At 41.6% G+C, this 144179-nt stretch overlaps 1 protein-coding gene and 1 non-coding gene across 3 annotated transcripts; both read right to left on the bottom strand.

Moving 5' to 3' along the window:
• Window positions 1-1644: 1644 nt before the first annotated feature.
• On the bottom strand, window positions 1645-96926 carry LOC119934280 (early growth response protein 3-like). 2 transcript variants are annotated; one of them, XR_005452898.1, is made up of 2 exons: window positions 25631-25785; window positions 1645-1970 (listed from the first exon to the last, which is right to left on the bottom strand). XR_005452898.1 is itself a non-coding variant. In XM_038753726.1 (2 exons), exons 1-2 carry the CDS (start codon window positions 96921-96923, stop codon window positions 1735-1737), a joined length of 267 nt encoding a protein of 88 aa, XP_038609654.1. In that variant the 5' UTR covers window positions 96924-96926; the 3' UTR covers window positions 1645-1734. The 2 variants fall into 2 exon arrangements, 1 of the variants encoding a protein (XP_038609654.1); XM_038753726.1 differs by lacking the exon at window positions 25631-25785 and adding an exon at window positions 96893-96926.
• On the bottom strand, window positions 62282-62419 carry LOC119935468. The gene has a single exon (XR_005453348.1). It is a non-coding gene; the product is annotated as a small nucleolar RNA SNORA7 (small nucleolar RNA).
• Window positions 96927-144179: the final 47253 nt, after the last annotated feature.

A 144179-nucleotide genomic window follows, 5' to 3' on the forward strand; every position in this document is an offset into this window, starting at 1 on the left:
GCCTGAGATTTTTTTTTTCTTCCAGTCTCAGGATAGCGCTAAGAATTTTATTTACATTGATTGCAGTTTAGTACTTTTGTGAACTGCTTTAGGCAGAGCTGAAGTTTTAAGGCCCTGGGGTTTTACTCTGTGCTCCCAGCCTGCAAGGAAATATTGACTTTTCTCTTTTAAAGTCTGGATGATTTTGTTTTAGGAGAAGTTAATACTTCTGGACCATCACCATCAACAGCACCGATTTGGCGTCAACCAAAAGGAACTATGTTAAAAGGCTAACATTTCAGGCCCTACAAGCAGATTTAAGAATAAAACTTTCGCTAGCATTCTTACATTTTTTTTAAATAAGTACTTAATTATAGTCTCTCAGAAGCTTCCTATGTGGTGATGAACTTATTTGGAGGATCCAATGAGTAGAAAAGCTAAAATCTGCAAAAATATAGAACACATTTGTTTTACAAAAACAAAGAAATATCAGCTAAAACACTTTTCTTCATTAGAGACAAAGAGCAGGATGTTTAGATTCATATTTTAGTTTAAGCTACTTCTTAAGAGCTTGCTCCAGGAAAAGAAAAAAAAAACAAACAACAACCCTGCACTATGTCTTCAACACTTACAAAACCTAACATGAAAGCTAACCATACTGGAAATCCTTCATTCAAGTTAAAAAAAAAAAAAAAAAAAAAAGAAGAAAGGAAGAAAAAATAAGTAACTCCATTTGTTACATAAACTTCAGTTTCTCACCAGCACCTTCTTCAGATAAGGATGACTAGTTTCACTAAACAATATTTCAATATAATGTACCCCTACATCTCTTTTTAATAGCAAACCTACTTCTTCATTAAAAAAAAGATACAGAATAAAAGCATTTCTTTCAATACTGCAATTTGATCTAAAAAAGGGAATTATTAATCAAATCCACAATGGACGTTAGTCTGCAGATACCTCCCTACCACTGATTCATTTGGCTGTGTGTGTGTGTGTGTGTGTGTGTGTGTGTGTGTATGTGAGAGTGTGTGTGTGTATATATGTGTGTGTGTGTGTGTGTGTGTGTTCTTTTTTTAAAAAAATGAGAATATAAAGTCACAATCCTTTCCAATATAGGTCAGGACTGACCCTCACTTATGGGCCATCTAAGATTTCTCCTAGAGTGCAGTTGCAACACCACTTGAATTGATTTTTTTTTTTTCTGCAAAGACAGCTCCGGTTTAACTGGCACCATGGCAGTCTACCAACACATCTCATTACTATGCTAGGCAAATGACAGCAGCTGGTGTCATATTATAAAGGTGTTTTCAACAATGAAAACACAGCCTCTCAATCTTCAAGGCAACACTAAATCATTTAGATGGTATCATTTTTCTGTTAAGAGCATTATTTTTGGACAAAGACCATTTTTGATTTGAAATGCCCACCCCCCGCTTTTTAAAGAACTAATGACCTCCTCGCATTTTGAAATCACTTTTTTATCCCACCTGCATTGTTTGGAAGTACTTGTTGCCAGGTAACAGTTTAGCAGCCATTTTCAAGGGCCAGGGGAATTTTTGTATGTATATCTATATATATATATTTATATGTATATATGTCTTAAATTTTTTTAATGTTCTGTACACTACTGGGGATTTTTACATGATTCTTTTTTTTCCCTTGGAATGCAGTTAGCAAACTCTCTTACCAAATGCATATCTAAAAACTGTGTAAAATAATATTGCAATATACAGATTGATTTGTTCAGCTGCATTACTCTTGGGCCTTGCTGCCCTCCTCTGTTAGCTCTGCTGAGCTCCCAGGTTTGACAGCTGCAGGTTCCTCTAAATTCCCAGAAGCCTCGGAGTCAACTCTGGAGCGCTTGAACCTGCGATCTGGATACTGGCTGTTGTCAAAAGGCATGCGATGGACACAAAGAACATGGGTCTTCAGATTTCCCTTCTGAGAGGCACTGTAGGGGCAGTATCTGCACTGGAAAGGCCTGTGACCTGTGTGACAGACAAAAGCCTGGTTAGTTGGGGGGTTTTTTTTGTTGTATTTTGGTTTTTTTTGTGTTTTTTTTTTTACACATTCATTTTTTTTTTAACTCTGGTAGTAAGTTCTTTGTGAAAGATTCAGAATAAAAGATAGAAGCAAAATCAAAAAAAGGAAAGCCTTCTGAACAACATTTTGAAGGATTTCTTCCTCCAAAAACTATAGGGTCTTGAGGTCTTTCTGAGATGAACACCCAATGCCTGTGTGAAATTTAACTCATAATCATTCGCACCAGGAACATAACCTGCACCTCCCATAATTAGTCATGCAGATTAGCACTTTATCTGCTTCATAATTTTTTTGTAATTTGTTAAGCACTTACTATGTGTCAAACTCACTTCTAAACACTGGGGTGGGTACAAGTTAATCAGTATAGAGGCAGTCCCTGTTCCACATGGAGCTATCAGCCTAAGTAGGAGGGAGAACAGAATGAGAATTCATTCATTCAATCAATCATATTTATTGAGCTCTTACTGTGTGCACTGTACTAAGTGCTTGGGAGAGTACAACATAACAAGAAAAAGACATATTCCCTGCCCACAACGAGCTTACAGTCTAGAAGCAGGGAGGCAGACATCAAAACAAATAAATAAATTACAGATATGCCCCACATATGCTGTGGGGCTGGAAGTGGGGGAAGAGCAAAGGGAAGAAATCAGGGCAATGCAGAATGGAGTGGGAGAAGAAAGGAGGGTCTTAGTCTGGGAGGCCCTCTTGGAGGAGATGTAGTAATCCAGGAGGGATAGGATGAGTGATTGTATTAACACGGTAGTAGTTTGCATGGAGAAGAGAGGGTGGATATTAGCGATGTCGTGAAGGTGGGACCAACAGGATTTAGTAATGGATTGAATCTCCACGTTACAGTTGAAAAAACTGAGGCACAGAGAAGTTCAGTGACTTGGCTCAAGGTCAGACCACAAGCCATTGGCAGAGCCAGGATTAGAACCCAGTCCTTGATTCTAAGGTATACGCTCTTTCCACTAGATCACGCTGCTTCTCTATTAATCATTCTCTCTAGGAGCCCAACTTACATGGCCCAAAACTAGTCATACAGATTAGCACTTTATCTGCTTTCATGTAATACTTAGTTGCTTTTTATTGAAGAAAAGCTGGAAAATGATAATGTAAAAGACACCATTATCACGAAAGGGCAAGGAGTATGGACAGACCACCTAAGATCACATTTTGGTTATCCCAAGGGTTTACATGAGAGTGAAGAAATGGGAGAACAAGTGACAGAAATGAAAGGAACCGAAACAAGCAAGACTAGAATGAGTTTGCAAAAATACCAAAAAATTGAGTGGGACAACAATTTTTAAGCCTCAAAGCAAAATTCTTGCATCTGGAATTTTCCTCAACACAGAAACAAAGGGGAAAAGGAACATACCTACCTAAATAATACCTTCTTGTAAAAATCAGATATCTCATGGAAGAATTTTCAGTGTTTCTAATGGGAAAAACTAGTGTAGTGCTGGTTTGGGAGGTTATATTTCAGCAATCATATTTCAACCCATGCTGGGAAGTTGTTGATGCCTTTTTACTGGAAGTTTACGAGCTTTGTCTCTCAAATCAACTTAAACCAGGAGTCTCTGAGGTCAGATACACTTAGCTGGGTTTAATTTGCTCAAAAAAAATAAATGAATAAATAAATGTGCCAAGCCATTTACCCACATTCAGGGTAAGTATCAAAAGAACCCCACATCCGACAAAGAGCACTTTACATTTGTTTCCATGCAGCACTATTCCCCATAATAGCACTAGCAGTAAAGTAACATGAATAAAAACACTGTCTGTTGGGAGGGACAATGGGAAAATCCCTAAAGGAATGGAAGATTCATTGCACCCTGAGGAATGCCGATGCATTGGCAACATGCACTTGGAAAAAGCTGCCCTCGACTTCCCCTGCCTATCAGCCCTCATAATTCCTAAAAAACAGTAAGTGCCTTAAGAACCCACTCGAAGAAGTGAATTCTAAAGACCCGATGTGTCCCAATATTGGATTTCTACCCTTAGGTCCTCTCCATTGGATCAGAGACCCCAATTTTCAATCAATCAATTAATGCTTGATTGAAAAGCAAAATGGCCTAGTGCAGAGAGCATGGGTTTGGGAGGCAGGAGGACCTGGGTTCTAATCAGTGTGGCTCAGTGGAATGAGCACGGGCTTTGGAGTCAGAGGTCATGGGTTCAAATCCCGGCTCTGCCAACTGTCAGCTGTGTGACTTTGGGCAAGTCACTTAACTTCTCTGTGCCTCAGTTACCTCATCTGTAAAATGGGGATTAAAACTGTGAGCCCCCGGTGGGACAAGCTGATCACATTGTAACCTCCCCAGCACTTAGAACAGTGCTTTGCACATAGTAAGCGCTTAACAAATACCATCATTTTTTATCATTAATCCCAGCTCCACCCCTTCTCAGCTGTGTGACCTTGAGCAAATCACCTCACTTCTCTGTTCCTCGTCTGTAAAATGAAGATTAATATTGTGAGCCCCATGTAGGACATAGATTGTGTTCAACCTGGTTACCTTGTTACTACCCCAGCACTTAGCACGGTGTTTGGAACATTGTAAGCACTTGGATACCATAAAAAAATCACATGTATCTAGTGTGAAGTATCACTGAAGAAACGGAAAACAGAAGCAAAATACATGTTCCAGGCCTTCAAGGAGTTTGTAATCCAATGGAGTTTGTAAAATCTCTAATCCCTATGGGCTCTCTCTTTTGAATCAGTGATTACTAATCCAACCAATAGGATTCCCAGAACTCAGAAGGAGGAGGAGATAATTCAGCCACAAGGAGTTTATAGGCTGCTGGGGTATAGCCCTAGATAACACTAAAATTAAAGAAGAACAAAGGCATTATCTAATAATTTTACATATGAATTAAGACAAGTGGAAAACAGATGGAGACCAGGGCATCTAGTGGCATTTAGGGTGATCTAAAGTTTACACTAGCCTGAGTTCAAGTGAGCTACTACCTAAAATAATATGAAGCTATTTGGGCTTTAAACTCTGTCTTTAGATCAGTTTAAACAACTTCATGAGAAAGCATAATGAGGGCAGGGTAATTCCTTTTATGTGACTCTCTGAGGGAAAGGTAGGATCCTTGAAAGATAACCTCCATTCTAAGAAATAAGGGCCCTTGAAAAATCATCTCCATTCTAAGAAGTCAATCCAATCCTGAGTATATAGAGTAGGAAAAAAAAACATATTTGCATCTTGTTGCTTGTCTGTATTATGAAACCTATTTTGATCAACAGTGAAAGCTGGGAATATCAATACAGATAACCCTTACTTATCAAGGGGCCAAGACTCCAACTAGGATATTATCCAGGCCTCTGATTTTTCTCCATTTGGTTCTGCTGCCCGGTTTATAAATGACTCACTAGTTCTTCACCAGTGAGCAGAAAAAAAAGGAAAGGGGAATTACAAATCTAGTGGTCCTGTTACTTGTCTGTGGCTCTGGCTAAATGCTGGGTGGAAGAGACTAGGAAATCATGACTTTATATGTGATTTTTGGATAATTGGTGGATTTCCCTATTAATGGATAAAGTCATCCTTTTTTCCCAGGAGAACTGTCAGCCTCTGAATCCATGGCATCTGGAATGGGCTTTTCATTCCATAGAGCATGTAAAGTCAAGCATGGCACAATTAGAATATAAAGGGAGACTTGGGAGCTTACTCTAAGTCTAGTGGATTTGAGATGCTGCCTACTAGACAGAGATGAACTCTTATCTTCAATCTATGTAAGAAACTCAGAAAAGATCCAGAAATAGACTATTAAGAGAAGGGTAAGCACACCTGGAGATATCAAAATTAGTGGTGAAGCATACTAAAATTTGAGGGAAATTAGAGGAAACTTGGAGAGGTAGGCAATAGTATTTTTTTGAGTGCTCACTGGGTGTAATGCATTGCACTCTTTTCAAATTTTAGCCAAAGCTTTCTTTTGGTTGCCTCTATTTTATTTACTGCAAATAATACCTAACATATCCTGTGTGTTTCTTCAAGAAAATAGTTATTATTATGGTTGATATTATGCATGAAAATGCTCTTTTGAAAGATCCACCTTTTTAAGTAACTAAGTGTGGCTCTCCGCTGCTAATATTCATTACCTATCTGTGAAAAGAAAATGGGCAACAAAGAATCTAATTTCAATTGTGAATCAAACTGGCTTTGGATTAGCTAGTTTATCTCGTAGCATTTAGTATGTTTTGCCGTCAAAGTATTTGATTAAGCTCAAACTTTGTTGTTCAATCACGATCATTGTTGTTTGAAAAAAAAAAACCTAGCCCATTTTCGAAGTTTTAGCTTTAGCTATTTCAATTTATGATCAAAACAATCAGAGGTGGCTCACTTTAATGATTATCTCGGTGACTTGGAAATCCAAGTGAAGATGTACAAAAATTAAGAAAATTATATGTTTTAATGAGAACAAATCAATAATACGAGCATTAGCATTATATATCATGGTATATCTATATCAGCAATGTATCTGTCAAAAACTTCTGGTTAGTGAAAAGAGTCAGAGAAAAATGATGAAAATTTTCAGCAGCTGCTAAATTTCACTGTCACCCTATGACAATCGACCAATTGGGTTCTAGAAGCATCTTCCATTATATAAACTCCCAACCCCTAGCTACTGGGGGATGGTCAGATTCATTATGGGAAGGTTTATTCAAGAACGCTGATAATAGTAATAATAGTATTTGCTAAACACAACTCTGTGCTGAGTGCCAGTACAACAGAATTAGGCACAATCACTGTCACAGTCTAAGGGGGAGGAAAGACTGGCATTTAACCCCCATTTTACAGATTAGGAAAGTGAAGCTCAGAGAGGTTAACTGACTTATCCAAAGATACACAGCAGGCACATTGTGTATACAGGCTTGGAACCCAGATCTCCTAACTTCCAGTCCTGGCTCTTTCCTCTAGGCCACATTGCTTCCCAATGAATCATTAAATACTTGTGACAACGTTGAACAGAGAAACATTCAGAACGAGGCCAGAGTGGAGTTCAAGGGCATCCATGCAACTAGATATGTTCGAATGAGCATATTTCTAATCTCTCTAAAGTATTCGCCCATCCTTGAAATGAAGCGATTGACTCGCTCTGGATAGATAGCATTTTTCATGACTTACCTTTCTAGCTTGGTTTGGGTTTGGGCTGAGCCAGGGCCCTTGGCTTCAGAATCCAGTTTCGGACAAGACCACAGAGCCTGGGAGGGTTGCGGAATTTTGATGCCGCAATTAAACATTTGTGATGGAACAATGAAATCCTCTGAACTCATTGGCAGCAAATGGGGCTGAAGAAAACCTGCTGGTATCTTGCTGAATTTCCCTTTAGCATTTGGAGGAAACCAAACTTCCAAATGAAAATCACTGGGGGAAAACACTAGTCATCCAAATCCCTAAGAAGTCAAACCACTGCATTTGTGTGGCCTGGAAGGTCACCCCTTCTTCTGCCCTTCTGCTACTCTATTTTAATTGCATAAGAGCCTTGTAAGCAAACACATCCTCTTTCAGCAATCTCAGACCTACAGGTCAGGGGTTAAATTGTCAATCTGCACGGGTCTATTGGTGATCATCAGGATGATAAGGCCAGTTCATTTCTAAACTGTAAAGGAAGCCGCTGAAGAAAGTCAGGATTACATAATCCTTCAGGTTGGCCAAAATCAGGAGCGCAAACCCAAGGGGTTCCAAGTATAAAAGAAAGAACTTCAAGCTTACAGCATTTCTATGTTGTCTCACTTGGAACAGATGCATCAATCTAACGGAAGGTAAAATAGACCCCATCTTGCCTTGTTTCCCCTTTTCTATCACTTACCTCAGGGCCTCCTTTTCCCCATCACTGCCATGTGAAAAGTAAGTATACAATAAGTTAATTTGTATTGTCACTGTGCAGTCGAACTGTGGTAAAGAGCCCATTCATTTTTAATCCACTATGAATAATATATAAATATGTATACAGAGTGAGGGTTAAGAAAAGTGAGGAGAAAGCAAGTGGTATATTGTTTACCACAGAAAAGGAAAAAGTAGATATTTTTCTTACTTCTTCCAATGAGAATATCTGCTATTTGCTTTGTACCTAACGGGTGGAAGAACATGTCCATTCCTCTAGGGGAATCCATTCATTAATTACCACTCAAAACTTATTGTGGGCAGCTGCTTGCATTGAAAAATATGAAATATTCCTGATGGTTCAGCAGATAATGTATTACCCAGCAGCAGGGGACCTCAGGTTAGGAATGGACTAACAGAGTCCAGAGGATCTTGGAGCCAACATCGTTTAGCTTTGGAGGAGTGGGAGAGGGGCTGGCTGCATGCTTGTGTGGCTCATATCACTGTACTTGGGTCTCTGAAGAGACTTGTCAGCCCTTTTGACTGCGGAATTTGTAAAGAGATGCAGCTGTAGAAGAACACAGGAATATATGCTGTGCGGAAGCAAGTTGAGCTATATTGTTGGAAATAATTGCATGAGGGGAACAAACTCCTGTTTTTCTGCATCTAATTTAGAGTCTGCAGAGTGGAAAGATTGACAGACATCATCAACATTAATCATGATAGTTTTAATATCATTCTGGATGTATTTAGCAGCTTTCTTCATTCAACCCACGAATTTGAGTTTCTCCTCACTGCCTCCCCAAATTCCAGTCTTAAAATACTTTCTGGGTTCCTGTTTGAATCTTCGTTAATACCGATAGTAACAATAATGATAATAATTGTGCTTATTCTGTGCCAAACATTGTACTAAGCCCTATTCTAAACACTCTCCATCCAAATGGCTGCCATTCTGATCCAAGCAATTGTTCATTCTTCACTCTGCTGACCAGATCATTTTTCTAAAAAAATTCAGTCCATGTCTCCCCACTAATCAAGAACCTCAAGTTGTGTTATATATATATATATATATATATACTGCCTCATCAAAAAGAAACTCCTTACCATCAAAGAAGAGTGTGGCCTAAGTGGATAGAGTATGGGCCTAGAAGTCATAGGGACCTGGGTCCTAATCCCACTCCTCCACTTATTTGCTTTGTGACTTTGAACAAGTCACTTAATTTCTCTGTGCCTGTTACCTCATCTGTGAAATAGGGATTAAGACCGTGAGCCCCATGAGGGACATAGACCGTGTCCAACCCAATTAACTTGTCCCTACCGTAGTGCTTAGTACAGTGCCTGGCACATAGTGAGTGCTTAATAAGTATCATTTAAAAAATCAGCTTTAAGGCAGTCAGCTCTCTCCTTCTTACCTTTTCTCACTAAAATCTTCTACTACAGTCCAGCCCACATGATTTACTCCTCTAACACAGACATACTCACCGTACTTTAATTTCATCTGTTTCGCTGCAGAGCTCTTGCCCACGTCCTCCCTCTAGCCTGGAACTCCCTCCTCTTAAAACATCCGAGGGACCACCACTTTCCCCATCTTCAAAGCCTTACTCAAGTTATATTTTGTCCAAGAGGCCTTCCCTGACTAATCCCTCATTTCCCCACACTATTCGTCCTCCTTTCTGCGATGCGGCTGCGCTTTGATCTGAGGGTCTTACTCCACCCCTAGCTCCACAGCACTTATGCATATAACCTTTCAGCTTTGCTGCTTTCCCCAACTGTAATTCATTTTAATGTCCACCTCCCCCACTAAACTGTAAAGTCCTTGAGGGTAGGTCTCGTGTCACCTAACTCTGTTGCCTATATACTCCCAACCAATCAGTTCGGTGCTCTGCACAAAGTAAATGCTCAATAAATACCATTGGATGATTGATTTATTAAGCCATTAGAGTGTGTGAAGCACTGTGCTGAGTGCTGGGAAAATAAAGAGGTTAAACATGATTCCCGTCTCATGTGAACGTGTCACAGTTGGCCACGTCAGTCATAATGTGACAGACTGGTGGAGTCGGTGAACGCTCAGGAATGTTTGTGAGTTATAAGGAAAGGGGAGAACTGTGACATTTCAGAAGGCTGTGGGAAGTGCAAAGAATATGGTAAAGAAGGATTAAAGCCATAAGGCTTATGCACATATCCTTATACCCTGCCATTTCCCTTATATGTAATTTATTTTAATGACTCTCTCTCAAACTAGACTGTAAGTTCCTTGAGAGCAGGGATCACAGAGAAGCAGGGTGGCCTAATGGATAGAGCACGGGCCTAGGACTCAAAGGGCCTGGGTTCCAATCCCAGCCCTTCAACTTGTCTGCTGATTGACCTTGGGCAAGTCACTTCACTTCTCCATGCCTCAGTTACCTCATGTGTAAAATGAGGATTAAGGCTGCAAGCCCATGTTGTTCAGGGTCTATATCCAACCTGATTAGTTTGTACCTATCTCAGCAGCTAGTATGCACATGTAGTATGCACTGAACAAATATCTACCAACTCTATTTTATTGTACTCAGTAGTGTGATTAAGGTCACATCTTCTCCAAGATGCCTTCCCGGATTAAGTCCTCCTTTCCCCGGATCACTCTGCATCATCTCTGCACTTAAATCTGTGACCTCTGGACATTAAATATTCATCCCAACCCTACCACATTCAGGAACATAGCTTTAAATTATATATAATAAACTACATATTTATTCATATTAATGTCTTTCTCCCCCTCTAAACTGCAAGCTCATTATAGACAGGGAACATGTTTGCTAATTCTGTGGAAATGTACTCTACCAAGCACTTAGTACAGAGCTTGCACATAAAAAGGGGCTCAAATACCACTGAATGATTGATTCATTCATTCATTCAATCACAATTATTGAGCACTTACTGTGTTACTATGTTAGTAACAACATGATTACTCTCAAGTGTTTAGTACAGTACTCTGCACACAGTAAGCATTCAGTAACTACCATCGATTAAGTGTTTACTGATGATTGGACATATGATTGACTGACTCCAATAAGGCAGAGCCTCATGTTGACTTGAGACTTTATACATTTATATAGCTCGGCTAGTGAAACATTTAATCTAAGCCTAAATCTCAAAACACTAGATGCTGTCATTGAGTGGTTTACTATGATTTCAATCCAGTTGCTTCCCGATTGAAGACTCGGTGGGATTCTAGGGGAAACAAAAAGAAAACCACCTAGGTGATCTAATATGGAGACTTCTCACTTTTTAAAGTCAGAGCAGGATCCAGATCCAATAATTTCTTCACCGAGAGCTATGACCTTCACAACATAGTGACAGTCAGGATTTGAAATGAAGAATAAACTCCATATGGTTAAGTAAACTACTACCAAGGACATGATGGCTCTCTCTCCCCCCAAAAATGATGCAACAGTACTGGTGCATCATGCATACAAGCTTTTCACTGAACGCTTTCAAAACTCTTAGTTTAGAACATATCACAAGAATGCCTGTTATTTATTTTAAAACCAATAAGAAAAAAAGTGAACTATTATATATTCAATGACAGAGAGTAATGGCTATAAAATGCCCCTAAAGTCCCACCTAGGCATCTGACGGAATCAATATCAGCCCTCTGCTTTGGGTGAAAAGCCACCAAAACCTAGTAGAGTGTGGACTTCTAAAGTGGGCCACAGAGTTCAGTCATGGACACAGAAGGACGTATTTGAATCAAGACACTGGGGAAGGCACTCGAAGGTTGATTCCTGGAAATGACTTAGACTGTAAACTCTCTGTGGGCAGGGATTATGTCCACCAATTCTATTGTATGGTACTCTCCTAAGCACTTAGTACAATGTTCTGCACACAGTGAGCACTCAATAAATACCATGGATGGATTGACTGATCAGGGTAACCAAATGTATGTAAATGCAAGTAGCTGTGCCTGCCAGCACTGCCACTGAAAGCCCAAGGAGGCATTGACCACTGGATCCCTTCACCGCCTAAATATTTATAAGTACCTCCCAAGCACTTAGTACTGTTCTCTGCACACAGTAAACGCTCAATAAATATGATTGAATGAATGAATGAAGTATCTTTAAGGGCTTTATGGACAGGAGCAATTGTGACCCTTTTTTCCAGACTGTTCAAGAATTTACAGCCCTTTTAGAAGTTGCTTCAGTGGTGGCTATGTTTGCTAATGCACTTTCAAGAGCAGGCACTGCTATGGTGGCAGGTTAATTTGTGTCTGTTTATGGATTACTGACCAGGTCTGATCCAGTTAAAGGAATTCGTTATCAATCAATCAATCATTGGTATTACTGAGTGCTTACTGTGTGCAGAGCACTGGACTAAGCACTTGGGAGAGTACAATACAATAGAGCTGGTAGACAATCCTATTCTTAAAATCGATGGTATTTATCCATATTTTATTCTGCTGCGCGGATCATTTATCAACAAAAACATTCAGTCCCTGTCTCCCTACTCCTCAAGAACCTCCAATGGCTGCCCATCCACCTCCGTATCTGACAGAAACTCTTTACCATTGGCTTTAAAGGACTCAATCAGCTTGCCCCATCCTACCTCATGCCACTAAATCTCCTACTGCAGCCCAGCCCACACACTCCACTCCTCTAGCACCATCTTACTTACCTTGTCTATCTCGCCATCAACTCCTTTCCCATGTCCTCCCCCTAACCTGGTACTACCTTCCCCTCCATATATGCCAGACCACCACTCTCTCCACCGTCAAGGCATTATTAAGACTACACCTCCTCCAAGATGCCTTCCCTGATTAAGCCCTCTTTTCCCTGGCTCGCTCTCCCTTCTGCATCATCTATGCACTCGAATCTGTGACCTTTAGACATTTGCAATTCGACCCACCGTCACAGCACTTGTGTACATATTTAAATAATATTATAAATTATTTATTCATTTTAATGTCTGTCTCCCCTTCTATACTGTGAGCTTGTTATGGGGCAGGGATCGTGTCTGTTAATTCCGTTGTACTCTCCCAAGCAATTAGTACAGTGCTCTATACATCGTAAGCACTCAAATTCTACTGATTCATTCATTGACTGATTATTGAGTATTTACCAGGTACAGAGAACTCTACTAAATACTTGCGAGAACACGATACAGTAAGGAAACACAATCCCTGCCCCCCAAGGATTTTACGATCTAGTCAGGGAGACAGATGTTAAAATATAATACAGTTATGAGAAGCCACTGAGACTTAGAATATGTACATAAGTCCTTTAGGAAGAGGGGACAGGGTGATTACCTAAATGTTTAGGAGGTATAGACTAAAGTGCAAAGTCGACACAGCAGAGAGGGAAAGTAGGGTGAGATCTTAATCAGGGAAGGCTTCCTGATCCAAGCACTTATCCTATCCAGCCTTGATTATTGCTTCAGCCTCCTTCCTGACTTCCCTGCCTCCATCTCTCCCCACTCTAGTCCATACCTCACTCTGCTGCTTGGGTCATTTTTCTGCGAAACCTTTCAGCCATGTTTCCCCACTCCTCAAAAACCTCCAGTGATTGTCCATCCACCTCTGTTTTAAACAGAAAGTCCTTACCGTAGGCTTTCAAAGTCTCAATCACATTGGCTCTTCCTCCTACCTTGCCTCACTGATTTCCTAACTACAGCACAGCCTGTACACCTCACTGCTCTAATGCCAACCTACTCATTGTACTTCATTTTCATCTATCTTGCCATCGACCCCGTCACATCCTGTCTTTGGCCTAGCACTCACTCCCTCTTCAGATTCAACAGACCATCTTTGTCTCCACCTTCAAAGCCTAATGAAAAGCACAATTCCTCCAAGAAGTCTTCCCTGACTAAGCCATGATTTCTTCTACTCCCACTCTGTTCTGTGTCACCCTTGATCTTTGATTTTCACCTTTCATTCAACCCTCCCTCATCCCATGGCACTTATGTCCCTACCTGTGATTTATTTATATTTATGTCTATCTCCCCCTCTAGACTGTAAACTCATTGTGGGCAGGGAATGTGTCTACCAACTCTGTTATACTGTAATAATAATGATAGCATTTATTAAGGGCTTACTATGTGCAAAGCACTGTTGTAAGTGCTAGGGAGGTTACAAGGTGATCAGGTTGTCCCATGGGGGCTCACAGTCTTCATCCCCATTTTACAGTTGAGGTAACTGAGGCCCAGAGAAGTGAAGTGACTTGCCCAAAGTCACACAACTGACAAGTGGTGGAGCCGGGATTTGAACCCATGACCTCTGACTCCAAACCCCGGGCTCTTTCCACTGAGCCACACTACTTCTACTGTACTCCCCCAAGCACTTAGTACAGTGTTCTGCACACAGTAGGAGCTCAATCAATATGATTGATTGATTGATTGAAATGTGATTTTAGTAGGGCTTTGAAAATGTGTAGAGAGGGGCCAGCCAGATACGAATGAGAAAAGAGTTCCATGAAAGGGAGAGGGTCTGAGCAAGGGGTCAATGTCAAAAGAGACGAGAGTGAGGCTCAGTGAGCAGGTTGATAGTAAAGCTCACTGCGGTTTTCTTAGATTGTCTTTTATGAGAACAAGGGATCTTCAGGGCTTTTTATTTTTCAACAGGATATTTATCAATCATCTTACATATTGTGGGCACCTTCTCTCCAAAAAAAGGAACAGACCTCTGGTTGGGATTTACTGAAACACCTCTGGCAGGACACCACTTCTATCATTGTTGTATGAATGAATACCAGTATTTTCAGAGGCAACAAAGCATTAGAAATCACCATTTTCACTTCTACCCTTGGCCCTGTATTTTCTTCCAAATTATTTTCCCAAAATCCTAAATTGTACTGTTTCTGGAGACCTTACTCAGAAATGGAAATGGTTCCAGAGAAACCAAACTGAGAGCTACCATGCAAGGAGACAGTTAAAAAATATAAATAAATATGGATTTGTCCTAAAGTTGGAACTATTTCTTAGGCACACATTATGCATTTGATAAAATTTCCCTAATTCTAAACAGACAAGAATGTCTCCAATCAGGTTCATAATGTAAGTTTTCAATTTTTTTCTAAATATTCATTCACCTAATCAGTCACTAGAGCAGTTTGGAACATCTTTGAGATAAATATAATGTGGTTTATAAACTCCTACGTTTTTAACAGCTTTAAAGAAATTGCAATTTTAAAAACCTACATTTAAAGGTGACTAGAAATGGTTCCAAATAAATTCCAGGATTGATTGAAATCCCAAATCATTAAGTGGGGACAGATGTTGATTTGGAAAGTCCAACAGGAGAGTTTAAAAGTAAACTGCAGAGACAGGAAAAATTGTGACGGATTTAATTTTCAAGAAACTAGGAACTTGGCCATGGTCTTCAAGAAGGTCAATTAGCAAGGAATGAGATGCTCACCTGTGTTTGAAATTTTCCACTGTTCAGAGTTCAAGTTCAGTTTGTATGATCATCCAGAGGTTTGGTGTTAACATAAACTGTCTAAACCCTTGAGTCCTGCAAGTCAATTACACTGAGCATCTCCTAAGAACAGCCTCTGGCTACAGGAAATGAGAGTAGCTCAAGGAATCTTGTTCCTGGGACTCTGTGGACTTGTATCTTCCGGCTGGGATTACAAAAATCCTTTTTCAGGCATTTCTTTATAATTTTCCAATTTTTCCTTCTTCATCCCTGCATGCCAGAACCATTGTTATGGAATAGGTTTATGTGATTTTTTTTAAGCAAAGTTATGTTTGTTCCCTTATCCAGTTGTTGATTTGATTTTTTTAAAATCATATTTACTCAAAAACAGTGAAGCCTGCACACGTCTTTTGGAAATATGCCTGACCCCTTGTTAAGTCAACCAAAGCTGAGCACACACTGCTGATGGCCGATTACTTTCCATTGTCTGCTATTGATCTGAGAACTTAAATAATTTTCAGTCTTTCATGAATGCATTTATATTCACCATAAAATAACCTGCAAAGAGACTCGGAATACCCCGTTTATAAGATTTCCAAAGATGATCACTTCTGTTCTTATTTTCTACATAGTGTATGTAGGCATATGTATATTGAAGGGCCATAGATTTTATGGTCTAAGAAGCAGAAAGGTTCTGAATTCAGTTGACTTACTGTGCCCTTCTTCCACTTGTGGGGAAGTGTTCCCTTTCAGTAAAATTGTTCCGGTCAACCTCTTGTTTCTTTAACCAGTCCTGGTGCTTTATTATACTTTTTCTGTAAGGGCAACTTACACTGCAATGTACAATACTTGCACTTCCACTGTTTCTCCAAAGCAGGAGTGAAGGGCATCAAATACATTTTATTCCATTAGACAGAAACGGTAGACCATGTTGTCAATCAATCAGTGGGATTTACTGTTAAGAGAAGCTGCTTAAGAGAAGCAGCATGGCTTAGTGGAAAGAGCCCGGGCTTTGGAGTCAGAGGTCATGAGTTAGAATTCTGGCTCTGCCACTTGTCAGCTGGGTGACTCTGGGCAAGTTCTCTGTGCTTCAGTTACCTCATCTATAAGATGGGGTCTAAGACTGTGAGCCCCACATGTGACAGCCTGATAACCTTGTATCTACCCCAGGGCTTTGCACATAGTGAGCGCTTAACAAATACCATCATTATTATTATTATTATTGAACCCTTACTGTGCACTGGGAACTGCACTAAATACTTGGGAGGAGAATGAAAAGTCCAATGGATTGTGAGGTCACTAGACTATAAACTCCTTGAAGGCAGGGATCGGGCCTACCAACTCCATTGTTTGTTCTCCCCCAAGTGCTTAGTACAGTGTTATGCGTATTCATTCAATCGTATTTATTGAGCGCTTACTGTGTGCATAGCACTGTAGTAAGCGCTTGGGAAGTACAAGTTGGCAACATATAGAGACGGTCCCTACCCAACAGTGGGCTCACAGTCTAGAAGGGGGAGACAGAGAACAAAACAAAACATATTAACAAAATAAAGTAGAATAAATATGTACAAATAGAGTAATAAATAGGTACAAACATATATACATATATACAGGTGCTGTGGGGAGGGGAAGGAGGTAAGGTGGGGGGAATGGGGAGGGAGAGAGGAAGGAGGGGGCTCAGTCTGGGAAGGCTTCCCCTTACTCGTCCCTGGTGGAGCTTTCCCCACCCCTGCCTCTTTCCCCCCACCCTCCCCACTGCATGCTCTTATGGGACACCGAGGTCACAGCCATCCATTCGTTCAGACGGCCACCCCCTCCACGGCCCTGCTCCCCCGTGGTCCTCATCATAAGCACTTAATAAATACCACTGATTAGTGGATTGAATCGAATGAAATCTATATTTTCAATGCAGGGAACTTAAAAGGCTGCTTCCCTGTTAAAAATTCACCAAGGTGCAAGTTCTCAGATTATTAGGTTTGAACCTCTCATGCATATACTTCAACTGTAGAAATGGTCAAAAAGCTATTTATGTAGATAATTTAGAAAAGCTAGGAAAAAAAATACATAAACACACACACACACACACACACACGCTTTACCCTGTGATCCAAAGATGGATTCCTACATACTGTAAAACTATTTTCAATTATCAATGTTGCCCTTATATTCATCCTGCATGATTCTTTTAAGTCCATCCTTCCCCCTCTCTCTGACTCTTTGATTGGATTAACCTTCAGCACTAAAACGTTTTGTTTTGTGGTAGTGGTAGTAGTAATATATTAATAATAATAATGATGATGGCATTTGTTAAGCGCTTACTATGTGCGAAGCACTATTCTAAGCTCTGGGGGGATACAAGGTGATCAGGTTGCCCCATGAAGGGCTCACAGTCTTAATCCCCATTTTACAGATGAGGTAACTGAGGCCCAGAGAAGTGAAGTGGCTTGCCCAAAGTCACACAGCTGAAAATTGGCGGAGCAGGGATTTGAACCCATGACCTCTGACTCCAAAGCCCGGGCTCTTTCCACTGAGCCATGCTGCTTCTCTTAACTAGCATTTACTAAGTGTCCGCTTGGTCAAGAGCACTGTACTAGATGCTTGGGAAAAACAGAATAATAAAGTGATACATTCCCAGCCCACAAGAAGCTTAAAATCAAAACAGGGGAGAAAAATATGAAACTATTACAACTAGAGAGTTCAAAATAAATATGTTGGACAGACATATATACATGAGTGCTAAGGAGAGTGTAAATTAGTTAATAAGCCATTAGCAGTTGCCTCTTAGGGATCACGTATATCCAGGAAAGCTAATTGCAAGGTATTCCACTTAAATCTATTACAAATATTTCTCCAACCCAAACATTCCTTTGTGATAAGCACAGTTAATGTAGATTTAACATTTGCCCAAGTAACCACTAAATCCACATACAAGATTATTAAAGCGTGAGCCCCATGTGGGACAGGAACTATGTCTGACCTACCTTGTAATAATAATAATAATAATGACATTTGTTAAACACTTACTATGTGCCGAGCACTGTTCTAAGCATTGGGGTAGATACAAGGTAATCAGGTTGCCCCACATGGGGCTCACAGTCTTAATCCCCATTTTACAGATGAGGTAACTGAGGCACAGAGAAGTCAAGTGACTTGCTCAAGTCACACAGCTACTCAGTGGAAGAGCGGGGATTAGAACCCTTGACTTCCGACTCCCAAGCATGTGCTCTTTCCACTATGCCATGCTGTTTCTCGATTGCTTCTCCATTGTACAATGTTTCTCCATTATATCTACCCCATTGCTTAGTACAGTACTTGGCACATTGTAAGCACTTAAATACCACATCTATTATTATAATATTTCTTTCTCCCAATTTTACCCTCCTATCCCCTAACCTCGTGCTTTAATTCTTTTTTTTCCAATACAATCCACTGTCTGGATTTGGGTACAGGAGAATTACCACCTAAATTTACCAACCTAGAGAAAGAGTTAATAAAAATAGTAATTGTATTTTTTAAGTGCTTACTGTGTGCCAGGCACTGTACTAAACGCTGGTGTGGATACAAGGAAAACAGGTCAGACACAGTCCCTGTCGTGCATGGGGCTCACAGTCTTTATCCCTATTTTACAGATGAGGCAACTGAGGCACAGAGAAGTGAAGTGGCTTTCCCAAGGCCACAGCAAGCAGGTGGTGGGGCTGGAATTAGAACCCATGACCTTTTGATGGTTCTTCTCCATAATAGTTATATAGGTAGCCTAAAAAATGAATATAAGTCGAATAACCATCTTTTCTAGGTATAAATCAACTGCACGTCCTGGGCAAGTTGACAATAGCCTGTTTTGGGGTAACAGTGCTGAATCTTGATACTACTTCCAACTTTTATTTCTCAGTTCTTGCATGTAGGTGGTAAATCTGGGGATGGTGTCCCTTAATTTGGTCACGCATTGATTTCCAACACGCCATTTAAAACCAAACAACCTTTCTTTAATTTTAGTAGCTCCTTGTGTAATGTGACCTAGGTATTTTTTTTGTTGTTTATACTTTTGTTTGTCATTGTGGAATCTGGAATGTACGGCAACATGTTAGGAAAGACTCAGGAAAAAAAGGCCAACCTACCCAACACAAAACATTTTTAAGTAAATAAATATCCGATCCACTAAAAGCTAGTATCTCAGATTATCTGTGGATAATTCACTACCCACATCTCTCATAAAAACATTAGTACATTTATTATGGAGGGTTTTATATGGTTTGCAGAACATCCTGCTAAAAACAATGTAGTGGCAGCAGTCATGTTCCATCAAAATTCACTGTTGTTGTATTGTATTAATGTGAGTTTATGGATCTAAGCATACAGTACATCGCTATTTCTATAAAGGACTAAGACACACACAATCAATATGCACAGTATATATCCATATAGACTTACGGACTGTATATATTAAAAATAGCTACTTTTTATCATGTTCAATTCTGCGAATTGGTGTACTGAACAATAGAAAATTACAGTATAAAAAGAATAGATAGAAGCATAAAGTTTTCAAGATTTGGCCTTTGTCGAGAGCTGCTGACGCTGTCACCCACTAAAAAAGAGGTGGCTCTTTACGAAGTCACAAAGGAAACGCTCCTCTTTCTCTTTCTTTTTTTTATTTCTATAAAAGGCTCTCTCTAAAATCAAAGGTGTCAGACTTTGCTTTTTCTTCCTGGCACGATCCAGAATGTATGGCTGAGGAATGACAGATGTCTGCAACCAGCTGCAATGAAGCATGCTAAAGTTTCAGTCTAATCCACTTATTTCACTGCAGTCACGTAAACCAAAACAAATGGGCAGTGCCTTACATTATAAAAAACACAGCAGCATTACTTTGTTGCATAATGTGGCTGATACGCCATCTTTTTATCATTTTTCCCACTGCAGAAAAATTCACCTCTTTATTAGAAACATTCCATGAAAGTTCCCTGATTTTTATCGTTGCCTCATCTCAGCCGTGTCACAGGAAATTCCAGCTCCCTCCCTCAGAGGATGTTATTTTACAGGGAAGATGGAAAGATTTTTGGATGAAGAATACAAAAGAACAGGGTGGTGGTCAAATTGGGAAGGTTGTACCCATCCTTAGTATTCCTCTGAATCAGCACAGTGCCTACCTAGATACATACACACCCACACAAACTCACAAAACGTAACTGTTTGTGAGCTACTAAACTAGGATCATCATTTTCAACTACTTGAATAAATCCAGAAGAAGAAAAAAGAGCCTCTGGTAATTAAACTGAGAGTCGTTAGACTCTTCATTTAATAAAACACTTGAACGAAAAGCCCTTAAAGGTTCTGTAATGCCAAAGGGAGTATAAAGTAACCGAACATGGCACTCCTTCCTGGGAAGGGAGACTCTGCCTCATTTTAACATGTAGTGCAACAACCTTTTGAACCCTCCCTCCTTTAATCCTTGTAAGGGAAGAGAAAGGATAAGGAGTCATGTCACTGCCAGCAGTTCCAACAGCTGTGAAGCACTCTTTCAGCACAATTCATAAAAAAAGATGTGTCGGATTTCGCCTATGGCAGAATGGCGTTCAATTTCTGGCCCTTCAGGCAAAAACAATAAATGCAAAGAGGAAAATTTGAGATTTCCCCCCTTAAACTTCCCACAACAACCTCAGCAAAACCACATGACTTGCCTTGTTCAATCTCCCTGGTGTTTTCAGCGCTACTTTGGCAGGAAATCAGAATTACTGTTATATAAATTCCATCTGATGCCAGAGCTACCATCTGTGAGTAAAACTGCTTCACCTACGTCTGCCGGCAAAGCCACTCTCTCCGAGACAAGGGAGAAGGGGAAAAAAAATTTGATTAATTTGCAGAATGCTTGTGATTTGCTCATATATTATTATAACTGCTCATCAGCACATGACAAATTCCCAGCACTCTGCACAGAAACCCGTTCAGTTTCAGCAGTTTTTTGCGTCGGCACCTGACAGACTGCAGAGCCACTAATGACTTTCAGATGCTTACAAACAGTAATTCTATCTTCAGAATAAAAAAGAAAAATCCGTAGGAAGAAAAGAGTAGAGAGTTAGTCTATTTCATTTCCTTCCTGTATATCAACATGATTTAACTCTTAAGGGCAGTAGCAGCTCCAAGATCACAACGACGCCTATAAGAGACAAAGACCGCCAATCTCCAGAGGAAAGGTGAAAGCAAAATCCACCATCAGAGGGCTTGTGTGAGAGAAGCTCTGAAGAGGAGGCTAGAGTAGAGAGCTAATTCTAGGAAATGACAGTCCTCCTCTGTGTGTGTGTGAGGGGTATGAGGGGTTAGGGGGCGGGGGGAGGCTTTCAGTTCCTTGCAATGTTTTAGAATTCTATTTATTTGTCCTCTTTTAATACTTCGAATAACCTTTCACATTTCCAAAGAAAACATCTGCTTCGTAACTGCAGTTGAAATGTTTTTTTTTCTTTAAAACTATGATTATGCTTTCTGAAGCACTGCTTGTGTGCTTGATTGCCTGTTTTAGATTAGAGATTTTAGCAAGGAAACAAAGACTTCAGAATGCACATCAGTCCTACATATGAGAACCCACAGAAGGAAAAGCAATAAAATGTGATGCGCCATCTGTCCACAAACAATAACCTGCATGTTCTGAGGCTTACAAATTATTTAGCACACAACCTTACCAAATTATAGGACCCTTAAATAGAGCAGTAGTCAGAAGGAGAATCTCTCTGAAGTCCTTCTGTATCACCCCCACCCCTTCCCAAGCCACCCCCACTCGCAAAACACAGGCTAAATTGATTGCTAACAATTGAAGAATTTCTCAATGGCAAGTTGATTTTTATTAACTAAATGATCTTAGTCCAGTTTGATTAAGATTCCGACAGGGGCTTGTTTCTCCACCCTGGGGAGAGCTATTGGAGAAAACCAGTGGGTCTGTAGAAAGGGATTTAGAGGTGGAGTTTCTTGGTGTAGGGTTGTTTTTAAGTGACAGTGTGGGAAATTCACTTTCAAGCTCCTTGAGGATTTTGGAGGGCAATTCCTGAAGAGACCCTAGATATTCCCGGGGAATTTTGTTTAGATCATTTCAAACTGGCTCCCTTTCCCCACCCCAGCCACCAAGCGCCACCCCCAAAGCTCAAAAATCAGCATGCTTCTGCATCTTCTGCTCAAAGTGGCCAGAAGGATTCCTTGGGCCTTAAAGCTATCTGTGTGGTCTCAGTGTCACTCCTCATAGGATAGCAGAGGCATTACAGGATATTAGATCTAAAAAGCTCCCAAGTGAGTTCATGAGTCCATTGAATGAGTTCTTTGAACTGTTCAGTTTGAAAGTGAAATGTACTATTTCTTAAACCCAGAGAAGGAAATTCAATCTCCGAGTTTGGACTAAAGGATTTCATTGCCAACTGGAGGGGAGGATCTGGATAGTTTGTTTTTCAAGACACCCAGATTTTAGATTGTTTTCTACACTCATCTGCCCTGATGTCACCCACACCCTCAGTGCTGGGCCCAGGCCAATTGGATAGGATGTCCATTAAGAAAGAACACAGTGCACATTAGAAAATGAATCATTTACCCTCAGAATCTCCTCTATTTTAATGAGGGCCTCCCAGATGCATGGAGATCAAAATTGTTCCGTTATGATTAAAATCTGACCAGGGCATCCTTGAAGGGCTTTTATGGGTCTTGATCCTGAGAAGAACTTCTACACCCCATTTGTCAGATCACAAGTTATCCAGAAAACTTGAAAACCACGGGAGAGCCAAACAGTACTTATTTTAAACAGGAAGAAATTAGGTCCTTAACCGCATGTGCTGTGAAAGCTGAGTGCATATTGCTGAAGCCAAAGTGTTGTCAAAGAATTAATTTTCTTGCCATAATTTTGAAATTAAAACAGAATTTTAGGCCTGGGGTCATCTCTTGGGAAGGTACTCGCTGACCTATTGAATTTTAAAAAGAAAGCCAGGTGGCCCTGCAAACTTCAGAGGTGGTACAAGACAGACTTTCTACAAGTTGTCATGCAGGCTACCTCAACTCCTGCATTTTAGATTTCAATCTCATGGCTCTAAGGGACACATACATTATGTCCTATCTCATTGGTCTTCTTCACCCCCTCCTCTCCTGTCAGGTAGAAAAATGAACTGAAATGAAGCAGTGAAGTCCATTAGCAGGTTGTATGGACTTCAGTAGGGGAAGAAAATTAAAACCACTGAGAGCTTTTTTTATACATTGCAGGATATCTGCCTTTTGATATAGCGTTTTACTACAAGTTTGGTATTGCGGATCCATAAGAGATAAATGTGTGCCATCAAATATATAAAAGGGTCTACAGTTGTCAACATGCACTCAGGGACCATCTCTATATGTTGCCAACTTGTACTTCCCAAGCGCTTAGTACAGTGCTCTGCACACAGTAAGCACTCAGTAAATACCACTGAATGAATGAAAGAATGAATATTCTATATAAACAATATATAACATAAAATAATCTAAAATATTACAGATCCACCTCCTGAAGTAGCTGTTGCTGCTGATGAACTATAATTGGAGAAAGCATGCATTTTACCCCTAATGTATATTTTAAGAACAATATCTCAAACTCAGTTGACTTTAAAATGTCCATTGCCATTCAGTACAAAGAGCCCTCAAATAGAGAGTAGGTCAAAAGGAACACTTGTATTCAGTTTTCCAGGTTGAAACTGATCTAAAAATGAAATGAAAATCAGAGCTCTTGGTTCAGGTAATGAGATGGCACTAAAATGACAAGGAGGAATTCTGGCTAAATTGGTCATTAGTACAAATGATTTTGCCCAGGAATTAACATGAATTTCAAATTCTCAGTAATTTTACATGCCACAAAGCCATGCCACGGTATCTAGACACAGCAGGAGGGGCACAGTGATGGTGGTCCTGGGGCAGGGTTAGCTCTGAGCTTCAACCTTCCTGCAAAATATTCTTTTTGTGGTTTGAAGACGTGGTCTTATTGTACCCTAAACACCCGGTTTGCTTTTGCTGCATTCATTTTTCTACTTTGTTATGTTCTTCCCCCGCCCCTCCATCCTTCCCCACCAAAAAAAAAATTAAAATAAAATGAAAGGAAAACATTACTAGCTTCTTAAACCCACAATAAAATCAATCTTTTGCCTCCAACACATTGAATGAAATATCACGCCTCTTGGAAGAGACATAATAGTTAATTTCTGTAGGAATGAGGAAAAAATTTGGATACTGCCAGAAAGCCAAAGGTCAGAATTAAATACTGAAGGTAGCATAAAATGAGATTTTTTTAAAAATGAATAGATTTTCTTCAGCATGTGTCCTGAAAGTGTCACTATGTGCATGGACTCTAGAATTCATAATCCAGAGTGCTATTTTTTAAAATAGTTTGATTTGTTTATGAACCGAGCTTTCCTATTTCCATGAGATATAGATATCGACAGTGAATAGACCCTTTCTAATTGAACTGATAGGTTGAAAGTGAATGTGTCCTTGAATTTACACTGAAAGATAGACAGTGATTATTTATAATAAGGGATTTAGCCAACTGCCTTTCCATTTGTACAGCAAGGACTTTATCAACAGACCATGTTTAGGTAAATAGTGCCAAATAAGATAAATTCTGTATTAAAGTACAAATTTCTCCCAGTGTCAGAGAGAAGAGATGCTTGCTTGATGGCATGGCCTGAAAGTATTAAACGGAGTACTGCATGAAGATAGCCCTTCACATTAGCATTAATTCATCAAAGTTCAGTTCTGACATGCTTCTTCCAAAGTGAATGTGGGGAGGCTTCAATTTCAGGCTGAGATTATTTCATTTGAATTTCAATTGCTCTTGCATCCTGCTTTGTTATTTTACAAGTATTTGTATTTGCAGATCACCCCCGTTCCCCACCCCACCGAAGGAGCCCCGCCTCTGCATTTAATAAATGAACCGTATTTGTCTAGCCAGAGTGGAAACCTTTCTTTAAAACACACAACTCTGTCTCCGTGAGCCTGCTTTGCCCACAATATTATAGCTTAGCTATCTCCTTGCTGAAGGGCCTATTTGTCTGCTTTAAGTGAAATCACTCAATTCTCAAAAGTCAGTGGAGGACTTTGGAAGGGGGAGGGTTGGGAGAGGCCACTCCAAATAAGTTCCATTAATCAAAAGACACAGTCTAATGTAACTAATATTTTACAATTAGAGAAGACAAGATGGAACTAAAAGCCATCTATCTCTCTTACACCACATGATCATCGATTCATAATCAGAAGACTGAGAGTTGCACAAAGATGCATTTACGAGGGGGGGGAGGATTGGTCTGAGCTGGAGATAATGAACACGATGAGAAAGAGCGGCGCTGAAGGCTGAGGAAAGATGACAGAGTGGCTCAATGGTGACGGATGACATGAAGATGAGTACTGATACCTGACAGGCAGCAAATGATGACTCCAGTCCTTTCCCACCATTATGATCCTCAATTATCTTGGTAAGGGACTAAGAGAAAAAAAAAAAAGCCCAGCCCATCCGTTTACTTATGAGCTGGGATGATACTAGATCAGGCCAGACTGCTGGGGATGGCCACCTTTCTACAATTTGATCAGCACTTTACAGAAGCAGCAGTTTTCATTGTCAGTACTCATGGGCACAAGGGGAAATGGGTAAAATACAGGACTTGTCCATCTGTTTTATGATAAAATTCCTAAATCTTCAAAGGGAGTTATTTTTTTTCTTTCACTGCCACCTTCAGGAAAAAAAAAGAAGCTGGCCCTCCAACAAAAAAGGGGGGGAAAAAAAAGAAAAGAGTAAAAACAAAAAATGGATTTGGTGTAGAATTAGCTGGCTGGAGACAGCTCACACTCCAGGAATGATATTCACAGAGCCCCACAAATGAGTAATATATGGTGGGAAATGAGCCAGGCTGAATAAACGCAGGAGCTGAGAAAATGTGAGAGGAAAATGGAAGGGAACTTTTCAAGATCTTTCGTTGATTCAGGAAATTATGAATAAAAAAGACAGGAAACTTAGCTCCAGTAGTCTTTGTAGTTGTCAAGAGAGCCACGGGCTAACTTTTTATACCAAGGCATTTTCCATTTGGTTTCGTTTCCATTCTGTTCTGTTATCTATTTTTAAAGATACAGCTCTCCTTGCCTAAATGCTATTGTAATCATCTCTCATGAACAAAGAAAAACAAATGATGTGAGGGGAGCAGAAGAGTTAGGGATCGCAGCAAATGTCTGATCAGGGTTAGTGAGATGTGGTTGAATTCTCTCAAATATTTGAAGGACATTTTAGGGATAATTCCTGCTCCAACTTCACCCCTGAACGCTTTCCCTATTTAGACACAACTATTCCTGTAATGTGAAGTGCTATGGTTACAAATGAAGTAATCCACACACATTTCTATATTGAATGTGAAGGCCAGGATAACTCAGAATCATAAAGACTATCTTGTTAGTTCCTCAGAGTCCTCCAATTTTCATTGATTTTTCTTCCTCCATCTCCTTCGCCATGTCCACCTTGAGGTAAGGAGGGCTGGATTTAAGAATGAAAATAGGCAGGTTACAACACTGGTTTGGCTCAACTGCAGAGCCTACTCTTTGTGCAAACACGCAAACACACACACACACACACACACACACACACACATTCATGGAAGTGGGATACACCCAAATCCCCAGGTGCCCCTCAATCAGCAGGTGCTGGCATTCCAGAAGAGGGATCGGGTGGTTTATGGAAATATTTTTCAGCCTGTGAGGGTGTAGTGAATGGCCCCTCCCTGCTGAGACCTCCTAGCTGGTGAGGATAATAAGAGACAACAGGAGAGGAAAAAATACCTAGCCCTCTGGCTAGGGACACAGCTAATAAGCAGCTACCCTGTCGTTTGCACCCAAATAAAGGACTTCACTGATCCCACTGCACTTTGAATCCATCTCTTTTCCTGAATAGGAATATATTACACAAGTTGCTCAAGTCCCTTGCGAAAATTTTCCAATATACCTATGGCTGCTAACAATTTAGAAATACAAGGGAGTGTGTTTAGCTGAATATGCTAGGCTAATTAGAGGCCAAAGGTGTTCCATGAAATAGATTTGCATGGGTTTCTAGTTCTAATTGATACCTCTCCTTAACCCCATAAGTGTAGCACTGAATGTAACAAACCCTGAGTGGTGATAGCCCTTCTGTTTGGCATCACTAAATTGAAAACAGTGCAAATACTGCATAACCTCATGACAACCTATGGGACTCTTTAGTGGCCATTTTGTTTGTCATCTGTTGCTTGTCTCTAACCATATACAATAGCACTAAAGTAAAATCTCACATGGCAACAATCACCTTCCTTAACACTAATGAAAACTCTGGACTCAAACCATATTCAGAAAACAAAGCAGAGTCTAAAACTGAACAGAAAAGCAAACGTTGCTGCATTTCCTTTTTTTTCTTTCACTTTATGGTATTTGTTAAGTGCTTACTATATGTCAAACACTGTTCTAAAATTCTGGGGTACAAGTCAATCAGGCTCAAAACCCTCCCTATCCCACATGGGGCTCTGTCTTAAGTGGGAGATGAAACAGGTTTTGAATCCTCATTTTACTGTTGGAGAAACTGAAACCCAAGAGTGAAATTACTTAACCAAGGTCACAGCAAGCAAGTGGACCAAGTAGCAGTGGAACCCAGGTCCTCTGACTCCCAAGCCCGTGCTTTTTCCACTAGGCCACACCGTTTTCTTCATGTCATAACAGACTGGTGTAGGGTGGCATTTAGGTGGCACATTATCACAAAGAAATGTGTATTTTAAATGTATCAATCATGAGGGATGTAAATAACCAATACCTGGTCAAATTCAGAAACACGTGAGAGAGGGAGAGGGTTTTTTTTATAGGAAATAAGTGTTCCATTTGCTGGGTTCCAGTCTGTGAAAAATTTCGGCCTTTAAAAGCAAAAACCATGAATGTACTTAAACCTTTTAAATTCACATAGCTGTTGTGTATTCCTGAGGTATCTAATATACTCAATTCTTCCTTAACATATTTTTAATATAGCTAGAAAGCTGCTGATCATTTGGAACTATTCTTTCAATACTATGTGCTTATCTAGATAGAATGCAGTGGTGGTGTAGTATTAAAAGAAAAAAGCTGTGCCCATACGCATGGTATCACTTGAGGCACGCTTGTAAGCTGTAGACTGTAAGCTCTTTTTGGGCAGGGATCGTGTCTACCAACTCTGTTGTATCGTACTTTCCCAATCACTTAGCACAGTGCTCTGCACATGGTAAGCACTCCGTAAATTTCCATTGATTGACTGATATAACACAGGTTTTCCTTAAAGTGTTTTCTTGTCAGGAATATAGCATCTGCATTATGAAAGACCTGAGTGCATTTGAAAAACTGAATAGTAGATATCAGTAAAATAACATGATGCTTAAGAAATTAGTCAAAATTTCAAGAAAAACTTACCATAAACTGACAATGTTATAGTTGATCTGCATTAGTATTTTTAGGGATCTTTAAGGCTGCTTCATATACTTAGATGTATGTGGATAAGGTCAAAGGTACTAAACACGTGTCCTCCCTCTAGACTGTGAACCCGTTGTGTAGTAGGGGCTGTCTCTATCCATTGCCAAATTGTACTTACTGCTCTGCACACAGTAAGTACTCAATAAATACGATCGAATGAATGAATGTGACATGGTCCGGTGGCAAATCTGGACCAAAAAAGTGATCCACCAAAAAGTCAATCCATGGCATCTATTGACTGGTAACTGAGTGCAGAGCACTGTAATATGAGATTGAGAAAGCACAATCCATTAGACACAATCCCAGCTCTCGAGGAGTTTACAGTCTAGCGGATTGATCACACTACCGTCCCCCGAATCCCAACCCTCCAGATGAATCCACTCCCCTCAGGCTCCAGCAGACAAGAGCCTGAGGCTATGACCCTTGGCAGCTGGGCACAACGGAGGAATCTGCTTTGCTCCCCCTGTCCAACAACCACAGCTGTCTGTCTGCCCTTTCTGTTCGTGAAATAAAGAGAGCGCATTCCAGTCGGCATCGATTGGTAACCAGCCGCTGAACCGGGGGATGTAATTAAATGCGGCTCAAGGGCGTCACTGAGTGGCGTCCTCTACATGTGCAGAAAGGTGGGCCTCTCTGGTTAAGTCATGCCTTGCTGAGTTCAGCAGGAGTACCTTCCCTCAGACACAAAGCATCCTTCCTGCAGAGGCCAGGGGTGTGTGGGGAGGGAAGAGGGGTGGGCGAAGGTATTGTTCATCCAGTTTTATACTGGACAGTCCATTTTCAGGCAAACCTGCACTGAATGGACACTGGATGCCTTCGTGTCCACATTTCTATTTTTTATATGTCCAGGCTCTCTCCCCCTTAACTTTCACCACTACATCCTCCAGCAGCATACCCATGTCTTCAGAAACCGAGGAGGGGAAAATAACAGCCAGATTTTAAGCTCCTTATTGGCAGGGATCATCTCGGCAATCATAGAAAAGGAGCACAGTGAGGTGGATAGAGCATAGGCCTGGGTTCTAATCCTAGCTCCAATACTTGTCTGCTCTGTGGCCTTGGGCAGGTTACTTAACTTCTCTGTGCCTCAGTTACTTCATCTGTAAAAAAAAAAAAATGGGATTAAGTCTGTGAGCCAAAAGTGGGACAGGGACTGTGTCCAACCTGATTTACTCAGATCTACCCCAGTGCTTAGAACAGTGCTTGGCACAAAGTAAGTGCTTAACAAATATCACAGTTATTATGCCTACAGACTCTATTATATTATACTCACCCAAGTGCTTAGTTCAGCACTCTGCACACAGTAAGCAGTCAATAAATACTATTAATTTGGATTAAGGGAATTAAAGGTTAGGGAGGGTCATCTATCTAGAAACAGTGTGGCCTAGTGGAATGAGCATGGGGCTGGGAGTCAGGAGACCTGGTTTCCAAATCTGGTTTTGCCATTTGTTGCTGTGTGACCTTGGGTAAGTCACTTCAGTTCTCTGTGCTACAGCTTCCTCATCTGTAAAATGGTGTCCCTCCCCCTTAATTATATCTGACCTGATTGTTGTGAATCTATCCTAGTGCTTTTTTTATGGTATTTGTTAAGTGCTTACTATGTGCACAGCACTGTTCTAAACGCTGGGGGGATACAAGGTGATCAGGTTGTCCCACGTGGGGCTCACAGTCTTAATCCTCATTTTACAGATGAGGGAACTGAGGCACAGAGAAGTTAAGTGACTTGCCCAAAGTCGCACAGCTGACAACTGGCGAAGCCGGGATTTGAACCCATAAGGTCTGACTCCAAAGCCCGGGCTCTTTCCACTGAGCCACGCTGCTTCTCTGCTTAGTACAGTGCTTGGCACATAGTAAACACTTAACAAATAACACAGTTATCAATACTGTTATTCAGCAGCTATATAAATTCTGAAAACATCTGCAAATAATCTTTTGGGGCGTGTCATCCTAATTGATTTAAATCTTGCTACTTTAAATATGTCCCCTCTAAGGGTTGCACCTGGAGAGTTTCCAGTACTCCACCAGTCACAAATACAGGAGGGAGAGTCAAGCAGAGGCCTACCCATTCCACTAGTAGCTTGGGCAGTGGGAAAGCCCTACTGAGAGCTCACCTCCTCCAGGAGGCCTTCCCAGACTGAGCCCCTTCCTTCCTCTCTCCCTCCTCCCCATCCCCCCACCTTACCTCCTTCCCCGCCCCACGGCACCTGTATATATGTATATGTTTGTATTTATTACTCTATTTTATTTGTACATATTTATGGGCAGCAGCAGCCAGGGAGAAAGGCGGGGGCAGAGAGTCGTTTACAGTGCAGAAGGAGGCAATGGTAAACCATTTCTGTATTTTGACCAAGAAAACTCTATGGGTATGCTACCGGAACGATTGCAGATGGAAGTGGGGTGTTCTGGGAGAGATGTGTCTATGGAGTCGCTGTGGGCCAGACACAACAGCATAAAACAACAACAATAATTTTAAATATGGGACAGTACCAGCGAGTCTACCAACTGTTATATTGTACTCTTCCAAGCATTTAATACATTGTAACACAATGTAAGTGCTTAATAAATATGAATGATTGATTGACTGATTGAGGTGATGGAATTCTTAAGTGTCATGAGTGGCCACATGTGCTCTGTTGGCAAATATGAACACTTCTGAGCATGTTTTTGCTACTTGACTTTTAATTGGAGAAGAAAGTTTAGGCACTGTTATGATACTACTAAATTATTAAGAAGTCCAGAGAAATCACCACTGCTTTTATAGTGAACTTCTTTATTGGGGATCTTGCTGGGTAAGAATGAGTGAAGTCCAAAATGAAAGCGACACCCTTTCCTAGTTGAAAGTTACGTGAAACACTACTGTTACCCCAACAATAACAAAAAATGGGGGAGTCTCCCCTTTAGGCAACCTGATTCAAAAGTATCTTCTAAGCATCTTTGGAAAATAAGGTATTAAAAACTGAGCGATTTTGTCTTCCGGGATTACATCTCTTTAAAGTGTAAATCCATTTTCAGCTTTAATTCTAAGGCCGATATTTGCATGCGGTGCAGGTGCCAGAGGTTACGCAGACCCTCCGTCAGGTTTTCTCTCCCTCTGACACGGGCCCCCGTATCCCGCTAGGCACCATCTATTGGTCTCAGCCGAAGTTAAATGAGTCTCGTTCAAAATGCAAACACAACACATCCACAATTACCAACACAGCTCCGACCAGGTAACGCCAGAATCCGAAATCATCACTGGGGTGGATGTTAAGCGTGGGAGATCTAGTCACGGGGCTTATTCGGATGGAGATCACTTAAAGTTGATGACCGATTCATAGGCAGTCTGATCCTCCCCCACACAGCCCGAGTTCCGCTTTTTCTATGATTTGATATTAGCAGAAACTATTGTTCCAGCAGGGAAAATCCTAATATTCCTCTGCTGTTGGGCCTGCTAACCTGGTTGAACACAGCTTCTGGAAGGGTGGTCTCTAGCGCCACCTCGCGGACTCGAGGTGGCGCAACGCCTGAGCCTCTCGGAGGAAAATTAAATACAGCTGAATAATTGAATGAGAGGGCAAGTTCAATCAGGGGTCACCATCTGTTTGACTCGAATTGTTGGCACATTTCATCTTAGCTTCCCTCGCATCATAAACATGCTTACCGTTATCATAGCTCTCACTGCCCTAAAATCAAAGAAAATTGGTCCTAAAATAAGCTTGAACTAATTAAGCGTATCCCATCGGGTCGTCATGGATACAGGAGTGAAGGTCACCAAATTCTCATGGCGTTAGGGAAGAGACAGGTGATTCTCGAAAAACCTAAAGTGATGGCAAAGGCTCATCGGGGTCCCCGCTACTTAAGGGGTACTGATTTTTCTCTGTGGGTCTGGGGACGCATAACTGAACCTGGGTGTGGGAGCTGAAATGTCCCATCTTTGTGGAAGCGGGAGCCTCTGCTTTATTCCCAGGCTGAGGGCCCCAAGACAACGCTTGGGAGAGGAAGGCAAACGCTGCCCCATTTTGAAGCAATTTACGGCTACATTTCCTTGCATGAACAGGGCAGAGATGCATCTTTCCAAAGAGATGGATGTGACAACTGAGTTGCCTCCCCAGGCAGCTTAATCTGCTGACTGATTATTCACCGGGAACATATATGTAGCACTAGGGGGAGTGGGAGGTGGGGTGCAAAGTAGTGGTGAGGAAGGAGGGATGAGGAGGAGGAGGGATCAAGAATGAGGGACGGGCACAGCCGCAAGATTTCACTGATTTTCTTTTCCCCCCACACATAATCTCTTCATTTGATTCTCCCTTCATTGGGTAAGTAGACACCTTTATGAAATTTTGAGTACACAAAGAGAAGCAGCGTGGCTCAGTGGAAAGAGTCCGGGCTTTGGAGTCAGAGGTCATGGGTTCGAATCCCGGCTCTGCCACACGTCTGCTGTGTGACCTTGGGCAAGTCACTTCACTTCTCTGAGCCTCAGTTCCCTCATCTGTAAAATGGGGATTAAGACTGAGAGCCCCACGTGGGACAGCCTGATCATCTTGTATCCTCCCCAGTGCTTAGAACAGTGCTTTGCACATAGTAAGCGCTTAACAAATGCCATTATTATTATTATTATTTAATAAGATGGAATGAGAGGAGGGAAAGCTCAAAGAATCTCAGGTTCAGAAAATACATTCATGAGATGGGTTCAGAGAGGAGATTGGGAGATGATGCCCTAGGAGCAGACACATGATTTTTTTTTTTTTTTTTTTTTTTTTTTTACTATTTGAACAACAAAATACAGAACTCAGAATTCTGTCTTTGCCTTGATCCAAAAACTCCTCCCTATTAGGTGTAAAAGAATCATCTCCTTGTTTTCTCCTTTAAGGAACTTTTCTTTTTTCTTCACAATTAACACGTTCGGCTCTCTTTTCACCAATTTTAAACTATTCTTCAGGCATGGATCACTTACCCAAAAGCCCTGGCAGGGGCCTGAACCTGAAATCAGTTGGCACTAAACAGCCCTCGGAAATCCTGGATACGAAGGACCCACTGTGACATCCCACACATGTGGAGAAGTATACCCGGTTGCCCAAGTCCACAACATTTCTTGGCGTGGTACTCCTGACCCCTTAGGCCCACATCAATTTCCCTTCCGGGTCCCCCTGAAAATGAGTAACTCTTCCAAGTGGGCCTTGGCAGCAGGATCCAGGGCAGGAGGAGTCTGGTGGATTAAAATCAAAATACTGGACAAAAAGGTATCTATATCAGACTGCCAGTACAAAAACCTGACGACTGGCCACATTACCCCTGAGGAAGGATCTGGGGGGCCAGAATGAATACCTAGAATTCATTCATTCATACGATCATTTTTATTGAGTGCTTACTTTGTGCAGAGCACTGTACTAAGTGCTTGGGAGAATACAAAATAACAATAAACACACACAATCCCTGCCCACAATGAGTTTATAGTCTAGAGGATCTGCAGTGACCACTCAATTATTGGGTTGCCGGTTACTTGGGCTGTGGTTCTTGGGGTGAGAGGATTTTCCAGGGCAGAGAACAACTGAGGTCATTAACCCAGCCACCCGTGTTGTCGGATGGGATACATGGCTCAGTCAGTGTGATGAATGTGGTTTTCCATATCATTTTTGGACATCATAATGATAACAATTTTGGTATTTGTTAAGCGCTTACTATGTGCAAAGCACTGTTCTAAGCGCTGGGGAGGATATAAGGTGATCAGGTGGTCCCATGTGGGGCTCACAATCTGAATCCCCATTTTACAGATGAGGTAACTGAGGCACAGAGAAGTTAAGTGACTTGCCCAAAGTCACACAGCTGACAAGCGGCGGAGCCGGGATTAGAACCCACGACCTCTGACTCCCAAGCCCGTGCTCTTTCCACTGAGCCATGACAGGGGTCATGCGGTGGACATCTTGCAGCCACTGCAGAAGGGCAGAGATGCATCTGGTCTGGCTCCACATGGGCCCAACACTTCTCAGGGGGGCAGAGGAGAAAGACAGTGGCTTTAACCCAGAGCCTTAGATCAGGTTAACTGCCTTGCATCAGCCTGCCCTTATCGGAACTGTGGCGGAGAGAAGGAGGGCACTCAGATTCCTTAAACCTCACTCTCTCATCCCATAGTTCAGCTAGGATGCCCCACTTATCCTTGGATTTGTTGCCTGTCACCACCCAGCATTTGGATGGCTTTCGGCCCTTAGAGGTAACAGAAGCACTTGGGATGTTCTGTGTGTGACCCACACCCCATGGGTTTAACTGCCACTTAAGGAAGAAACCCAATAGCCTCAACTCTCTCCCTACTTCAATAGCTATTCTCCATGGGCACCTCTTTATATAGAAAAGAAATGTAAAAGCATTTACTCTCTTTATAAAGTACTTACTATTCCCTAAACCATCCAAGTTAGAATCCTAAATCTCTCATAATATAAGATTATGGGAGAGAAGCAGTATGGCCTAGTGAAGACAACTGGACTCAGAATCAGGAGACCAGGGTTCTAATTCTGGCTCTGACACTTTCCTGCTGGGTAACTTGGAGCAAGTCACTTACCTTTTCTGTGCCTCCATTTGCTCTTCTGTAAAATGGGGATTAGTTACCTGTTTTCTCTTCCCCTTAGACTAGTAGGCCATGTAGGACAGGGACTGTATCTGTTTTTATTATTTTGTATCTTTCCCAGTACTTAGAGTGCTTGGCACATAGAAAACACCTAATAACTATTATTATTTCCATTACTATTATCAATACAATAATAGAAATATTAAATTGGCAAAATTCTGATTTAACCATAGATTATCCCTAGTCTGGTGCCAGTGCTTAATAAACTGCGCTACCCCAAAGCAAACAACAACAACTTACCCTTTATTTTTGTGTTGATCTTCTGCATGGAGCTTTTCCACATATCTTCCTCATTCCCTCAAACTCTCAAATGGTTACCTATTCCCCTCTACATTAAGCAGACTCTCCTAATTATTGGCTTCATAGCACATAATCACCTTCTCTTCCTCTTACCCACTCTTTTCTTCCACTACACCCCTGCTCATTCCACATTCCTCTGTAGTCCACCTATTTACTGTACCTCATTCTCATCTGTCCTCCTGCCAACCTCTTTCTCATGCTCTCCCACCTTCCTGGACCTCCCTTCTCCTTCAGATCTGATAAACTACATCTCTCACCCATCTTCCAAGTCCTGCTGAAATCAGAGCTACTCCAGAATGCTTTCTCCAATGCATTTCTAGTCTCCCCAGATTGTATACGCACTAATCTGTAAAATGGGGATTAAGACTGTGAGCCCCACGTGGGACAACCTGCTTACCTTCTATCTACACCAGTGCTTAGAACAGTGCTTGGCACATAGTAAGTGCTTAAAAATACCATAATAACAATGATAATAATGTTTCACTTCCTCTCTATCAATTGACAGTTTATCGTGGCAGGAGAGTTTGCATAGGCCTATGCAGCTTAGAGCTACGCCATATAGGGTTACCCATGATGGAAAGGTCTAAGCCGAAGTGTAAGACAAAGTCGATTCACCTGCGCTGGGCACAGCAGCATGGGAAAGTGTCAAAGGCAGATGATCAAGTAATCAAACATTGATCAATACAAGTATTAGAGTCACTTTATGACAGAACATGGGATGTTCTGAAGAGGGATATGTCCAAGGAGTCACTATGGGTCAGAAGAAGTGCCACTTCAGAATTTCTGTGCCAACTACACAATTGTGTGCTCATTACCACCTCTAAGTAGCCTGTTGCTGACATACCCTATTGCTTAGGCACTAACTCTTGTTATCCCCTTTCCCCAACCTATAGTGTCTGTCCACCCTGCTAGATAAAATCTACTATGCCCTTGAGCATTTAGTACAGTATTTTGAGCTAAGGAAATGTTACTGATTGATTACTGACTGACCAAAACCAACATACTCTTCTTCCCAGAGTAGAGAAGCATGGGGATATATCTGTCCCCATATTTAACCCTTTTACCTCTTCTTGGCCCCCAATCCCCTATATCCATTATTTATAGTAACATCTGTCTTCCCCTCTAGACTGTAAGCTCATTGTGGGCAGGAAACGTTTGTTATATTGTCCTCTCCCAAGCACTTAGAACAGTGCTTTGAACCCGGTAAACACAATTGAATGAATGAATTGCTCTTTTTAGGTGTTCCATTTAGCCTGAGGTTGGACCAGATCACTGAGAGCTTAGTGAACATAAGTGGGCTGAGAATTGCAGAAACTATCTCCGGGGGAGCAGCTCAAGCATTCTCCAGTGAACAATCTGAGCCCTGCTGTGACAGTAGCTAGTATTTCAAAGGACATAAAGACTCACTCTTCAAGTCATCTTACTCTTTATGAAAAAGGTCATTACTCAAGTAATTGAATTCAACAGAGGTGGCTGGCTTCTCAATATCTCAACATCCCCCAAATCCAAATAAGCAACATCTGATAGTCAAAAATTCCCCGGTTTCTCAGGTAGTCTCTTCCAACTCTTCCCCACAGCCTGGCCGCTGGGCTGGAGAAAGATCATACAAACAGGGTAGCAAGTCTGGGGCTGGTCCTGTTCAGGGGAATGGTCGAGTCACTGAAAAATAACTTTGATGTTCAAACAGTGGGAGGGGCAAGAAAGTGGAATGAAAGCCAGGTGTAATAGGCTTGCTTTCAGAGTGGGTCATTTCACCACATCCCCAAGACAGCAAGGGTAGGTGTCACATAACTAGAAGTCTTGGCTTTCTTCAGTTCTACACCTCTACATGATTCTACATATTGCCTCTGTGCTTGGCTACCTTTCCTCTCTTCTTTCTCACCTCTCCATTCATCTATTTGTCCTGGCCCCAAGAATCATTCATTCATTCATTCAGTTATATTTATTGAGCACTTCCTATTTGCAGAGCACTGTACTAAATATGCTTGGGAGAGTACACCCAAGCAGCATGCTTAGAGAAGCAGCATGGCTCAGTGGAAAGAGCATGGGCTTCGGGGTCAGAGGTCATGGGTTCAAACCCCAGCTCTGCCAATTGTCAGCTGTGTGACTTTGGGCAAGTCACTTAACTTCTCTGGGCCTCAGTTCCCTCATCTGTAAAGTGGGGCTTAAGACTGTGAGCCCCCCGTGGGACAACCTGATCACCTTGCAACCTCCCCAATGTTTAGAACAGTGCTTTGCACATAGTAAGCACTTAATAAATGCCATCATCATTATTATTATTACACCACATACCTCCTACCTCTTTTCTCTTCTCACTCTAATGATGAAGCCTGTGGAATTCAAGACTCTTGCTTCTCTTCTGAGTCTGTTGAAGCTGAATCCCTGTCAGCCTGATCCGATCCACAGCCATTTCTGACCCTACTTTGCAATGGTAGAACTGCCTGGACTCAGGCCTGGAGCAAGGAGGTGTGGGACTGTAAGCTCATTTTGGGCAGGGATATGTCTGTTATAGTGTACTCTTCCAAGCGTTTAGTACAGTACTCTGCACACAGGAAACATTCAATACATTCAATTGACTGACTGGAGGTTTTAAAAAAAGCTCTGGATCACCCTCAGCCCCTCCAGCAGCCCCCAGCCACAAGCAATGCTCAATTTTCTATCGCTATGAAGCAGAAACAGCCTGGCCTAGTGGGAAGAGCATGGGGCTGGGAGTTGGGAGACCTGGGTCCTGCCAATTGCCTGTTTTGTGACCTTCGGCAAGTCTCTTCACTTCTCTGTGCTTCGATTTCCACATCTGTAAAATAGGAATGAAATAGCTGTTCTCCTTCCTCCTTAGACTGAGAGCTCCATGTGAGACAAGAACTGGGTCTGACTTGACTATCTTGTAGGTATCATTGTTTAGGACAGTGGTTGACACCAAATAAGTGTGCAACAAATACCGCAATGATTATTTTCAAATCTTTTTTTTTTTTCTTGCTTCTCTACTGAGGCTGGGATAGACTTTTCATCATTTCCTAGGCAAGGACCAAGTAACAACCTGGGCAAACGGCACCAAAGTTGGCAAAGGGAGAGCAGAAACTGAGTCACTCTGAAGAGTGCCTGCATTCCTTACTCACTTCACAGCTACCCAATATAACAGTCTCCCTTACTGGCGAGCGCTCACACCAAGAAACGCTAGACACAACACCACTATTTAGAGTTGTTCAAATGGGTTTACATGAATTAAAACTTGTGCTCATTAACGCAGGGTGTTCCTGTTTATGAACCGCATTCCTAAAAAAACCTGACGGAATAGGACTAGTATCTTGGGCCACACTATATTTGGCTTTGAAAGTACCCTCCAAGGAGTAAAAGCTCCCAATCTCCTTTCTCTGGGATGAATTCTGTGTCTTGCTACTACCTTCTGGGAGCTGTTTGCCTTGCCAGCTTCCTACCGGCTTATATTCCAATGCAATATTGGGTCTTAATGGGCTTCCCCAGTGCTCCCTATAATGCTACTTGTCTTTCTGGCAGCCATGAGGGCTCATTACCTATGTGTCTTCCTTCCCTCCAGTGTTCGCATCAGTAATCTAGCCAGGGACATTTAAATTGTTATCTGTTGTGAGATTAGTATGGGGCAATGGGGAAGGAGAATGAACCATTGACAATCTAGCTCTCCGATGGATTAACTTTCAAAAATAAAAAATCAGGTTAGCGGCTGAATAAAGGGACTTTGGTGCCTTTGTTGAATCTGCTTTAACCCAGTAGGAATGACAAGTGGGATTTAAGTATTCTATAGACTCTCTGCCCCTCAATTTCACTTCACAGAATGAATCACCTGTTGCCCAAGACAAAAGCAGGATCTGCCCCCTGGCTGACTCTAGACTGGATAGGTCTGTGGGGAACATAACTATTTTCTGTGACTTTTCATATGTGCATTATTTTTTTTCGGCTTTCCCGAATAAAGACTTGGACTGGGGGCTGGCAAAAAAGAGATCAAAATAGTTCAGATTTTTCACAGGTCCTTAGAATAGTAATCTTCCAACCTTAGAACTTGTGATTAAAACCCCACCAGAGGCAGTCCAATTTCAAACTAAACCCACAGACTGCATTTGCAGTGGGCAAACCACAAGACAGTTTGGAAAACCACCTGCTATTTAGGAACCACTACAGATCCAGCCCTACTTTCAAACAAACAAACAGGGGAGCCGTCCTTCGTATTTCTACGAGTAATTACACATGGATCTTTCCCAGAGCAGCAGGTTAGGCTTCTGGCCATGATAGGAGGGCTGTAGTTTCTTGTGTTGATACTGTTGTTGCCCAGTATTCATCGCAGCAAGTCAGCTGACTTCTGTTATAATGTGTGCACCTTGTGGGAAGGGAGAGCATCACTCCTTTATTCTGTATTTCCCAAACACCCAGCCGTGTGCCGCCCCAAGTGATCATTCAACATTTGCTACTACTACTATTGATAGTAATTCATAATAATGTTTGTGGTATTTGTTAAGCACTTACTATGTGCCAGGCACTGTACTAAGTGCTGGAGTGGATATAAGCAAATTGGGTAGGACACAGTCCCTGTCCCACGTGGGGCTCACGGTCTTACTACCCATTTTACTGACGAGGTAACTGAGGCAAAGAGAAGTGAAGTGACTTGCTCAAGGTCACACAGCAGACAAGTGGCAGAACTGAGATTAGAACACGTAACCTTCTTACTCCCAGGCCCACGCTCAATTCACTGCACCATGCCATCACTGCTAATACTGATGGGCAGGGAGTCCACATAATTAGCAGCTGATATTACATGTTGCCAGGAGTTCTGCCCTCTGCCAACATCTGACAACAGCCTGTTCAAGGACTGCTGACAGCCCTAAGACTCTCTGGAGAGGCAGAAGGCTTTGAGAGCTCAGAATGGAGGGAGCATCAGTAAGACAGAAACAGAACCTGTACATATTTATTCTACTTATTTTATTTTAATATGTTTTGTTTTGTTCTCTGTCTCCCCCTTCTAGACTGTGAGCCCACTGTTGGGTAGGGACCAACTCTATATGTTGCCAACTTGTACTTCCCAAGCGCTTAGTACAGTGCTCTTCACACAGTAAGTGCTCAATAAATACGATTGAATGAATGAATGAACAATAATGATAACTGTGGTATTTGTTAAGTGCTAATAAGCACTATCAATTGGTCGGTTGTATTTCTTGAGCTCTTACTGTGTGCAGAGCACTCTACTAAATCTTTCGTACTGTGTTAAGTGCTTGGCACTATACTAACTACAGGGGTAGATACAAGATAATCAGGTCAGACACTGTCTCTGTCCCACCTGGGATTCACTGTCTAAGTAGGAGGGAGAACAGGTGTTTAATCACCAATTAACAGATAAGACTGTGTAGGCCAAGAGAAGTTCAGTGTGCTGCCCAAGGTCTCACAGCAAGCTAGTATTAATTCAAGCATTCATTCAATCAATCGTATTTATTGAGCTCTTACCGTATGCAGAACACTGTACAAATGATTGGAAAGTATAATTTGGCTAGTGGAGCTGGGATTAGAATACAGGTCCTATGAGTCCCAGGCCTGTGCTCTTTCCACTAGGTCCCAGTCTTAATCTGAAGAACAGTCACAGCTGTTTAACAAGGGAGTAAGTGGCACATACTAAAAGCTTAACAAGTACCATAATTATCATTATTATGAGAATTGCCTCTCTGTAGAGAAGCAGATAAGGAGCATGGCTTAGTGGCCCAGACCATAAATCCCTTGTGTCTACCAATTCCATTGTATTTTACTCTCCCAGGTGACTTGTGAAGTCTCTGCACACAATAAGCATTCAATAAATACCACTGATTATTGATTGATTGATCCCAACTACTGCCTTCTATTGTCCCTCCCTTTTGCATCACTTGTGCACCTAAATCCATATCCTTTAAGCACTCTGATACTCACCCCACCCACACTACCCAAAACAGTTTTGTTCATATCCTATTAATAATAATAATGATGGTATTTCTTAAATGCTTACTATGTGCAAAGCACTGTTCTAAGGGCTGGGGAGGTTACAAGGTGATCAGGTTGTCCCACGGGGGGCTCACAGTCTTAATCCCCATTTTACAGATGAGGTAACAGGCACAGAGAAGTGAAGTGATTTGCCCAAAGTCACACAGCTGACAATTGGTGGAGCCAGGATTTGAACCCATGACTCCAAAGCCAGTGCTCTATCCACTGAGCCACGCTGTTTCTCTATTCTGCTGCTTCATCTGTCTGCTTCTTCCATTTTAATGTCTGTCTCTGCCACTAGATTTTAAGCTTTTTGAGGGCAGAGATCGTGTTTATCAATTTATTAAACTGCACTCACCCAAGTGCTTAGTATAGATCTATGCCCTAGTAAGCTCTAAATTAATACCATAAATTGATTGGAGAGAGATGAATTTGAAATCTAAGCTGAGCAGTAACACACTGCTATTCTTATTTCTGCTGTTTTTCTATAGAATCTTTATAATTATTGAATTTGTATTGTTATTTACTGCATTTTCCCTCTTTATCTTTCCTTCTGTGTCTGTCCTTCCTTCATCTTTCCCAGAGAACGTAATTCTCCCACGGGCCGGGAACCATGTCTGAATCAATATTTTTGTATTTGGAACTGGGCATTTTTTATAGTATTCGTTAAGTGCTAAGTATGTGTCAAACACTGTTGTAAGCACTGGGGTAAATCTAAATTTATCAGGTTGGACACAGTCCCGGTCCTACATGGGGCTCAAAATACTTTGGCCGTTTAAGCATTTAGTAAATGTCATTATTACTATTAGTGTCTTAATTTCTTCCCAATTTGCTAGTCTAGACCAAAACTATTCAATTGCTAAATTATAAAATTGCACACAATAAATCATCTTTTTAAGCTTCATATACTAAAGTCTTACCCAGCAAAAATATTATCAGCCGAAATCTACCATCCTGACCAGAAGCACGGAGAAGTCAGGGTGAACACGCTTGGGAACCAGTCATTTTTCCAGAAAAAATCTAGAACAGAAGATTTTACAGAGCATATTGGTGGAGCCTGCATGGCCTGTAATAAATGTCTTCCTTTAGTAAAATTCCAAAATCGACATTACTCTTAATGACACAAACATTTTCAGCCTCATTTTTAATGCAACAAATGAGGAAATTGCTACAGTGTTCTTTACAGAATAACTGGAAGCTACTCGTTAGAGGTGATAGAGACTAGGCTTGGCTTTTGAGCACTAATAAGAATAGTAATGATGATATTTGTAAAGTGCTTATTATTTGTCAAGAACTATTCTAAGCATTGGGGTAGATACAAGATAATCATGTTCCACACCGGGCTCACTGTCTATACTGGAAGAAGAACAGGCACTGAATCCTCATTTTACAGATGTGGGAATTGAGGCACAGAGAGGTTAAGTGACTTGCCCAAGGTCACACAGCGGACAAGAGGCAGAGCCAGGATTACAATTCAGGTTCTTTTGACTCTCTGGCCCGAGCTCTATTCGCTAGGCCAAGCCGCTTCCACTATCTCCATCTGGCTCGGGAACTCTCCAGATTGAGGTTTAAATATTCCTTTTTCTGGAGAGATGTTTATTTGTCATTAAAGATTCATCTAGAACAGATTGGGGGCAACATTGGATATTTTTGTCCAAAAAAGCCTCTAAAAATGAAAAAAAGTTTTAAAAAGCTTTGTATGTATTGACCAGTCTGTTTATTGTTATACTTTACTCTCCCAAGCACTTAATACGATGCTCTGCACAAGTGTTCAATAAATATCAATGAATGAAGGTGAAACAGAAGCTTGTATTCCACGCTATCTGGTGGATCTGTTCTATGCTATCAGCTGAACTGGATAATCCAGCTCCCAACAAATCTACCTGGGCCCCTGAATTCTCTGATTGGGTGGCTAACAGACTGTTAGACTGTGAGCCCACTGTTGGGTAGGGACTGTCTCTATATGTTGCCAATTTGTACTTCCCAAGCGCTTAGTACAGTGCTCTGCACATAGTAAGCGCTCAATAAATACGATTGATGATGATGATGATAACAGGAAGCTTCTCCAAATGACAATTTTTCATACACCTTTTCTCACGAGCATGCAGGCCTAAGAAGGTCCTGGAGCTGGAAGTGATCGTGGCTCAGTGGAAAGAGCACGGGCTTGGGAGTCAGAGGTCATGGGTTCAAATCCCTGTTCAGCCGCTTGGCAGCTGTGTGACTTTGGACAAGTCACTTAACTTCTCTGTGCCTCAGTGACCTCATCTGTAAAATGGGGATTAAGACTGTGAGCCTCCTGTGGGACAACCTGATCACCTTGTATCCTCCCCAGCATTTAGAACAGTGCTTTGCACATAAGAAGCGCTTAACAAATGCCATCGTTATTATTATTGTTAGAGAGACTGGGGAAGTCCCAGAGAAGAGGTTGCTCTTTGACATTTGGGCAATAATTGAGATCAGAGAAGCTAATGACCAGTGTGGGTGTGGGGCTGGCTTCATACATTTGTTTGGTTCCAGGGACTAGAGGAGCTCACACCATTCCATGTGTCATCATATAGAAACATGTTCAAACTCCTGGGAAGGGACTCTGAGTGAATGTGTCTGTTATATTCTTATATTGTACTCTCCTAAGTGTTTAATACACTACCCTGCATACAGCAAGCTCTCAATAAAAATGATTGACTGACGTTCTCCAAGAGAGCCACTAGCTCCTCTATTTTTATGGTATTTAACACCTACTATATGTTGAGCACTGCTCTAAGCACTGGGGTTGACACAGGTCAGACTCAGTCCCTGTCCTTCATGGGGCTCGCAGTCTACGTAGAATGGAGACCAAGATATTGAATCCCCATTTTACAGCTGAGGAAACTGGGGGCCCAGGAAAGTGACTGGCTCAGTCCCAGATATCAACCACAGAACAAAAACACAGTCACAGTAGATTCATAAGCGAGAGTTGCATTGGAGAGTTGATCCTGGCCTGTTGCAGTTTCCTCTTGTAAAATCCCAGAATAACACCTAGAAACTCAGGATACTGTCTACCCCAACTACTTCCAGTAGTAGGAATAGTAAGTGCTTACTATGTGCCAAGCACTGTTCTGAGAGCTGGGATAGATACATAGATACAAGGTAATCAGGTTGTCCCACATAAGGCTCACAGTCTTAATCCCCATTTTACAGATTAATTAACAGACACAGAGAAGCTAAGTGACTTGCCAAAAGTCACAAAACTGATAAGTGGTGGGCCAGGGACGAGAACCCACGACCTCTGACTCCCAAGCCTGTGCTTGTTCCACTGAGCCACACTGCTTCTCCAACTACTTACTTCCAACTAGCTCTAGTGAAGATTCTTAAAACAAACTTTGACCAAGTCATTTAGGCCTCAGCCCAAGAAGCAGTTTTTATCTGTAGAACATGGCGATCCTACCTCAGAATACCATATATTTCTAACCAAAAGCCTACAAGCACTATTTTTGCTTTGTGTTTGTAACACTAAAGTATGTTGGTTTTATCATTATCATCATTAAGATATATATGTATACATGTATAATGAATGAAAGATGATTCCTGACATTGATATAAGGAGGCACCCCCCTGTCCTTGCACTATTTAATATTCTTATGTATATGTGTATTGGAAGGGGTCTGTAATGTTCAGCCTAAAGTTTATTTTTCAAAGCGCATTAAATTTTTGTAGCTCATGAATTTCTACCAGGTGTCAATGAGCATCTGTAAAGCAGAAAGACAATAATGTCACTTTGTAAGTAAACTGGACACCTTCCTTACATAATTCATCCATGGTGTTTCTAAGATTGGCATCGTACTTCCAAGGAGTATCAAGAGCTTAGTACAGTACTCTGCACACAGTAAGCGCTCAATAAATACGATTGATGATGATGATGATCAGGGTAGTGTCATAAAAACAGATAAACCTACTAACTGCATCTGATTCTAGTGCTGGATGCTGTTGGCTTTGGTGCCCTTCAGAGATGGCAGGGGCACTGAGCCTAATTCAATCTTTCCTGTGCCTTCTAGTCAACCTAAATTCAGGACCACCAAATAATTTTAGTTCACTCGGGATTTCTCTTTCCTTATTTAACAAACAGTATTTAAAAGGAGACATTTCTGTTGTCAAATAAGTATGATTCTTGGCTACACAATGGTTTCTGGGTTGCTCTTGATACGCAGATGACAAGAGAACACCAGCTATCTCCCTCAGTGAAACTAATTAGGAAGCACACAAAGTTGATGATTGGAAGGAGAGGGGATTGGTAATTGAGGGCTTGGGGTGCCAGAAGGAGAGGAGCTCAGGGAGTAGAAGCAGTACATATTCTAATAATAATAATAATAATAATAGTATTTGCTAAGTGCTCACTATGTGCCAAGCACTGTTCTAAGCACTAGGGGAGATACAAGGTAATCAGATTGTCCCATGTGGGGCTCACAGTCAACCCCCATTTTACAGATGAACGGGCACAGAGAAGTTAAGTGACTTGCCCGAAGTCACACAGCTGACAAGTGGCAGAGCCAGGTTTAGAACCCATGACCTCTGACTGCCAAGCCAGGACTCTTTCCACTGAGCCACGCTGCTTCTCTAAATGATGGTATTTGTTAAGTGCTTAATATGTGCCAAGCACTATTTTAAGTGCTGGGGCAGATACAAGGCTTCATACATAAGACTCACAGTCTTATTTCCCATTTTACAGATGATGCAACTGAGGCACAGAGAAGTTAAGTGACTTGCCCAAAGTCACACAGCTGACAAGTGGCAGAGTTGGGATAATAGTACTTTCCTTGTTATTAAATCCACCCTTTCCCAGACTTGGCTCAGTGAAAAGAGCACAGGCTTTGGAGTCAGAGGTCATGGGTTCAAATTCCAGCTCTGCCACTTGTCAGCTGTGTGACTTTGGGCAAGTCACTTAACTTCTCTGTGCCTCACTTACCTCATCTGTAAATGGGGATTAAGACTGTGAGCCCCGGGTAGAACAACCTGATCACCTAGTAACCTCCCCAGCACTTAGAACAGTGCTTTGCACATAGTAAGTGTTTAATAAATGCCATCATTATTATCATTATTATTTCTGTTTCACCATGGAACAAGTTGTCCTAATAATATGAATTCCAGAGAAGAAAAGCAGCATAGCCTAGTGGATAGAGCACAGGCCTGGGCATCAGAAGGTCATGGGCTCAAGTTACAGCTCCACCACATATCTGCTGTGTGACCTTGGGCAAGTCATTTCCTCCTCCACGAGGCCTTCCCAGACTGAGCCCCTTCCTTCCTCTCCCCCTCGCCCCCCTCCATTCCCCCTTCTTACCCCCTTCCCTTCCCCACAGCACCTGTATATATGTATATATGTTTGTACATATTTATTACTCTATTTATTTATTTATTTTACTTGTACATATCTATTCTATTTATTTTATTTTGTTAATATGTTTGGTTTTGTTCTCTGTCTTCCCCTTTTAGACTGTGAGCCCACTGTTGGGTAGGGACTGTCCCTATATGTTGCCAATTTGTACTTCCCAAGCGCTTAGTACAGTGCTCTGCACATAGTAAGCGCTCAATAAATACGAGTGATGATGATGATTTCCCTTCTCTGGGCCTCAGTTGCCTCGACTTTAAAATGGGGATTGAGACTGTGAGCCCATTGTTGGGTAGGGACCGTCTCTATGTTGCCAACTCGTACTTCCCAAGCACTTAGTACAGTGTTCTGCACACAGTAAGTGCTCAATAAATATGATTGAATGAATGAATGACAGGGACCTTGTCCAACGCGATTTGCTTGTATAACTCCAGCACTTAGTACGGTGCCTGGAACACAATAAGCACTTAGCAAGTACCATAATTATTCTCAGAAGGACCTGGGTTCTAATTCCAGCTCTGCCACTTGTCTGTTGGGTGACCTCTGTCAAGTCACTTCACTTCTCTGTGCCTCAGTTACCTCATCTGTAAAAGGGGGATTCAAACTGGGAGCCCTAGCAGGACAATTTAACTTGTACCTACCCCGGTGCTAGGCACAGTGCCTGGCACAGAGTACATGCTTAACAAATACCATAAAAAAATTTCCAGAATTCTAGTCCTAATAACACTGTTGCCAAACCATGGAGTGTGAAATATTCCAAGGCCTGAACCCTACCTGCTCTTGCTTGGATGGCAGATGAAATAATCAACTTGGCCCCCAAAACAGTTAGTTTGGACTGCATGAACCCCATATTGAAGTACAGCGAACAAAATCTGCCAAGAAACTGAATGGCAACCCTGTTTTAGGAGAGTTTGAGAAAGTCATTGTGATCATGCAGAGTGTATATCTGTAGGCTACTAGAACTTTTCCTAAGTTAAAGTTTCATGAGAGTAGCTCTGCCACAGAGCCTCCTTTCATTGCTATTTGTCAGGTGGTTGACCTTCTGGATCCCCAAGTCACTTGGATGAAATTAAAGAAGACCACTAACGTAGCGCTATTTATCAGAAAAAAGGAAAACAACAGAGAGCTAGCCCCTCTGGACACTTAAATCTCACATCTCTAACCAAAACCAAATATCTAGACTGTAAGCTCGTTGTGGGCAGGGAATGTGTCTACCAACTCTGCTACATAGTAATATTGTACCCTCCCGTTATTTATTGTTATTAAATGCAAATGACTGACTATTAACCTCCCTGGCACCTTGCATGGGTATTCATCTGGTTTTCTTTTGGATAGTCAGTTTTTCACTTGTCCCTTGTCCAGTATGGAAATGGACCGGAACCCCATCAAATAAAGCCTCCTCATGTCTCAGTCAACCAATCAAGGTGTTTACTGAGCACTTACCATGTGCAGAACACTGGACTAAGAACTTGGGAGAGTACAATGCAATAGAATTAGCAGCTGATCTTAATTAATATAATGAGTTTACGGTCTAGAGGGAGCTTACAGATGCTGAGTTCCGTGGCTCAGAAGCCGGTGCCTGTGCTCTTGGGGAGCTGGTAAAGGAACACAAAGGTTCTGGAGAAAGCAGAGGTGTCAGGAATCCCACCAGAGAAAAAACACTCTAAACTTGAGGGAACTGGAGGGTAATTCTGTAAAATGTGGCATACAAAGTCATAACATTATTCATTCAATCATATTTATTGAGCGCTTACTGTGTGCAGAGCACTGTACTAAGCGCTTGGGAAGTACTAATAGGCAACATACAGAGACAGTCCCTACCCAACAATGGGCTCACGTCCAGTCCAGCCATCGTGCACATACGACATCAAATGAGTTTCTTGTTCAGTATTTCAGGGTGTGTCAGTGAACACCCAACCTATACCTCTCCCAGTTCAAATTAAGTCCAAACTTGACCCCTTGCCAAGTTTCACTTACACTGTGAATGTGGTGATCTTATTACAGCTTCTTTAGTATATTCTACCAGTGTTATTTATTGCAGGTCATAAAATGACACAGGCCTTTCTAAACCCAGTTATAGTCTACCGTCTCAAAAGCTTCCTGTAGCAGTGAATGCACCATATCAACTCCATCCTGTGTAAAAAATTGGACCCCTTTATGTTTTCTAAATATTCCATCCATTAATTTCACTGCCTCCCCTCATTCAGGTGTTCTAGACTGTCATGAGAGTTGTATCATTTTTCAGCAGAGTGCTTATCTCACTACAGTCCCTTTTAAATTATTGCTTTCCCCCATTAAACTCTTAGATTTAAGCAGGTTCTAAACCACAAAGGCTGTGGAAATAGCTGGGACCCTAGGAGATTCATATTCAGACTCAATGAATATCTAAGTCCATTAGCAACTGGCATTTTTAAATGGGAAGAGGATGACACTTGAAGGTGTTCCCAAGGGGCTACTATCCCCCAGGCTTTTCCAGTCAAAGAGTGGTATCCAGTGGAGAAGAGATGGGAAACAAAACTTTAAGGTCACTTTTATTGTCACAGATGCTTCCATCACCTTGGTCTCATTCTGGGGAGGCCTGGCGGCAAGAGGCCCATTTCTGCTAACATAGGCTACCAGCATCCAGACTGTGACTTGGGTTCAGAAGCAAATTGGCTAGGTCTGAACTAGTGAGGCGTGTCCTGTAATCTGCTGCCTTCTCAAGTCCTTTCAATAATGGTTCTCCCCTTCTTACTCACTGGATTAGAAATTTCATTAATGGCCACTTTCCATAAGTACTGAAATGACTTCACTCCCCCAGTAAGAATCAATAGAAGACTTTTCATTCAAGAAAGCACATGCCCATTTTTTAATCAAAGCCAAATGGATCATTCTTTGGTTTAAACCACTGCCTACTCTAACTTTAGAACATCTGACTGTGTCCAACCTGATTACCTTGTATTTACCCCAGCATTTAGTACAGTGTCTGTACAAATACCACTCCCCAGTGCTTGGTACAGTGCCTGTACAACAAATACCACCATGATAATGATTATGATGACTTGCTAAGAAGTGTGAATAGCTTCTGAAACTTTTTCCAAACACAATTCCCAAAACCAAAGGCCACTAAACAACCATTATTCACATTTATCTTAAAATTTTGAAGAGATTTCACCATAGTGATCTATGTAAAAAGCCTTTCTTACAATAAGTTCTTCAAAAATATATTAAAAATCATATTAAAAGCATTCTCATAAAATGTGAGTTGAGGAAAGACAAGTTTAATTCTCAAAGGCTCCATTATCGAAGCAAAAATTAATATTTGTACTGTTTCTAAATTGGAATAAAATTGCAAAGATGCAAACACCATCCTATATCATAATCTATAAACCAGTCACGAATGTTAAATCAACTGTAAAAATGATTTAAAATCTACATGAATAATTTTATTAAACTGATTTAAAATCACATTTTGTGCTACCTTCATTTATTAACTGCATCTCTGACAACAATGCAGTTATAATGGATTTCCATGAATACAGATATGCACCAAAATAATGCAGTCGATTACAAGACAGACCTTCCCTCTTTTGTGTGATTTTTTGCTCACTTGAATGTGGTGACTAGACTAGAAAAGTGAATACAGTTTTATTTACATTGCTACAAATTGCTGGCAATTCCCAATCACAACTTTAAACATATTCTGGTAAAGATTAATTTTTACTTTCACTTCAGCAGAGTCAGGTATATAATTCCCCTGAAAATCAAGATCAGACTAAACTCAGATTTAAAAACGCTGAGATGAGAAGTGTCATTTTCTCTTCACATGGCTCTACTTTCTAAAAAAACAAACAGTAGTACAGACCTGAGATTAAGAGAAAAAACATAAGCAGCATAGCATAGTGGATACAGCATGGGCCTGGGAGTTAGGCGGTCATGGGTTCGAATTTTAGCTCTGCCATGTGTCCGCTGTATGACCTTGGACAAGTCATTTCACTTCTCTGTACCTCAGTTACCTCTTCGATTAAATGGGGATTGAGACTGTGAGCCCCACGTGGGACAGGGACTGTGTCCAACCCAATTTGGTTGTATCCACTCCAGTGCTTAGTGTAGTTCCTGGCACATAGTAAGCACTTAAATGCCACAATTATTATTATTTATTATTATATTTAGTCCAGGTGCGTGGGAATGGACAATATCTGCCTGGGATAATTATATTTTTGGAAATAATTCTTCCATGAAAAATTCTGCACAGGACCATCACAGACTCACTGTGTCTTTTCTTATACTGTCGAGTCATCTCCAACCCATAGCGACTCCAAGGACACATCTATGCTAGTGAACATATGTACTTATGAATGGAACCAATGCTTCGGGGGGCCGGATACCAAGAGTCTCATTTTAAAATTTGCTGTTGCCAGGGTAAATGAGGAAATTCAGGGTCACCAGAATTCTATAGGCCTGTCAGTCACTTGTGGCCTTAAGCCAACTAGATGTCATGCACGACAAAGCAAACCCAAGCTATTCCACCGTTCTGCCTGAGCCCAAACTAGTGTTTTACAGGGCTGCCCCAAAGTACAAGCTCTAAGGCCCCTTTCGTAGCTGATTTTTGAACCAGGTCAAGAAAGTCTGTTGAAAAAGCTGTATCATTCCCCATAGGTTTCTCTAAGCCTGAATTTTCCAGCCAGTTCTTCACAAGCCAACAATCAGGATGATTCAGGCCAAAAATACAGATTTCCGTCTCAATATCCAGGGTATTTCAGTAACCCTGTTGCCTGAAGAATACAGACTATTGAGGTTAAAGTGTATTGGGGTTTAAACTACTTAGATCATTTCCAGGGTTGCCCTGACCTCTCTTAGGCACTTGGGGCATTATTGAAGTTGTAGTTGTGTGTCCCCTTTGTGAAAGAGTACTGCTCTTCACTAGCCTTAGTGGGGCTATTCATGTAAAAGAGAAAGGGGACCAGTGGGAATGGCACTGTGACTTGTTTGCATTTGGGGTACTTGGATTTGAACTTAGTTCTTCATTTCAGATCAATGTGAGGTGAAAATGCCTTACAGAGACATCTGAAATGGACATTTTCACCAGAAAACCCCATTCCTCTAGAAAGGGGATCTATCGCTTCGTCTCTTCTGAAGTGACATTTGCTCTGATAATGCTGAGCCAGGTCTACCTACAGCATTGGCATAAACAGCATCGACCATCAGAACCTCTCACTGGGAGTAAGCCTGGGGTCACCAGAAAGCCATGATTTTATCACAAGGGCTTTTTTTTTTTCCTATGCCAGATTTCAGAATAATTGCCTTAATTACTATTAAGGAGAGCTGTGCACTATTATCTAATGCAAGATTGTCTCACATTTCCCTCGCTTTGCATTTACCTCTTTCTTTCAAAGCAATACTAACCAGCCTTGATCGGCTCACTACCATTCTTCATAGGCACAAATGTTTTAAAAAGCTTCATCTCAGAGACATTTTAGTGTCCTCAGAAGACAGACACAATATCTGCTTCCTCAGGATGCTGTGTGACCTTTAACATCATTTTCCCCAAAAGTTAATTTCTGTGATTAATGCAATATACTGAAACCCATAAATCTGATCATTTGAAGGATTCAAATTAGGAATTATTGACAGCTGATAGAACAGAAGTGCAGAGATGAGGCAGATTTTCTCATCTGTCCATCTAAATGTTGGAATATGTATTGATTAAAATATGACATGCTATGGAACCCTCCATAAATATAAAATCTATTAGATTAACACAGGCATTCAATTAACGTAAAATGACAACCTAAGAGAAAAGCGCAAGTCAGTCAACTGTTTGTAATATTTTAAGCAACTTAAACATATAAATTTGGAATTAAGCAAAGGATAAAATAATTCTTATATCTCTCCAATGGATAAAGTATCCAGCATCGCTACTGGGAAAGTTTAACTAGCTGATGAGTATTGGGGCAGCCTCAGACCACTGAAGGAGTCACCCCCACTTCCCGCTTCCCCACCTGACTCCCCCGAGTTGCTAGGGCTGCAATTTGGAGATCCTGCTGTCGATAGAAGATAGACTAGAACAGCACTTGGGATTTGAATAGGGGTGAGAGACTAAGCTGTTGAAAAGCCATGGAAGGTTTGCCTAAGCCATTTTTACAATGGGGTTCAAACAATCCAAAAGGGACATCTGGATACTTCAGTCATTGTGATGTGGCTAGAAAAGGAAGGTGACTACATGTTATCCATCTCCCAATTTTGACAATTCGCTTTTACCCAAATTATAATACACTCCTACCCCAGGCATAATGACTTTGGTATTTGGTAAGTGCTTATTATGTGCCAAGCACGGTATTAAGCACTGGGGTAGATACAAGATGAGCAGGTCAGAACCAGTCCCTGTATCACGTAGGGCTCATAGTCTACATAGGTCACATTGAATCTCCATTTTACAAATGGGGATTTTCCCCAGAGAAGTAAAGTGACTTGTCCAAGGTCACCTAATCGGCAAGAGGCAGAGCCAGGTAGGGGGATTACAATGCAGTCCCCTGATTCAGGGCCATACTCTTTCCTCTAGGCCACCCTGCTTCATAAAACAACACACACAGTTTTTCCATAAGGTGTGATTCCCCTACACATTTTGGATTGGACACATTCTTCCAAGAGTGCGCATCTGACTGGATAGAACACAATGTGATGTCGAGAGAAATGTTTATGAGCACACCCAAGCCTTGGGCTTTTGGTAAATTTTTCTTAACACAGTGTCCACTGAAAACATAACACTCACTTTACAAGAGAACTGAGTATACTGTCCTACACAAATTGCAACAACCTCAAGGATTCTTTTTTATGGCAGAAGGGAGCACTTTACTCAACAATGGCAAAGTTGACATGGTTACAGAAGTGTCTGAGGATTGTGAAGATATGGGAATATTTTGCTCTGCAATGCTCTCTCAATCCTGGCCAGAGAGTAGATAGATCAAGACAAATTGAGAGCCTGATCCTCTGACAGTGCATTAGATACCTCATGGCTGCAAAAGCAGCAGTCCATTGGTAACACCTGGGGACCTGATCATTCCTAGGATAGGGATTGTCTCTATTAGTTGCTGAATTATACTTTCCAAGTACTTAGTTCAGTGCTCTGCACAAAGTAAGCGCTCAATAAATACGATTGAATGAATAAATGAATCTAATGGAAAGAACCCCCCTCTGATAATAATGATAATAACTGTGAAGTTTGTTAAGCCCTTATTATGTGCCAGGCACTGTACTAAGTGGTGGGGTAGATCAAAGTGAATCAGGCTGGATACAGCCTCTGTCCCACATGAGTTTCACAGTCTTAATCCCCATTTTACAGATGAGGGAGCCGAAGTGATTTGCCCAAGGTCACACAGCAGACAAGTGGTGGGGTCAGGATTAGAACCCAGGTCCTTCTGACTTCCAGGCCTGGTCTCTATCCACTAAGCCACACTGCTTCTAATTATGGACAGGGAATGTGTCTACTAATTCTTTGCATGCACACCATGTGGAAAAAGAGTCATTCAAAATAGTAGTAATAACTGTAGTATTTGTTGAATGCTTTACTATGTGCTAAGCACTGCACTAAATGCCTGGGTAGATACAAGATAATCAGGTCACACACAGTCCCTGTCCCACATAGGGTTCATAATCAAAGCAGGAGGGAGAACAGGTTTGGGACGCAGTAAGGCCTAATGTAAAGAGCATAGGCCTGAAAGAAAGAGGACCTGGGTTCTAGTCCTGGCTCTGTCCCTCGCCTGCTGTGTGATCTTGGGCAAATCACTTAACTTCTCTGTGCCTCAGTTTCTTCATCTCTAAATGAGGATTAAATCCTACTCCCTGACTTTGCCCATCACTGCAGACAACACCACTATCCTTCCTGGAGAAGCAGCGTGGCTCAGTGGAAAGAGCCAGGGCTTTGGAGTCAGAGGCCATGGGTTCAAATTCCAGCTCTGCCAATTGTCAGCTGTGTGACTTTGGGCAAGTCACTTAACTTCTCTGTGCCTCAGTTACCTCATCTGTAAAATGGGCGATTAAGACTGTGAGCCCCCTGTGGGACAACTTGATCACCTTGTAATCTCCCCAGCACTTAGAACAGTACTTTGCACATAGTAAGCACTTAATAAATGCCATTATTATTATAAACCTATAACGTTGGCTTTATTCTCGACTCCTCTATCATTCAACCCACATATTCGATCCATCACTAAATTCTGTCAGTTCCATTTTCACATCACTAAAATCCACCCTTTCCTCTCCATCCCAGCTGCTACCACATTAATACAATCACTCATCCCAGCCCATCTGGATTATTGCATCAGCCTCCTTGCTGACCGCCCATCCTCCTGTCTCTCTCCACTCCAGTCCATACTTCACTCTGCTGCCCAGATCATTTTTCTACAGAAAAGTTCAGGACACGTCATCCCAGTCCTCAAAATCCCCAGTGGTTGCCCATCCACCTCCACATCAAACAAAAACTCTTCACTGTTGGCTATAAACCACTCCTTCACCTTTCCCCCTTCTACAACCCAGCCCATTCAATTTGCTTCTCTAGGGCTAACCTCTTCACTGTGCTTCCATCTCACCTGTCTTGCTGCCGACGCCTAGCCCACATCCTGCCTCTGGACTGGAATGCCCTTCCTCCTCAAATCTGACAGACGATTACTGTCCCCCCAGTTCAAAGCCTTATTGAAGGCACGTCTCCTCCAAGAGGCCTTCCCAGACTAAACCCCACTATTCCTCATCTCTCACTTCCTTCTACGTCACTCTGACTTGCTCCCTTTGCTCTTCCCCCTTCCCAGCCCCACAGCACTTATGTACATATCTGTAATTTTATTTATTTGTACTGATGTCTGTCTACCCTCCTCTCATTGTGAGCAGGGAATGTGACTATTTATTGCTGCATTGTACTCTTCCTAACAGTACAGACTGTAAGCCCATTCTTTGCAAGGACTGTTTCTCTTTATTGCTGTATTGTATTTACAAGCGCTTAGTACAGTGCTTTGCACAGAGTAGGCACTCAATGAGTATGATTATGTGAATGCCTGAGCCCTGTATTGGTCAGGGACTGTGTCCAACCTGATTATTTTGTATCTACCCTGGGCTTAGGACTGTGCTTGGCACAAAGTAAGCACTTAACACGTACCATTAAAAAAGGTTTTAATCTCTATTTTCCAGATGAGGAAACAAGCACAGAGATGCTAAGTGCATTTGCCAAAGTCACACAGCAGGTAAGTGGTGGAGCTGGGAATAAAACCCAGGTTCTCTGATTCACAGGCCCGGTCTCTCTCCATGAGGCCACACTGTGTCTCATAGACACCAGTTTAACTGAGGTGGTGGTATTTGTTGGACACTTCCAATCGTGGGTAGGGAACGCTCTGTTATAATGTACTCACCCACATGCTTAGTACAATGCTCTGATCACAGTAAGCGCTCAATAAATGATTGATTGATTGCTGGCCCAGATGGGGAACAGAGTGCACCATTAGTGGGGGATTAGCTGTCCTCTCACATCAGAGAGCAGATTCCAATGAAAAGGCGGAACATTGATTAAGAAACTAAAAAAATGGATAATACCGCAATCAATAATGAAGAGCTGTTTGAAATAAAAAATGCCATTTTCAATAAAAGGGCAAGTTAAAATTGGTAGCAAAGAAGAATTGCGAGGAGCCAGATGGACAAATCTGATCAACATTTGAGGCTGCTGAGCAGGAAAAGAATATTCTACTATCCAATCTTGTCAAGGAATAGAATGATTATCAAGAGATGAAAACTTTGATCAAATTCATGATATAACGGTTCAAAAAGCTTTAGGGGAACTCCATGTGTGACAAACTGTGTCTGACCTCATTGCCTTGCATTTAACCCAGTGCTAAGTAGAGTGCTGTGCTCACAGAAGGCCCTAACAAATACTACAATTGTTATTATTACCCCATAGTGTAGTGCACTGCATTTGATCATGTGGCTTAAAATGAAGAAATCAGTTTAACTAGGAACCAGAACTCTGTGGTATTTCTTAAGTGCTTTCTAGACAATCAGCTGTGCCAAGCACTAGGGTCGATAAAATACAATCACATCAAACACAGTTCACTTCCAACCTGGAGCTCACAGTCTACCCAGCACAGCTCAGTGGAAAGAGCACGGGCTTTGGAGTCAGAGGTCATGGGTTCAAATCCCAGCTCTGCCAACTGTCAGCTGTGTGACGTTAGGCAAGTCACTTAACTTCTCTGTGCCTCAGTTACCTCATCTGGAAAATGGGGATTAAGACTGTGAGCCCCGCATGGGACAACCTGATCACCTTGTAACCTCCCCAGTGCTTAGAACAGTGCTTTGCACATAGTAAGCACTTAATAAATTCCATCATTATTACCCTTCATTTCATTGTTTTGTTTTCTCAATTGGTATTAATTTCTACCACTCCCTCTAGACTGTAAACTCATTATGGGCGGGGAACGTGCCTGCTAATTCTGTTGTATTGTACTCTCCCAAGTGCTTAGTATAGTGCTATGCACATAGGAAGTGCTCAATAAATAGGATTGATTGATTGGACAAGGTCTGTTTCTTGCAGATGAGTAACTGCCTTAAATTGGTGAACCCAAGTTTTTAAATCACACTGCCATCCTAAGCGTGTCTCAGTCAATCCATCTATCCATTGTATTGGAGGACTTACAATATTCAGAACACTGTACACTAAGAGCTTGGGAGAATACAGAATAACAGAGATGGTAAAATCATGCTCCCTACCCAAAACAGATAAACTGCAAAAGTAAGACAATGAAGAGTTAGTGCAGAGAACCCATCATTTAGTCAAGTTAGCGAAGACCTGCAGAACTCTGCTGTGTTTAAAAGCCAGAAATTAACTTTATTCCCTTCTTTTTTATGTTATTTGTTAAGTACTTACTATGTGCCTGGCACTTTACTAACCTCTGGGATAGACAACCAACCAATCAAGCAAAATATGGCATTTATTTAGCATATACTACATGCAGAGCACTGTAGTAAGCACTTAGGGAGAGTACAATAGAAGAGAATTAGCAGAAATGTTCCCTGCCAATAAAGAACTTACAGTCTAAAGGACATATAAGTTAATCAGGTTGCACACAGTCCATGTCCCACATGGGGCTCACAGTCTTCAGGAGGAGAATAGTAAAAGAAAATGACAAGTTCCCTGCCGCTGAGGAGTCTACCGTCGAGTAGGAGAAACTTACTGGTTCCCAAAGTCCTCTGACAACGAAACACCACATCTCATCTGGTTGGATTCCAACTGGAAAGTAGTGCGGACCAATTTGGTTTGCAAATGAACCCCAAAAGACACTAAATACAATGAGAAACCTGCCAAGGAGTCCAAGAGACCCATCAGGGCAAGGTTGGGCGACTCACCTCAGCCCCAGGCCACTTATGGCATTTTGAGGCAAATCACAAATCACTCCTAGCCATGAGGGTGAGAGGAGGCTGGGGTGATGGGAAGGGGAATACTGAAAACATCTAAGGGCAGACACCTGCAGACCTTATCAGGGTCCGAGTCAGACACAGCTGCATTTAACAACCTCTGTCCACAGCAAACTTGGGAGCAGCCAGGTGTGTGAGGTAATAATGATGATAATAATACTAACCGTAATAATCATAATTGTGTATTGGTTAAGTGGTCACTATGTGCCAAGCATTGGTGGTGCCCTTGGATGTATGCCCTTTAAATCACCTGACATTCTCCCACCCTGAGCCCCACAATATGTATGCTCATATCCTCATACCCTACTTTTTCTCCTATCTGTACTTATTTCAACTTCTGCCTCACACTCGAGACTGTAAAATTGTCTTGGACTCCTTGGCAGGTTTCTCGTTGTACTTAGTATCTTTCAGGGTTGATTTGCAAACCAAATTGGCCAGTGCTACTTTCCAGTTGGAATCGAACTGGATGAGATGTGGTGTTTCATTGTCAAAGGACTTTGGGAATTGGTAAGTTTCTCCTACTCAACTGTAGACTCCTCAGCGGCAGGGAACTTGTCTGTTGTCTGTGGACTGTTGTGGAACTATGTGCCAAGCACTGGTGGTGCCCTTGGTTGTATGCCCTTTTAAGCACCTGATGTTCATAATAATAATAATAATAATGGCATTTATTAAGCGCTTACTATGTGCAAAGCACTGTTCTAAGCACTGGGGGGGGATACAAGGTGATCAGGTTGTCCCACGGGGGGGGGTCACAATCTTATCCCCATTTTACAGATGAGGTAACTGAGGCACAGAGAAGTTAAGTGACTTGCCCAAAGTCACACAGCCGATAAGTGGCGGAGCCGGGATTCGAACCCATGACCTCTGGCTCCCAAGCCCATGCTCTTTCCACTGAGCCACGAGGGTTCATCCACCCTCAGCCCCACAGTATGTATGTTCATATTCTTATACCCTACTTTTCCTCCTTATACCCTACCTTTCCTTCTGCCTCACACTCGAGACTGTAAAATTGTTGTGGACAGGGAACACATCTACCAACTCTGTTACATTGTACTTCCTCAAATGCCTAGTACAATGCTGCACATGGTAAGCACTCAATAAATACAATTGATGATGATTATACAAGATAAATTGGATACTGTCCCTCTCTCACTATTTGCTCACAGTTTGTGAGAACAGGTATTTGCTCCCCATCCTACAGATGAGGAAACTGAGGCACAGAGAAATTAAGTGATTTACCTAAGGTCACCCAGCAGGCAAGTGACAGAGCCAGGATTAGAAGCCATGTCTCCTGAATCTCCAGTCCTGTGTTCATCCCGTTATAAATCACTTTCTCTTTCATATTAATATCCATCTCCCCCTCTAGACTGTAAGCTTGTTATGGGCAGGGAACATGTCTGCCAACTCCACTGTATTGTACTCTGGGAGTCGGAAGGACTTGTGTTCTAATCCCAGCTCCGTTGTGTGACCTTGGGCAAGTCACTTCACTTCTCTGGAAGCAGCATGGCTTAGTGGAAAGAGCCCGGGCTTGGGAGTCAGAAGTCGTGGGTTCTCATCCCGGCTCCACCACTTGTTTGCTGTGTGACCTTGGGTAAATCACTTAACCTCTCTGCACCTCAATTACCTCATCTGTAAAATGGGGATTAAGACTGTGAGCCCCACGTGGGACCACCTGATTACCTTGTATCTACCCCAGAACTTAGAAAGGAGCTTGGCACATAGTAAGTGTTTAACCAATACCATCAGTATTACCCCAGAGCTTAGAATGGTGTTTGGCACATAGTAAGTGCTTAACAAATATGATCATTATCATTCATTCAATCGTATTTATTGAGCACGTACTGTGTGCAGAGCACTGTACTAAGCGCTTAACCCTCCCAAGTTCTCCGTATAGTGCTCAGGCAATAGTAAGTGTTCAATAAATACCTCTGACTTATTTAGGCCATACTGCTTATTTACTGACTGTATCTATGGTAGGCTCATAAGCAGGGATGCACCACTCACTGGAAGGTACAGCGCTTTGGCAAATACTTTGGCAGCCCAGATCTTCCCTTGGCCTGTATTAAACTGATTGGCAGGCTGGATCCGGTTCAGGGACTGGACTGTATTTTTCCCCTCACCTGCATTCAAGTATCAGGCACACTCCCACATTCACCAACGTGAGTGGGTCATCCTTGGAAAAAAGAAGATTTCAATTCCTCAAGCCCAAGTATTCAGTAATCACCCCATAAATCACCTGCCAGGGGCCGCAAGTCAAGTTGGTGGGATACTTAATTCAGTCCAGATGCACACGCTTTCAATTTTGCATGGGGTGTGTGGATCATATTGCTTGTAAAGCAGCAGAAGCTCCTTGACAGGTACAGTATGTAATGGGAGCCTTCGGCATTCTGGAGTCTCCAAGAGTAATCTCATATTGTGAGAATGAGCAGGCTGAGCTATCAAACCGTGGGGAAGGGGAAGGCTGATGTCAAAGACTACTGAAAGGGAAATGTCTTCCTGCCATGGCTCAGAGGAGCAGGGGAAAGAGGACATTAAATGACACTGGGAGGTCATAGAGCAGAATCTTTGTTTGATTCCAGAGGGTGGAGACTTGTAGAGAGCAAAATAACCACTCCCTAGACATCATCATAAATAACTCAATTATGGGACCTAATGTCTCTAGTATTAAGAACTGCTCTCTCTCTCTCTTCCTCCTTCTCTTCTCCCCCGCCCCCACCACCACCACAGTCCCCTTTCTCTTTGAATAGTTTCTATTGTGGAAAGCAAGTCTGTCCTTTGCCTTCTACAGCCTGCCAACTGACTCTCTGCAAACTTCCAATATTTCAAGATTTTTAAAAGCCATTTGCGGGTATTGGGCTCCCTCATGTGGCCAGACCTGGATTCCCACCCTCGCCTTATGAGGACGATCGTCCGCCAGCCTGATGCAAACCTTAGAACATCTGGGAATGCTAACCAAAGTCTCATCCCTCCTTCCGGGAGAAGCCGTCAAAATGTACTTGAATCCCTAAATTCTGGAGATTTTGGCTGGGCTTCTTTGGTGACTCTGAAAGCTCACTCAGTTGGGATATCACTTTTGTTCTTTGCACATTGAGTTTGTTCCCGCGCCTGGATTCAGACTATTCCAGCCAGCAGTGCCCTTTTGGATAGTTCAGTTTTGCCTCTTGCTCTTCTCCACAAACATCACATTCCCAGCAGAGGGGCCTCCTGGAAAGATTGTAGGTCTGAGAGTCAGGGGACCTGGGTTTTAATGCCAACTGCACCACCTGCCTGCGTGTGGCCTTGGATAAGTCACTTACCTTGTCTTGACCTCAGTTTCCCCTTGTGTAAAATGGGATTCAATACCTGTTCTTCCTCCCTCTTAGAATGTGAGCCCCATGTGGGAACTCTGTCTGTTCTCCTCCTTCTAGACTGTAAGCCCGTTGTTGGGTAGGGACCGTCTCTATATGTTGCCGACTTGTACTTCCCAAGTTCTTAGTACAGTGCTCTGCAAACAGTAAGCACTCAATAAATATGATTGATTGTTTGAATGAATGAATGTCTGGCCTGATTGTCTGGAATCAACCCCTGAGCTTAGTATAGTCCTTGGTGCATAGGAATTGTTTAACAAATACCCCGATAATTATCATTACCTGGGAATTCAAGTATAGTTGCATGTATATGAGGACTTGGGATGCCTCTTCTGAACTCTTCATATGCATCATTTCCCGACCCATAGCGACACCACAGATACATCTCTCCCAGAACGACCCACTCTCCATCTGCAGTCATGCTGGTAGTGTAGCTATAGAGCTTTCTTGGTAAAAATGTGGAAGTGGTTTACCATTGCTTTCTTCCACGCAGCAAACAAGTCTCCACCCTCAACTCTCTCCCTTGCTGCTGCTGCTGCTGCCCTGCACAGGTGAGTTTAAAATTGTAGCAGATTGCCTTCCACTTGCTAGCCACTACCCAAGCTAGGAATGGAATGGGTAGGCCTCTGCTTGACTCTCCCTCCAGTAGCCGAGACTGGTAGAGTACTGGAAACTCTCCAGGTGCGAACCTGAGAGGGGTCCTGAACTCAGTTCCTAATATTCAGTGACTGGCAGCAGGTCAGATTGCCCAAACCGATATTCTATTTGCTCCAGGTATGGGATTTATAATCACCATTGAAACTTTAACTGAATTAGCGTGGGGTTAATGCAGTCACCCTGGTTGCAGCTGTCGGTCGCTTGGTAATGGCTCGTGACCCTCCCTCCTGGTTACATCCCTGGGGCTCAGAGGATAAGTTTTCTCTCCTCATTTGCCCTTTGAACACAGCCATCCTGTTGATGATACTGAAAAACATTATAAGTCCAATCGATCAAGTAAGAGTGAGATGAGGGGCTGCCTGAAAAGGGGGAGAAAATTGGCCAGGGAAATTTCCACTCAAATGATATGTTAGAGTTGAAAGGCATAAGAAATGACAGTACCCTCTAAGTACTTTCATTCATTCATTCAATCAATTGTATTTGTCAAGCGCTTACTCTGTGCAGAACATTGTACTAAGCACTTGAAAAGTACAATTCAGCCACAAATCCCTACCCAACAACAGGCTCACAGTCTAAAAGGGGTTGATATTCAACCCATCCTCTCTCTCCCAGCACTTGACGTACATATCTGAAATTTAATGTCTGTCTCCCCGCTGTAAACTGCAAGCTTGTTATGAGCAGGGAACATGTCCTCCAACTCTATTTTATGGTCCTTTCCCAAGCACTTAGTACAGAGTTGTGCATACAATAACCTCAATAAATACCATTGGTTGATAACATTAGACCAGTGGTCCATTCAGCCTAGCATTCTATCTCTGTCAACAGCACCAGAGCAAGCTTTGAGATGTCAACTGATGTCAACTGATCTCCTTCACATTTAATCACATGGTGTAGAGCTGGGAGTCAGAAGACCTGGATTCTAGTCCCACTTCTGCCACTGGCTGGCTGCGTTATTTCAGGAAAGCCCCATTACCGCTCTGTGTATCATTGTCTTACAATAACAATAATAATAATGATAATTATTATTATGGTACTTGTTAAGTGCTTACTATGTGCCAGTCACTGTTCTAAGCTCCATGGTAGATACACGTTAATCTGGTTGGACACAATCTCTGTCCCACATAGGGCTCACACTCTTAATCCCCATTTTACAGATGAGGTAACTGAGGCCCAGAGAAGTTAAGTGATTTACCCAAGATCACACAGCAGATATGTGGTTGAACTGGGGTTAGAACCCAGGTCCTTCTGACTCTATCTGCTAAGCAATATTGCTTCTCTAGAGTGTGAGCTCATTGTGGGGAGGGACTATATCTACCATGTTGCATTGTGCTTTCCAAAGCACTTAGTACAGCACTCTATACATAATAAGCACTCAATAAATACCACTGATGATAATCTGTACAGTGGGGACAATGATAATGACCTCTCCTGAACTCTCAAGACTGTTGTGAACATTAAATAGTAGAATGGACGTGAAAGCACTATGTATGCATTCACTTCTAACATCCTTAATTTTACCCTCTAATATTTTTTGTGAACCTACTGGCCATCCCTCTAGACTGTGAGCTCATTGTGAGCAGGGATTATCACTCTTTACTGCTGTATGGTACTTTCCCAAACACTTAATACAGTGCTCTGCACACAGTAAGTGCCTAATAAATACGACTGACTGAATGAATCCCATTGTTTCCCCTGAACATATCATAGCTAATAGTAACTGTGGTATTTGTTAAGCACTTACTATGCGCCAAACATTGTAGCAAACTCTGGGATAGATTCCAGATAACTATGTTGGACACAGTCCCTCTCCCACACGGGGCTCAGAGTCTAAGTAATAGGGAGAATAGGTATTGAATCCTCATTTTACAGATAAGAGAACTGAGGCACAGAGAAGGTAAGTGACTTATCCAAGGTCACATAGCAGACAAGTGGTGGAGCCAGGATTAGAACCTAGGTCCTCTTACTCCCAGGCCTGTGTTCTTTCCACTAGGACCTGCTGCTTCACAACTACCAACTTCACAATGTCACAACTACTACAGTACACTGGAACTAAGTCCTGTCAGCCTTGTCCCAGGGCCCTATTACTCAATCCAGGCCATTGTCTCCTTGGGATTGAGGATCAGGGCTATGCTTAGAGTCACTGATACTTCCTCCAGCTGAATAATTCAAACTGGTTGTTTCATCGTTATTACATTTCCCTAAAGACCTAAAATTAGCATGGCTTAGTTCCTGCCAGCCTCTTTACAGTCAGGGGCATAACGCAGGAATGATTCAAATCAATCAATCAGTGGTATTTGTTGAGAATTTACTACCTGCAGAGGACTGTACTAAGCACTTGGGAGAGTACAATACAACAGAGTTGGTAGACATGTTCCCTGCTCACAATGAGCAAACAGTCTAGAGGGGGAGACAAACATTAATATAAATATTTTTAATATATAGAGTTAGGTGCATAAGACATTTTGGGTGGAGCAAATATCAAATGACCAAAGGTCACAGATCTACGTTTATAGATGACACAAGGGAGAGGGAGCAAGGGAAAATAGAGCGTAGTCAGAGAAGGCCACTTGGAGAGGATAAGAACTTAAAAATGCTTTGAAGGTAATCAGAGTGATGATTATAATAATAATGATAATATTTGTTAAGCACTTACTATGTTCCACGCGCTGTATTAAGTGCTGGGGTGAATATATGCAAATAAGGTGGGACACAGCCCCTGTCCCTCTTGGGGCTCACAGTTTCAATCCCCATTTTACAGATTAGGTAACTGAGGCATAGAAAAGTGAAATGACTTGCTCAAGGGCACACAACAGACATGGGGTGGAGCCTGGGAATAAGTGGCAAAGCTGTGAATAATCAGATCTGGCATATATGTTGAGCGAGGAGTTCCAAAACAGGGGGAGAATTGTGCAAAAGACATCGGAGGCGAGACAGATGGGATCAGGGAACGGTGAGCAAACTGGCGCTAAAGAAGGAAAGTTTGCAGTCAGGTGAGGAAGGATGGGGCGAGCTAATTTAATGCTTTAAAACTGATTGTAAAGAGTTTCTGTTTGACATGGAGATAAATGAGGGGCCTCTGTAGGCTTTTAAGGAATGAGGAGGCAAGGACTGAATAATAATAATAATAATAATGATGGTATTTGTTAAGCACTTACTATGTGCAAATCACTGTTCTTGACCTGGAATTTGTTTTAATAGTAATAATGATGGCATTTATTAAGCGCTTACTACGTGCAAAGCACTTTTCTAAGTGCTAGGGAGATTACAAGGAGAACAGGTTGTCCCATGGGGGGCTCACAGTCTTAATTCCCATTTTACAGATGAGGGAACTGAGGCACAGAGAAGTTAAGTGACTTGCCCAAAGTCACACAGCTGACAATTGGCAGAGCTGGGATTTGAACCCATGACCCCTGACTCCAAAGCCCATGCTCTCTCCACTAAGCCATGCTGTTTCTCTAGAAAAAATGGTCCATGCAACAGAGTGAAGGATGGGCTGGAGTGGGGAGAGACAGGAGGCAGGGAGGTCAGCGAGGAGGCAGACTGTTATTATTAACTGTATTTATTGAGTGCTTACTGTGTGCAAAGCAGAGTCAAGGTGGGATAGGATAAGTACTTGGATTAATGTGGCAGAAGTTTGTATGGAGAGGAAAGGGTGGATTTTAGCAATGTTATGGAGGTTGAACTAACATAATTTGGTGACAGACTATGTGGGTGGAATGAGAGGGATGAGTTGAAGACAACACCGAGGTTATGGACTTTTGAGATAGAGGAGGATGGTGGCATTGTAACTGGTATTGAAACTGAGAAGCAGTGTGGCTCAATGAAAAGAGCAAGGGCTTTGGAGTCAGAAGTCATGGGTTCAAATCCCAGCTCTGCCAATTGTCAGCAGTGTGACTTTGGGCAAGTCAGTTAACTTCACTGGGCCTCAGTTACCTCATCTGCAAAATGGGGATTAAGACTGTGAGCCCTCCGTGGGACAACCTGATCACCTTGCAACCTCCCCAGTGCTTAGAACAGTGCTTTGCACATAGTAAGCATAAGCACTTAATAAATGCCATCATTATTATTATTGTATACAATTACGGATTATGGAAAAGACAGCAGGAGGACAGGGCTTAGGTGGGAAGATAAGAGTTCACTTTTAGAAATGTTTAGTTTGAGACATTAGCAGGACATCCAGATAGAGGCGTCTAAAGGCAGGAGGAAATGCAAAAGGTCAGGGCTGGAGATGTAAATATGGGAATTATCCACATAGTCGAAGCCATGGAAGCAAATGACTTCTCCAAGGGAGTGGGTATAGATGGAGAATAGGAAATGCGAAAGGTCAGGGCTGGAGATGTAAATATGGGAATTATCCACATAGTCGAAGCCATGGAAGCAAATGACTCCTCCAAGGGCATGGATATAGATGGAGAATAGAAGGGGACCTAGGACTGATCCAGTTTCAGAGGGCGGGAGGCAGAAGAGGAGCCAGCAAAAGAAATTGAGAAGGAGTGATCAGAGAAATAGGAGAAGAACTAAGAGAGGACAGCGTCAGTGAAGCCAAGGTTGGATCAAGTTTGAAGTTTCAAATAAACCATGAACCACAGAATCATTGACCTGGAAGTTCTTCTAGAATCATGTAGTCTACCTCCTCGCTTTCAGGCAGAATTACACCCAACTCACCCTCAATCAATCAATAGATCAATGGTATTTACTCAGCACTTATTCTATGCAGAGCACTCTGCAGAGCATTTGGGAGAGAACAATACAATATAGTAGGTAGACATGATCTCTGCCCACAAGGAGCTTACAGTCTAGATGGGGAAACCAGAGGAATGACTAGAGCGGTGTCTCTCCTATACCTAATCATTAGGAGAAAAGAAACCTTCACAGTCTCCCTAGTAACCTGCATCACAGCTCATTAGACCCTGATTTTAGGAGATCGTAAAGTTAAGCTCAAATATGAACTCTGTCATATAACAATGAATAGATCTCTGCATCCTGGTACTAGAACAATTTCTCGATGAAGTAATTGTAGCAATAGCATAAAACGTTTTCAATGTGCAGAGCACTGAAGTACTGGGAAAAAATCCACAATTGGGAATTAGTCTCTGTCGTTCATTCGTTCATTCAGTTGTATTTATTGAGCACTTAATGTGTGCAAAGTACTGTATTAAATGCTTGGGAGAACAAACACAATACAACAATAAACAGATACATTCCCTACCCATAGCGAGCTTAGAGTCTACAGTGGGGGACACGGACATTAATATAAATAAAGTACAGATATGTGCATAAGTGCTGGGAGAGGGGAAGAAAAAGGGGAGCAAGTCAGGGTGATGCAGAAGGGAGTGGAAGAAAAGGAAAGGGGGAGCTTAGTCAGGGAAGGCCTCTTGGAGGAGATATGCCTTCAATAAGGCTTTGAGTGGGGGAGAGTAATTGTCTGACAGATTTAAGGTGGGAGGGTGTTCCAGGCCAAAGGCAGGACATGGGTGAGGGGTTGGCAGCCAGAAAGACAAGATCAAGGCACAATAAGAAGATTAGCTTTAGAAGAGGGAAGGGCGCGGGCTGGGTTGTAGAAGGAGAGTAGCGAGGCGAAGCAGGAGGGCTCAAGGTGATCGAGTGTTTTAAAGTCAATGGTGAGGAGTTTTTGCTTGATGCGGACATGAATGGGCAACCACTGCAGTTTTTGAGGAGTGGGGTGATGTTTCCTGAACGTTTCTGTAGAAAAATGATCAGGGCAGCAGAGTGAAGTATGGACTGGAGTGGGGAGAGGCCAGAGGCTAGAGGGTCGACAGGAAGGCTGATGGAGTAATCCAGGTCATCTAGGATGAGTGCCTGTATTAACATGGTAGTCCATCCGGGGACTCACAATTTTAAAGCACCAGGTTTCCAGATCTCTGGATGTGTTCAATAAAAAGTTACATCCACCTAGGAAAACACTCCTGAAAATGAATTTGCTACATATTCTGACCTCCTTGGAGGGGCCAAAAAGGATCATGATAATTACTATTGACCAAATAATTAGATGTATTTTTTCACTATTGAGTCAAGTTCCAGGACAAAGTCGCATGACTCTCAGCATACTATTGGGTAACCCATCTAGCGAGGACTATGACAAGCAGAGGGGAAATTTATTTACCAATTAAAAAATAAAAATAATAAAAAAGAAGGTGCGCTGGTCTCACCATCAAAAAATGAACAACTGTGAGGTGAGCATGATGTCATGAAAAGTCATGTTTTTGCACTCCCTATAATGGGGATATATCAAATGTTTTCTATCATACTGCACATTCCATCTTTAAGGAGATGCAGAGAAGCAGCATGGCTTAGTGGAAAGAGCACAGGTTTGGGAGTCAGAGGCCATGGGTTCTAATCCTGGCTCCACCACATCAGCTGTATGACTTTGGGCAAGTCACTTAACGTCTCTGTGCCTCAGTTACCTCATCTGTAAAATGGTTCACAGTCGTGAACCCCACATGGGACAACTTTACTACCTTGTATCTACCCTAGTGCTTAGAACAGTGCATGGCACATAGTAAGTGCTTAACAAATACCATCATCATTATTATTATTGGCAAGCTGGATAGTGACTTATCTATTATAGAGAAGCAGCGTGGCTCAGTGGAAAGAGCCCGAGCTTTGGAGTCAGAGGTCATGGGTTAGAATCCTGGCTCTGCCACATGTCTGCTGTGTGACCTTGGGCAAGTCACATAACTTCTCTGAGCCTCAGTGACCTCATCTGTAAAATGAGAATTAAGACTGTGAGCCCCATGTGGGACAACCTGATCACTTTGTATCCCCCCAAGCGCTTAAAACAGTGCTTTGCACATGGTAAGCACTTAACAAATGCCAACATTATTATTATTATGATGATCTTTTGTTCACCTGTCTTCCCTCCAACATCCTCAGTTATTTCTATTCTGCCAGTGAAGAATAAAAGCCTCATTCTCTCTGCAGTAGGACAACTAAGTTCAGATGTGATGCTATCATTAAATTTAGGCATACTGAACCTGAAAAGCAATCATATTCCTCACCTGTATGAACCACTAAAGCTACAAATTGTAGTGTATAGGCTTCTCAAAAGCTACTTTATTCTTGAAACCTCCCCAGAGTGGCTGATATTGCTGTCTCACCAAGAGCAGCAGTTTGTTCAAACACAGGACAACCCTAATGTCCACCCAGCGGAAATACAATTATGAGTACTGTGGCTTTCATTTTCATTGTTCTTTCCCAAATGTTCTTTGCCCACTTTAGAATCTCAAAAACTAGAAAATACTAGAGAAACAGCATGGCCTAGTGGATAGACGATGGTTCTAGGTGTCAGAAGGACCTGGGTTCTAATTCTGACTCCACCACTTGTCTGCTGTGTGACCCTGGGCAAGTCATTTAACTTCTCTATGCCTCAGTTTCCTCATCTATAAAATGAAGATTAAGTCTATGAGCCCCAAATGTGACAGGCATTTTATCCAACCTGATTTGCTTATATCTACTGCAGTGTGTAGTACATTGTCTGGCACACAGTGAACACTTAACAAATACCATGAAAAACAAAAAAACACTGATATTGAGATACTGTCTGACTCTACAGGTAGATAGACATTTTCTCCATCAACTCACTCATCTTAATTTTGTCTGGTTAAAATACATCTTCAGTGGTTGGCAATGCCATAACCTTGATTTACACCGGAGTAAGGGTGCTGGTTTTGGATTCCGCCTCTTCTCAGTGTGTTTTCCTCCCGTCTCTCACCACTAACCCCTCTGCCCAAGGCAGCTGCCATCCCATACCCTTCCCAGAGTTGCTACAGAGACAAGCGGGTAGGAAAAAATATGGAAGAAAAGAGTCTTCAGGCATCTGGTGGCTAATTAGGCAGTTTTATGTGGGACAGTCCCGGCGGTGGGAGGGTGGGGCATGTGTGTGTGTGTGTGTGTGTGTGTGTGTGTGTGTGTGTGTGTGTGTGTGTGTGTGTGTGTCTGTGAGATCCTTCTTGCTAGTCCAGTGAAAAAAACAACTTTCAAGATTGATCAAGGTGCTATGGAATATCATCAGCACTATGCTACTATCATTGTGCCCTTACTATTATTATTATTATTATTATTACTACTAATTATCATTATTATTAATTGTAACAGTAGTATTTGTTAAGCACTTCCTATGTCTCAAGCACTGTTCTAACCGTGGGGGTAGATACAAGCTAATCAAGTTGGACCCAGTCCCTGTCCGACATGGGGCTCATAGTCTCAATCCCCATTTTCCAGATGAAGCAACTGAGGCCCAGGGAAGTTAAGTAACTTGCCCAAGGTCACACAGCAGGCAGGTGGCGGAGCTGGGATTAGAACCCAGGTCCTTCTGACTCCCAGGCCCGTGGTCTTTCCACTAAGCCATGCTGCTTCTGCTGGGTGGATCCTGCACATAAAAATAGATTGTGTGCCTTCCACACTGTGCTGCGCTACTGCCTAGCCCAGTGACTTGCTTTTTCCACTCCTGGTTCCAGAAGGAACACAGCAGGCAGGCAAGTGAGAGTGTGAACAGCAAACTCTGTTGCAGCCGTCTTTCTCGATGGGAGATTGCATCGTCATCATTATATTTGGAAGTCTTGGAAAAGGGTTATCCGGTCTTCCGAAGTGTCTTCAGTGGCCACCCTCCCTCCGGGCATGGCACCGGTGCCCAATCCCACCCAACCTTTGACCCCAGTGACAACAACGTGGTCCCCAGGAGTTCTTCTGCAGCCCAGAAGAGCAACCAGGACTCACCACCCGCAACCCTCCACCCCAACTCTACTTCCATACTCAGCATGTTGGGGTTGGAGGGATGGAAACCCAGAACAAGGAAAATGTTTGCTCCCGTAGTAGAGATTGGAAATGGGCAGAGACAGATGAAGGGCTACTTTCTGTCAACAGCAAGCTTCCTGTGGGCAGGTATCATGTCTACCAAATCTACCTTAGTACATTGCTCTGCAAACAGTAAGTGCTCTATAAATACCATTGATTGTCTGACTGATTCAGCCCTTTTCTGCTACCTTTTCCACCACTGTACCCGGGATGACCTCTACTTATGGTACAGGCTCATGATCTGATTTTTTTCATAAGAGGGCAGGTGGCTAGGCTCACATGTTGAAGCAACAAGAAGCCTGCCTCAATTGGCGAGCCCGAGGGAGCTCCTCTTTTCCCTCTGATGAGTTGCTTCTTCAAGGACCTGATCTGAAAGGGAGAAACTTTGGTTTCTTTTTCCCATCTGCAGGTATCCTCCCTTTAAGCCAGAACTGGAGAAACGTCAGTCTCCTCTCTCTGTGTATGTACTTTTCCCCTTTGGAGAGCTGCCAAGCAGAAGGATTGCCACCATTCTGCTGCAGGCTGCTCTGCCCGGCTCACCCAGCTTCTTCCCAGCATGCCCTGACTCACTTACCAGCTGAACAGGCAAATGCCCAAACAACCAGTCTACCAGTCTCACTCTATCCCCTGAAATAGCCATGCTGGTTTGGATTCAAGTGAAAGACATAAGAGAGAAGGAGAGCTGAACAGTTGCTGTGTGGTAAGCTAACATAGGTGATTTCAAGAAAATTGGGCAGAAGAAATACTGAAAAATACAGAGCAAAGAATAACTTCAAGCCCTGAAGGGTGGCTGAGGAATGCTGGGAAACAGCGGAAGCAGACTGGCCAATCTGGCATATAACTGGTAACATTTGGGTCTTTTCAGCCTCCCCGCCACATGGAAACACCATTAGCCACTGCAACGGGCTCACAAAGGACGTTTCATTTCATGTGTATTTGAAATGAAAATGCTACAAGGTTCTGTGGCTAAAAACTGAAACATGTAGCAAGAGCCAATTTTTCTCTGCCAACAATGTGGAAGGGCTTGTCCATTTCTCATTAGCCACACTTCCACACTGTTCTAAGTACCTCACCACCAACAGCATCGTTTTGGAACCCAATGAACAGTGCACACTTTCTCTTTTCCTCTCTCTTTGTCCTCGACTCAATCCTTTCCTCTCTCTCACTCCCTCCATTCCTCTTTCTTCTTCCTTCCTTCTATTCCTCATTCTACCCCCCTCCTCTTTCTCTCTACCACACACACACTCAAACACACACCATCAATCCAGCAATCGTATTTAAGCACTCACTGTACTAACCATTTGGGAGAGTACGATACAACAGAGTTGGTATACATTCATTCACTCAGTCATATTTATTGAGCACTTACTGTGTGCAGAGCACTGTACTAAGCACTTGGGAGTGTACAATACAACAGTAAACAGACACCTTCCCTGCTTAAAATGAGCTTATAGCCTAGAGGGACACATTCCCTGCCCAACAGGAGCTTACAATCTAGACAGGTATACAGATATTAATATAAATTATGGCTATGCACATAAGTCCTGTGAGGTTGAGGGTGGGGTGAATATCAAATGCTTAAAGAATACAGACACAAGTGTATAGGCGATGCAGAAGGGAGAAAGAGTAGGGGAAAAAAGAGCTTTGTAGGTAAGCACTTAGTACAGTGCTATGCACGTAGTAAGCACTCAATATCACTGAATGAACAGAAAGGACTCTTGGAGAAGGAATGATTTTAATATGACTTTGAAGAAGGAAAGAATGGTGGTCTATCATAGTTAATGGGAGAGAGGTCCAGGCCAGAGGAAGGATATGGGCAAGGAGTCAGTGGCAAGATAGATAGGATCAAGATTCAGTGAGTAAGGTGGTGTTAGAGGAATGAAGTGTGCAGACTGGATTGTAGTAGGAAATCAGCTCGATACAGTAGTAGGGGGACAAGCTAATTGGATGCTTTAAAAAGCCAGTGGTGTTGCACACAAACACACACACCTGCAATAAGCTGGCATCTAGACTGTGAGCTCATTAAGGGCAGGGACTATGTCTGTTTGTTGTTGTACTCTCCCAAGTGCTTAGTCCAGTGCTTGGCACACAGTAAGCGCTAAATAAATACAACTGAATGAATGAGTGACTGAAGTTAGAGAATGGAGATCTATAGTCCATTGTTCTGGGTAGAAAGCAGCAAATTGTATTCATATTGCTCCTGTAAATAACAAGAAATTTAAAACTGACCAAAGGTACACCCCCAGAATGTTATGCATCTACCCCCACCCCTCCAAGTTCCCCACCACCCAAGGACAACAGAAAACAGGATATGCCTCTCCTGGACATCAAATTTCCAATTTCCTGGATCCCTAACTACATTCCTATTCTTTTCACATGCTTACAAATGTGTGTGTTTGTGTATTTCAACATATAACTGTCCTTCAATTGTTTAGGCACTTACTCTGGGCAAGAACTTTGTGCTAAGTTCAACAATCAATCAATCCATCAGTTTTATTTGTTGAGCACTTACTGTGTGCAGACCCTTGTACTAAGCACAACATCAATAAAACACATATTCCCAGCCCTCAAGCTTGCAGTCTAATTGGTAAAACCAAAAAAAAAAAAAAGAAAAAAGAAAAAAATGACTTACAGGTACTGAAAGAACAAGTCTAAACATTTAGCAAGACAAATACATCAGGTGAAACAGTTGAAAAAATAAATGAATGAACAGCTAAATATGTCAATTTAATATCCACAAATGAAAGTAAATACATTTTTGTATATTGAGGATATGATTAAAGCATATAAGTGTCAAGTCCTCTCTGATGTGTCTGGAATAAAGGCTTAATGGAGTGGGGGAATCCAAGGAGATCTTTAAATCAATCAAAGATATGTCCCTCTAGACTGTAAGCTCATTATGGGCAGAGAATGTGTCTGTGTATTGTTGTACTTTCCAAAGCACTTAGTATAGTGCTATGCCCACAGTTAAGTGCTCAATAAAAATGCTTGAATGAATGATGAATCAATGAATTAATTGAGCGCTTACAATGTGTAGAGCACTGCATTAAATGCTTGGGAGAGTACAATACAACAGAAACTAGCAGACATGTTCCCTGCTCACAGCAAACTTACAGTCTGAAAATTAGAGACAGCTGTAGTCTAGAAGATTTGGGGTAGAAGGGAATTCCAGGCTGGGGATCTGCATGAGCAAGGAGTCAGAGGTGGGAGAATTGAAAATTAGGTTCCTTTAGAAGGGGAACTAGGGGAAAGCAAAGAAAGTGAGCTGGAGAGTAGTAGGTGAGGAGTTGGTGGAGAGCCTTAGTAAAGAAGTCTCCCAAAGGGAAACCTCAGTTTTGAGACTCCAAGACCAAGAATCTGCACAGAGGAAATTATTATAGTGTTAGCCAATCAATTAATGGTTTTTATTAATAATAATGATCATTATTGTTTTATTTATTAAGTCCTTCTATAAGCACTGGGGTAGATACAAGATAATCAGGTTGGGCACAGTCCCTGTCCCTCATAGGGCTCACAGTCTTAATCCTCATTTTACAGATGAGGGAACTGAGGCACAGAGAAGTGAAGTGACTTGCCCAAGGTCATGTAGTGGAAGAGCCAAAATTAGAACCCTGTTCCTTCTGACTCCCAGGCCAGTGTTCTATCTTCTAGGCCTTGTTGTTTCTAAAAGCAGTAGTCCTACTTATAATAGTAATAATAATAATATGGTATTTGTTAAGTACTTTCTGTGTGACAGGCACTGTACTAAGCTCTAAGGTGGATACAAGCAAATTGGGTTGGACGCAGCCCCTGTTCCACGTGGGGCTCACAGTCTCTCTCCCCATTTTCCAGGAGTGGTAACTGAGGCACAGAGGAGTTAAATGACTTGCCCAAGGTCACACGGCAGACAAGTGGCGGAGACGAAATTAGAACCCATGCTCTATCCACAACGCCAAAGCAGTAGCCTTGTTTAATTGATTTTAGTAGTCTGGATTAATCAATCTCCGCTAATACAAAGAAGGGAGTTTGAACCATCATTTCAGCCCCCAGAGGTAGAAGACTTCATCTTGAGATTTGATTTCTTTCTAAAAGTACATTGAAGGTGAACAAAAAAAGCCATCCCATTCCTGCACGGAAATTGCCATCTACTGGAGAAAAACATGAATGTTTCTTCTTCTTTCTGTTTCTTCTTTGCCACCTGGAGATCCATCTGTCTCCTGAGAGTGAGTCCGCATTTCAGACTGCTAGGGTAATACCTGAGAATGATTTTGTGAGAGCCCAGAAGCAGTGCGGTGATTTGAGCCATATGTTCACCTTGCCAAGCAATGATCCTTCATTTTCAGGATTAGAGACCCTGGACAAAGAGCGATGGGAGGTAAAGCAGAAATGACATGAATAAAAGAGAGTAGAGATTGAGACAGAGTGGGAGTGTGGATAGAGAAAGGGTGAGAGTGTGTAAGTGTACAGATATAAGAGAAGCAGTGTGGCTCAGTGGAAAGAGCCCAGGCTTTGGAGTCAGAGGTCATGGGTTCAAATCTCACCAGCGATTTTTCAGCTGTGTGACTTTGGGCAAGTCACTTAACTTCTCTGGGCCTCAGTTACTTCACTTGTAAAATGTGGATTAAGACTGTGAGCCCCCACCCCCCACACCCCCGGGACAACCCGATCACCTTGTAACCTCCCCAGTGCTTAGAACAGTGCTTTGCGCTTAATAAATGCTATTATTATTATCATTATATAGAGAGGGAGAGAGAGGAAAAGATTAGGAAAGAGAAAGAGGGAGCGTGGGGAAAGAGGGAGAAATAGAGAAAGAGAAATCGAGAAGGAGTAACACAAGAAGGGAAAAGGAGAGATAGGAAGAGGGAGTAGAAAAGGGCAGAATGCGGCTAAAGTGAAACAAGAAGAATGAGTGGGAAAGGGGGGAAACAGAGAGGGAGAGGAGAAAAAGGAAGAGTGAGAGGGAAAGAGAAGGGAAAACAGAGGGAGAAACAGGAAGAACGGGAGGGAAAGAGGAGAAAGGAGAGATAAATAGGTTTGGCTCTGTAAAATGGCTCATATCCCTTCTCTCCAAGCTATGGCACAAGTAGAACAGAACTCAAAATCAAAGTTGTGGGTGTAGTGTATACACTGTTGGCCTGCCCACTTGTTCACTTGGAAAATATGCTCCCTCTACTAGTTGGTTAAGAATAACCAGTGTGGATAAAGTAATAAATGAGTTTAGACTTTCACTAGAATAGCACAATTAATGACTGTGAAGCAGCAACCAACAGAAACACACAAAGGGAGTGAATTACATTTCTGCCCCCGTGAATCTCCCTTCAACATTTCCTTCAACCCGTCAGTGTCTGTGGTTCGTACCTCAAGGCTGTGAGAGCAGGAATGAAAGAACAAGCACGCTACTGGCTGTAACTATCCCACAACTACACATTGCCAGTCACAAGATAATGAGTCAAGGTGAGGGTTATAAACCTGATACCCAACCCTGGGGTTACAAGGCATTGGCAGAGATTTGTAGGAATTCAATCATTCGGTGGTCTTTGTTTTTGTTTTTAATAGTGTTTGTTGAAGCTCTTTCTCTGGGCCAGGCACTGTTCTAAGCACTGAGATAGATCTAATGTCATCAGGCTAGCTACAGCCCAGGTCCCATATGGGGTTCAAAGTCTTATTCCCATTTTATAGATGAGGTAACTGAGGCAGCAAGTACAGTGACTTGTTCAAGTCATACAGCAGACAAATGGTGGAGGCAGGATTAGAACCCAGGTCCTCTGATTCCCAGACCCGTGATCCTTTCCACTAGGTCATGCTCCTCCAGGAGTGCTTCCCTAATTAATTGCTCTTCTTCCCAGGGATCATCCCATCTTGGTACATATACGCTCTCTACCTCTTGCTATTCACGGCTGTTCAGGGCATTTTTTGCTCCTATTGACAAATCATTATGCTTATCTCCTCAGCTAGGCTGTAAATTCCTGATGAGCAGGGACGGAATCTTCTTCTATTGTTCTTAGTAGCCCTTAGTAGAGTGCTCTGCACACATTAGGTATTCAATAAATACCTTTGATTGATTGATTGATATGTGGCCAGAAGGTAGAGAGCAGCTTAAATTTTCAATATGGTAAAAAAAAAAGTACACATTCTGTTTTTTTTCCCCTGAACCTATTTCTTTCATTTAAACAGTCCCTCTCCGCTTAGTCTGATCCATACCTTTGTCTTATTTCATGCCTTTCTTGTTTTATTCCAATTTATTATCTCATTTTATCTCCATAATTTCCCTGTTGGCATCAGTGGGTGAGGGGGGAGTATCATCCCCATTTCACAGACAAGGAAACTGAGATTCGGAAAAGACCGCTCCCAAAATCCCACCGAAACTTTAAAAAGAATAGACACTGAACCCAGACCTTTTAACTCCTAACGCCCCCGTACTTCCTTCTATTACACCAAGCTGTCTCCGGTGAACCTTTTCACGAAGACACCCCAGTTTTCCAAAACAAGCAAATTTATCCCTCCCTGTACAGCAACATCCTCCAAGTGCCAAACCAAGTGCCATTACAGCAGCTGAGAAGGACAAAGTCTAACGTGAACTTTCCCAGATATCATTGTTCCACATCTTTTCAGGATAATACAAAAAAAGTAGGCCCAGCATGATTTATTTTATAATCTGTGAATTTAAACAAATGATCCCACCCCTAGGTACATCTATCATATGATCTCTTTTGCAGCTGTGAGAAAATGCTCTCAGTGCTTTCAAAGCAGTTTTTATCATAGATTAAAGAAACCTTAAAAATTTGGCAAACAGAAACAACCATATGCCTACTTAACCTAGGATATATAAACCTGTTGTTCATTCCACAGAATGGATTACAGCATTACTTTTTAGCAAGTTCCTTTTCTTATGGAAATTTCTTTTCATGGTAAAGATTTGTATTTAATAGGACCTGCGTAAAAAATCACATTTTTTTTAATGCCCCATTCATGGACATATAGATTTTTATAGTGTCTGCAATGTTAATTTCACCCTTCCCCTTTGTATTTTTGTTAATGTCACAATCTGTTGTAAAACCTTGCCAAGTTTCTTAACTGTCATGTTAATTCCAAGACCTATTCTGCACTCTTTGACATTTCAGGACAGAACACGGCAGTAAAAATAGATTAGAAACAGCTTATAAGTATTATAAAATTGGGAACTTTACAGATGGTGGAATTAGATCTGTTGAATAAGAAATTTAGCAACTCTGAGCACAGTAATATTAGAATAGCCTATTCATTTCTAAGGTAAATATTTTGAAGAGGTTGCATAACAATCCCTAAAAGATTGCACGGAAACTCTCAAAAACGTAGCAAAGTTATTTTATTTTAAGCACCACGCTGGATGCATATACCGTGTCCACAGAAGTTTTATGTTTCAAAGGTTTTCTCAACCATATAAATAAAGGACATAATAGGAGCTTGATTTTATTCATGGTCAGTTCAGAGTTCACACAAATTATTTCACACAGGGGACTTGTCTGAGTTTTTCTGTGTTAAAGCAATGCATTAATGTACTTTAGATATTAAATGACACTGCCACATGCTAAGAAATTTGCACAAATGAACAGGAAATTAGACACTGTTTTCTTAAACTGATTGCTAAAGAATGCATACTGTTTAAATGTGCACTATCCATTTCAAAGGAAGGTATTTGCTGATTTCAGGAAGTTTAAAATCAGCTAATCGGAGAGTAGTACAAAGTTAGGGTTAAATATGTTTTCCTAAAAAGGGGGAGGGGGGAAACTATTGCTTTTTTTAAAAAAAACCTTTCCCCTTTTTTAAGGAGTACTTATTATTTCCATCATCCTCGTTGAGTTGTTGATGAATAGCTCACATCCTTCGCCAAGCTCCACCCTCTGTCTTTTTTCTAAACCCTTTACTCATTATTTGCTCAGTCTTTTTCCCACAGCCTAGACAGCCTGTCAAGTCAGCTTAAAACACTGTATTAACATTAGGAAATGGCATTCAGTTCCCAATTGATCTCCTAATACTTTATGTTGAAATGATAATTGGTACAGTCTTCATTGAAAAAAAGAGAGAAAAACTACTTTTCAGTCACTGCAAAGGTATTATCTGTGCTGCTGTATTCAGAACCAACAGATACATTTTTAAAATATCCCCCATCTGCTAGAGACTGCAGTCCACAATTCTTTTCAACTGACATAATCCAGATTGATTCGTTCAGCAGATAAAATTCAGGCCACTTCTGCCCTTTATAGGAGCAACATAATACCAGTCTTTATTCAGTAACAATGTAACATAATGGGATCGGAATGTGCAAAATGACTGTTCTTAAATTACTGAGACTCACAGGGGCCCAACACAAGCTGCGGTTTAATGTAAAAAATCATTAGGCACAGATTACTAAAGTGCTCCTGCATTAACAAGGTCAAACCAAGACTGTTTATAGTATTTTTCAGGACGAAAACTACTTGCTAATATCTTGATTATGAATGTGTTCAAACAGGGAGTCAAAGAACCGTTATGATTCCTCATCAATGCAATGCCGTTGCTCTCATGAAAGCCCAAAAGTTAGAGACTCAGATAAGGCCCTTTCAGAATAGCCAAGTGAAGGTACTGCGTAGATGCAGGAAAAAAAAAATCTGAATATCACAAGATGGTCAAGAAAGTTACCCGCACCAAATATTTTGGACACGGAGCTTTCCAACTAATTTCAAAGACATTCTGGATTTGCCAACCACTTTAACTTGCCGCTTAGATCTATCTGCAGACCACTTAAAAGCATTCTATCAATCAATTAATCAATCATTGGTTGATTGATCATTCAATGTGTTCTGTGAGCACAGCAGTGTCCTGAGCACTTCGATGCAATCGAACAGTTAGTCAACATGATCCCTGCCCCCAAAAAACTTACAGTCTGGGTAGAATTGCTTTATATCAGCGGGCTGGTGTATATTGCATGACTACTGCTGTATCCATCTTCCACATGATTACAAATAAACCTTTCACCAGGAGAAAGATCAAATTAAGGAAAGTAAATTTAACCTCTTTCCAACAAGTTTTTGTTCTTTTTAAAATCATGAGAATGCCTTTTCTGGAACATTCCTGAGCCCAAAGTAAAAGAAAAGGCAGAAACAAGAAGATATATCTCCTCATGCTATGCTCCTCTGAATCGAAATAATTTTTCAACTTGAAAGTGTAAGACTTGGGTAACTTAATCTTGAATTTGAAAACACTGTTGCACTGTGAACACTTGTTTAAACAGAATACCTCCAGAAGAGGAACCATCAGATAATCTGGTGGCCTTTGATTCTGCCGCCAGTAGTCTTTAGAACCTTGACCTCCTAGGGTTGTACATTTTTACCATATTCTATCCAGTTAATATTTTAATCTTTCTAGAAAGAGCCTGGGAACATGTGCAAGTATTTTTAAAACTGTTTTTATATACAGAGGATTTAAATATACTGTATCTGCAAGATCAACTTTGCCTTTCTTGCCTCATTTGAAACCCAAGGCATTTATAATATTTACATATTATTGAGAACTCATGCTGTCAATCCTGACTACACAAATCCAATAACTAGGCCATATGGCCTTGAAACTTCCAATCGATAGGAACCTTTTAGAGTCCAAGCTTTAAAAAGTTGTATCAAATATATATTCAATGAGAACAAGGTTAATTGAATAATCGATTACTCAGTAACAATTAAGTGGCCTTCACATATCTTTGGGAAATCTTGGGATACAATAGTGATAGATATTTATTCATTTATCAGCTATTTCTGAGTTATGTGCATTTTTTTTTATTTCCCAAGTCAATTTTTTTCTTTCATTTATGTATTTCAACAACAGAATCCCTAGTATTAATCAATATCCATTGTATTTTCACTGCAGAACTACCAAGGGATATGGTGTGTCTGATAGAAATTCACACATACAGTGTCTACTAACTCTGTCATATCGTACTCTGCCAAGCGCTCAGTATAGTACTCTGCATACGTTAAGCCCTCAATAAATACGGTTGATTGATTGACCAACACACCTGCAATACAAATGTTGCACATGTCCCCTTAGTGAAAACATTTGGAAGGAAGAATGGGATAGAGTAAGTGGTGGGAATGCAAACAAACCCCGCAACCCAGGCTCTGGTCGGCTGAATAGTTCACGATAAATTTGAATCCTACTGATCTTCCACAAATTGAATTCATTTTCCTGGCCACACCCACTCAAGGCAAGCTTTTGCCAGCACACCATACTTGAGCTTACCCCAATTGTTTTCCACAGCTTGCAGACTGACATGGCTCCTTGATGCAAAGGTTGATTCGCTCACATGTTCCAGCGAAAAGGTAAAATCCTCAGAGATCTGGCAGCCTGCTCACCAGCCCACCCCAGCCTTCTAAGCAGCATGGCCTAGTGGCAAGAGAATGGGCTTGGGAATCAGAGGACGTGGGTTCTAATCTCGGCTCTGCCACTTGTCTGCTATGTGACCTTGGTCAAGTTACCTAACTTCTCTGTGCCTCAGTTACCTCATCTGGAAAATGGGGATGAAGACTGTTAGCCCCACGTGGGATAACCTGATAATCTTGTATCTACCCCAGTGTTTAGAACAGTGCTTGGCACATAGTAAGCGCTTAATAAATACTATAATTATTACTGTTATTCAGAGCTTCTCACTACTTGCATTCTCTGTGTCCTTTTGGACCCAGAATCCTCATGCCAGGCTGCACAACTATTCTATATTCCCCTGCTCTAGATTTGACGAGGATGGGCAGTGAGAGTCCAGGTAGATGTTGAACATCCAGACATCGTGAGCTTTCCACCAAGCTTTCAGCACAGTGTAGTGATATCATATGGGACATTTGTAGAAATCCTAGTGTGTTTCCCAAGGGGACTCGCAGTGCACATATTCCCACCAGAATGCTGGCAGTCTCCTCCCAGTTTCCTGAAAACAAAGTTACCACTTCCGTGCCATGGAATTTGGTGTCAGGAGCCAGGGTGGAGAGAGGGGGATGCTTAAAATATGAATACAGTACATAAAGGCACCTGGGAGTGTTTCTGTGCTGGATAGGGGACTGTCCAGCTGAAAACCAGACAGTCACTATAAAACTCAATGGATGACTGCCCAGTCATCATTCAACATTCACCAAGGAACATCTTCTGAATGTTGAAAAAAAATCAGGAGTCTAGTTTATGTGGGGTAAAACTAACAATTAGCTTTCAAAGAAAAAACGACCCAAACCCTCAGGCTTTTAATGGCAAAAGTGTTTCCAGGACTGCTGTCCCACAAACCAAGAGAAAACGGTGGGGTGGTCTTATTTCAGGATTGGCTTGAAGGCATGTATTTGAGATTGTGTAAATATGGATTTTTTGACGGTGAGACTGCCTCCTTTCACATGTCTCCCAAATGATCAATCAAGCAATCAATTAATTGTATTTATTGAGTGCTTACTGTGGATAGAACACGGTACCAAGTGCTTGGGAGAGTACAATGTAATAGAATTGGTATATGGGAAATAGGTCTGGGGATACTGCCCCCTTATAAGAGAAGCAGTGTGACTCAATGGAAAGAGCATGGGCTTAGGAGTCAGAGGTCATGGGTTCAAATCCCGGCTCCGCCAGTTGTCAGCTGTGTGACTTTGGGCAAGTCACTTCACTTCTCTGTGCCTCAGTTACCTCATCTGTAAAATGGGGATGAAGACTGTGAGCCCCACGTGGGACAATCTGGTCACCTTGTATCCTTCCCGGAGCCTAGAACAGTGCTTTGCACGTAGTAAGCCCTTAACAAATGCCAGTATCATTATTATTATTATTATTATAATTCTGAGTTCCACCCTGCTGTGCTCACCTTACTCCAGCCTGCCTCATTTCTGTTCCCGGCCCCCCCAACATAACACACCCATATGCTGCTTCCTCCCCAGGGCAGCACAGGGGTGAGGAGGCAGGGCTTGGAGCAGAAATATTTGTGGGCAGGGGGCTGTCAAAAGTGCTCAGAGATGGCTCTGAGGCAGATATAATGGTTTAGGGCTTCACAAACTTTACCTTTGCCTACCAGGCTTACTCCCCACACCCTTTTGTTTGGAAGCACAGGATGGATTGGCATGGAAATCAGCGACAGAATTTTCCCTCAAAAAATCCTTTCCCAAAATACACCTTGCCCCATGACTCCCCTTGAGCCATTAAGCTTCCAAAGATTCATCGCTTAGCCCAGTAATTTTCCTCTACCGACCAAGAGTTAACTCTCCAGAGTTAAGAATTGGCAGCAGCATCCAGAGTTAAAACCTCAACATGGAGGCATTGGTTAGACTGCTAACGAAAAGGGAAAACATCATTCTGTGTGCCAAGAACTGTACTAAGCCTTGGGGTAGTAATAATGATAATAATAATAATGATAACAGTAACAGTAATAATAATGTTTTTGTTAAGTGCCTATATGTGCCAAGCAATGTACTAAGCACTGGGGTTAATAAACATTAAGTCCCATATGAGGCTTGCAGTCTAAGTAGAAGGGAAAACAGGTACTGAATCCCCATTTTGCGGATGAGGAAACTGAGATACAAAGTTAAGTGACTAGAGCAAGATTCACACAGCAGACAAGTGGCAGAGCCGGGAGTAGAAACCAGGTCCTCTGACTTCCAGCCCCAGGCTCTGTTCAATAATAATAATCATAATAATGATAATTAGTGGTATTTGTTAAATGCTTATCATGTGCCAGGCATTGTTCTAAGCGCTGGGGTAGATACAAGGTAAACAGGTGGGACAAAGTCACTGCCCCAAACAGGGCTCACAGTCTTAATCCCCATTTTACAGATGAGGTAACTGAAGCACAGAGAAGTGAAGTCACTTGGCCTAGGTCACATAGCAGGGATTAGAACCCAAGTCCTTCTGACTCTCAGGCTCATGCTCTATCCACTAGGCTATGCTGCTTCACTAAGCCACACTTCTTCTCTAGCTACAAGATACAATTCAGAATTCGGAGACCCTAGAGAATTTCTTCCTTCACTTCAGGTCCTAACACAGAATCATATTAGTGACTGCATTTCTACCATTAGGGAAATCTAGGAGAATCTGATCTTGTATTCTTTATGACATGCCACTTTTTTCTGTCTAAATGGTGATGTCCACTGATGTCAGGCCTCATAACAAAATGACAGACACTCTGCTGCTCAGTGACCAAGCCACCTGATAGGGAGGTGTCACACCCAGAGAATGCAGATGCATTATCGCTCTACTATGAAGACAGGAATGACATCCTCAATCTCAAGAGACAATGTTGCAGACTGGCTAACCTTATTGCACCAATTGTAGACTCAACAATATTGACAGTCAACAATCCCTCATACATCAGAGCCACAAAAGAGGTCCTGAGACCAAAAGACAACAGATTCCAGCTTTTCTAATTGAGATAATTGTAACATATAAGAGATGACTGTGAGTAATGTACTTCCGAAAAGGACCTAACAAATAGCAGGATGGATTTTTAATATTATTTTAATATGATTAAAAATCTTAAATGAATTTATTTTCTTATGCTTGAAAATAGCCCAGCACGTGTCGGATTGTAATGTGTACTCAGAGCACTCTGATAAAATTCATTAGAAAGGAATTAGATTTATCATATAAAATGCAGTGATTTTAGTTTAAATAGCCTTTATTCAGAAGACCATAGAATAGTTCCTTCAAGTAATCAAGGACAATATTGGAAAGTAACCCCTGGGGTGGAGTCACAGTAATAGTATTAACTCATCCAACAGTTTAAAAAGTTGAATCCATTTTTGATCTCCTATTTCTATTTTGTCCTAAACACAGATGTAATGTTTTACTGGCAGTGCGCTGCACATAGTAAGCACTCAACAAATACCACTGATGATGGATGAATAGGAAAGACTGAAAAGTAACATTAGCAAAATGAGATCTTATTATACTGGCTCAGCATCCAGTTTGTTTTTCTCAAAATTATTTCCCCTCACTATAAGCTCCTTGGGGGCAAGGAATATGTCTTTCAACTTTGTTCTATTGTATCAATCAATCAACCAATCAATGGTATCTATTGAGCACTTAATGTGCAGAACACCATACTAATCACTTGGGGAGTACAGTATGACACAATTAGTAGAGACGTTCCCTGTCCATAATGAGCTTACAGTCTAGAGTACTCTCCCAAGCACTTAGTACAGTGCTCTGCACATAGTAAGTGCTTAATACATATGATTGATTGATTATAGGCCACTGGTTTTAATAATCTTATACAGTGAGGCTCCATGATTATATTTACCCAACTCAGCCAATGAATGTCATCAGAGCTAACAATAGGTGACCACTAAAATGAAATTGATTGGTGAGCCTTCCTTTTCCATCCTGCCCCCTCTCTAATTGTTGCAACAGGGGACAGAATATCCAGTGCTTTCCTTTTAGAGGTATGCATTTTAAGGTTGACAATAAACCAGTGAGAATTATGTTTGGGTGTCCTCACAAGCTGGAATCCAGCTAAGGCTTCAAAATAGGCACAGCTTTGAAGTTCCTGAGTAATTGATGATGGAGGCTCATTCTTCCAAGATGTTGAGACCTAGGTAGTTCATAACATTACATCATTGTTTCTTTTCCAGGTACAGTACGAAAAGCCTCAGCCCTGTAAAACTGTGAGCCATGGAAATCTATGACCTTATATGGCATTCTAGTGGAAGATGGCAAAGTCTTCATTCTTGATTATTTTCCAAGGCTTCTGAGAACCAGCCATTGCTTTTACAATCCTTTGGAGTTATTTGGAGCTACTCAGAACTGAAGGGGAAAATCATCTGTAAGAAGGAAGAGGCTTCTACTGAATACTCTCAAGCAGATTTGAGACCAACAGTGACTAGTGTTGGGCTCTGAACTTAGTGGGTGCTCAATAAATACCACTGTTGACCACCTGGTCCAGCCACAGAATAGTTTCTTCTTAAAACAATACTTCGTGGCATGATACTTCCTTCAGAAAGTCTTTCTTTCCTCTTTAGCCCTGGACAATCAAGGGAGTATTGACTCCTTATGTGTTCAAGTGAGGCGTTAGAAACACCCCAAGATAACTGTGCTTAGACATTCAATCATATTTATTAAGCTCTTACTGTGTGCAGAGCACTGTGCTAAATGCTTGGGAGAGTACAATATAACAACAGACACATTCCCTGTCCACAATGAGCTTACAATTATTTTATGACAGAATAACAACTTTTCTGTACCTTAAAGTCACAGGTCTCTCCCCAGCATAAAGTGCTGGGGAATTTCTCTTGAGATACTGGAAAAAGAAATTCTACGTTTTACAATAAGTACAAGCTTTTTCCATTTCATCTTAATTAGCTTTCACATAATAATAGAGCTGCTGTAGTGAATATTGTGAATATGGACAGCAAACACTCTGTGGTTTCATTCATAGCAAATGTGAGAGTTGTTATGTCACAATTCTTCAGACTGTAAGCTCTTGGTGGGCAGGGTATCTTTCTATCAACTCTGTTCCATTGTACTCTCCCAAGTGCTTAGTGCTCTGCATACGGGTACCACTCAATAAATACCATTGTCTGATTGATTCATAAATGCATATTTAATCACAAGGCTATGAGTCCAGCTCTCCAGAATTGCATGGGGTGAAAGATGTGGTAAGCACATACAGATCACCAGCATATTCTAATTTTTGACACCTTTCCCACCCCCAACATCAAATAGGAGAGAGTCATTTAAGTATTATGATTCCAGGGGGATGGTGAAAAACCTGGACTCAGATTATCCAGGTCACTGAAGAATATTCCAGACTTTGTGAAAATATATCAAGAAAAAATGGATGACTGTTTTTGGTTATTAATGGACCAAACTGTCCTTAGGAGAAGACTCAGTGCACCTGTCCATGAACTGAACTTAGCTTGCGTTTCCATAATGGTGAACACAGAATTTGGGAGATGCAAGAGGTGATAAAAATTAGTTTAATCCAACCTCAATTGTTATATTGTTTTCTAACTACAGATTTTGCTGCAGCAAGGGAAGAGTTCCAGCCAAGAGAGAGTTCATTTGTGCCCAATTAAGGGATTTAATTCTTTGTGAGGACCTGTGATTACTGAGTGTCAATGGTTCCACTTTTAAATTATAAATAAAAATGGCAGACAAAAGACAAAGGTCCTAGACCACTGAACCTGAGATTAAAGATGAGCCCTCATTTAAAATATATTGATTTTGAAATGCATTTGAGGATCTGTTACAATCAGTCCGATTTTTGCAGTTTGGAAGTTATGCCTCGAGTAAGGTAGATGCTCTGGAAACCCAGTGATTCTCCAGAGAACAATGGAAAATGACTTCCAAAAATAAACAGTAGATAGGTAATCTGACTGCAAGCACCCTGTGGGACAACCTGATCACCTTGTAACCTCCCCCGCGCTTAGAACAGGGCTTTGTACATAGTAAGGGCTTAATAAATGCCATTAAAAAAAAAAAGGACAGATATGCCTGTTACTACATGTGAGGGACACAGGTCCTCCCTGGAGGACATCACCTGATAACAGAAGAAGCAGTGGATTTTCTGCATATCTTCACTGACTATGGAGTGAAACTTTCATGCCATAAGAACCTCTTTGCATAAAGAGAGGTAAATCTCTGAAGGGTCAAGATTGTTTAGTTTACAGCTTCATTATACAGAGTGAATGACAAACAACTTTAGGGAGACATATGAAGCATTTTAAACCTCTCTTTCACCTTTAATAATAGTGATTATGATATTTGTTAAGCACTTCCTATCTGCCAAGCACTGCTCTAAGCACTGGAGTAGATACAAGGTAATCAGGTTGTCCCACGTGGGGCTCATAGTCTTCATACCCATTTTACAGATGTAGTAACTGAGGTACAGAGAAGTTAAGTGACTTGCACAGGGTCACACAGCAGACATGTGATGGGGGGTGGGGCGGGGAGTTAGAATCCATGTCCTCTGACTTCCAAGCCCAGGTTCTTGCCAATAGGCCAAGCTGCTCCTCTGCCTTTCTCCCTACTCTGCTGATACTACAGTAGCTGAAGGATCCTTTGATAGGAAAGAGTAATTGACTCTGGTAGGAGGGGTGAGGCAAAAGGAGGCTCTTTAGTTATTCATTAAATGAATAACTTTCATTCAGTTATGAGTGGGAGTAGAGTGAAAAAGAAAATACAGGCTCCCCTCTCCCAAGCCCCAAGGATTCTCCTAGTCCATGAGGTACCAGAGATGTCATGTTGAAATGCTCGGTAATATCCCAGCTTGATATATGACACTCCTTAAAGGCAGGGATAATACCTACCGACTCTACTGTACTGTATATTCCCAAGCTCACGGTACACTTGTTCCGCATACTGTAAGAACTCAATAAATACCACCGACCTATTGACTGATCTTGCAGATTCAGTTTTAGAGAGGGAGTCAGTACTCTGTAAAATGAGTCTTCTAGGGATTTTGTGAGCACTTGTCCTCTCGCAAGCTTTCACTTGAGTGACAAGAGCACAAGAAAGTGAACTGAAGAGATGGCCTCCAGTAGTCCCCAGATTTGACAGTAGACAAACGGGCAGAAATTGGGATATTAATTTCAAATAACAGGGTCAGTTAATCTAGACAAAATATCGCCAAAGGCCATTCTGCCATGAAAACCTGTAGTCACATATTTCCGATTTTGGGGCCCAGCTGGATCAGGGAGGGCAGAGAATCAGAGTTCTCAAAAGAGGTAGGTTTGAAGATTTAAGAGAAAGCCTGCATTTCCATGGTCTTCCTAATACCTCCAGGATGAGGCCTTGATGGTATCTGTTGAAACTGCCTCCAGGATGTCTTTGTTTGTCTTTATTGCCTCTCATCAACTACATGTGCCTTGTCAGTAGAGACACATACATCTATAATTACAGTATACAAAGCTTTGGGGGCATTTCACTTCTATTCACAACAATTTACCAATGTCAGTCTAAGTATAAATACAATTATACTTGAGTGTTCTATTACAAAAGCCAATAAACTAGGCCTCAATAGAGATTCTAAAATTACTTAACTTTTCTTTAGAAAAATATTAAAACAGTATTATCACATCAATGAGGAGAAAAGACAGGAAGATAATAAAGTTATGTTAAACCTCCCTGTATTTACTCATGTGTGAAACAGTTATGTCTGGTCACATAATTGCAATGGTTCTGAGAAATATTTCATATTTTATAATGAACATTAAAAGAGTTTGTGGATCATTACTTTATATGAGTTCCAAAGTTATTACATAAAACCCAATAGGAATGGTTATAAATTATTTGATCCTCTAGTCTGGCTTTGGTAAACATAACATGAGGGCTGAAATGTCTCAGCAGGCGAGACTCAGAGTAATAGGTAAAGTCTCTTTACATTTTAAGGGGAAGAAAATGCCAGGGTCCTTGGAGAAAGCTCTTAACATTTTTGTTTCTATTTCAAAGCAATTCTATTCAGCCACCAGCTTAAGCCATTTAAAAACGCTTTACCAAGAACAAAAGAAAACTTGCTTTCAGCCCCGAACCTCATCCACCAATCTGCCATTATCCTGCTGGCCCCCAAAATTACTGTCAAATTCTTGAACTTTACAGAGCAACGTTTGTTCAAAATCTCATCCTTCACTGCTTCATAAGATCGTGAGCAATTCTCTTATTTTCTAAAGGATACCACAGAGCATCTTTATGAAACATAAAAAAAATGAAATTGCAGGAAAACTAATTTACTTGACACAAACCTCAAAGATTTGTCTTTTAATACTAGTGGGCAGGCCTTGATTTAATTAATGAACGGTCATTTGCATCCTGATAAGAGTTTGATAAATGTAGGCTTTTCTTACCTATCTCTGAATACCCATATGCTAGAACATTATATTTTGTACAAACCCCACTCCTAAAACAGCCTGAGGGGAATTTGATAGCAAGAGAAAATCAGTGGGGAGGACCGAACCAGAATTTTAGAAAGGCTAAGAAGGTGAGGTCACTTTTTCTTGTGAGATTTTAAAGTGCAGATTTTGAATCGTACTTTCTGGACAAGCCTCACGCAGGTGGGTACTAACTGGTAAGTGCACTAAAGACTGGACTCATTAGCCATTTGTTAGAGAAATATAAAGAAATGCACTAAACATTTTTCAAGAGCAATAACCCACTTCAAGCAGCAGACTTACATTGGCTCTCTACACTTCTCGAGTGGTTTAAGGCACTTGCCCTTTGCTCTTTTTCATCACAAAACACCTGGCATACTCGGCTGCCTAAAGATGACTTCCCACCTCAAAATGTACTCTAACTCAGCATGGAGACAAATTCTGTTCATTGCTTTCCTGGACCGAGGTATGCCTTTTAAAATTTGTGAAACTCGATTTTGGAAATGCAAAATTATCCTTCTACTATACATTACGTGTGCTTCATCACCATGTAGTTATTCGTGTACATTTGAGACATCACGTTTATGAATGGAGTCATTCTGATACATTTTCAAGCTCTATCCTATTTATAAGCGTCAATTCTTTCTTTTGTTAGTGCTCTGTCGGCATTCCTCTGCAGCTCAGAGTCATTGATTGCCTACACACCACTTTAATAAGTTTGGTTTAATTACTATTTTCTCCTAAATATTTATCTTCAAATTAAGTAGACATAAGCATTTTTTAGAAGTATACCAACCTCTGCAACCTTTTCAAATGGGAATGTTCTCATTTCAGTTCAGTATTTTTCAAGAATCAGAGTAGCATCTTTTTTTCTGGTGGATAGCAAGTTTCACCAATAAAAAGAGAAAAAGATTACAAAGGTGCCAACTTTAAAATGTGAAAAAAACACCAATTTGTTTATTCACAGAAATGCTCATTTATCTGAACTCTGGGCTTTTGATATAATTCAAGCCTGCAGGTGAAAAAAAACGAAGATAAAGTGTGAAAAAGAAAGCAAGAGTATTTTGAAGATTTCACGTGGAAACTCTGAGACTGAATATTTATACCTATGCTTCACTTATTTTTAAAGTATTAGAACAAGTTTCGGTATATTCTTCCTCAACTGTTAGTGTTTAGCATCCTGGAAGGCTTCAGCTAGTTGATAAAAAAAAATGAGCTGATTTTAATAACACATCAGTTCACTCAAAAAAAAGTGGTATTATCCAAAGATTATCGATGGATTATAATGTTCGAATATGGAAAACATTTTTGAAGGATTTTTACAAAAGCCTCTAGGTGGTGCTAACACCGCATATCTTTAGTTTTTTAGCACAATGAAAACATTAATTTGCTATGAGATAATTTTTGACGTAAATGTAAAATGGTGCCCATTCGAACTCAGTAATGAAGCATGGTGCATTTCTACAGCTCCTAATTTGACTAGTTAAATGACTCCATTACGTGTCTAACAGACAGAAGCAAATAATTTCTGGTCAGTTGATGCTCACTTATCCGTATCATTTTACCCAGAAAATAAAGTCTCTAATCTACAATTTCTTTGTCTTAGTTTGCAAGATTATTAAAGCAAACATACTTAAGAAATACAGATCAAACCAATGCAAACTAACAATTAAGGTTAGTGAAGGCACGTTTAAATCATACATACAATATAATTGGGGGATACAAAAACTGAAGTGGTCTCATAAAAAACTTAACACTTGCTCCTGTTATGACTGAGTGAAAGGGTGCTATGGTGCTCCCTTTAGTTTAAAAAAAAAAAAAATCACTTTTTTCAGCAAGACATTGTTTTCTTGACAACCAAGGGAGAGTTTTGGAATCTTAGTTTCCCTGTTTGACTTTTCCACACAACTCTGAAAACATTTGGAAAAATTTCAGCTTCAGAGCATATCAATAAAGTTAAAATGTTGCTTTAATAAATATCAAGTGATGAATAATTTTGCCCTGAGGGGAAAAAATGGTTAATATTGAATCTTAATGTTCCTCATCTAAATGCTTTTTCTTCCTGCTAAAAACAAGTTTAGAATTAAAGCATATCATTTTACACATATTGCATGCATATTAGTGAGACCCAGCTGCTTATGTCCCCCTCTTAAGAGCCATATGATTAAGTTATGGGATATCATATAATCCAAACTCTTTTCCTATTGGTCACCTTTTACAGACAAAAGCTTTTTAGTTTTAAGTCTATTAAATGACAGAATGTCCAATTCTATAAATGTGAGAGTAATTATTATGAAACACCTGTGACTCTTACTTTAGACTACAGAACTCAGTCTATAAGTTGTCATTAAAATTATGTTTTGAGACTGACTTCGGCTCACAATAAAGAAGAGATCGAAAATGAGGAGTTGAGTGATTGGCAACCTTCAATCACTTGGCTCAGGACAGGTTTTCAGGGGCTGGAAGAATACGCGTTTGTGTCCACCCAGCAGTGTTACTGCTTGAAATTTAAGCAGACAGTGACTTACTTTGGGTTCAAGTCAGAGGCTCTGAATGTTCACTTTCACAAACGAAGAGCTGTAGACAGAGCTACAAGGCATGCAACATTTGGAATGAAATATATGGAGTCTTCCTGCCATTTTGAATATTGTTTGGGTCCTTTCCTGCACTGAAATTTACTTCCTTTTGTAAAATTGTACTGAAATAAGATTGACGATAACCCTTGTGTATCGTACTAGCACCAGTTCAAATGAAAGCAATTTCCAATTTACGGAGGTGAGAGGATTAAACGCATAATCTGTGGATGCGTGCCATTTGAATCTGAGACACTATCAAAAGAAAAATTTCACTTCATTTCTTTACTGAGATTTTTGACTAATAATGTCTTCACAACTTGACAAAATGAAGTGGTTATTCTACAAGTCTCATTCCAGAAAATTGCATTAAAAATGCCAGGCTTCAATCTGCTATCCATTCCTTGCCCATTCTGCCACCTGCATAATATACAAAAGTCTCATTGGTTTCATGGGCTGGGTAGCTTCAAGGAGGGACAGAATTTAGCCTTTAGATTGAGTTAGAACTTGCCACTAGATTGTAGACATACTACATTTCAGAATACGGATTTCAGTTGAGTGCTTGAATAACATGAAATGGAAGAGAACAATGAAAGAACAGTATTCAGATAAGGAGCCAAGGCCATGTCTACAGAAGTCAAGTGAACCAGCATTAAATTCTTAGCTCCTTGAGGGCAGGGAACATGAGCTGTATTTCTGCTGCACTTTCCCAAATGCTTTGGAGGTGCCATAAACCTGACTAACAGGTTGACTGATCGGACAACAGAGGGTGCAAAAAGTCAATAATAATAATAATAATAATAATAATAATGACATTTATTAAGTGCTTGCTATGTGCAAAGCACTGCTCTAAGCACTGGAGAGGTTACAAGGAGATCAGGTTGTCCCACGGGGGGCTCACAGTCTTAATCCCCATTTTACAGATGAGGTAACTGAGGCACAGAGAAGTTAAGTGACTTGCCTAAAGTCACACAGCTGACAATTGGCAGAGCCGGGATTCGAACCCATAGTCCCTGACTCCAAAGCCCATGTTCTTTCCACTGAGCCACGCTGCTTCCATGCAACTCTTTGACGCCATGTTTTTTACGCATTTCTAAACAGCAGGGTCTGCCCCTTCCATTCATGAGGCATTTGGCCCCAAGTGTAAAAATCTAACCCTCAACCTAAACAAGTACTGGGTGGAGACAGGCACCGAGCATATCTTGAAGAGGAAATCCCCGGAGATGAAAGAAAAAGGAGGAATGAGATTTGAAAGACCTACCTGAACCACATGAAAAATGAACCCCAAATGATCAAGTGATTTAAAATGAAGAAATCTCGAAAATAAAATAACCTGTGGGCATATCACGTTTTCATTTTTAAAATTGAGTAAAACAAACAAGATCATAAGATCTTCCTGCACGCTGTTTGCAAAAGCTTAACTTTAGGATTCCAGGTTTCCCCTGAGCAGCTGATGACATCAAAAACAGCTTAACTAGCGATCAGTCCGGCCCTCCCTGCCCCGAATTCAAAGCCTGTGATGTTATCAATCTTTTGAAAGGGACTGCTGTCTCCTGAATTCAGGGCTTGGCAAGTAGGAACAGGAGCTGCTTTGCAAAATGCTTCCTTTTAAAATGTAAGGAGACAGAAAGGGTGATTTATTGAGGTGAGGTGGCTACTGCTAAAGAAAATGAAAAATAAATTAATTATTTGTCTCTGCGTCCATAGAGAAAGATGAGAGCAGATGCCAAAACCAACAGATATTTTCCTGGGAGGGGAAGCGTTCCTGAAGAAAATCAGTATCCTAGCAGAACAGGTGAGAAAGAAATTGGAATATCTTTAGACTGATAACTTCAGGCCCAATTGGGAACCATCTTAGAATTTTGAAAGAAAAACCAGAGAGGCTAGGGAATGATTAGAAAATATCTTTTAAAATGTCTTGGGAAGCTGGGGAAGTAGCAGTGGACTAGAGGACTAATGTAACACCTATATTTAATAACAGCTCTAGGGAAGATCAAGGAAATTAAACACCAGTAAGCTTGACTTCAGCAGTGGGGAAGATATTGGAAACACTAATCAGGGACAAAATAGGGAAAGTTATGATTTAATTAAAGATATTCAGCATGGATTCACAAAAGGGAGATCATACGTAACAAAACTAATAGAATATTTTGAAAAAGTAACAAAAAAAATTGAAGAAAGAAGCCAGGGGTATAATTTACGTGGACTTTAAGAAAGTGTTTTTTGCATCAACTTACAAAAGACTAATCTACAAGGATGAGAAGTTGGTAAGGGAAGGTAGAAGAAGCAGAATGAAGAACTGTCTTGGATTTTGAAGGTAGAGATATTTGTTACCATTAATCTGAATATTAAGATAAAGGGAATGTCCTGTGATCTGATTTTTATTTAACATTTTTCTTTTTTTATTGCATCAGTTACCTTGCAAAGATGATGGGCACAAATTATATTTTTCTCAGTATGAAACTGGAGGGGAAGTAAAGTTTGATCTTTTGGAGAAGGGCAATACAATTTGGAAAGATAGTGAAACAGGGAAATATGGCAAAAAAGTAACTGTTTATGAAATTCAATAAACCAGTTGTTAGTGGCAAAAAGGAGGAAATATTTCCGAGTAGTTATAAACTGGCAAATAAAAAATCCATCCAGCAGATTGGGAGCAATTGGAACTGAAGCTTTAAAATCTCCAGCGCAGGACTTAACAAAAGCACCAAAAACAAAGACTGCTCTGGGAAGCATAAACAGATACTGAATGTAAATTTTAGGAAATCAACCTAACACTGCAGACAGGAATCCTAAAAAATACCTTTGTAAATGAATGCTGCTTTAGTGACCGTCTTATAAAAATAGCTTCCGTTGAAACAGAGACGGTATCCAGAAGTCAACAAGAATGATACAGGCAAAAAATGATCTGTGTGATTTGAAGCCAAACTGCATCTGAATTCTTTGGAAATGAAGTTTAAGTGATACAGAATTCTGGAGGGAGTTAGCAGAAAGGAATGCTGCATAGTTTTGGAACAGAAAGGAGTTTAGCCAATATTTCTTTGTACAGGCATTGCAAACTGGAATGGATGTAGAAGGCTCAAACAGCAACAGCATTTAGGAAAACAATTAATCGGTAAAAGTATCGAAGCCAATGATGAGCTTCCTGAAAATCCATTCTAAGCATGACAAGTAAATTAAATTGTTTATTAAAGTTCTTCTAGTGTTAAAATATTTGATTTTGGCAGGCAGGATTTTAGGCCACAGAACACTAATAAGGATTGTTACTGACTCTAGGAAATGATATTCATTCATTCAGTCGTATTTATTGAGTGCTTACTGTGTGCAGAGCACTGTACTAAGCGCTTGGGAAGTATAAGTTGGCAACATATAGAGACAGTCCTAAGGCAACAGTAGATATGAGAACTCTCTCATTAAAAGAGGACTACCCTAAAATGTATCAGAATACTGCACTTTATAAAAAAATGCTTAAATATGATTTTAAATCATACTTATACTTTTTAATAGCAGCACTTGAAAGAAGATATGGTCCTCAGATATAAAACCTCAATATTTTTCTTAGGGAGCATTTTGTTAGAGGTCATAAAGGACAGAACTTTACATGTTAGGAGAAATAGAAATGCTTGCACTACCAATTAACAGGAGCACGAATGACACTTTTGCATCGAGATGGAAAAGAAAAATCAAGCTTTAAAACTTCATGCAAATCAAAATGGCTGTCACTGCCCCTAAAATCTCCTTTTTGAAAGGAACCCTATTTCCTTTCTTTAGCATTTAAATTCTAGAAAGGTAGGAATTCTGAGTCTAATGTATATGGGATCGATAGCTGAAGCACAGAAATAGAGAATGAGAAAAAGAGAGGATAGAAAGAGAAGTTCATAGCACTCATCACAACAAGGAAATGATGAGAATGTTAAAGGTGCATTGTTCTTTACTGTTTTAATATCCTTTTAAAATGTTCCAATATCTAATTGGGAGCTGACTAGGAATATTTGTCAAAATTAGAAAGAAAATGCTCAATACTGTATTTTATCTGCAGTTAATATTCCCATTTCAAATAATTGCTTCTGAAGTTAATTCTAAAATATCCTCTAATTTTGAAAGAAAAAAAAATGAACTCGTACAAAATATTATTTTAAAAATTCTAACCTAATAATACCCCACCCACCCGACAACTTCCCCAAAACTCTTGGTCCAAAAATGCTAGGTGATTTTTGAGACAAGACAATTTTAACAGAGTCCGGTTACAAGCACCATTGTGTAGTTTACTTTAAAGATTACTAGACTCAAGAATATAAGGCTTCTTTAATGAAAACAAAGGGTTAAAATACCTGTATGGATTTTCTCTTGAAAATCAGTCATTGAGAATCATCTGTCAGCAAGACAAAATTAATTACTACATGTAAAATTAAGAAATCAACATGTTTAATACTGTAAAATGTTACAAAAGTTTGGAAAATTTATGGTGTGACTTGGTGATGAATGTGTGGATTTTACAAAAGCTAGAGTAGCCCATGAAACTAACATTATTCCAAATTTCTTCCAAAATAAAGTTGTTTATTGTTGTTTTTCAATCACTTTGGAAGTTTAGAAGTAAACCCTTAACCAAATACAGTAACTTGCAAAATTCAGTGATCTTTTAGAATAGTAGTCAAATGAGAAGGTTGAAGTCAGAGAAACTGCCTTAGTTAAAGGGTTAGACAAGTGATTCTAGCAACAGAAAGTAAATAGAAGCCCTAGCCAAGACATCCCCTAGAATTAAGATAATTGTCCCGCTATCGCAATGCTGATATCCTATTAATTAATGTAAAGGTGGTTTTACTTTTACAGTCAGATCCGATGTTGTAAATACTTGAAACATGGTGTGGATCTAAGATATGATCTTGGTGCAATGTCAAATTGTTTTCAAGACCCGATTCAACCTGGTTTGGGTTGAAGTGAAAGAAAAATTCCAATGAATGTGACTTTTCCTACTCAAGTTCTGCTCAAGTCCACCTCCTTGGGAATAATCAACAAATGTGATCCCAGGCCCCTACCTTTTTCCACAGGTCTGAGATTATAGACTATCCAGGTCTTTCTGCCTCTTGATCTAAAGTATAATTACAAATATGAGGCTTTGCATGCTCAAATTCTAGGTTTGCATATGAGAACGACATTCCCATTATCCTCTCAAACACCGGAGCGAAACAACCCATCCTTGTGTCCTCACCAAACAAGTGGGCTTGGATGGAAAGGATGGCTTGAAAAGTCCCTTCTGTCTAGGGTTTGATGGCAAAGGATGTTCAGCTCAAGTCTTAGGCCCAATTCTGTAATCATTAAGTTCCAGCTCTCCCCTTATCCCACTTTTCAAGCTCTACACATCTGAAGGCTCATAAAGCCTATTTCAGCCTTGTTGGGGTTTGGCTGAGATTATACTTCCCTTGATATTTACTCAATATTCAGAAAGAGCACCCTCTAAGAGCAGACTCCATCTGATGGTTGATGCCTTTCACTGACTACCGAATTAGGTCTTTGAGCCTTGTTTTACACTAGGCAGTTATTTGGGTGATTCAGTTAGGGCTCAAAAATTTCAATACCTCTGGCCTGTCCCAAAATACTTGCTCCTCAAATATTCAGATAACTCTGTCTACATTGGCATTTCACCAAATTGAACCTTTTACTAAAAAGTTCCATTTTCACCATTATTCTATAATGGCTAAGCTTGTAGCCCAATACTTAACAAATGCTCAAGACCTGGGACAGGCCAATTCTCCTTTAGGAATCCATGATCCATTAGTCCCCTCCATCCAAACCAGCTCCAGGCACACTCACATCTAGAACCAACATTGCCTAGTGGCTAGAACGCAGGCCTGAGTCAGAGGACCTGGGTTCTAATCCCAGCTCTGCCATTTGTCTGCTGTGTGACCTTGGGCTAGTCACTTCACTTTTCTGTTTCTCAGTTTCCTCATCTGTAGAATGGGGATGGAGGCTGGGAGAGGGACTGTGTCCAACCCAATGATTGCGTATCCTCCCCCCCAGGTTTTAATACAGTGTCAGGAACATAGTAAGTGTTTAATAATACCACTGTTAGATTAGATCAACACACTAATTGAGAGTAAATCCTACTTTTATACCACTTCCTCCCCCAGAGCCACCCTTGAAAGTCACAGGACAGTCCCGAGAGGGAAAGCAAGTCAACTCCAGGATGGGTAATAGAGAAAGCAAGGGAGCTCTCAAATCCTGAACATTTCAAGACAGTACCCACAAGCAAGTTTTCTCAGCATTCTGCTACCTTGTCTCCACGGGCTTAGCCTGTTTCTATTAACTGTGATACTCTGTGATAAAAAATACAGGTTCCAGATCTCTTCTAGATTCAATTGAGAAAGAGGGGGGTACCAAATTGGCCATTACAACACAGAACATCTTTTTAGATCATTAGTTCTTTCAACTTTCATATAGTTTTATGCTAAGAATATGGTAGTGTGTTCTGAGGCCTAAAGGATCTGCATGTGTCTTTGGCCATAATCTTTTATTTACCCCCCTGCCAAATATAGTGCTGGACTTGTATTATTTATTATTATTATATCTATGGCAAACATGCACAAAATGCATTGTATCTTTTGTCAGAGTCTAGGAACTGTAAGATCAAGGTCACAAGCCACAAGATTGCAATTGCTGCCCATATGACAATGAAATTTGGTTTACCGGCCTTAGAGATGAAGAAACCAAAGAAAAATCCATTGTACCTCCAGGTATTTCTCAAACACTCCACACTCAGACTAATAGAGATTAGTTTAATTGAACAGAAGAAAAAAAGCTCCACCAAATCCCAATATTAACACACCCCCAGATGAATAGCCTTCAATGCATATGCAAGCTACCATCAACTACTTAAGGAAAAAGAGACAAGGGACAAAAGAGATTTCAGCGTAAGAAAATGAGACCATGATGACACAACTCTCCCATACAGTTAGTACAGAGTTCTGCACACAGTGAGCATTCAATAACTATCATTCGGCTTCAAACAGAAACTCCTCACCATCAGCTTTAAAGCACTCAATCACTTTGTACCCTACCTCACCTTGCTACTCTCCTGATAATAATAATAATAATGATAATCATATTTATTGAGTGCTTACTGTGTACTAAGTGCTTGGGAGAATACAATATAACTTCAGACAATTCAACCCAACCCTCACACTTCACTCCTCCAATGCTAACCTTCTCACTTTACCTCTATCTCACCGCGGACCTCTTGCCCGTGTCCTGCCTCTGGCCTGGAATGCCCTCCCGCCTCATATCCGACTGACAATTACTCTCCGTTGCTTCAAAGCCTTATTAAAGTCATATCTCCTCCAAGAGGCCTTCCCTAAGCCCTCTACTCCTTTTCTTGAACTCCTTTCAGCATCACCTTGACTTGCTCCCTTTACTCATCCCCCTCCCAGCCCCATAGCCCTTATGTGCATACATGTACATTACAGATATGTACATATCTGTAATTTATTTATTAATATTAATGTCTGCCTCCCTTTTTAGTCTGTAAGCTCATTGTGGGCCAAGAATATGTCTGTTACATGGTTATACTGTACTCTCCCATGTGCTTAGTAAAGTGCTCTGCACATAGTAACCACTCAAGAAATACAGTCGACTAACTGATAATAAGTTAACAAGAGGCAGTCTTTTCGTGTGCACGGTGAGGCTGGTACTGTGGATCTTACAATGGCCTTTTCAGTCCCACACATACTCACAGTTGAATTCCAGTGTCAATGGTGTCCTCTGCATTGTGGCTTAGGGGAAAGAGCACAGACTTGGGAGTCAGAGGACGTGGGTTCTAATCCTAGCTCCACCACTTATCTGCTGTGTGACCTTGGGTGAGCCACTTACCTTCTCTGTGCCTCAGTTACCTCATCTGTAAAATGGGGATCAGAAGTGGGAGCCCCACGTGGGACAACCTGATTACCCTGTACCCCAGTGCTTGGCACATGGTAAACAATTAACAAATACCATTATTATTATTATAATTATCGTTATATATAGCAGATATAGGTTTTCCAAGAAGAACTGATGAATAGTTCTGAAACAGGATAATTGCTCAGCTGTGAATGTGTGTATTCTCCCCATAGTCAATAAAAGCAAGTAAACTAAATACTTTATTGTACCTTAAAATGGCATTTTATTTTAAAAAGTTAAATCTCTTCAGATGAATGCCTTTACTAGAGATTACCAACCTAACACTACTGTTTTCTTGAAATGAAAATTTAAAGTTTAAAACTCAGATGATGAATCCCCATTCTCTGAATTCTCTTGCCACCACGTGGTCTCTGGGTCCTGTTTTGGGGCAGAGAAGATGATTAAAGGAATCCCAACAGCTACGTCTACCAATCCTCAGCTCTATGTGTATATTCAATTATATACTCAATTTTATTCAATCTGATTGCACTTCTGGTAGATAATTTAAGTCCGCTTTCCTCATTGGAGTGTATGCTAGTTGTGGTCAGGGAATATGTCTTGTTGCATCTGTTGTAGTTTTCCAAGCACTTAGTAGAATGTATTATGCTCAGTGCCATTACTCTTACCACTCCCAGTGGCCCATAGCAAAGCTATGGATTGTACAAAAGAAAGGCTCATGGTAAATGCCACTCCAACACTTCCACACCATATTGGAGCCTCAGTCTTAACCTGCTCTGGGCAAGCAGGACAAGAGGGATGCAACTAGGGGCAACATTCATCCATAAAATTTAGAGCGTTGTGAAGGTGGTGACAGTTGCTATGGCCATGGCATGTAGTAATAATAATAATAATAATAATGGCATTTATTAAGCACTTTCTATGTGCAAAGCACTGTTCTAAACACTGGGGGGGGGGTTACAAGGTGATCAGGTTGTCCCACGGGGGACTCACAATTTTAATCCCCATTTTCCAGATGAGGTAACTGAGGCACAGAGAAGTTAAGTGACTTGCCCAAAGTCACACAGCTGACAATTGCCAGAGCCAGGATTTGAACTCATGACCTCTGACTCCAAAGCCCGTGCTCTTTCCACTGAGCCATGCTGCTTCTGAGCCTCCAGGGAGTCGGAGGTCATGGGTTCTAATCCCAGCTCTGCCACTTCCCTGCTGGGTGATCTTGGGCAAGTCAGGGCACGGCCTGACTCAGCCCAGCCAGGTTTGGCTGGGCTGGGCCAGGCTGCCCTGGCAGGACCGTGCTCAACTAGGTTGGGCCTCAACTTGACTTGGCTTGGCTCAGCCTGGCCTGGTTCGGCTCCGTTGGGCTGGACTGGATCATCTTCGATTAGTAATGTTGGTATTTGTTGGTATTTGTGAAGCACTTACTCTGTGCCAAGCACTGTTCCAAGCCCTGGGGGAGATACAAGATCATCAGGTTGTCCTATGTGGGGCTCACAGGCTTCATCCCCATTTTACAGATGAGGTCACTGAGGCCCAGAGAAGGGAAGTGACTTGTCCAAAGTCACACAGCTGACAAGTGGCAGAACCGGGATTAGAACCCTCAACTTCTGATTCCCAAGCCCGGGCTCTTGCCACTAAGCCACTCTGCTTCTAGGCTTGGCTCAGTTGGGCCCAGCCGGGGGCCAATTGGGGGAGGGGTTCTGGGGTCCAGCCGAACCCCTCCTCAATGCTGTTTCCCAAGGGGTGGGCAGAGGGAGATTGGGGTAGGGGGGAATCCCCAGAAAATTTGCAGGGGAAGCCAGAAGGACAGCCCCTTCCCCACCCCACAACCCCGGGACCCCAACCATAGGAGGAGCCGGCAGGTGGGGGTCACAATACCTACTTGTTTTGTTGTCTGTCTTCCCCTTCTAGACTGTGAGCCTGTTGTTGGGTAGGGACCGTCTCTACCTGTTACCAAATTGTACTCTTCAAGAGATTAGTCCAGTGCTCTGCACACAGTCAGTGCTCAATAAATATGATTGAAAGAATGAATGAAGTCACTTCATTTCTCTGTGCCAAAGTTACCTCATCTGTAAAGTGGGGATTGAGACTGTGAGCCCAACATGGGATAGGGACTTTGTCCAACCCAAGTTGCTTGTATCCACCCCAGCGCTTAGTACAGTGGCTGGCACATAGTAAGCGCTTAAAAAATACTATAATTATAATTATTATTATTGCCAACTCAGGTTCACTATACTTTCCCAAGCACTTAGTACAGGCTTCTGCACACAGTAAATGCTTAATAAAATCCATAAAATAAAATCAGAGTGATTGAGCACTTGGAGTACTTGGAAGAATACAATAGAATTGGTAGACATGATCCCTACCCACAGAGATAACAATCTAGAGAAACAGCTTGGCTCAATGGAAAGAGCAAGGGCTTGGGAGTCAGAGGTCATGAGTTCAAATCCTGTCTTTGCCAACTGTCAGCTGTGTGACCTTGGGCAAGTCACTTAACTTCTCTGTGCCTCAGTTACCTCATCTGTAAAATGGGGATTAAGACTGTGAGCCCCACATGGGACAATCTAATCACCTTGTATCCTCCCCAGCACTTAGAACAGTGCTTTGCACATAGTAAGTGCTTAACAAATGCCATTATTATTACTATTATTATTACAGGGGGAGACTGACATTAAAGTGAATAGGGGAAATAGTAGAGTATAAGGACAGGTGCTTAAGTGTGATGAAGATGGGGAGATCATCAAAGTGCTTTCCTCGGGAGTCTCTAGTCAGTCTTCTCTCCCCACTATTATTCTTAGATTATGAACCCCTTGGGGGCCAGGGACCCTGTCTAATTCTCAGACATATTTTTTCCAAGAGTTTATACAACATTTTTCACAAAGTAGGCATTTATTAATACTATCACTATTTCTAAGGCGACAGATGGGCTGCCTCAACAGCAAGATTAAAGGACAGGCAGTGGAAAAACAGAAAGGAATGCCAAAAAGTGCTCACGGTTCAACAACGGTGGGTTTGGATTTAGGAGGGGCAGGGACAGGGACAGGAAACACAAAGATAAAAAGAAAGTCATCTGCCCAAGACAAAAATAACTTTAAGACTGTGAGACCTATGTGAGACAAGGAGTGTGTCCAACCTGATTGTCCTGTATCTACCCCAGTTCTTAGTACAGTGCCTGGCACATAGTAAGGTCTTAACAAATACCACAATTATTATTATTATTTTACAATGCTGGCATTCAAGCTGAGAAAAATCAATTTTGTCCAACTTTTTTTAGAGTTGTCACCATATCTAGTTGTCTTGGCACAGGGAAAACAGCATGAGAGAGGAGGGAGTCCGGTATATACCAGAATCAGCAGTGCTATTTATTGAGCACTTACTATGTGCAGAGCACTAAACTAAACACTTGGGAGAATACAGTGCAATACAAGTAATACTAATTATCTTACTTATCAAGTGCTTCCATGTGTCAAGCACTGTTCTAATGGCTGGGATGGATACAAGATAATCAGGTTGGACACAGTCCCTGTCCCACATGGGGCTCACAGTCTAAGTAGGATTTAATCCCCATTTTACGTAGCGAGGAACAGAGAAATTAACTGTCCGAGGTCACACAACATCATCATCAATCGTATTTATTGAGCACTTACTATGTGCAGAGCACTGTACTAAGTGCTTGGGAAGTACAAATTGGCAATATACAGTGGTCCTCTGACTCCCATGCCTGTGCTCTTTCCACTAGCCAAGTTGTTTTTTGCATTTGTTAGAGATGATCCCTTTCTTCAAGGAGCTTACAGATTAGTAGGAGAAAATCTTCCTTAGGAAAGCAATTGACCCAGGACCAGATAAAAGAAAGCAATTTTTTTTTTGCTGGATTCCCCCTCAACCTACTGTCTAAAACCCCCAAGATCCTAAGTTGTAAGATGGTCAGGTTAGAACAGTACTCATTTGCCTCCTTCCCACCGGAAAAAGGCTCAAGGTTCAACAAGGATATATTTTGAAAGATACACTTCAAACAGTCCAAACACTTCCGTTAAAATGTCTCATGGAGTCATGGGATTCTGGGAGTCAAAGTCCAGTTGAATTAATGAGAGATCTCCTAAGCAACCCCGAGATGATTCTTGAGTGACCGATGAGGAAAGAAGATAGCATAATTTAGTCTGGAAAAGAGAAAGCTGCAGCCTCATTAGCCAGTTATTTTTCAGGATTCCTGCCCTGGGCTGTCCACTTTATCATCATCATCATTATAATTGGTATGCATTAAGTACATACTATATCATCATCAGCTTCGTAATTCATATGTATTAAGTGCATACCATGTGCCAAGCACTGTGCTAGACTCACGGGTAGAAACAGGATGATCCAATTGGTCAGAACACCTGTAGAATTCAGAGCTCAGAGTAATCAAGAGGAAACAAGGGCCCTGTATGCGTCCCCATTTTCCACGTGAGGAAACCGATGCCCAGAGAAGTTAAATGATTCTCACAAGGCCTCACAGCAGGCATGTGGTGGAGCTGGGACTGGAACCCAGGTGTCCAGAATCCTAGTTGTTTGGGGCTCATTCCATTAGGCCCCAGCTACCTCCCTGGGTCGGACTCGAAGGTAGGAGTCCCAAATAAGAGAGGATAGATCCCCGCAAGTGTCTGCTGCTTTTGTAATGAAATGGTAATTCATGGCAATCATGAGGCTCTTCTTTACACGTCTACATGCTAATGCCATCTACAAGCAGGGCAGCTGCTAGGCCAATCTGCCTTTTTATTTTCCATGTGAACAGTCTCATTACAGATCATGAATACACTCAATAGACCTTACGAACTACAAATACCACCAAAATGCTTTTCGCATTCAATTCCACCTAGACCTTCTTCTCTTTAGGCCAACCGGTGCCAGGGGAGAGAAGAATATGAAGGAAATGTGGACTACACATCATCTGAAGGAGTAACATATATGGTTCAGGCATGGAGCCATCTTGGAGCACAATCCAAACAATGCTCAGTGCTGCAGGTCTTGAACCACATTCTCCCTCTCTATTATAAAGAAAGATAATTCAGTGTAGAGATCTGATGATTACAATAGGGATCAAGCATATTTTCCAGATACCTGTTCATCATAGTAGATCATACCTGCCAGAACTGAGACATAATCAGCATACACCATATGCTGGTTTCTTTACTTAAATTTGTTTGGGGAGGGAATCCTTCACAGAATGCTAAGGACCCAGCGTATTTGGCGAATCAGATGATAAAGTCAATACAGTATGTGTGATGGAGCATATTATGTATCTCTTTCCTTTATCGTTTAACCTTACTCTTCAGTAGCTTTCTTCATGTAACGTAACCAAATTAAAATGAGCTTAATGTTAACAAAACATTGCAAATTAAGGCAGAATCAGGTCAGACTTCTTGTTGAATTACCTAACTGAGTTTCCAACCTGGCACAGAATTTGGCCAAACATATAACAAATAATTCAGCATCTATTGAAGCTAAATATAGAGACCCACAATCTGGTTGAATATAAACCAAAAGGAAATGAATGCAGTCTTATCATCTCGGGGCATTTTAATATTCCAATTGTCAGCAAGGTATTTATTTTGGCATTCCTTGCATTTTCATGAGCCTGGACAAATTTCCAAAAAGCACTAGGGTTTGGGGTTTTTTTCGTTTGTTTGTTTTTTTGCTCATGCCTTTGCGTATTTTCACTGTTTGGCTGAGAGCAATTTTCTCTTTCGGGGTTCAGTCTCGGTTGAGTGTCCAGGTTACTGACTAGACGTAGCTAGGCAGGCTTACTTGTCTTTGGCCCTAGAAAATGATAAAATGTGAAACTTCATATGTGTCACTCATGCTCATTAGCTTACTGACTAGTATCTTAAGCCTGTCAAGGGCTGAGCGAGAGCTTTCCAAAGCAAGTTTGTAGTAAGCATATGGTAAGCCTGTCCAGTCCATATGACTGGTTGAGCATCGACCACTACTGTTGATACAATATATCACTTTTTCCTCAATATTGTGACAGCATTTGTCAATGAAAATTAAATTGCTGTCAAACTTATCCTGCTAACTTACGGCAAAACAATCAGAAGAAGCCAGCTCAGTGACTTAAGTCAATAAGACCTCTTCTAAACGCTCAACCAATTTACCATTGTAGAGAAGGGGACCTCTACTCTATTAGGAATTCTGGAGTGGGGATAGAGAGATTTCCCACCTTAGCCAAGTGTGGAAGGGGAGGTGACAACCTCAAATCCCAATTAGTGGGTAACGGACTGGAATGGGTTTGCCTGAGTGTTACAATAGCACCAAATGTGGAACTCATTTGCCAGCAATATGTCAAAAATTGAGTGTTTAAAATCAAAGGCCACTCTGCTATATTGTTTAAGAATCTGATATTAATGGATTGTAGTTCTAAAGGGTCTGAAGCATACTTGTGTTTGAAACAAATATTGCTTTCTTCTCAATCTCTCAATGATCTTTTCCATTCATACCAATGCTTGGGAACCACAACTCGACGTAATTGATATTTTCCCTTGAAACAATCATATTATTATGCTGATCTTTCATGAAGTTTTTTTTAAATCAATTTTTCCATCCTATGTTTCTCCTTTTAAGCCTGACATTAGAAAAGTTTAAAGAAAGATATCAGGAATAAAATGACTGGCAGGAAAATTTATAGACAGGTATATCAAGGGCAACACAATGCCTATTTGCATCTTGTAATCACTGTAATAGTTACCATTTTTCATTGTGTTTATACCCTTCTTCCTTCCCTCCATCCATCATGAATACAATCTTGTCTACTACCTAAAGAAAATACCTTTGAATTGAGGCTGACTGATAGGATCAGTTTGGGCTTTTCTTCTTTGCTATTTTTCCTTTCTACCTTCCATGAACAAATTTTCTCATTAATTTGCGCAGCCAGTGACTTCAGCAATATCAAACTGATTTTGACGGTTAGCATCAGCCAAGCTTATTGGGAAGAATAGCCACCTTTTTTTAACCAAATCTGCCTGCATTTCAAGTTTTATTTCTTCATATAATACTATTCTAAAGAGATGTCTATGGATATTTTTGAAAGAGAGATGAGAGGAATATACTTCATTCCACAAAGTGAATCCATTGTTGAGCTTTCTCAAGCTTATTCTTTAGGTTTTCTAGACCTCCTTAAAAATAAGGCTCATGTCTAGTTGCTTGGTTTGGGTAGATAGCTGACACTCATGAAAACTGTATCTCCTTGAGTAACTTCTGTACTGTAATTGACAGAGTGTTCTGAGATTGGGGAAGGTGGCTCATTAGAACTGTCTAAGAAATTCACTAGTTGGAGTCCTTAAAGTTGTAGGGATTTCCTTGGTTTCTTAAAAGACTTGTGGCATTGGCCTTTGGGTTGTGTATTTCCAAATGATATCAGTGATTTCCTTTTTGTTTTTGTGATAGCATAGAAATAGGTGGTTTGAAATTTACCGTTTGGGATACATCCTTATTCGTTAAGGGACGACATTCTCTCAGGAAAAGAAATCCAGTGGGGTGTTAGAGAAAACTGCCTTGTTCTTTGAGGGATCTTTCAGTTATGGGTGAGCTGGGGTTCGGGAGAAATGCTCACGTCTCAGGGTGTTTGCGTTCTCTGCCGAACATCTGAAGGTAGGAGAAAAAGCATCCAGTTTCTCTCTGATTATGCCAGTCAAGAGAGCATATCTGAAACGTATCTATGTTGCCAATTTGTACTTCCCAAGCGCTTAGTACAGTGCTCTGCACATAGTAAGCGCTCAATAAATACGATTGATGATGATGATGATGATGATGAAACCTTTCTCCCCATGCAGGGAGAGTCATGCGACTTAAGGTCTACTGACAGCAACATTTCATTCATAGACAGCAATGAGATGAAAAGCGTCATCACCCATCCTTCTCCAAAAATCTGAGCCAGAGTCTAGAGGGGTGTTATATTTATTTCTCTGTGGAGGGCACTGTCTTTGGGACTTGACCTCTTCCACTTTAACATGAGATCTGCAAATGGCAGTACTCTATCAGCAGAAGACAAAAATTTGAAGACACAAACTGTGCTTGAGTGAGTCATGCAGGAAAACAGTGCAGCAGAGACTGGCAGGAGAACCTAAGCGGGTGGGGTGGGATGAATGAGACTGATCTCAGGATGCCAATCTCACCCAGGCCATCCTGATTTCAGTGCATCAGCAGTCGAATTTCAGTCCCAAATCCGATATCCAGTACACAAAGAAGTAGCGTTTGGCTATAGAACAAAAGCCAATTTGGGTGGCAAGGTAACTGCAAATTTAAGCATGAATGCTCTGGGTGTGGGGGCTTGCACCTGATTACCAGATGCTTCAAGCAGATGGCCAGGGAAAAAAAAAAAAGAGAGAGAGAGTGCATGGCTCATGGCTGCTTCAGTGGGGTTACAAAAATCACCAAATCTAGAGAAAGAGGAAAGAATGCGTGGCAGGCTGAATGAAGACCCAGGCAGACCAGAGCTCTGTATTTTGTGAGCACTCATTTGAAAGTTTGAGCATTTGTTTTGGAAAGGGTTCCTTTTTTTTTTTATTTTTTGACTTACGAGGAGGAACGTAATCAAGAAGGCAGAACAAGACTGAGCAGAAAGTTGTCTTCTGATCCCTCAAGCCAAGATAGGGTTTGTTGGATGATGTTATGGAAACAGTAAAAGACACATGTGATATTCGATCCAGAAACTGTCAATCGATATTCTTTGCATGGAATTCATTGGCGAATGATGTTGATCCATTCATCGCCTCTAGCAACTAGCTGGGTTCCATCCAGATGATACTACCCTCACAAAATAAAGCAGCAGTACTCATTCATTCACTGCAGCAGGGACTCTGGGGAGTACAACCAGTGAAAAAGATGCCACCCCTGCCCTTCAGGAGCTTAAAATCTAATGGAGAATTTGATGATTCAACTCCATTCTTAAGTCTTGGAGACCATAACTTTAAAGGTTTTACTGAAAAGACACAAGGTAAACAGAGCTGAATTTGCCACTAGAGCAAGGAGGTGGTCTGGAGGAAGCCCTTTGTCATTGGAATCTCTGAAAAACAGGAGCTTTATCTATGAAACTCACTTTAACTCAATCTCTACCAGGGCACTTTTGACCTTGGAGTTTGTTCCTTAAAGAGACCATGATTTTGAAAGTCCAAAGGGAGGCAGTTTCATCATGGTCGATGCTCTGGCCAGAAAGAAGGGACAGGGATGACAGTGACCCACTGAAGCAAGATGTAGAAGTTGGAAAGAGAAAAGAGGCTCCCACCCATCAATTAGCACCTTGGCCAATCATCTAGTGTGCCAGGATGGCAGAGACGGCTCTGAGTCCAAACCAAGGCTCATGCCAAGGGGATGTAGTGGGGTTTGTAAGGAAATTTTCAGCTCAAAGTCTATACCACCTCAGTGCCAATTCACCATCCTGCCTTCTCCACTCCTCTTGGAACTTTCACCCTCTGAGGACACAACACAGCATAGTGCCCCGACTTCTAGATTTCAATGTGTCCTCTGGTTTGGGGGTGTAGAAAGGGATAGGTAATAATAATGGTGGTATTTGTTAAGTGCTTACTATGTGCCAGGCACCGAACTAAGCGCTGGGCTGGATAAAAGGAAATCAAGTTGGACACAGTCCCTATCCCATGTGGGGCTCACAGTCTCAATGCCCATTTTAAAGATGAGGGTACTGAGGCCCAGAGAAGTGAAGTGACTTGCCCAAAGTCACACAGTAGACAAGTGGCGGAGCCTGGATTAGAACCCATGACCTTCTCACTCCCAAGCCGGTGCTCTATCCACTACACCATGCTGTTTCTCATTTGAAAGAAGAGTTACAGAAACGGGAAAGGGAGGATGTCCTGAAACTCCTGGGAGATTTAGGCTACTTCACCTGACCTTTGGATACAGTGCTAGTAATAGCACTAGTAGTAATAATATTATTGAGTACTCACTTAGTCCAGGGCATTCTACTATCTAATGGGGAAGCGTAAAATTAAAAAGTGGTGCATTCCTGCCCACTAGGATCTCACACTCTAACTGGGGAGACAAACATTAAAGTAGTCACTTGCAACTGCTCCAAACAACCAGAACAATCAAAGATGGGCTAGTACTAATGCTATTATCATTACTACTATTAATTGCATTGCCTATGCACTTGGTTATGTGACTTATGGGTGTTTGATATGTGCTCCACCCTCAAATCCATAGCACTTATGTACATATCTTCAAATTATATATTATAAATTACTTATTTACTCGTATTAATGTCTGTCTCCCCCTCTAGACTACAAGCTCATTGCAGGCGGGGAACATCTGCTAATTCTGTTGTATTCTCCCTAGAGCTTAGCACAGTCCTCTATATATAGTAAGCACTCTATAAATACCACTGATTGTTGGATTGGGCCTGATACTCCCAAGTGCTTCTGGGGCTTGTAGTCCTAGAAATACAAACTGAAGCACAAATGAGTTTGTTTGCAGCAGCACTTCCCAGGACACTTGCTTGGACTTGGCTTCTAGACTGTGAGCCTTTCTTCTAGACGGTGAACCCATTATTGGGTAGGGACCGTCTCTATATGTTCCCGACTTGTACTTCCCAAGCGCTTAGTACAGTGATCTGCACACAGTAAGCACTCAATAAATAAGATTGAATGAATGAATGAATGAATATTTCTCAAACTCTAAGGGAAATTATGTGATTCTGGAGAACAACTCCAACAAGAGAAACTTTGATTTCTACACATTAGTGTCCACAGATGGCAACCAGGTTTATTCATCCTCACCTGCTTTTTCCCTAACCGCTTCTTCCACTAGTTCTGACAATTTTAACACCTGTCTACGTGTTTTGTTTTGTCGTCTGTCTCCCCCTTCTAAACTGTGAGCCCGTTGTTGGGTAGGGACCGTCTCTAGATGCTGCCTACTTGTACTTCCCAAGCGCTTAGTACAGTGCTCTGCATGCAGTAAGTGCTCAATAAATGTGATTGAATGAATGAATGAATAGTAGCAGGCCCCATTTCTGGCCCCCCTAAAGCGGTGAGGTTCAGGCTGAGGCAGGGCTAGATGAGGTCAGGGAAGACGTTTGGTAGTGAACTCTCAACTGTGAGCTTGTTGTGGGCAGGGATTGTCACTGTTCATTGTTGCATTGTATTTTCCCAAGCACTTAGTACAGTGCTCTGCACATGGTAAGCGCTTAATAAAAATGATTGAAGGAATGAATGAACCGCTACTGGACTTCCCTATCTCACCCCAGGCTAGTGAGGTCCTGTGACTTTGATGGTTAAGGAAAAATGAGCTGCTAGTCAGTGGAGAGGCCAGACAAGTGGAAATAACATTTCTAAGCATCCACAAGCAGAAGATGGAAGAAAAGAAGATCTAGGGGAGGGAAAGTGGTGGAGTAGAAAGATTTGGGGGGCAGTACTGGGGAAGAAGTGGTTTACATTGCAGTGGAGGGGGGGAATGTGGAAGCATTTTTAAATAGAGCAAAAAGGGTGGGATAGGTGTGATGGGAAAGGGTGGGGGATAGAGATGGGGTGAGGTTAAGGTGGCCTTATTGGCTAGCATGCAGAGACTCTGGCATGGAACAACAACAAAAATTCATTTATAGTAGGAGTATCCAAACTGACACCCTCTCCTCCTCCTTTATCCTAGAACGATGAACGTTTGCATTGATCCCACTGCATCATAAACTGTCAGGCTCTGAACCATTAGAAGCTGAGACCTGCAGTCAATTAATCAATCAATCACTTATATTTATTAAACACTTACTGTGTGCAGCGTGTATTCTCCCAAACACTTAATACAGCGCTCTCCACACAGCGCATGCTTAATAAATGCCTTGTAGATACAATCAGTAACAAACTGCAGAGAAGATTGGAAACTTTTAAAAAAATAAAGGCAATAGATCTAGGATTGAATTTCATTCTGGGTTTTTATGGCCTTTTTTTCTAATTTTTCTGGCAATTGGAATTTTATTCCTGTCTTCTAAGCTTGTGGTGGGCAGGGAAGGCATCTACCAGCTTTAATATTGTACTCTCCCAAGCACTTAATATTATTATTATTATGGTATTTGTTAAGCACTATGTGCCAGGCACTTAGTGCACTGCTCTGCACACAGTAAGCACCCAAATGCTACTGATTGATTAGCAACCTAACCCAATTTTCTTCCTCTCCCTACTGTACTAAGCACTTGGGCGAGGACAAGACTGTAAGTTCATTCATTCATTCAATCATATTTATTGAGCGCTTACTGTGTGAAGAGCACTGTACTAAGCGCTTGGGAAGTACAAGTTGGCAACATATAGAGACAGTCCCAACCCAACAGCGGGCTCACAGTCTAGAAGGGGGAGACAGACAACAAAACAAAACATATTAACAAAATAAAATAAATAGAATAAATATGTACAAGTAAAATAGAGTAATAAATATGTACAAACATATATACATATATACAGGTGCTGTGGGGAGGGGAAGGAGGTAAGGTGGGGGGGATGGGGAGGGGGAGGAGGGGGAAAGGAAGGAGGGGGCTCAGTCTGGGAAGGCCTCCTGGCGGAGGTGAGCTCTCAGTAGGGCTTTGAAGGGAATTTGAAGTTTGTTGTGGGCAGGGAATGTTTCTGTTCATTGTTGAACTGTACTCTCCTAAGCACTTAGTACAGTGCTCTGCACACAGTAAGTGCTCAATAAATGTGATTGAATGAATGCATGACTACAATATAACAGAGTTGGTACACAAGTTTCCTGCCCTCAGTGAGCTTAGAGTCTCCTATCAGCTCCAGCTAACTAGACTTATTGAGTCTCCCTCTCATGGCTTAGAGAGACAGAATCAGATTCCTGAATGCTCTTGCTGTCCAGTTTAATAATGATAGAGGTGTTTGATAAATGCTGATCACCTTGTAACCTCCCCAGCGCCTAGAACAGTGCTTTGCACATAGTAAGCACTTAATAAATGCCATTATTATTATTATTATTATTATTACTATATGCCAAGCACTGTACTAAGCACTGGAGTAAATACAAGATGATAAGCTTAATAATATATGAAGCAGTGCGGTGTAGTGGAAAGGGCATGGGACTGGAAGTCAGAGGACCTGGGTTCTAATCCTGTCTCCTCCACTTGACGGCTGTGTGACCTTGGGAAAGTCACTTAACTTCACTGTGCCTCAGTTACCTCATTTGCAAAATGGGGATTAAATCCTCCTCCCTCTGACATAGATTGTGAACCTCATTTGAGACAGGGACTGTGTCTAACTGAATTATCTTGTACGTAGATCAGAGCTTAGCATAGTGCTTGGCACATAAAAAAGCTGATAATCCCTTTCCCACATGGGGCTCATATTCTAATGGGGAGGGAGAACAAATGTTTAACTTCCATTTTATAGATGAGGAAACTGAGGTACCTAGAAATCAAATGACTTGCCTAAGGTCACACAGCAGGCAAGTGGCAGTCAGGCTTAGAAACCAGGAAAGCTGACTTCCAGACTCCTGCTCTTTCCAATAGGCCGTGCTGCTAAATCTTTCTCTGGAGATCAAAGGAAAGGTCAAGAAAAATCCATGCTGAAACTCTAATCATTAGGCTTTTCCTGAAACTTGAAATATCCTGGCTTCTCCACCATGAAAATGTGCTGTAGAAATGTTGCCTTATCAACAAAAGAATTATAGTTATTTCTCTCTCATCCCTTCAACATGGAGTAAGGTGAAAACCCCTTGAGGACAGGGGTCATGCCTCCTAATTTTACTGTACTCCCCCAAGGGTTTAGTTCAGTACTTTGCACAGAGTAGGTGCTCAATAAATAATCATAACTGCAAACATGGAAGCGAGCACCATGAAGGAAGTTTTGTCAGGGATAAATGCAGTGGCCCCTTTACTTGCATAATGCATACTAAAATAAGCCCCACGCTGGGCTGTGGGAAGGTATCTGAATGGAGCAAATAGGATCAGCTGTTGAATGAGCCTGGGAAGATCCAGATTTTGACGGCTTGTCATCAAGGAGATCCCCAGTCACTCTTCCCACAAGTCCTGGGATTAGCCGTTTTCCTGGCCAAGTTCCAACTCCCATCATTACATTCACATTACATTACTAGGGCATTTTTTCCTAATATTTCAAGGAAATACTATACGTTGTGTTTGCCTCCATCCACATGCCCTCTCACTGTACCTCGTTCTTGCCTGTCCTGCTGCCAACCCCTGGCCCACGTCCTACCTCTGTCCTGGAATGCCCTCCCTCCACACATTTGCCAAACTAGCTCTCTTCCTTCCTTCAAAGCCCTACTGAGAGCTCACCTCCTCCAGGAGACCTTCCCAGATTGAGCCCCCCTTTTTCCTCTCCTCCTTCACCTCCCCATCGCCCCCCGCCTCTGCCCTTCCCCCTTCCCCTCACCACAGCACTTTTGTACATTTGTACATATTAATTACTCTATTTTATTAATGATGCACATATAGCTATAATTCTCTTTATTCTGTTGGTATTGACACGTCTACTTGTTTGGTCTTTTCTTCTGCCTCCCCCTTCTAGACGGTGAGCCCATTGTTGGGTAGGGACCGTCTCTAAATGTTGCCCATTTGTACTTCCCAAGCGCTTAGTACAGTGCTCTGCACACAGTAAGTGCTCAATAAATACGATTGAATGAATGAATAAATGAATACCCCATTAATGGTTAGTTGCTTACACCTGATGAATTCTGCTAGAAGCATTCTCCTGTATCTCCAGGCTAAGTATCATCATCATCAATGGTATTTACTGAATGCTTACTGTGTGCAGAGCACTATACTAAGCACTTGGGAGATTACGATATAACAGAATTGAAAGGCCCATTCCCTGCCTGGATGTGTGGATTGACTGGAGATCCTGGAGGGTGAAATTTGTTATTTAAATGAGAGTTTTTGAGATAATGGTAATAATGATAGCATTTATTAAGCGCTTACTATGCTCAAAGCATACACACGCAAGCAGCGTGGCCTAGTGGAAAGAGCACAGGACTGGGAGTCAAGGGACCCACGTCCTAATCTTGGTGCCATCACATGCCTGCTGTGTGACCTGAGGGAAGTCATTTCACTTCTCTGAGCCTCAGTTACTTTATCTGTAAAATGGAGATTAAAATTGAGAGCCCAATGTGGGACATGGACTGTGTCCAATCTTGTATCTATCCCAGTACATTTTCTGGCACATAGTAAGTGCTTAACAAATACCATTAAAAAAAGACATACACACACACACCCCTATATTTAAATTTTGTTTTTATTTACTTCAATGAATTGAGCACCAGGTAGGGGCTTCATATAATATCCTGAATATGCAAGTTGCATCCCTCTAGACTTTAAGCTCCTTGTGGGCAGGGCTGATGTATGACAACTCTGTTATAGTGCACTCTCCCAAGTGCGTAGTACAGTGCTCTGCACACAGTAAGCACTCAATAAATGCTCAATAAATATGAATGAATAAATGAATTGCATATTCACAGCATTTGCGTATATATTTGTACGGATTTATTACTCTATTTTACTTGTACATATTTACTGTTCTACTTATTTTGTTAATGATGCGCATATAGCTTTAATTTTATTTGTTCTAATGACTTTGACACCTGTCTACATGTTTTGTTTTGTTGTCTGTCTCCCCCTTCTAGACTGTGAGCCTGTTGTTGGGTAGGGGCTGTCTCTATATGTTGCTAACTTGTACTTCCCAAGCGCTTAGTAATAATAATAATGGCATTTGTTAAGCGCTTACTAGGTGCAAAGCACTGTTCTAAGTGCTTAGTACAGTGCTCTGTACACAGTAAGCACTCAATACGATTGAATGAATGAATGAAATATACTTTCCAAGCGCTTAGTACAGTGCTCTGCACACAGTCACTCAATAAATATGATTGAATGAATAAATGTGATTATCGGTAGATTGCACCACTTTCTTCGCTACTAGCTGCAATGAGAATGTTTATCATTTCTTTAGATGGCAAAACCTTTGATATAATTTTCTGCATCTGTATTTCCCTCTAGCAACTAATAGAGGAGAGAACAGCCTCACCAAGGGAAAGGGCACAGAGTGGCTTGTGGAGGAGAAGGAGGGGAGTCCCAGCCCCCTACCTCCCCTCCACAGAGAAGCAGTTAACAGGCAGGAGGGTAGAAAGGACAGAATTACTGCCTCTGTGTCATTTGAGAAGCAGCACAGAGAAGCAACGTGACCTAATGGACAGGGCATGGACCTGGGTTCTAGCCCTGACTCTGCCACTTGTCTGCAGTGTGACCACAAGTCACTTAACTTCTCTGTACCTCACTTTCCTCATCTGTAAAATGGGTATTAAGGTTGTGAGCCCTATGTGGGACATAGACTGTGTTTAACGTGATTAGTTTGTGTCTACCCCAGTGTTTAGTACAGTGTCTGGCACAGAGTAAGCACTTAAATATCATAAAAAAATAATAATTTCCAGTTGCCTAGGGCATCGATCCTGAATCTCGGAAGGATTATACCCCTGTCTGGGGTTGTGTGTATGGGGTGGAGGGAAGAGGTATAGGGAGTTGAAGGGGAGTTGTTGCTCGGAGAAAGTCAGATGGCAGCTGTGTGGAGATGAGGGAGGCCTCATAGTGTGCAAGCAATGAGCCCCAACAACAGGAAAAGGGATATTCACAGTTTCTCACCATATTCTGGCCAAAGGAATTTTGTGCTTGACATATTACTGGCAATCTGGCAGAGCCATTTTTTTTATCTTCCCAAATTTGAATCATTTGGCAGATTCTTAATACATTTACAGATCCAGTTTTCTTTAAGAAGAAATATGAAACGGAGTGCGTGGCACATTTAAATAACAAAGCAGACCTAGGGAGGCAAATGTTAGCCAGAGAAAAAGCAAGACTCTTACTTACTGTGGTCTGACATGTCCTAATCATTACAGTACGTCCGCACAGCATTACTTTTCCTCCTGCACAAATAATTAAGAAACACCTGTGTTCCCTCCATCAGTACGGCACATTGAAGGAGGATTTCCTTCACACCACAGGTGTGGGCCCTGCCTTCCCCAACAAAACCAGACGGCCTGGCCTCCCGTTTCCAAAGTGGCTTCAGGAAAGCCAGAAAGGCTATCTGGAGTGAAAAACAAAAATTAATCTGCTTCAAAATGGCCGAAGCCCTAATTCAACTTTGAAATCTGAATAAACTCCTGGAGGTGACTCTTTGCCAGCACTTACTCCAATGCCAGCTTTCTCACAAACGAACAGCTTGTATCCCCATGAAAATCAATGGATGGAACAAATTGTATTAAATTATGTAAAATGATACTAAAGAGCACAATCTACCAGTAAAAAGAAAAAAAAATTAAACCCCCAGAAAATCTTGTTTTAATAAATCTGGCAAAATTGTGGAAGACTATTAGGGGAAAAAAAAGCTAAATTATTATTGCCTTTAAAGGTGTGTCTCACAGCCATAAGCTAAAAAGAAAGATTTATCCTCTCATAGGTCACACAAGTATAATTCTTGTGTGCCTTTGACACCTGTGAGTTATTTAGCCATCTTCATGTGCTACAGAAACCTCCTTTCTCAGCTTCCTTGGAATGACTCGAACTGGTCTGAGCTGCTGAAACCAGAGCACATTTTTTTTTTTTTGGCTTTTTTGGAACCGAATTTCCTTTCCTTTCACATGAACTCTTTATTCTTGGTAAATAACTGTAATTAGTCCTGAACTTGCAATATGACCTCTTGACTATAAGTGGAAAAATCATTCAGAAATATTTGAGCCACTTTCATCCCGTCAGTACCCTACAGCAGCTGCCAAGATCTTCTTTCGGGAACTTTCTAGATGATGGTGTGCATCTAGAGGTGAGACTCGGGCACAAGTTAGCTAGTCCCCCAAAATACAACAGTCTGGAATTCTTGATCTTAGACGACTGCTTTTTGAAGTCACCGGGCACTGGGAAATTATGCTTGAGAGCAAAGCTGCACTCTCCAGGCTCTCAGAGATTGCTGGGGTACATTTCTCTCAGGTGACCTTTACATTGGCCACTTGGCAGTGACATATCCCCTCTCAAATACTGAGTAACCATCGGCTTTCCCAGAACAAAAGAGGTAGACTTCTGTTGGACTGAGCCAGCTCAGTTTCCCAGACTAACGAAGACAGAAAACAGCCCCTACTAAATGCTGATGTGAGTCCTTGGGCTAAGAGACCAAGGGCACTGGGAGTGTAGAAGGGAAAAAGTAATCAGTTCTCCCCCTCCTAAAATGGGAACAGGAATATTGTGTTTCCCTTCCTCCTTGAATTCACCAGTTTTGCCGTGGACTGGTGATTCCTTGCATGGAAGTCTTTTGTTGTTGATCTTGGCATCCTCCAGGCTAAAGGAAAGAGAGAGAGTTCAAAGTGCTTAGCTCATTTTCCCCTCTCAAAATCCCTGTGAAGTGTTATTAATCCCAATTTAGTGAGAAGGCCTAGGCTCGTTATGGGCAGGAAATGTGTCTACCAAGGCTGTTGCTTTGTGCTCTTCCAAACGTTTAGTGCAGTGCTGTGCACACAGTAAGCACTCGGTAAATTCCATTGATCGACTGATTGATTGACCAGCTCAAGAGACGACAGCAAATCAGCTCAGAGTTGATGTCAGAAGCCAGGTCACCTGACTCCCAGTCAAGTATTCATTCTACTAGACTCGGCTGCCTCTCCACAATAAATTACCGCCCGCTCGATTTTACCCTCCTCTACATTTAAGAGGAATGACCCTCTGATCTTTTTAGGATGTGGTAAACAAAGAAGGAACTTCTCTAGCTTGGCGTGGGGAGAGGTAAACGCAGATTCAGATTCGTGATTTGAGAAGTCGTACTAACTTCCTGTCTTTGAAGACTCCTAATCCAGCTGCCAAAAAGGTTTCTATTCCACCAAAATCAGGTTTAGTGTTAGTTCTTAGTCCTGACTGGTACCTCTCCACTGGGGATCTCAGAGGATCTCTTTTTCTTAAAAAGGAAACAAAACCCAAAAGCTGTACATCCTAGAAAAACGCAATGCTGAATAGCACAGCAGGGCTAGCATAGATAGCTGCTGTGGTCTCAAGCACCGTAGGGGGGCCATAACTAATTTCTTCTGTGAATAGATTCTATAGATATGGGTCTGGCTTTCCATCCCCATATAGCGCTATATTGTAGGGCTATAGAAGTGGATAAAAGAGCTTAACTCCCCTGAGTTTAAATAAGGGAAATGCAAGATACTTAAGATGATTCATCAGACTTAGCTTTTTTTCAAAAGAAGTCTCCAGCATGACAAATATCATGGAGATAGATGTGGGATTCTATGATAAAACACACCTCTGGGGAAGAATGCTAAAGAGTTGGGCTTCCGAATATGGCCTCAAAGGGTTAACCTCAGATTTACAAATAAAATATCCTGCCTCTGTGATCCAGTTGCCATTGACAGCCTACCCTTGTGACTCACAACAGCTGGAGCCTCCAAACTGGCAGCATCACAGTGTGGCATCAGGAAATTTCAGATAAAAAAACATATAAAAAAATAATCCTAATAAACTCTGAAAATATAGAGGTGTAAAGCGCCGAGTCCCCAAAAAAGCCTCCTGCTAGAAAGACTATTTCTAGTTTTTCTATAAAAAGTGTGAAAGAGTAGCTATCTATTACAAGTCTCAAGAAAGCAACTGAAGCTTCAGTTTGGAAACAACAAATTCAGAACGACCAATTTGTACAGACAGTTCATACAGGGTAATGGAGAGTAAATGGGCTCCAGCCCGACCTCTTCCCTCCTGAGCCTGGTGTAAATTTTACAACTTTGTAAAATAGAGAAGTAGCTAGTGGCCTAGTGGATACAGAGCATAGGCCTAGGAGCCAGTCTTCTAGACTGTGAGCCCACTGTTGAGTAGGGACCATCTCTATATGTTGCCAACTTGTACTTCCCAAGTGCTTAGTACAGTGCTTTGCACACAGTAAGCGCTCAATAAATATGATTGAATGAATGGGTTTTAATGCAGGCTCTGACACTTGCCTATTATGTGAGCTTGGGCAAGTCATTTCACTCCTCTGTGCCTCAGTTACCATATTTGTAAAATAGGGATTAATACTGTGAGTCTCCATGTGGACTGTGTCCAACCTGATTGGCTTTTATGTACCCTGGCACTTAGTACAGTGCCTGGCACATAGTAAGCACTTAAAAAGCACCAAAATTATCATTATTATTATGGATGTGCTTAAAACTACCAAATAAAAAAGAAGAAAAACTTTGTAGTTTAGGGAGCCCAGACATTGAGAAGAAAATTTAACTTGCCCAAACACTGTTGGTTGGTAGGCTCTGAATTAAACTTGAACTTTGTTGATGTTTCTCAGATTCTGCTTCTGCTAACCGCCACTTATTGTGTGCATTATTATTCTATTTCCTTATGAAAGTACGGATGCTGTACTGACAGCTTTTTCATACCACAAATTGCCCTCAAAATTCAAAATTACAATCAGAGGATCTATTCTTCCTGGTTACGGACCAATTAAATGTTCAATGATAACACACACACACACACACACACACACACACACACACACTCGTTCACCTGAAGGAAAAATGGACTTTGAAATCCAGCTATATTGTGTATATTGTGTATATTGCGTTTGAATATTTAATTGTGTATCTCAGAAAAATGTTCTTTCTCTTTTTCCTTTATCTGAGTTTGTATATGGATCATTTTTTTGACCAGCTTCGAACAATTTAAGGTAAAATAAATAGAAGCAATGACCAAAAAGACCAATATCTAGAACCATGATAAATACTCAAATGTGAAAATCCCTTTAAACAACTGTCTGAGGACCCTGGCAAGATCGAAAAGCATGAATCAGTCTCACAATACAGTCCGTGGCCTTTTTGTCCTTGCACAAGAAACAGTTTCATTTCCACCAATTTCATAGCAAAATATCACAGTGCAGCCAACAGCTCTCTAGTTCTAGCTTTATGCCTGTGATAACTTTGACTGTTGTCAGATTTAAAACAAAAACATAGCTACATTATCAGACAATTACAGCAAGGGTCATAAAGATATTGTTTTTAAGTATGGTACTTAGCGAGGCAGCATCAGAGGACAGATTTCAAAGGAAATGAAGGCCTCCGTGGCTCAAATTTCATCTAATATCAACTGTTCGATGTCATCTGATAGGAGAAGATACACAATCTTAGTCCCTTCTAAAAGGGAAGTATCATAGTCAAGCCACTCTTGGAGGTTTGGGAGCTGTCTGCCTTTGAGAACGGAGCCATCCTTCTATTTTCCTGACCACTTCTAGAGTGCTCCAGTTTTAGATCAATGTAATATATTCGTGACAAAAAGGGATGAAACTCTTTGGTTGCTCTAACACCAGCTGTTTACTGTATGAGAAACAATCACTTTCCATCAAAACAGTCTAAATGTCAATGTGTGCCAAACCAACGTAGAACAAAAGGAGGTTTTTATTATTTTTCTAATAATCTTATAAGGAAAACCAAAAGTGCTTTAAAAAAATGGGTGGACTGTGTTCTGATCAAACTCTAGCTGTTCTCAGTCATGATAGGAATACCTAGAGTCTTGGTCCTGAAAAACTGTGCTGGGTGCTTTATAAATTCTACTAAATGTTTTTATTTCAATAGAAAAAGATTGCTTTGAAGAATACGTTTCCATAAATGTGTGTCATATTTTACAAGCCACTGCAAAATCCTATGAGCAGTTATTGTCTATTTCACACATTTTCTGTTATAGGACACTTAAAGAATACTCTTGATTAATAAAGCCTCTCCTATTGTTCAACGTTTCTAAAAATATAGGGACTGTTAGAAAAAATTCGGTATAGGTAACACAAATTTTTCTCATCAGACATCTATGCAAGAAATTGGGGGAGCATGTTTGTATATAGGATTCAAAAAGAATAATTAAAGTCCTACATGGACACATATCTGCCTCAGGGTAGACCTTTTATGTTGTTTTGCATTCCGTGTGTCATTCAAAAGAATTGCAACTGGGAAATGATGTTGAACTAAAATAAGACAAGAGCACATTGACTGAAATTATACCCTGTCCAATCTGTTGACACCCCTTTAGACATCTCACCATGATTGTTCTGGTGCAAACCACCGTTCTGCAAACGGGTGACATTTAGACTTTTGCACAGTTGCTCATGTAAATCAAATAAGAACTGTGGAGAAATGCAACCTTTCAGTAATAAAAGGCCCATGAGAAAATCCCCAACTGGGGTAGACAAAATAGGACAGAAAAAGCAGTTTCAAGTGTCCAATGATATTCATTACTGAAGCAAGTATAGTGTAATGAATATACTGTATCTGGCTCAGATTAGCCAATCTGGTCAGTCTGCAAGTGTCCTATCATAGTGCTGATAACTATCAGCTATTCATCCTTTCTTTATTCATTCTGGGGTTATCCTGCTTAGATCAGTCTGATCTCTGTTTTGTCAACATGTGGGGGATTAACGACATTGTTACTGAGGGATAACGGTGCCCTCAATCCCAGCACATAGTGGGTGGTTTCAGTACTGGTGGGGTTCTCTAGAAACCCAAATGTTTTCCCATGTCCATGCCAGTATCTATGCAGAGCGATGCCCAGTTTGCCCTCTCTGAAACCAGAAATACAAAGGACTGGGTAACAATGAATGAGCTATTTGGCCTAGTGGGAAGAACCTAGGCCTGGGAAGCAGAGGACATGGGTTCTAATCCCAGTTCTGCCACTTGCCTGTTGTGTCACCTTATGTAAGTCACTTATCTTCTCTTTGCCTCAGTTTCCTCATTTGTAAAATGTCAGCCAAATGTATTTTTGAGAGTTTACTGTATGCACAGCACTGTACTAAGCCTTTGGGGGAGTGCAATATAACTATAGACACATTCCCTGCCCACAAGTTTACAGTCAAGAGAGGCAGACAGACATTAATATAAATAAATTACAGATATGTACGTAAATGGTATGGGGCTGGGAGGAGGAATGAATAAAAGGAGAAAGACAGGGTGATGCAGAAAGAAGTGGGAGAAGAGGAAAGGATCAGATACTTGTTCTCCCTGCTTCTTAGACTTTGAGACCCTGTGGGACAGGGACTGTGTCCAACCAGACTATCTCATATTTAACCAAGTACTCAGTATGATTCTTGGCCCATAGTAAGCACTTAAATACTACTCAACAGTCATCAGGAGTTTGGGAGACTTTCGTTCATGTTTGAGTGCTAAATATACATTCCTAGAAGGCAAAGCTCAGGTATTATATACATTCTATGGACCAACAGTGACTGTTAATTAATGAGATTCAAAGCGTTCAGACAGCTTTCCTTGATTGCCCTATTTTAGAACTGAGAAATAACAAAGAGTGAACTGAGATTGCCAGTCAGCTACAATAGCCCAAGGCCAAATATCTGGGGACTAAAAGAAATCAGGCCAAATATAAGGGAAATCAGGCTGTGAATCCCAAAGAACTTGAGTACATTTTGTCTGTTTCTATTCCCTTTCAGTAAGAGTTTCGTTGAAACCTGCTGGGGAGTCATCTGAATGAATTTTTGGTGTGGCTGAATAGTCTTTTAGCCTCCCTGTCAGCTGAATAAAGTGACTTGCTGAAGACTCACCTGAAACCCGAGAGAAAGGCAGCAGAACACACAGAAGTTACATTTCAGCAACACTGAGGTATTCTGCTGAGGGTTTCCTCCAACAGCGGTTCTTTACTAGAGGGAATTTGGGCATTTGCCTAGGGGTTTTTTGTACTTTTCCGGAAGGATGACGACAAATAATAACTCCTGTAGCCAGTCCTTCACCCCACCCCCTAGTGATGCCACAAAGGAGAACGTCAATCATCCCTAGAAGTCCTCCTCCTCCTAAGGAGTTTCTCTCAACGGCATGGAGCCTTTGGAGTTTGCCCAGCATTTGTTCAACCCTGTTGATTGATCTTCAGTTTGGAAGGGGGAGGTGATTCAGTAGGTAATTAGAGTCACCTGCCTTCAGCTACTATCAGAGTCACTAAGGTGTTGTGGTCTTGTGGAAGGAGTTTGGAGCTGGAAGTGAAGGGAGCTGGGAGTGGAGAGAGCTGGGTTCTAACCCCAACTCTAACACTGAGTTTCTGTAAGACCTTGGATAAAACTCTTATTAGTTCTGTATTTCAGTTCTCTTATCTGGAATAAAATACCTCTCTCTCCCTACATCACAGAGTGTGGTGTAGCAGATAGAGCACAAGCCTGGGAGTCATAAGGTCATGTGTTCTAATCCTGTCTCCACCACTTGTCTTCTGGGTGACCTTGAGCAAATCATTGCACTTCTCTGAGCCTTAGTAACCTCATCTGTAAAATGGGGATTGAGACTGTGAGCCCCTCATGGGACAGCGACTGTGTCCAACCTGATTTATTTGATTCCACCCCAGAGCTTAGTACAGTACCTGGACATAGAAAGCCACCAAATACCACAATTTCTCCACCTCTAGACTGTAAGCTCATTGTGGGCAGCGAATGTCACTGTTTATTTCTGTACTGTATTTTCTCAAGCACTTAGTACAGTGCTCTGCACACAGTAGGTCTTCAATAAATATGACTGAATGAATGAAAAGGAAATAATTTATGTGGAAGAGCTTTGGAAAAACTAAAGTGACAAGCAAAAACCAAGACCTTATATTATTACTACTATCAGTATCATCATTATTATTGAAAGACTTTTCCCCATTTTACAGAGGAGGAAACTAAGGTACAGAGAAGTGATGTGACTTGACCAAAGTCACACAGCAGGCAAGCAGTGCAGTCAGGATTAGAACCTAGATCCCCTGTCTCCCAGGCCTGTGTTCTTTTCAATAAGCCATGTTGCTTATCAAATTTTCCCAGAACATTGCATGGAAGGGGAGATGAGGAGGGGGATGGGAATGCTATTGAAATTTTTATTTCAATAGTTTTGGGTCCAAGACCCTTTCCTGAAACAGGAAATGAGTCTCTTGAAGGTACATGTGACCCTGTAATCAGTTCCCAACTGTGGTGTATAGTGTTGATGGTTGCACAGAACACTGTTCTAAATGCTTGGGTCATGCACAAGAAGAGTACGATGGGATTTTTGCCCTCACAAAGTTTACATAATTTCCAAGTGGAAAGACAAACAAGCCACCTCTTGGAAGCTGATATAGAGATCCACTATTCACCTATGAAACAAGCTTATTTGACCCAGTGCCAAATTTTGAAGTCTTAATTTTATGCATCTACATTTTCCCAACTGTAAAGTGGGGATTATTGTTGCACTTTTTTCCTAATAAAAAAGATATGAGAACTCAAGTTTCATTACCATGTTCTTAGTGGAGGAAGGAAGAGGGAGAGGGGAGAGGTGGAAGTCAGGAAGTAATTGGGATAAGGACTGAAAAGGCAATTAGAAGGTAAAAGGAAAGCAGATAATGGAGGGCAGTGGCTTTCTGTCGCGTTGGGAATTGCAAAACCCATAGACGGACAGACACAAACAGACAGAGCTCTAGGAATGCAGCTTTAGGCACAAAGACACCACACTAAGTCACCCTACTACAGTCACACTGAGACAGGTGCCACACACAAAGTAGGAGTTAACAAACTGGGCCCTCCAACTCCTGGCTGGTCCATGTCTGGGTTTGGGCACCTTTTTGACTCTGTTCTTACTTCAGAAAAGAAGAGAAAGGGGGGAAACAAACTGAGAAAAGAGAAGGGAAGGGGGAAAAAGTGGCCATGCTGTTGCCAGTACATAGGTAATAGTTGATCGGGAGCACTTTATGTCCCCCAAATACAGGTCATTTGTAGGTAGAGAAAAGCTGCTCTGGCATGTTAGTACAAGTAATAATAATAATGAGGCATTTGTTAAGCACTTAATATGTGCAAAGCACTGTTCTAAGCATTGGGGAGGATACAAGGTGATCAGGTTGTCCCATGTGGGCCCATAGTCTTAATCCCCATTTTACAGATGAGGTAACTGAGGCACAGAGAAGTTAACTGACTTGCCCAAAGTCACACAGCTGACAAGCGGCAGAGCCACGATTTGAACCCATGACCGCTGACTCCCAAACCCGTTCTCTTTCCACTGAGCCACGAATGATATATCTAAAGTGTCAAGCACTGTTCTAAGCACTGGGGTAGACACAAGCTAATCAGGTTGGACGCAGTCCCTAACCCACATAGGTCTCAGTCTTAATCTCCATTTTACAAATGAGGTAACTGAGGTACAAAGAACTTAAGTGACTTGCCCAAGATCACACATCAGACTAGCGGCAGAGCCTGGATTAGAAGCCAGGTCTTTCTGATTCCCAGGCCCGTGCTCTATCCATGAGGCCATGGTGCTTCCCACAGTAAGAAGCCTTAGCTGAGATAATATTTTCCTCAGAAAATGTAACAATAATGATAATAATAATACTTGTTAAGCACTTACTATGTGCAAAGCACTGTTCTAAGTGCTGGGGTAGATGCAAATTAATCAGGTCAAACACAGTCCCTGTCCCAAGTGCGCTCAGAGTATAAGAGGGAGTAGGATTTAATACCCATTTTACAGATGAGGTAACTGAGGCCTATAGGAACGATGTGCCCAAGATCACTCTGCAGACACCTGGCAGGGCTGAGATTAGAAGCCAGGCCCTCTGATTCACAGGCCCGTGGTCTTTCCTCTCGTCCATGCTGCTACTCATGCCACCTAAAGCAATACTGAAAGCTTTTTTTTATGCCCAGTGTTGTCTATAGTACTTTTTTTTCCAGTAAAAGTTCTCCACCACGCTTCTACACATTAGTTGAGTTGTTGGGGTGCAAACCCACTGGCAGTTTGAAAATATTTATCAGAATCCACAGTTTATTTTTTTCAGTATTTTACTTCATGGCTCACACCCTTCATTCCTCTGTAGCTCTACTTCTAATTAAATTTGCTCTAGATTCTTTTGCTCCATCCCTTCATTCAGGCTGTTGCCTCCATCTGGAACTCCCTCCCTCATGAAATCTACAGACCACAGAGTCTCCTTCCTCAAAGCCTTTTTATCAACAAATCAATGGTATTTATCGAATGGTTACTCTATGCAGATGGTGAACATACGATAAAACAGAGTTGATAGGCATAATCCCTGCCCACAAGGAGCTTACAGTCTAGAGGGGGAAACAGACATTAAAATAAATTACAGATATGTACATAATTGCTGTGGGGTTGAGGGTGGGATGAATGATGAGGGTGGGGTGAATAGTGCTTAAAGGGTACAGATCAAAGAGCATGGGGGACACAGAAGGGAGAGGGAGTAGGGGAAAGGAGGACTTAGTTGGGGAAGGCCATTTGGGGGAGATATGATTTTAGTAGGGCTTTGAAGGTGGGGAGAGTGTTGTGTATATATAGTCTGTTGTATAATGTATAGTCTGTTGTAAATCAAGGGGGAGGGAGTACTAGGTCAGAGGAAGGATGTAAGAGGCCAGTAATAAGATAGGTGAGACTGAGGTACAGTGGGCAGGTTGGCACTAGAGGAGTAAATAGCTCACCTCCTTCAGAAAGTCTTCCCTGATTAATTCACAACATTTTAATTACATCAAACTCAACAGCCACCCTTAGAACTTATGGAAAAGAGCATGGGCTTTGGAGTCAGAGGTCATGGGTTCCAATCCCAGCTCTGCCAATTGTCAGCTGTGTGACTTTGGGTAAGTCACTTAACTTCTCTGTGTCTCAGTTACCTCATCTGTAAAATGGGGATTAAGACTGTGAGCACCTTGTGGGACAACCTGATCGCCTTGTAACCTCCCCAGCGTTTAGAACAGTGTGTTGCGCATAGTAAGTGCTTAATAAATGTCATTATTATTATTATTACCCCTATTCTCAGCATTTATGCATTTCAGTGTGTTTTAATTTACATTTTCCAAATACATATTCAGCTTTTATCACCTGAATGTTTCAGGGTTTTTAAAATTATATTCTTGCTTTTCTCCCCAATTTCCTTATTTGCAAATAATTTTTGCCCATCTCTCCCGCTAGACTGCAAGTCCCTTGAAGGCAGGGAGCATGAATCCTGCTTAGAGCAGTGCTTCACACTCAATGGGTGCTCAATAAATTCATACTGAGTTTCAGGGCTTACACCCTTGTGGTCTAGTCTTGCCTTTGGCTCCCTGTTAAGATAGGCATTCTATCCAGTCATCCATCCACCCACCCAGGCATTGCAGCTCACCAGTGCCAGAGGTTTTCCATTGTTGTCTCTCCACCCCTCTGACTATAGGTTCTGTCTCGAGGCACTCGGAGTTTTCACCCAGGTGGAAGGACCAGAAAACTGCAACCACAAATGGATGGTGAAATGGACTCCCTGCCAATCAGAGTTGCAGAGACGGACTTGGACTCAGGAGTGGAACAACTCCTGAAACGCTCTTCCAACTCACGTGAACTGGGTGTTGTGAGTTAAGTTGCCTCCTGCAGACTCAAGTGAACGGAGGAATTTTCCACCAGAGAAATCATTTCGAAAGCTAAAGCTGAACCCAGGCAATCACAGCCAATGGCAAACTCAATGGCAGATTGCAAATATTTCACAGAATCTGCCTGTGTCTTAAGGGCACTAATGACATCTGACTCATTAGCCAGCTAACTTTCGGAGGAGTTAACACAAGTTCTTTCTGTCAGGATCTAACATGGAAGGAATGAAAAATATTCGATTGAGAAGGTTTGGGGACAGATTGTTTCTGTGAAATTGCAACCTCATGTGTGGTTTGTGCTTAACCTCAGGCTTTAACCTTATCCTCTCATCCCTCTGCCATGGGGGGGAATGTGATTGGTCTGACATACTCTCGGTCTTCAAGGCAAACAAGGAGTTGGCTGGGAATGTCATATCTGGTCCCCAAAAAGAAGCAGTGTGGCCTAGTGGAAAGAGCACAGGCCTGGGTGTCAGAGGATCTGGGTTCAAATACCAGTTCTGTGACTTGCCTGCTATGTGTCCTTGGATGAGTCACTTAACTTCTCTGAGGCTCAGTTACCCTATCTGTAAAATACCCATTCTCCCCCCTACTTAGACTGTGAATTGCACATGAGAAAGGCACTGTGTCCAACATGATTATTTTGTATCAACCCTAGTGATTAGTACAATGCTTAAGGATCTGGGTTCTAATCCCGGCTCTACCACGTGTCTGCTGTGTGACCTTGGGCAAGTCACTTAACTATCTATGCCTCAATTCCCCCATCTGTAAAATGGGGATTAAAACCCTGAACCCTATGTGAGGCAGGGACTATGCCCAATCTGGTTATCTTGTATCTACCCCAGCACTTAAAACAGAGCTTAATACATAATAATAATAATGGTATTTGTTAAGCACTTACTATGTGCAAAGCACTGTTCTAAACCCTGGGAGGGTGGGGAATACAAGGTGATAGGGTTGTCCCATGTGGGGCTCACAGTCTTAATCCTCATTTTACAGATGAGGGAAGTGAGGCACAGAGAAGTTAAGTGACTTGCCCAAAGTCACACAGCTGATGAGTGGCGGAGCGGGGATTAGAACCCATGATCTATGACTCCCAAGCCCGTGCTCTTTTCACTGAGCTACACTGCTTCTTACATCATTGTAAGTGCTGAACAAATACCGCTATTATTATTACTATCATTGGCACATAGTAAGCAATGAAGTAACACTGCAATTTTTAATGAATATGTGACGCAATTCTTATTCACATTTTATTGGAGCTCTATGGAGGCAGTGTCATTTTAGACTCTCACATGTCTTCCTACTAAACAACAGGCTTTGAAAATCACACTGGACATTAGAAGACACAACATATCTGAGGACACCCAGACATACTTAGCACTCTAGTTCCTTGAATTTGTTATCAACAAAGTTGAAGAATCACGTTCTTTTGCAGAAATTTTAACAACTAAATCTATGTTATAACCTGCCATGGAACTATCAATGGGGAAGCCTCCAATTTGTCCTCTTTATGGCCTGATGAGTTAATGGTGGCTTCTTTATTCTCCTGAACTGGTGGATAAAACCCAGAAGGAGACAAAAGGGAACTCGCAGCCTTGACAGATTTTCAATCTGCTTTGGTTCAGATGGAAAACTGGATCATACAGTGTGCTCTCTGTTTATTATAACTGAGGACAAGGGTGATGTATTTTCTAATGGATTCTCCCTTGCCTTGCTCTAAGATTAATGGTAGATCCCTATCATTTTCTCTAAATTCATCACTTCCCCTTACCTTCGGGTGTCACAGAGTATCTTTTTTTTTCCTGTTGGACTGGAGTTGGAATTGTTTCCCTGAAGTTAGTAAAGTTACCATGGTAATTAGGTTATCAGCTGAGTCAAGCAGAAAAAAAAAAAAAGGAAAATGATTATAGTACCCTCACGTTAAAAACTGGATGCAAAGAGACAATAGCCTCACAGAGCAGTACCTGGAGTTGGAAAGACTCATAGTCTAGTGGATGAAAGTAAGGGACAGGGAGTTACTAAAGTTCAATTCCACACCTGGCTTTACCTTAACTGTGGGAACTGGACAAGTTATTTAACTTCGTAGTGCCTTCATCTCTCCATCTGATTGGTGGAGATGGATTAACCTCACCCCCGACTCCCGCCCCAACTCAAGATTATTTAGTGTTAAATTTTTGTGGGTTAAATTATGTGCTACAATAATAACCCTATTTTTTATTATACGGATACTGAATGGTCATCCAGAACCTCACAAGTTTGTAGTACATCTTCCTTCTAACGAAGGGTGTAGACGAGAGTGGCTGCGTCTTCACGAAGTGCACTGTATTTTGATAAATGATATCTTTCCTGGAAATATCCTATGCTGATAAAAGGCTACCCAGAGTAAATCTAGCACCCGGTGCCCATGAGCCCTCGTGGGGAAATCCCCGAGCCCCTAAGGGATTCCTCTGTGGAGCAATATATCTTTGGGGCTGCCTCTGATGTCAGCATTACAGGCTTGTGCTCTCCCACCATCCCTGACTGCTTCTTGCGGTCATTTCCTCTCCCCAAATGGAAGGCTTGGATCAGAGAGAGTCTGTAACCTTCTCTCTGGAAATTATCTCCAACTGATTGATGTCCATCCCTGACACATCAAACAACACCAAAGCCAGTAGGTCTCTGTGCCCCAAAAGCCTCTGACCCCCGTGGCCACACGAACAGAGGATTCCCTATAAGAAAAGCAGCATGGCATAGTGGATAGAGCATGGGCCTGGGAGTTAAAAGGACCTGGGTTCTAATCCTGATTTCACCACTTGTCTGCTGTGTGACCTTGGGCAAGATACTTAACTTCTCTGTGCCGCAGTTACCTCTTCCTTGAAATGGAGATTGAGACCATGAGCCCTATGTGGGACAGGGACTGCATCCAACCTGATAACTTGTATCTATCCCAGCACTTCGTACAGTGCCTGGCACACAGTAAGCGCTTAATAAATACCATTAAAAAAAATAAAAGCAAGGTGGATCCATTTTCTATGAAACAGGGCCCTCATTTATTTTTAATGTCTGTCTTCCCAACTGGATTGTAAACTCCCTGAGGGATCGTGTTTACCAACTCTATTGTGCTTTCCCAAGCATATAGTACAGAGCTCTGTACACAGTAAGTGCTCAGTGAATACTATCAATACTCCCCTCCCTTCTGCATTGCTTATACACTTGGATCTCTACACTTTAAGCACTTGATATTCACCCCACCCTCTTCCCCACAGAATTTACATTCATATCTATAATTTTGATACCATCTCCCCCTCTATACTGTAAGCTCCTTGTGGGCAGGGGCTGTGTCTACCAACTCTGTTGTATTTTACTCTCCCGAGTCATTGTATGGTGCTTGGCATACAGCAAGTGCTCAATAAATATGATTGCTTGCTTGATTTCTATTTCCAGAGATTGGCGAGGTGTGTCAACCAATTATATAATGGCATTTATTAAGCACTTACTATGTGCAAAGCACTGTTCTAAGCGTTGATCAATGCCCTTGTAAGGAAGGGCTAAATATAGGTCATCGTCTTCCCCAATCCTGGCAAGTAGGCCAGGGGGTCAAGGAGACAGTCACCAGCACCTCGGACTAGCAGCAGTTAATAGGACAAATTTCCAAGCCAACTGGAAGGCCCTTGATCTCATAGTCACCATCACCTGACTTGCAACTGGTCCATATAAATTACAACAGAAAAAACTGGCCATCAACCTCCTTTTCAGCCCATTGAAAGAGGGGACTGCAAAATTCATATGTGTTTTTTTTTTTTGTCTCTACAAAATAAGCAACGGGTTTGCCTTGAATGGACATAACTAGTTAACATCTCCCGTGAATAGCGGGAGCTAAGAGAGATTGAGTGAGAATGCCCAAATCCCTGGAATCAGGCATCAACTTAGACTTAGAGCTGGGCAATCTTGACTTCAGGTTCTCCGCTGGACCCACCAATTCAAGCTTAAGAGATGAAAATTATTTTGAAAACCAAGGCCAAAGGCCATGGGCATATATTTGCTGAGGATTATTGACACGAGTGTGCCACAGACCTAGCCAATCAGAAAGTAATTTTATAAACACTGTTATTAAACAGAAGGGCAATTACTTTAAGTACTAGAAAAATGTCAGGGTCGTACATGAATTTTGTGGGTATCACATTTTATTTGACACTCGGTGGATCAATGACTCTGAGGAAATTTATTCAGGAATAATATGCACCATGCCACCAATCTAAAAGTTAATCCCCCCCCCCCTACACATTTTGTGCCATATGTAGAGTGAAAATAATTTCTGATTTATTCAGTTTGCTAAGTATCCAGAAATGCAGTTAAAGCTCTTTACACATAAAAGTATGGAAGTAATTAGGGATTATATGGTAAGTGTACAAACATAGCTTATATTACTCTGTAGGAGAAAGGACCCCTTTTATCTCTGCCTTTGTCAGTGTAACAGAGCAAAGGGTTTTAATGTACTGTAATAAGAAGTGGAAGAGGGGGCAGAGGACAGCTTTTCTCTGATGCCTGTTTGTAAACTGAGTGCCCCAAGGGTCCTACGTCCATGGTCTCCTCTAGTTTAGATTCATTCTATGGTCGTATACATTTTCTCAGAATTAATCACCGTTCGGTGACAGAGAAAGGGGGGGAAAAGCCGAGAAAAACCTGTCGTGCAAAGTCAGCGGCCTGTTTCCTGAATGGCAGAGCCATGGTCGCTAAAGATAAGGTCATTGCAAAGGGCACATTAGAAGCTTGTCAAGAAGCATCTGAGAGCAGGGCAGGACATGGTTGTATGTGAATCTCAGAGTAAGGCCAGCAAGCCGTATGGATTTCCTGGGAAGGTCTCCATAATCCATGTGAAAGCGTCAGAGGTGCTTTGTGTCCATCTCCAAGTGGAACATTTTGCAATTGGCACGAACATTTTGTGTTGGCACGAACAGCCACAAATCGGACATCCATGCAGTTTACCCACTGTTCAGTGTTACAGAATGCACTACATTACACTACGTGCATTATATTACTCCATTGCAGAGTACACTAAAATGAAGCATTACCTAGACACACACAAATACACACAGTACCCCTGCTCTCCCTTCCACCCCGCCCCCCCGTCTTGCTCTCCCTCTCTCACACACACACACACGCACACACACTGTTCAGGTGAAGGTAATAATAATAATAATAATAATGATGGTAAGTGTTCAGCACTTACTATGTGCAAAGCACTGTTCTAAGTGCTGGGGGGATACAAGGTGATCAGGTTGTCCCACGTGGGGCTCACAATCTTAATCCCCATTTTACAGATGAGGAAACTGAGGCACAGAGAAGGTAAGTGACTTGCCCAAAGTCACAGAGCTGACAAGTGGTGGAGTCAGGAATTAGAACCCATGACCTCTGACTCCCAAGCCCACGCTCTTTCCACTGATAATGTTTTGGGTTAAGCAGGAAGTTAACTGAAAGCTCTCTAGGGGTATTTTAGGAGACCTGAATAATCCAGATACTTTGCTAGTATAGAGATTCACTTTATAAAAAACAAGCCATAAGGCTAAAAACTTCTAATTGTGCTGAAGTAATGGCAAGCTTGAAACATGCAATATTGGAGTAATTGGAATAAAGCAATTTTTAGCTTACTGGGTAAAATCCTAGAGGGTAATGCTTTCCTCGTAGGGGAAACAAAGGCGATTCAAAGACGTTCCAAGATTTGTGGGGTGATTTGGGAGCAATCTAGGGCTAGTGGACAAGTCAAAAATAAAGCCCCAGTAATTCTTCCTGAGGACACATCCAGGGGCATACAATCAATACGCAAGTCTCAGATAAGGAGTTTAACTCACGTATATGGATCTCATGTTTTCTGAGAAACTCTGAATTGGAGGCAACTCTTACTATGTGTCCACCAAATTCCTCCCGGATCCCCAAACTGGTGGTCAGTGGATTTGCTCTGGCTAAATCACTGTGAAGTCTTCTTGCCTTCGGGGAAAAAGTCTTGGCCCCTGAAAAGCACAACTGAAAGGAAGAGTAGTCCCATCACATTGCTTTCTCACTGGCAGTGTTAAAGTTGCATGGTCAAAGACGTGGACCTTTAAAAAAAGAACTAGTTCAGAAGTTTGGGTAAAGTAAGCTTTCAAGTTTCTGTTTGAAAGCCCTTCCTTGAGTCTGGTGTATACAATGCTCCCAGCATGGCCTGCACACAGCCTGGGTGGATTTTAGCCCCTCCTGTTCACACCTTGGACCTTTAATAATAATAATGACATTTATTAAGCGCTTACTATGTGCAAAGCACTGTTCTAAGCACCGGGGAGGTTACAAGGTGATCAGATTGTCCCACATGGGGCTCATAGTCTTAATCCCCATTTTACATATGGGGTAACTGAGGCACAGAGAAGTTAAGTGACTTGCCCAAAGTCACACAGCTGACAATTGGTGGAGTCAGAATTTGAACCCATGACCTCTGGCTCCAAAGACCGTGCTCTTTCCACTGAGCCACGCTGCTTCAGATGGCCACATGACTCCTTCGGGGACTTGTCGACTTCTCACACAATCTTAGCTTTCAGGCCCTAGGCCTGAAACGGACCACCATTCTGCCTTCCTGGGATCCCATATGGGCTTTCTTGGCATCACCAAGGAATCTCCATCCCAATCTACCCTGCAGTCATCCCTCTTGTACTGTGAGCTCATTGAGGGCAGGAATTATCCCTGTTTATTATTGTGTTGTTCTTTCCCAAGTGCTTAGTACAGTGCTTTGCACACAGTAAGTGTTTAAAAATATGACTAAATGAATGAATGAATCTCCCCTCATATGTCTGTCCTCTCCTTTCATTTTTGGATTGTGAGCCCCCTGAGGGCCAGGGACTGTGTCTAATTTTAGGTCATGGGTTCAAATCCCAGCTTTGCCAGCTGTCAGCTGTGTGACTTTGGGCAAGTCACTTCACTTCTCTGTGCCTCAGTTACCTCATCTGTAAAATGGGGTAAAAGACTGTGAGCACCCTGTGGGACCACCTGATCACCTTGTAACCTCCCCAGTGCTTAGAACAGTGCTCTGCACGTAGTAAGTAGTTAATAAATGCCATCATTATTATTATTAATTCTCACCTGTGAATTCTTTCCCAGAAGTTAGTACAAGTCTCCTCACACAGTCAGTAATCACCCTTGCCCCCTCCTACCTTACCTCTATGCTCCCTTATGATAACCCAGACTGCACACTTCATTCGTCTAATGCTAACCTTCTCACTATACCGCTGCCGACTTGTACTTCCCAAGCGCTTAGTACAGTGCTCTGCACACAGTAAGTGCTCAATACGATTGAATGAATGAATGAATGGATCTCCTCTATCTCACCACCCAACCCCTCTCCCAAATCCTGCCTGTGGTCTGGAACCTCCTCCCTCTTCTTATCAGACAATTACTCTCCCCACCTACAAAGCCTTACCTGAGGGCACATCTTCTGCAAGAGGCCTTACCTGACTAAGCCCTCATATCCTCTTAACGGCATTTGTTAAATGCTATTACTATGTGCAAAGCACTGTTCTAAGCGCTGGGGGGGATACAAGGTGATCAGGTTGTTCCTCATGGGGCTCACAGTCATAATCCCCATTTTACAGATGAGGTAACTGAGGCTCAGAGAAGTGAAGTGACTTGCCCAAGGTCACACAGCAGACATGTGACAGAGCCGGGATTTGAACCCACAACCTCTGACTCCAAAGCCTGCACTCTTTCCACTGAGCCACGCTGCTTCTCCAGCACTCCCTTCTTCTCCCTTCTCCCACTCCCTTCAGCATCTCTCTTCTCCCACTCCCTTCAGCATCACCCTGCCACTTGCATTTTCTCCCTTTTATTTCCCCCTTCTTCAACCCCACAGCATTTAGATCCCTATCTGTGATTTATTTATTGCTATCAATGTCAGCCTTCCCCTCTATACTGTAAGCTCACTGGGGGCAGGGAATATCTTTACCATTTCTGTTATACTGTGCTCTCCCAAGTAATTATTACAGTGCTCTGCACACAGTAAGTGCTCAAATACAACTGATTGATTGATACTGTCATTATTATCATTATTTATTCATTCATTTATTGAGCGCTTACTGTGTGCAGAGCACTGTACTAAGCACTTGGGAAGTACAAGATGGCAACATATAGAGATGGTCCCTACCCAACAGTGGGCTCACAGTCTAGAAGGGGGAGACAGATAAAACAAACCATATTAACAAAATAAAATAAATAGAATAGTAAATATGCAAAAGTAAAATAAACAGAGTAATAAACATGTACAAACATATATACAGGTGCTGTGGGGAGGGGAAGGAGGTAATGCAGGGGGATGGGGAGGGGGAAGAGGGAGAGAGTAAGGAGGGGGCTCAGTCTGGGAAGGCCTCCTAATATATGTCTCTAAATTACAGATTAGCTAGAAGGAGATTTATGCCAAATTTAGTTTCTACCACCTGGGAGAAACTTAAAAAGTGCAATAGAATATCGTGAGCATAGGATATATGGAGGAGTGTGAAGATTCGATAGGCCTAGGCTCCGAAATTGCATTCCCTTCTCTCTTTTTTTTTTTTTTTTAAGTTCTCTTCCTGTGGCTCCTGTAATAAAAGTGTTTAAAATGCAGAAGGAAAGGGTTGAGAAGCTTCTTCAGCTAAATCAGTTTGCCCTAGCCTATTGGAAAGAGTATGGGCCTGGGAGTCAAAGGATCTGGATTCTAATCCTGCTCCTCTACATGTCTGCTGTGTGATCTTGGATAAATTACTTAATTTCTCTTTGTCTCAGTTACCTTACCTGTATAGTGGGGATTAGGAAAGTGAGTCCCACATCATAATAATAAGGATGGCATCTGTTAAGCGCTTACTATGTGCAAAGCACTGTTCTAAGAGCTGGGGAGGATATTAGGTGATCAGGTTGTCCCATGTGGGGCTCACAGTCTTAATCCCCATTTAACAGATGAAGTAACTGAGGCACAGAGAAGTTCAGTGACTTGCCCAAAGTCACACAGCTGACAATTGTAGGAGCAGGGATTCGAACCCATGACCTCCGACTCCCAAGCCCGTGCTCTTTCCACTGAGCCACGCTGCTTCACATGGACTGCGTCCAACTTGATTATCTTGCTTCTACCCTAGTGCATAGTCAGCACTTAATGAAAATACCATTTAAAAAGTCAGCCTTCAGCCTCCCACCCATAAAAAATAATAAGAGGAATTGTGGTAAATTATGTGCATTTGATGTGTCGAGCACTGTTAGTACAGTGTTCAAGTGTTTAGTACAGTGCTTTGCACACAGTAAGTGCTCAATAAATACAATTGAATGAATAAATGTTAGGCTCTGGGTTAGATACAAGAAAATCGGGTCAGACACAATCCCTGTTCCACATGGTGCTCACAGTCTAAGGATGAGAATGACATTCTTTAATGTTATTTACTAAGCACTTACCATGTGTTAGGCTCTGTTGTAAGCAGTGGGGTACATACGAGGTAATCGGATTGGATATAGTCCCTGTCCCACATGGGGCTCACAGTCTTAATCCCCATTTTACAGATGAGGTAACTGGCACAGAGAGGTAAAGTAACTTTTCCAAGGTCACACAGCAGACAAGTGGCAGAACCAGGACTAGAACGCAGGTTTTCAGGCTCTCTGGCCCGGGCTTTATCCACTAGGCCATGCTGCTTCTCAACCCCCATTTTACAAATGAGGAAACTGAGGCACAGATAAGTTACGTGATTTATCCAACGTCACATAGCAGGCAGGTGACAGAGTGAGGATTAGAACCCAGGACTTTTGCCTCCCAAGTCTCTGGGCTCACCAATATACCATGCTGGGGAGATCATCCGACAGTTCAGATAGGAACGGTGAGGAGCTGAAACGACATAGCTATCCCCTCCAACCAGAAATAAACTGCTATTTTACAGATGATTTTCTTAAATTGATTTAAGCCTGTTTTCTTTTTTCATCTAGACTGTGAGCCCACTGTTGGGTAGGGACCGTCTCTGTATGTTGCCAACTTGTACTTCCCAAGCGCTTAGTACAGTGCTCTGCACACAGTAAACGCTCAATACGATTGATTGATTGATCTTCATCTTTGCACCTGTCCTGTCCTCCCCCAATCCCAACCCTGTTTTAGACTGTTGTCCAGATGACATATCTAAATGAATGTCCACGGATTTTTCCCAGAGTTTAGTATAGTGCTTCACACATTAGCACCTAGTAAATGTTATTTTGGATTGATCAATCCTCTTATTCCTGCAGAGGAAATATTTGTCTGTAGCTCGTTGACCTTTTCAAGTACAAAAACCTTTCCAAATGGATTACATCTTCGAAGTGTTAACTTTGAACAAAAATCTTCCCTGTTATATTTATGTCTAGCATATTTATCATGGTGTCCAAACTCTTTTATGGCTATGAGAACTGGACCTGCTACCAAAGACAATAACCTTCTTAAGTAGTTTCACCAATAGCCCCTTCAAATCAGACCCAATATCAAATGACAAGAGGGAATTACCAACCCTGAGAACCTGATACATTGTCAGTTCAGTAACATTAAGGCGATGGGGATGGTGGGAAGAATATTCATTCAATTGTATTTATTGAGCACTTATTGTGTGCAGGACACTATACTAAGAGCTTGGGAAGTACAAATTGGCAACATATAGAGATGGCCACTACCCAATAACGGGCTCAGAATGAATGAATGAGTCAATCAATGGTATCTATTCAGTGCTTACTATATATAATAATAATAATGTTGGTATTTAAGTGCTTACTATGTGCCAAGCACCATTCTAAGCACCGGGGTAGATAAAAGGTAATCAGGTTGTCCCATGTAGGGCTCACAGTCTTCATCCCCATTTTACAGATGAGGGAACTGAGGCACAGAGAAGTTAAGTAACTCTGCCAAGGTCACATAGCTGGCAAGTGGCGAAGCCGGGATTAGAACCCACGACCTCTGACTCCCAAGCTGGTGCTCTTTCCACTAAGCCATGCTCCTTGGGAGAGTAAAATCTCAGAGTGGATAGATACGTTCCCTGACTAAACCCTCTTTTCCTCTTCTCCCACTCCCTTTTGTGTCACCTTGACTTGCTCCCTTTATTCATCCTCCCTCCCAGCCCTGCAGCACTTGCGTACATATCTATTTTTTTTTATATTAATGTATGTTTCCCCCTCTAGACTTTAAGATTGTTGCGGGCAGGGAATGTGTCTGTTTACTGTTATATTGGACTCTCTCAAGGACTTAGTACAGTGCTCTGCACTCAGTAAATGCTCAATAAATACAATTGACTAACTGGCCAGCATTACTTGCCTACCAGGAGTTACACTCTAGAATGAGAGCAGGACACTAAAGCAAGGCCTGTGAACTGATATAGCATGAGCTCTTTGGAGATCATAAACTCCATAAGGGCACGGATCATATTTAACCTACCCTATTGTAATTCTTGCAAGTGTTTAGTAAATACTCTGCAAACAATAAGCACTCATTAAGTACTATTGGCTGAGATGATTGAGGCAGACAATCGGCTGGCAGGCAGCAAACCAGATGAGTTGATTTTTGTGAGAAAAAGATTCCTGAATATCAGGTTACTAAGAGGTCATTTCAGAAGCACAAACATGGCCAGGAATAGGACATACAGTGGCAAAGCGAGGAACTCACTATGCTCCTACTACAACCCAACGCTCACACTACTTTCCTCTAATGCTAACATTCTCACAAAACACGAGTCTTTCTCACCGCCAACCACGCAAGTCCTTCCTTCTCAAATGCAACAATTACTCCCCCCACTTTCAAAGCCTTATTAAAGGCACATCTCCTCCAAGAAGCCTTCCCTAAGCCCTTCTTTCTGCTTCTCCCACTCCCTTCCGCATCACCGTGACTTGCTCCTTTTACTCATCCCCACTCCCAGCCCAACTGCATTTTTGTACATATCTACAATTTATTTATTTATATTAATGTCTGTCTCCCCCTCTAGACTTTAGCTCACTATGGGCAGGGAATGTGTCTGTTTATAGTTATATTGTACTCTCCCAAGTGCTTAGTGCAGTGTTCTGCACACAATAAATATGATTGAATGAATGAGGAACAGACTCAGAGTGACAGGCCCAGTGTACCTTTCAACAAAGAAAGGATCTCACTGCCTGTGATGTTATCTTCTCAAATGAAAGACAACATAAATATAAAACCAGGTGAAAGTTTTGGACGTCCTTTTGGAGACTGACAAAAAAAAACATAAAGCCAGCATGGCACTGAGATTCAGATAGCACTGAATCTCTGAGAAGCAGCATGGCCTAATAGGTAGAGCATGGGCCTGGGATTCAGAAGGACCTGGGTTCTAATCCTACCTCTGCCACTTGTCTGCACTGTGACCTTGGGCAAGTTATTTAACTTTTCTGTGCCCCAGATTCATCATTTGTAACACAGGGATTAAGACCGTGAGCTCCATGTGGGACAGGGACTGTGTCCAACCCGATTAACTTGTATCTACCCATTCATTCATTCCATTCCATCGTATTTATTGAGCGCTTACTGTGTGCAGAGCACTGTACTAAGCGCTTCGGAGAATACAGTATAGCAATAAACAGACACAGTCCCTGCCCATAACGAGCTTACAGTCTAGAAGGGGAGGCAGACATACATTACAGATATGTTACAGTGATGGGAAAGTCAGGAGGACAGGGTCTGGGTGGGAAGATAAGAAGTTCTGTTTTAGATATGTTAAGTTTGAGGCCACTGAGGACTTCCAAGTAGAGATGTCTTGAAGGCAGAAGGAAATGTGAGACTTTGCATCCTGTGCTTAGTACAGTACCCCTGTGTACCCCTTAGTACCCCTGTGCTTAGTACAGTACCTGGCACATAGTAAGCGCTTAACACATTCCACAATTATTATTATTATTACAGAAGGTAGAAAGGGAAATTAGAATGTCCAACCTTCTTTATGTCTGAAATCTGAGAAGCAGCATGGCTCGGTAGAAGGAGCCTGGGTTTAGGAGTCAGAGGTCATGGGTTCTAATCCCAGCCCTGCCACTTGTCAGCTGTGTGAAATTGGGCAAGTCACTTCACTTCTCTGGGCCTCAGTTACCTCTTCTGGAAAATGGGGATTAAGACTGTGAGCCGCATGTGGGACAACCTGATTACCTTGTATCTACCCCAGAGCTTAGAACAGTGCTCGGCACATAGTAAGCGCTTAAATACCATCATTATTATTATTATTCTTAAATCTCTAGACCTAAAGACAGATGCCATATTCAATTTCTAGAGCCATTCAGTCAATGCCATTTTTTCATAATATTCATATACATATTCAGTCATATTTATTGAGAGCTACTAGGTGCATTGCACTGTATTAAGCACTTGGATTAGTACAATACAACAATAGAAAGATGCATTCCCAGATATTTAACATCCAGTGACCAAGCAGGATCCCAGCCTGGCCACCAGCACAGAAGCAACGTTCATCACATCACAACTTTACTGGACCAAGAATTCGAGGAGAAGAGATTTTACCAGAATACCCAACTACTTCTCCATGATATAGGGCATTACACCGTACAGTCTCTGGACAGGGAACATGCCTGCTCATTCAAGTCCTTAGTACAGTGCTCTGCGCATAGTAAATGCTCAATAAATACCACTGATTGACTGATGAGTTGAAACGGGAAAATTACAAGCATAACTGAAGAAACACTTTCAAGATACAATGATAAACAGCCTCCAGTGATCTGGCTGAGAGGCAGCAAAAATCAGCCTGGCATTCAGCAAGCAAAAATAGGGTGACTGTCTAGGAATGGAGGCTTTGGGATGAATTTTTTTTAATGGTATTTGTTAATCACTTATTATATGACAGGCACTGCTCTAAACGCTGGGGTAGGTACAAGCTGATTAGGTTGGACACATGGGGCTCACAGTCTTAATCCCCATTTTACAGATGAGGTAATTGAGGCACAGAGAAGTTAAGTGACTTGTCCAAGGTCACACAGCAGATAAGTGGCAGATTAAAACGCAGGCCTGTGCTCTAACCATGAGACCACGCTGCTCCTTGTATAAATCATTCAATCATGGTGTCAAGGATTGTGATACCTTTAGGGGAAAACAAAACAGCTTCAGGCACAGTGAGTAACTAATTCAAGAATACACTAAGAGGCAAATTTTCCACCCACATATATTTCTAGTCATATGCTGGTTTTAGCAGATACACTTCCTGCACACTGATAAAAATCTCACCATCAGTAGCCCCTTTTTTGTACCCAAAGGAGAGACACAGATAGAGCACACGTGTGTGCCTGATCCTTGGGTTGTCAACTTTTTGACAAGAAGGGCAAGGTGTGTAGGGGATTTAATTTAGTCTGAGGTTATGAGTTTGAATCCCTGCTCCACCAATTGTCAGCTGTGTGACTTTGGGCACATCACAACTTCTCTGTGCCTCAGTTGCCTCATCTGCAAAAATGGGGATTAAGACTGTGAGCCCCATGTGGGAAGACCTGATCACTTTGTATCCTGAACATTGCTGTGCACATAGTAAGCACTTAACAAATGCCATTATTACTATTATCATTATTATTATTTGCATAATAAGATGAACTATCAAACTTCCCTAACTTTTTTTTTTCCAAACATACCAATGGCAGGTTCTCATCCATGAATTTAACCAAGGCTTGTTTTTCCGCACAACCTTGCGTGGTTTTGAAGTCTAAGAGCTTCCCACCCACTGTATGAAGTAGCTTCCCCCGCTGTTAATCTCAACATGTGAGCTCGTCTTCTAGGCTGTGAGCCCGTCTTCTCCCCTTCTTCTAGAATGTAAGCCCGTTGTTGGGTAGGGACCGTCTCTGTATGTTGCTGATTTGTACTTCCCAAGTGCTTGGTACAGTGCTCTGAAGACAATAAGTGCTCAATAAATATGATTGAATGAATAAATGATTGAATGAACCTATCACTCTCAAGCTTCAGTGAGGGTCTATAATTCTAGCATGTTGGTATTTAGTGAACAGATTCATTCTCATATGCTATTTGTACTGCTGTCATTTTTTCTTCAATCATGTCCCCCTCCAAGTCTTCATCATTCCATATTTAAAGGATCTAATCTTCATGAAGCTTTACAAAGCTCCATGTGGTTTTAGTGATTTGGGCATAGCTGAGTCTCACACTTGAAAAATACCAAGTTATTTCCAGTGTCTAATTCCCAACTCTGTATTCTTTCCCATGACTTAGTATAATTATCTGCACACTTAATAAATACTATTACTACTATTGCAAATATGACAGCTTTGAAATAGGCAATAACAGGCATTCAACTCAAATTATTTTCATGTGAGTCTTTTCCAGTGATTCTTTGTAAATTCCTCAGCTATAATAATAATAATGGCATTTATTAAGTGTTTACTATGTGCAAAGCACTGCTACCAAGACAGTGCAGATAGGTTGGCATTTCTGTGCTTCAGTTACCTCATATGCAAAAGGGGGATTAAGACTCTGAGT

This window comes from Tachyglossus aculeatus, chromosome 11 (genome assembly GCF_015852505.1).
Source record: "Tachyglossus aculeatus isolate mTacAcu1 chromosome 11, mTacAcu1.pri, whole genome shotgun sequence".
NCBI lineage: Eukaryota > Metazoa > Chordata > Mammalia > Monotremata > Tachyglossidae > Tachyglossus > Tachyglossus aculeatus.

Excerpts from the sequence above, each read along its gene's own strand:
- LOC119934280 (XM_038753726.1), bottom strand. The coding sequence starts at position 96,923 with ATGACTGATTTTCAAGAGAAAATCCATACAG. Across the intron at positions 1,971-96,892 it reads TCAAGAGAAAATCCATACAG|GTCACAGGCCTTTCCAGTGC; the intron begins GTATTTTAACCC and ends TCTGTCACACAG.